The 144,179-nt window shown below is 38.8% G+C and overlaps 1 protein-coding gene across 2 annotated transcripts; it reads left to right on the top strand.

The window, feature by feature from the left end:
- Nucleotides 1-28,818: 28,818 nt before the first annotated feature.
- Trim44 (tripartite motif containing 44) lies at nucleotides 28,819-141,006 on the top strand. Of its 2 annotated transcripts, none has more exons than XM_071616300.1 (5): nucleotides 28,819-29,781; nucleotides 49,672-49,749; nucleotides 77,471-77,710; nucleotides 85,493-85,512; nucleotides 118,204-119,990. In XM_071616300.1, exons 1-5 carry the CDS (start codon nucleotides 29,116-29,118, stop codon nucleotides 118,253-118,255), a joined length of 1,056 nt encoding a protein of 351 aa, XP_071472401.1. In that variant the 5' UTR covers nucleotides 28,819-29,115; the 3' UTR covers nucleotides 118,256-119,990. The 2 variants fall into 2 exon arrangements, with proteins under 2 accessions (XP_071472401.1, XP_027792241.1); XM_027936440.2 differs by lacking the exon at nucleotides 118,204-119,990 and adding an exon at nucleotides 136,450-141,006 and having other exon boundaries at nucleotides 28,824-29,781.
- Nucleotides 141,007-144,179: the final 3,173 nt, after the last annotated feature.

Raw genomic sequence — 144,179 nt, 5'->3', positions numbered from 1 at the left:
CCTGTTTTCAATAAACTGGCCCTTACTTGAGGATTAGATGCCCTGTTTGATTATTCAGAGATTTCCCCACAGTGGAGACATTTACTCTAATAGGATTTGACCTGAAGTAATCCATGAAACAAGTGACCTGGGAGTCAATAACAAATTCTGTTCTGTTTGCCACTAGCAAATTTGAAGTATGATCCAGGAAAATGATTAAAAGGAAAAGATTGGGAACCAGAGGAAAGGGGAGGGATGGTTAAAAAGAATCACATGTGGGAGAGTGGCAAAGGAGCAGCCTTTGCCTCTGGTGCAGAGAGCCCTCAACTTGACCCTCAATCAGCATCAGAGCCCACAAAATGATGCCACATTGTCAAGAAAAGAGCCATTGCCTCTGCAGGTTACATTTAGGATTAAAGAAAGGTCAAGTAACTCCAGGGAAAACTACTTTTCATTTACAGTCAGCTTCCTGCCTCTGGCAGCTCCCAACGATGCCAAGTCTAGCCATCACCACTTGATCTTTGGCTCCTTGACATGGAAGACCACCCTCTGCCAACCTTTCAAAGAAAACAAAGCTTTTGCCATCACACACTGAACTCAACCTTGCATTTCCACAGGCAGCACCCTGGGTTTCATTATTTAGTGAGCCCATCTCTAGTGACCTATTAGGGGGAAAAAAAATGCTAATGAAAAAGAGGTTAAGCATCTTTGGCTTCTCAAGGCATTGAGCTAATAAAAGATGTCCAAAAAAATGTTGCTGTGTGGGCTCCTTCTTCTCCACCTGTTCATTGTTGGGACTCATCCAAAGTCTCCCTGTGATATAATATTCATGACCCAACTCTATATAAAGTATGTGTCTTTTCTGACACTATGATCCTGGATGCATGACTCATGCCATAAAAATTATTGTAATGATTCTGATTAGCAATTCAGAAGTTGGCGCTCTGTTTGAAATCCCTGTTGGGTTATTTTCAAGTGATTACTCATGGCCCGGTTATGTGTTACATGTACAAATACAGTTATGTTGGCTATTAGGCTATTGAAATACTTCCACTCATTTGATAAATATCTACTACTACTCCAAGTCACCAAAGTGCCTCTTTCACTTTACCAACCTCTCCAATCCCTCTCCTGAACAAACCCCTCCTTCCCAACTCCATCCCATGATCTAACAGCTAACAATACCTGTCATTGTAGGAAGTTTCTTGGGCCAGTTCCCCAGCATAAGATCAACAGTAATTTCTGGTTTCTTCTTTTATGATTGGAACAGCATCCCTTGGGTATATGGTATAATGGCATGAATCCATGCAACAGTGGAGTTGACATCCTAAGCCCTATCTTTGGTTCTTTTGCTTTATTCAGAGCCTTCCTTTCCTGAGCAAACAATGAAAAACTGCCACAGCTTTGCCCAAATATTTCCTAGCTGCCTACTTTGGGCCCAGCACTGTGTTAGGTCGAGGGGAAAAGTCAGTTAACCAGAAAAACATGATTTCTGATCTTCTAGAGTGTAGTCTGGTAAAGAAGGCAGACATTAAGCAAATCATTCCTGTAATAAATGGCATGACAGGAAAATACATGGCCCCATAAGAGCGTTAATAGGGGACAACCTCACATGGAGGTTGAAGGATGTGGCATTTAAACAAAGACCAGAGCAATGAGCAAAAGTCACCAGCATAGAGGGAGAAGAGGGAGTGGAGAGCATTTCAATCAGAAGAATGACATGTACGAGAGCCTGAGAGAAGGAGCCTGCTGTTCAGAAATGGAAGAAGGCAAGTTCAGCCAGACAATGTGGGCCAGGAGAAGAATGGCAGGGTCTGAGGCTGCAAAGTTCAGCAGGTACCAAGTGCCAGGCACAGAGGGTCCCTTAGGAAGACACCATAGCACGGTGATAAGCAGCTGAGTTCTAGGGGAGCATCTCTGGGTTCAAACCCTAGCTCTTCTGATTTCTAACCCTGTGACCTTGGGCAAGTTACTTAAGCTCTCCGACCCTCAGTTTCCTCATCTGAAAATAGGACAATAAAAATTATCTTTTATAGGTCAACACATATAAAGCACTTAGAACAATGCCTAGCACCTAGTAAGGACTCAGTAAATATTAGATATTAATCACTAGGACCCAAGATAGAAGTAGAAGCACAGCCAGATTAAATGGCTTCTTTTCCACCCATGTTCACCCAATCCAAAGGTGATTATGTAGTAAAATAAACTGAGTTAAATAATCCCATTTAAAATAGCCACGACTGCTACATTGTTACATCAGTAGCCCAGGAGAAGCTTATTTATTGATCCCCTCCCATGGCCCATTCTGTCCAAAGCAGATTCCATATGTCTTTGGAGGTTTGCTACTGAATCTTCCCTGTATCAATCTCCTAGCAGATTCCTTCAAAAATAAACAAATAAAAAAAGGCCACAGAAAACTTCTGTTGTGTCCAGATAGTGTCAAAGAAACAAGGCCATCATGCACAGAGCTGTCAAAAGCAAAAACAAAATAAAAGAAGGATGCATCAAAGAGGTTAAAACCACCGAAATTGATCACCATGTGGACTAGAAGTAAACAAGAGATTCAAAGTAGCAGAACACTCTCAGGACCAGCAGCACTTCTGACAGGCTTACAAAAGACTTTCCCCCAGTGCTTAGCCGGTGCCTGTAGAAACATGTGGGGGGCCTGGGAGGAAACAAATTGTCCTACGATGCCATCCCAAGATTACAGATCCCTGGGGATTCTGTGGGGCTGTCATCAAAGCCATCATTGCATTAATCACCTTGGGCAAGAACAGGAGAAATTGGAAGTGAAAAGGGCGGATTGAGTTCTTCAGGCTTTCCCCAGAGAATGCCACTTGGAGATGGCTCTGAGAAGCGCACTCCCATGAACTCAATAAACTCTGGGATTATTCAGGCTAAAGGCTTGATGTCTTCCCTTGAGGTCATTTTTTTTTTCCCCAGCAATCTGGTGGGCCTTGGAGTTTTTACACATGACCATGCTGCCAACCCATTCTGTGAAAGACCATGCAAGTGAGGTTTTGTTCGGACCATGCAAGTGAGGTTTTGCTCACATGACTATCCCCTTTGCAGAAAGAGCCCACAAAAACCTCTCCCACCGTGGGAACTAAGAAGGTAGAGTGACCATTTATCATGGTTGTGGCTACCCGACATCCATGTCTTCAAGAACATCTGGCTTTCCTTGGGAATATATCCAACTGTGGTTAATTCTAGTTACCCCCACACCGCCAAAGAGTGTGTGATCTGAACTCAGCAAACTGAGTGTTCCTTCTTAAGACTTTGCTTCTTAATTATTCCAACTGGGAGATAGTTTGGGTGGGGGAGGGTTCTACTACCAGAAGTTTCTGCAGCTGCCTGGGACCTGTGTGTTTCAAGCCACTTACCTCACACTTCCTGCCAACCCTGTGAGGGCTCCTACTTCCTGCCATTAATTCCCATTTTGCTTACATTTGCCGGAGTTTGTTTTTGTTGCTTACAGGTAAAGAACTTTGACTTAGGAAGCATTCAAAAAGTGAGAGGGCTAGAAGTGAAATAACTGAAGAGATTATCCCCTGAAAGAAGATATTTTATCTAATTCAGAGGAAGAGGAACAGCCTCTCCCCATCTGCTTGATGTGGTGCCAGCCTTTGACCTGGCCAGGAGCCCTGTTCTTACCTAGCTCTGTGTGTGTGTGTGTGTGTGTGTGTGTGCGTGTGTGTGTGTGTTGGTGCCTGTTTAACAATTGGGTTTGGGTAGAAAGAGGTGAGAGGGTGTGATTTGTCATGTTTTCCCCATTTCCATGGTATAAACATTCCCATTGTGGCCAATTTCAAGCTACCAATGTGATATCAGTACATGTAGACTTGGAAAGACATACACACAATCAGCTCTCCTGAGCCGGTATTAGCAGGCTCCAACACACCCACTGCCTCTTCCCTCTACCTGAGGCAGTTGCACAGGGAATATTCCAGCTAGTTATAGTGCCTAGCTTTTATTAGATCCTTTACCTTGCTCCAGGTACCATGCTAGGCACATTATCTCATCTAATTAAACCTCACCTTTGGGGCAAATATAATTATTGCCCCTATCCTAGAGATCAGGAAACAGAAGAACAACAACAACAGAGAGAGAGAGAGAGAGAAATTGTTCAAAATAGTAAGACTCCGAAGTGGATGTACGTGATCTGATCCTGGCAACGGACTCTAGGACTGACTTGCCTAATCACAGTACTATGCTGATAGACAGAATTAGATTATGCAAGGTTTCTGCCTTCTAAGCTGTGAGAGGTGGTATCAGACTCAAACATCCTGGCAGAAATGACCGTGACAATGTCCTCAGGTAAATTCAACACAGATGCTTTCTATTTGAATCTAAATTTTAATTTCTGTATGTACATTCTTATCATTTGTGTCCCGACTATCGTGAAAAGGATGGGAGATACCTTAAAACAGTCATCTCTAACAATTATCAAGTACCTACTGGGCGCCATTTATAGTTTATCTCATCCTCAGAACACTCCTTTACAGAGAGGAGTTGTCCTGCCCATTTTGGAGATCAAGAAACTAAGGCTCATTGAAAGCTGATCTACCAAAGCCAATACAACTAATAAGTAACCAACGCAAGGTGAATTTTTTTAAACCCTCTTTATTTCATTGATGGAAAACCAGAAAGAGAAAGGTTAAGAAACTTGTCCCGTGTGACAGAGTTAATTAGGGCTGATGCAAACCTCAGTTCATCTGCTGCCAAAACCCATGATCTTCATGCCACACCCAGTGACTTCTCTCTCCAAGCAGGCCCCCGAATACTGCAGCCAAAAGTGATTTTCCTAGAAAGCCCTGCCTGGGCCACTCAGGATGATGACTCTGCCAAGTGACCACTGAAGGGCCAACTGCAATTTTTCAGTTTCGAGGGCTCTCTCCTAACCTCCTGCCACTTGTTCCTTATCTACAAAGTCCACGCCACATCTTTCTCCAAAATACTCGCCTTTTTTTGCTAAGATCAGAAACAGGTTAAAAGTAACATCAAAAGAATGAGTTTGGCTTCTGAATTGTGGTTACATCTGATCTTCTGTAACTCCCCTCTGGGGACCGGGCTAGGTGGGTGAGGTATATCACCGAAATGCAGGATTCACCTTGTGTATAAAGCTACAGCCAGCTTTTGCCAGATCCATACACGACCCAATATGACTGCCTTGACAGGTGAGATATGGATGAGGTGCTCCAGTTATTGGTGATAATGAGACTTTTCAGTGTCTGTCAGTTACGGAACAATTGATGTCATCAAGTGACTGGCAGCTTCCCGGCTAACTTACTGCTCAGAGGCAGGGCTGCTGAAACATCAAATACTTTAAGGAAGTCATTGATGCTGATTCTGTAAGGGTTAACACATCCCAATGTGTCTGCCTTAGCTCTTCCAGCAGAGAGAGAGAGAAGGAGGTGGGCTGGGGGTGGGATAAGTGCCATATTCAGACACATATCCATAGCAAAACAGTGGAGAAACAGTTTTAAGCCATATTGCTCTCCGTTCTGGCTTGCATACTAATATCTTTGAGATTACTTTCTCCTTTGGCAATCTGTCACCTGTAACTGAGGAGGAGAGGCAATCATTAGAGAGCCTAAAGAGTTGACTGAGTAGCTTGTTTTTATAGAGCTGCCTTATAGGTCTTTGACCCAGTTAGGGGACTGATGATGGGGCAGTCCTGCAGGAACACCTGAGAATCCCCAGAGTACCTCTCAAGATCCCTTCTACTCCAAATATGATATACAAAAGACACTCAGCCTGAGACAATTAAACATAAAAAAATTAAACACAGAATTACCATATGATCAACAATCCCACATCTGGACATATCCCCCAAAGAACTGAAAGCAGGACTTGAATAGATATTTGCACACCAATACCTATAGCAGTATTATTCACCATAGCCAAAAGATGGAAATAATCCAAATCCCACCAAGACATAAATGGATAAACCATACATACAAGGCAAAATATAATTCAGCACTAAGAAGGAGTGACTTCTTGACACATGTTACAACATGAGTGAATCTTGAAGACTTTATGCTAAGTTAAACAAGCCAGATGCGAAAAGACAAATGTGGGTTGGGTATTCCTTATCTGTTAATGCTTGGGACCAGAAATGGATTTTGGAGTGAATGTTCTCATGCATGTAATGAGATATCTTGGGGATAGGACCAAAATGCAAAAATGAAATTCATTTATGTTTCATATACATAGCCTGAAGGTAATTTTATACAATATTTTAAGCAATTTTGAGCATGAAATAAAGTTTTGTGGCATGGAATTCTCCACAGGTGGCATCCTGTTGGCACTCAAACAGTTTCAGATTTTGAAACATTTCATATTTTGGATCTTTGGGTTCGGGATGCTCAGCCTAGATTGTGTGACTCCACCCATATGAAGTAACACAGAGTAGTCAAACTCAGAGAGACAGAAGGTAGAATGGTGGTTGCCAGAGAAGGGAGATGGGGAAAATGGGGCTTTATTGGTTAATGGGTTAATAAATTCAGAGCTTCAGTTTGGGATGATGAAAATGTTCCCGAGAGGGGTGTTAGTGGTGGTTGCCCAATAATGTGAACATACTTAATGCCACTGAACTGTACATTTAAAAATAGTTGAAATGGTAAAATTTATGTTCTGCATATTTTACTATATTTTTAAAGACACCTAGCACAGTGTATGTAGTCAGAGTCCTTGCAAATCATGAACCCAGTGAAAGACACTTTGGGTACTTATAATCTAACATGTGCCCTACAAATGTCAGCTGAATGTGCACATTTGTCTTGCCTTACTGATTCTTCCAGGAGGTGTCATCAGTTTCTTTTGACAAAGGAGGAAATCAAAGTTCAGAGAGGTAGAGTAAGTTGGCCAGGTTCCATTGCAGTGGTAGAAAGAAGAGTCAAACCTTGATCTGCCTATCATTAAATGCACTGCAATTTACATGCCCCAATGTGCCTGAACAAATACCCCTTGTTCAGGGTGTTCCTATGGCAGACAGTCAGATGAAGCCAAATTGTCCTCTCTCTGAAACATGAGAGACCTGAGAAATATGCTAGAATTCATCAGTAGGAGACAACTTGCAATTCATAGAACTAAAATATACTGTCTGCTCTGAGAATAGCTAAATGAAGAGAGACCAGGAGAATTTCCCTAATAAAGATGCAACTATCTGTCATGTGTGGCTTTGGTTGACTTATATAAATAGAATCATAGGATCCAAAACACTCTATAATTGAGAAAACCATCCTTCCACTGCACTGGTGATAACCCCAGACCACTGGTTATTTTTCTAACCCTGGTTGGAATAACTTACTTATCATTGGAAAGGTCTTTTTCTTGGTTAGAAAAAGGTAATCATGTATCATTCCCACTAAGTTCTTTTTTAAAAAAATAGATTTGAAGATATTGAAGAGGTACTCCCAGGTGGTGACACTCTCAATATTTATATTAGGATGTGTATTACTGTCTAAACTGGCAATTCAGCATAGTGTTTAAGCTCATAGCCTCTGGGGTGTCATCTCCTGGTCACAAATCCTGTCTCTAGCACATTCTGGTATATGAGTTTAGCCAAGTTACTTCACTTTTCTGTGCCTCGGTTTCTTCATGTGTGATATGGAAACAATAATAGCACACAATTCATTGCATTGTGAGATTTAATAGCAGTCAGGTGATGCCTGTCTTAAACATACATTGTACATTAGGCATTCTTATTTAATTTCTTTGAATACAGTGATGCATCTCATTTCCCAAATTCCAGTGCTATGGAATGGGGCTGAGACTGTTTCTCCTTAGAGGTGCACCCACTCCTAATTCAGGAGAGGGAGAGGCAGAGATTGGGAGGTGAGGAAAGGTGGCTTTGAACCAAGTATAAGCATCACACATTCTCCTCTGGTACCAATTACTGTGATAAATTGAAGGTGACAAGTTATTTTATGACATAAATGCAAATCAGCATTCACTTCACTGTTATTTTCCAATGCCCTGGCACTTTAATGGTGCCCATAAGTTTGCTTCACTTGCAGCAAGTATCGGTATGTTCACAGTCAGCCAGAGAATTTATTTTTAGGTGGGGAGTGCAATGAACTGAGCCCACCAACTGACTTAGAAAAATGATCACATTCCCATCCACAAATTATTCACAAAGCTAGTTAGCATGTGAGCCTTTGTTGGTGAAATAACACAATAAATAGAGATGTGTCAAAGGGGCTCATTTCCACCTGCCAGACTTCACTTTCTAAATACCAGGCATTCACGCGTTGGTGGGTGCCTGTGTGTTTATGTGTGTTTATCAGATAAACAAAAACCCATCCCAAAATGGAACACGCCTTGCAAGTAACAAGGAGTTGAGACCTTCTGCTTCTCCACCAAATGCTGCCAAGAAGAGAGCGTGGCTTCCTATCTGTTGCGCCCATAAAGCGGCGGCTGCTCTGTGCCTGAGACAGATGCCTGCGACTTCGACATGAAGGGAGACAAAAAGGAAAGACCATACTATTTGTTTACTTTTCACCATTGAAGTTGATTTCTTGTCCTGGCAGTTCCACCAGCCTGTCATCCTTCTTTTCTGATGTTGATAGGTAAAGAAAACAAAAAGAAAAATAAAAAGCAAACAACACCAAAGAGATAGGCAGCAACTGTCACTGTAAACAGGACCCTACCCTTCCACCCGCCACTCCTGTGCATGTCGACAGACAGTAGAGGCTGTTAAATACACAGCCTAATTAATTTAAAATACAACTTCAGAGAGACAACCCTTAATTGTTAAAAGCGCTTTTATTAGGACATAAAGATAATCACAGAATTAAGTCATTAAGAGTCATAATAAGGAAACGGGTGTGCAAAACGAAACATAGTCCCCAATGTCACCCTTCCTCTGCTGAGGAGTTCGAGGCTGCATTCAATCATTTATTTATTAACCAAATATTTGGTGAGTACCTACCACCCTGTTCCTGCTAGTGAGCCACCAAAAGAAAAGTCCTGTGTTCTAAAGATAGGTGGATTTTTAAAAAAAAAAACATATTTCTGCTTCATTCCTAGAACTGATGTTTGCATGTGTGAGTGCATGTATGAGTGTGTGTGTATATGAGTATATGTGTGTGTGTGTGTGTGTGTGCATGCATGTGTTTTGCATCCTGAGATGCAATCAGTATGCGAGGGCAGGGAGGGCTGAGGGAAACGGGCAGTGAGAAACATTTTTATGCACACTGCAGAACAGAGGGACTTTCTATCAACACCTTTCCTTAAGTGCATTGCATTAGGCATTCCGCCTGACAAGGTGCCACTTGGAGACAGTCTTAAGCCCTCCCCCACCCTCCAACTTGAAACCTGACATTGCTTCACATCAAATGTTTAATTTCCCATTGTTTGAAATAAAATGGTATGTAAAACATGTGTTGCCATGGATGCAAAATCCAACGGTGCATATAGAGGTTGCTGGAGCTAATAACTTTGGATCTGCCCAGGTAACCAGGGGCCTATATGAGGCAGAGAAAGAAGTGACCCTCCCAAAAGTTCTTCCATTGCAACTGAGCAGCAGTAGATTCACCAGCTCCATACTCTTCCTGGAGAGAATGTGTCTGCTCCATCTTTCCTCATATGCTGTTATGAGAGTCATTTTCTTCTCCATGGAATATTTCCAGGGTTCAAGTCTTTGTCTGGAAGTTTCTCTGAAGAAGCTCCTGAGCAATGCTGTTGTGATCCCTAAGAGAGGCTACACAGTTTTTCCTAAAGCCAAATATACATTCAGTAGGACTACACCCAACAGAAACGTGCCCCTATTTTCACAAAGACACATACCAGAATGTTCATAATAGATCCATTCATTATAGCCCTAAACTGGAAATTGCCCAAATGCCCAACATTACAATGGAATAATCTAGAGCAATGAGGATGAATGAACAATGGACACAACGGAGAATCTTGCAAGAAATGTGGAGGAAGAAAGTCAGACCCCCAAATGGGGGCATATTGAATGATTCTGTTTGTACTCAGTTTAAAAGTAGGCCATGCTAATCTGCGGTGACTGTAGTCAGGGTAATGACTGCCTTTAGGGAAAAAGGGAAAGAACTTTGGCCACAGACACAAGAGGGGGCTTTGGGTGATGCTGGTGATGCTCCATTTTTTAATGAAATTATTGTCTACATTTCTGTTTGTGTGATATACTTCACAGCATGTGTGCATGCACGCGCGTGCGCGTGCGCGCGCGCACACACACACACACACACACACAGTTTAAAAAACCTTAAGGTTGTCTTGTAAGCAAGCAAGGGTGACTCTTTATTCCATTAGAAACTACAGTTTCCTTGCAGCCTCTTTGTGGTTGGAACTCAGTGGAAGTGCACTTACCTAGTATGTGTGAGGCCCTGGTTTTGATCCCCAGCACTGAAAACAACAACAACAAAGTCAGACAACACAGGGCAGAAGCAAGACAGGCCTTTTTGCTCCCATTCCAAGGTGGCTTCTCAGTGCTGACAAGAAGTCAGGCTCCAGGCTCTAGGACTGCCTCAGTTTCCCAAAGGTGAACATTCTTTTGGAATGTAAGAAATCAGAAAGAAAAAATCATTGTTGTTTTTTTTTTTGTGTTTGCTGGTTTGTTTTTACCAGTTGTCAGAGACACCTCCCCCAACACGCATACACACCTTTATTACATCTGTGAAATGGGGACGTGTCTGACTGTTGATAGAAAAATGTGGCGTTGGCTTAATTGGCAGCATTGTTCCCCCTTAGGAGTACATCAGATGTTGGTGTGTCTTAGGCTTGATAAAAGCACGTTACATTTCTCTACTGTGGCATGTTTTGCTTTCTCTCTCTCCCTCTGCCTTACACAGGAGAAGCCAGGCTTTCCTGGCCCCCCCCCACCTCCCCCACTGCATGGTTTCAGACTCAAGATGAGCTGATCACAAGTCCTCAGTGTGATATTTGGAAGGCAGGACAGGAGAAGCCGTTTTCTTCTGTGGTTACAAAGCAGAGGCATGGGAAGGTGTGAGATCCCAGTGGCTTCTAGCAGATCCTCAACAGTCCCTTTCTTTGGGGCTGCTGGACCAGAGGGTCAGAGTTGCTTCTCTGACTTTCAATCCCCCAGCTACCTTCCTTAACCCAAGTTTGGAATTCCCTGTATCATCAGCCTTCACTCTTAGAATACATGGAGTGGACTTTGTTTTTGCTAATGAATCCTGACAAAGTAGAGTAATATAAAGACTCGCACAAGAATTCCACAGTTCTGGGGCCTAATGTCTAAAATTCCGTGGTGCCATGAGACTACAGCTAAATTCTGGGTCTCACTTGAGGAACTGGTTTCAGCAACAGAGCTTAAAACCTCTGTAATCCTGCCTCTGGCTCTTACTCTGACTTCACCCAACACCAACAATCAGCCCTGGTTCTCTAGGTCCAGTTGAGGTGGAACATCTTTACTTTGGGCTCTTTCCCATGCCTTGTTCTGCATTGACACCAAGTCCTGACATTAATTCATTCCCTTATGCTCTCTTGCTCTTGGGTGCCTACCCCCTCAACCACCTGACATTCACCCCGAAAGCAGTCATTAACCAGTTCCTTCCTCAGAGGGATATTTTCTGAACTCCTAGTATACATCCGACTCCCTGCTACATATTTCTGTTGCATCTTATATTTTTATTTTGGACTTAATTCTTTTCAGTGCTCAACTTCCACCAGACTGCAAGCTGTATAAGGCCCAAAGAACATAACCCTGTATCTCCAGCACGTAGCATTCCTCCTTGGGATAGGGAGAATGCTCAATAAATATGCATTAAATGATTGGTATTCAAAGTCCATCTTCATGGGTAAATAATGTATTTCCCTCTAGACAAATGGAACCCAGTTTTATAGCAGGTGGAACTGGCAGGAAGGGAAACGGGAGAATTAACATATATTGGGCACTTTCTGTGTAAGGTGCTTTGGTGCCAAACATTACCGTCATTTAATCCTTGCAAGAACACTAAGAGGTAGATGCTATTAGTATTTCCATTTTATAAATGAAGGAACTGAGGCTGAGTAACCTGGAAGAGAGGTTAAGCAACCTGGCCAAGTCTTAATTCCTCATCCTCTATTTCATCAGTAATTGTTTATGATGTCATATGTCCCGCACACAGCCGGTAAAAATGTCTCAGAAATAGCAACAGTTAATTTCCATAGTAATTATGTGAGGTTGTTTTGAATGTGTCCTGATATTCTATTTTGTCACTTTAGCAATGACAGGCTTGCCTTTCTGCAACGCTTAGCTACAGTGGCTTAGTCTTGACCTCTAACCTTTCCCGACTCTTTGAAATTGCTTCATTTCTCTCCCTTCAAAGGGAGCCAGCCCTGCTTCAGTTAGGAGGCCCCACAACAATTTCCTTCCAAATCCCTCTTTTTTTTCAGATTGAATTTCTTGTTCTCAGAAAGCCTCTCCCTCCCCCACTCCTAAGTAGCCACGGGGGCACATGACCTGCTGGAAAAAAGAGGTGGGTATTTAGCCACATAATATCAGGGCTGTATGCATGGGCCCTGGAATCAAAATAGGGGTTTAGATCCTGGCTCCACCTCTTATGTACAGTTGGGTAAGTTACTCTCTCTGCCTCCATTTCCTCATCTTTAAAATGGAAGAGATAATCATATCTGCTTCTTGGGATTCTTTATAGGATTAAGTGATGGAAGAAATGGGTCAGGCTCGGAGCAGCGGCTGGTCCACTGTGACAGCTTGACAATGTGAGCATTCATCGTTATCTGTGCCATGTAAGAATTTGGGACAAGACATAAACAAACGTTATCCTGGGTCCAAACTTCAACCTAGTCCCTCCTTTCTGTTTTGTTTGGTTTTTGGTTTTCCTTTTCCAACTGGACCAGAGGCAAAATAACCCTGGGCTGTTTAGCAGTGACTCCTCCGAGAAAGCTCCTAGGGGAAGAATATCCCCCAGCAAGGGAGCCACCGATGTCCATCCTGCATTTGTTGAAGGATTCTTTGCCCAACAGCTCCATCCTGTTCTCACATCCCTCACCAGCACTCCTATGGCAGAAAAATTCACTCCTCTTTTTAACTGAGTCACAGCTTTAATAAAGCTATTGTATTTGACCACAGGCTTAGGAAACAGTAATATAACAAAATAAGAGAAGATCATTAAAGTTCTCTAAAGCGAACATTCAGGCTCCTTCATTTCCAGTGTCCCCGAGCCTTAGATAAGGGATAAACATTTTTTAATCAAAATCTAAATAACAGTAAATCTCACTTTTCATTTCACTTCAAGTATTTTTCCAGTTAAGTATGTGGTGTTTTCTAATTTCCTGTATAGATCAGATGGACTATAAAAGCATGGTTTTTTGGTTGTTGTTGGTTTTTTTTTTTTTTTTTTTAAGTTTTCAGGGCACTTCTTGACTGCAATTGCAGCACACATCTCTGGTTAGGCTGTCAGAGAAGCGAGCCAAGAATGATTAAAATTCTGGAGACAGATTTGTAAAAGAATAAGAACAAATAAATACCGGGAGGTAAAAACACTTTGGGAGGGATAACCGGATAAGTAGCTCAGAAAGAATAAGGAAAAAAATACATTAATTATATGATCCAAAGGGTTATGGTCTGGAAAAAAAATTTAAAGGAAATAAGAGCCTTTATTTTATCCTTGATTTTTCTGTCTTTTGTTGAAAGAGTGACTAAGGACACAAACACTAAAGTTCCACACAGAAACTCAAGTGTCGTGACTACTCTTTGCTGACTGGTGGCCTTGGACAAGTAGCTAAACTTCTAGGAGCCTCAAATGTATTGTATGCATATGACAATGGTAAACACCTAGTTATTCATAAGAAGGCCAGGAGAAATCAAGAGAGACATTTAATGCACTTAGCTTAGTGTCCAGTGCATAATAAATGGTATATATCATTACTAATACTTGTGGATATACTTATGAAAAACACCATGATTTGAACAATACAAAACTTCAAAGGAATTGTCCAAAGGGAACTTAGTTGAGACATTTTAAAACTGTCTGGGGTAACACGGAGGACACCTAAATCATAAGTAAACCTGGAAGTGAACCAGCAAATGGAGATTTGACACTTCATCAACATCATCATCAAAAATATTTTTTTCTACTCTATTTTATGGACTCTAAGATACATATTTTTTCACATTTTGACATCTCTAAAATCAGGAAGTCTTACAATACCTAGCATTTTTTCTTTCTTAGTGCTGTATGGAATGGTGGTACATATTCCAACTGATGACATCGGAGATTTGATGAAATATAGTATTAAGCATTAAGCATCTTGGTGCACTGTTCTGAGTAAATCAGCCCAGACAGCTCTGGCCTCCAAATAATTTAAAATGTTAGACAGACAGTATAAAAAGAACATTGAAACAACTAAGTCAACACTGCCCAGATACAGGGAGGATTTGCGTTTCTTTGTTGGCAAAAAAAAAAAAAAAAAAAAAGTAAATTTAATTAGCTAACTAAAAATTTCATTTCATCATTTACTTATTGTGTCAACATATCCAAACTAATTTCTATGAGTCTTCATTTCTTCCTCTGTAAAGGAGACCTAATAATATCTTTCAAAAGGTCATGATGAGAATTGAGGACATTACTATGTAAAGAGGAGCAGCCAAGTCAGCTCTTGGGTTGTCACCTAGGAGGTGTGGCTTTTGTCCTCCCTGTCCCCTTCTGGTAGTCCCCTGCTGCTAGAACTGATTCCCCCCCCCCCATCTCCCTGAGCCCCTTACACAAAGGAGCCAGTCCATTCTAACCTTGAGATTTCCACTGTAGGAACCGAGGTTCCTATGCCAGCAGGTCTCATCAGGCTAAAGTCAAGGTGTCACCAGGGCTGCATTCCTTTCTGGAGGCTCCAGGGGAGAATCTGTTTCTTGCTCATGACCTCCCTCCTCCTCCATCTTGTCAGAAACAGCAGTCTAGGCTACTCTGATAAATCACCACAGACTGGGTAGATATCAGTGGGAATTGATTTCTCACAGCTCAGGGGCCTGGGAAGTCCAAGATCAAGGAATGAGTAGGTCCAGTACCTGCTAAGAGCCGCTTCCTGGTTGCAGAGAGATGTCTTCTTGCTACGTGCTCACATGGCAAAGAGGGGAAACATGTTCTTGTGTTTTTCTTTTTATAGGGCACTAATCTCATTTGTGAGGGCTCCACCCTCCTGACCTTTCCACCGCCAGAAGTTTCCACCCCCTAAACCCATCACACTGAACATGAGGGTCTCAGTGTATGATTCTTGTGGGGATACAAAAATTCAGATAGAATGGCAAACATCGGTGCTTGTCTTTGTACCAATTAGCACTCCATATTCTATTGTCACTTTCCTTCTTCAGACAGATCTCTGTTCCACATCTCTTCTGTGTTACTGTCATGACTTATATCTTCCAATTCTCTTTGGAAAAGTCTATAATCTTTACCAAAAAGGCTTTTATAAAGTCCTGGTTGCTCCCCATAAACTCCATGTTAGGGCCCTGCCTTCTTATTCACAGCTGAGACTTTGTGGTGTCAGTCACAAGGACAAATCAGGGAACTACTCAGCAGCAGGTCTCATCAGGCTAAAGTCAAGGTGTCACCAGGTTCTGCATTTCTCTCTGGAGGCTCCAGGGGAGAATCTGTTTCTTGCTCATGAACTCCTTCTTCCATCCTTAAAGTCAGGAACAGCAGAGGGAGTCCTTCTTACACTGTGGCTACCTCCTCTGCTTCCCTCTTCCATTTTTAAGAGCTCTTGTGATTACATTGGACCCACTGGACATTCTTGTACAATCTTCCTATTACAAGGCCAACTGGCTAGTAACCTTAATTCCCCTTTGCCCATAGCAGCTTATCTATAGGTTCTGAGGACTGGGACATGCGGGGCCAATGCTCTATCTACCATACTAGGTTACATTTTTATTAATAATAGCAAGCATTTGTGAGAGCCTAGTCAGGTACTGCTGGCTAAGCACTTTCCATGTCTTCTCTGCTTTTATCTTCACAATAACCCAATAAAGCTGAAGCCCTTAGAGCCCTAATTTTAAACATGTCAAAGCCAAGGACATCAAAAATTTGAAAGACCTGTATAAGAAGATCACTATTGGGATTTGAACCCAAGACCATTTCCAAGCCTCTTGATGACTAGACTATATAATTAGAGGTGGCAAGCATATCCATAGGAGCAGATGAACTTGGATGAGGAATGAAGGTTCTGAGTAAAAGTTCAGGATACCTTAAATCAAAGTGGCTGTTTGGTGGATGGTTTTCATAGTGAATACCCACTTAAATTATTTTCCTTGCAAGTAACAGACAGTCTTATCAGGATAGCTTCCCAAAAAAGGGGGGGGGGGGTAGCTCAATTAAACTGAAAAAACAAAGGCTGGGGCCTCAGGCAGGTAGATTAAGGACTTGTGAACTCATCAAGAATCGATTATTTTTTTTTTTTCCCCTCTTGGGTCTCCCTTCTTCAGAATTTTCTTCCTCTTGACTCTTCAAGTCAGCAAGATGATAACAAAATGGCTCCAGCTGCTCCAGCTGCTACCTCCTCTCAGCTTTCAGGTCCAGCAGAAAAATAATGGGGGTGAGGATCATTGCACCTCATTGGCTCTGCTGGAGTCCCTGGTCCATCTCTGAAGTGGCCACCGTGGTCAGGTTATGCATGGCTGATACTGAGCGCTGGGTTACAGGCACTTTCCTGATGTCAGGAGCGGAGCTGGCATCTTAGAACCTCAGAGTCAGGGGAGTGTGGGGAAGATGCTTTATTGCAGGGATTTATTATCTCCCATAACAAAAAGCCCAGAGGCTGACAGTTCTGGACTGGATAAATCTGAAGCTTATATTGTCAGTGGTCTAAGTACTCCTTTGCAGTCCTTTAGATTATCCCCGTGGTCACAAATGGCTTTCACAGTTTGCTCCCCACAACAAGATTCTAAAGCCAGAGGAAGGAATTGGGGAGGGGCTTTCTTTCTTACATGTCTCTTTTTGGTTTTTGTTTTGTTTTGTTTTTTGGAGGGGGTAACTGGGGATTGAACTCAGAGGTACCTGAACACTGAGTCATATCCCCAGTCCTATTGTTTGTATTTTATTTAGAGAGAGTCTGAGTTGCTTAGCACCTGACTATTACTGAGGCTGGCTTTGAACTTTTCCTGCCTCAGCCTCCCAAGCGTCTGGGATTACAGGTGTGTGCCACCATGCCTGGCACAAGTCTCTTTCTTTTGTTCAGGAAGAAAAATATTTTCTAGGAGATCCCCATGAGACTTGCCCTGATGCTTCATTGGCCAGAGCAGGTCACATGTGCACCTCAAAACCAACTACTGGCAAAAGTGAATGGGATTCTCGTGAGCTACTTCACTCTAGGATGGTTCGTGCCCTAGGACTGACAAGATTAATATCTAAATATACAGATAAATCAGGGTTCTGTTCATAAGGAAGAAGGAGGAATGGCAGTTGAGTTGTATGTAACCAGTGTGTCTGGAGGGATACTGGGAAGTTTGGTCACCAGAAGGAGGCTGAGTGGACACCACTGGGGGTGACAGAAACAAAAAAAAATGTCTATTGGAGCTTAAACTGAGAACAGAGAAGGTGTCAAGAACTGGAACATACTAGGCACTGCATGAGGAAGTCACACAGTCCAGAAACTAGTGGAGAATTGTGATTGATGTAGAGCTTTAGGCTCAAATATGGACTCTCAGAACCAGAATGTACCACACAGATTGTGGTAACTGCTTTGAAAAATGGCCCCAATCATCCCTCCCATCCTGCATGTCTTTTTATAACAAAACTTTGAAAGCCTGCAGGAGGTGAGCCTTCCCCCCTTTCCTTGAATCTTGGCTGGACTCTGGCTTGCTTTGACAAGTACTCTACAGTGAAAGTAATAATGTGCAACATCTGGTCTAGGCCTTAAGAAACTGTGAAGCTTCCTTTCTTTTCCTCTGGGAAGCCAGCTGCCACTGAAGAAGTGTAGGGTCTCCGGCAGTGAGACAATAGCTCTAGAAGATGTGAGGGCAGAGGGAGGAAGGTTGAGCTGCCAAACACAGCTGCCAGGCATCTGAGTGACACCTTTTGGGATGTTCTAGGCCCAGTTGAAAGCAGCCGCATGAGTGGCCCCACCCAACACCATTCAGAGCAGAAGAACCACCCAGCCAAGCCCAGACAATTAGCAAGGTCCTGAGAAATGATGAATTGCCATTGTTTCAAATGAGGTAATAAAGGCTGGGGTGGTGTGTAGCATGGAAATGGAAAACAGGAACAGGAATCATCTACTCCGGTTCACTCAGTGCTCAGCTGAAGAGCCAGCAAAGTTAAAGCCTTGTGCAGAGCCACAGAGGTTAGCACAGGAAGGGCTTGGGAGGAACTTTCTGTATTTTTTTTGGAGGAAATTTCTGTATTTTCAGTCCACTGCAGTCCTTCACCTGGCATGATTATTTTTTTTTTTTTTCAGACAAAATGAGTGCACTTGTAACTTTAATTGATGTGCATGTAAAGTAATAAGTCATACTGAGTGTTTATTATGTGCTTGGCACAGAGCTAAATACATTATCTCATTTAATCCTCACAATGAGCCTGTAATGTAGGTCTGATAAGACCACCACATTTTTCACATAAGATAGCTGAGATTAAAGGGTTTAAATGATGTGTTTAGAGTTTCCTGGCCAAGTAGCTGTGGAGCCAGGGTTCAAATACAGATGTGGCAGGTTCTGAAATGCTTGCATGTTAGCCACCATGATATACAGCTTCCGCTGACTCACAAGGGCATTTTCACAGCAGATGGAGTTTTTCTTTCTTGCATGATGAAGTGATTCCACTCAGCCCAACTCTCATCACATCTTAAATGTGCCTTAGGGTAGATATAGATTTCAGGATGAAGCCAGAGTTGATCTGTTTGGATTACTCAAAGAGTTTTTTCTTTATTGAACATTTGCTCTGAGTCACTAGGACTCCTTCTGAGGAGGGAAGTGAAAAAAGTCTTTTGAATTTTCATCTCTCAGAAAGGCTACATTCAAGACACTGCCCACCTCCCCCCACACACTCACCACATTAGGATTCATGGACTCCTCTCATGCTTAAATTACCCATGAAGTAAAGGATGAGAATTGTAGGGTTGTGGTTTAGCAAATTTGTACTGTCTTGCTGAGCAGGAGAAAGGGGCAAAAAAGGAAGGCAAGAGAAATGGAAAAGAAGGGGTAAATAGAAAGGAAGTTGGGCACCCAAAAGGTAAAATATTGATCTAGGAGGATTATTTGGGGACTAGAAATCTAGGGCTGCCTCTTGTCACCCTCTAGGGAGGACTGTACGTGACAGTTTATACAGAATGGTTCTGGTCTACAGTTAGTGTCCCGAGGTTATGGTCAATAGTGCGCTTTTCATTCTCAGAGTATCCCAATTTGGATGACAAGTCCTTGACCATGCTGTCAATCCGTTTCACTCTTAGCTTTCTACCTCAGGTTTCAAGGAAGAAAGCTTGGTACCAGATGCTATCATAAGTGCCAAGGACACTGGGGTCAATAGACACAGCCCCTTTCCCAAGGAGCTCGCCATACAGTAGGGGAGGCACATAATAGCTCTCTGATTTATGAAGCAACAACAGCAGGCATGGCAGGGCACAGTGGTAGGAGTGAGCAGGGGAAGAGATGAGGCAGCCATGACAGGAGAGGGAGGGGCAAGCACAAACTCAGTTGTGGCAAGGTGGCTTGGTTTTAGGGAAGCATAGTAACTATGGCTCTCAATGCCCAGATGCAATGCAAGATGCCTGCCCCCAGGTTATTTTTAAGAAAAGGGTTATCTTATGTTTGATTTTTTTTCCCAAAGGACTTCATTTTATGAAGTGATCTACTTATAATTTATTTACTTACTTTCTTATTTATGCCAGGGATTGAACCCAGGGGCACGCAATGTCTGAGCCACATCCCCAGCCCTTTTTATTTTTTTAAATTTTAAGACAAGGTCTCGCTAAGTTGAGTAGGGCCTCGATAAGTTGTTGAGCAGGAGGATCACACCTTGAATTTGTGATCCTCCTGACTCAGCCTCCTGACCTGCTGGGATTATAGGAGTGTTCCACAGTGCCCACCTGATTACCTTAGTTTAAATAAAAGAAATAGGGGCAGGGGTTGTGGCTCAGCGGTAGAGTCCTTGCCTCACATGTTTGAGACCCTGGGTTTGATCCTCAGCACCACATAAAAATAAATAAGTAAAATAAAGGTATTGTGTCCAACACAACTAAAAAAAAACAATTACTTTTAAAAATTTTTAAAAAATAAAATAAACATAGGGGCACTTAACCACTGAGTCATATCCTATCATAACCATTTAAGGAAGAAAATGAAATTAGCTAAGAGAAATAGGACTGCCCAAAGGGTATGATCTGATGCTAAAAGGCTGAGTGGGGAGACCCAGCAAGCCCTGTCTGTTCAGATTCTCCGTGGTATTTCTGGGCAGCATTCTCTTCCAGGTAGGAGGTAAGATCCCTTCTGAAGTGGGGGGTGGGGGTGGTTTATGATCTCTATCAGATAATTTTAGTCAAAGAATTTTTTTATCACCAACTCTAAGATAGAAAGGCAGTGGGGAGATTAGGGTATATTTTTAGTTCTTATGCCCTGCCAAAGTGCAGAGAAAGCCTAGTTTCTAAGCCTACCTTGCAGAGAAAAAGAAGCAGGTGAAAGGAGGGCAGGAAAAGGTCCACTTGTGAGGCCTAAAGAGCCCCAACATTCTAACAGAAGATTATCTTTCAACTTCATGGATGTCAAGTTGTTCCAAAGCTACTATAGAACCAAGGAAAAAAGACAGTATACTTTAACCTTGTTGTTCTAGTTAGGAAAGAGCTACAGGTGTTCTGAGCCGGGAACTTTGGGTGAAACACACACACACACACACACACACACAGCTCACCACATCACACACAGAAGGCCAATCAGAGATGGAATAAGGTCAACTAATCCTGATATTACAAATATGCTAGCAACCCTTCTTTGGTTTTGCTCATCCTCAGAGTTTACAAGAGTACCTGGCCCCAGGAAAGCAGTCAATACTTACTGGGTGAATGAATGGCCCACCCTGAAACTCCTTGTTCTTCCTCATCCCACCTCATCTGAAGAGGCTGACTCGAAATTTCAGGATGGCTACCTCCTTCAGTTTTGCTCCTCTAATGTCTGGTCATCACAGTCTAAATTACTATGATGGCAACCTATTTTCTTAAAACCTTTTTATTTTTGAAATGTGATAATTTCACAGAACATAATGGGGGAATATGTTGCCTGTCACCCCCCACCCCCAATCTCCACTCTTAACTATGTTATTATGGTACCTCTCATCAAATAAACTTCTTCATTCATGGTTGAGATTTTAAATTGAGTCAGGTAGTGATAAAATGGTCTCAATCCAAAGAGAAAAACAAAGTTGGATTCCTACCTCAAACCATACACCAAGATGAAATAAAGACAAACCTTAATGTGAAAAATATTAAAATAAAAGATGTTGAAAGCATGTATTTATGATCTTGGGGTGGAGAATGATTTTTTAAACAGAATGGATTTGATTATATGAAAACAAACATCTCTTTTCAACAAGTCCACCACTGTAGACAATGTTAATAGGTGACAGATTGAAAGAAGATTATTTTCAATGTGTAGAACTGACTACAGTTATATCTAGAAGGTACAAGAAAATGCTGCAAAAACAATAATAAAATAACAGAGAACTCAATTAAAAGTAGGCAAAAATTATCAATAGTTATTTACATAATAAGAGAAGAAACAGTTGTCCATCTTAATAAGCAAAGACACTAAAAAATAATACCATGATGAGTTTTTATTTTATATCCATTAGATTCAGAAAAGTTAAAAAGGTAGATGATATCAAACGCTGTTAAAGAGAGAATATTCAAGATATTTTTTTTTCAGTACTGGGGATTGAACTCGGGGTGCTCTATCACTGAGCTACATTTCTAGCCTGCCCATCTGTCTTTCTTTGTTTCTTTGTTTCTTTCCTTCTTTTCTTCCTTCCTTCCTTCCTTTCAAATTGAGACAGGGTCTCACTAAGTTGCCCAGGCTGGCCTTGAATCTGCAATCTTCCTTCCTCAGCCTCCCAAGTAGCTGTAATTACAGGTGTGTACCACCATGTCTGACAGATATACAAGATTTTAACAATCACACCATTGTGTAAAAAAATAAAACAGAACTGGGCATGCCTGTAATCCCAGTGGTTTAGGAGGCCAAGGCAGGAGGTGCTCAAGTTCAAAGCCAGGCTCAGAAATTTAGTGAAATCCAAAGCAACTTGGTGAGACTCTGCCTCAAAATTTATAAAAGGGATGGGGATATGACTCAGTGATTAAGCACCCCTGGGTTCAATCTCTGGTACTATAAATAAATAAATAATAAATGAATAAAACAAGAAACATTCTTTAGTGCCATAATTACACAAAGCTTAACACATGCATAAACAAGAGAAAAAAATTAAAAGACATACCCCATATACATACGTTACACACATACATTTATCAAACACATTAAAGATAGTTTCTGTGGGAGAAAAAGTTGGGGGAATAGGAGTGGGGTTTGGAGATAAAGGAGAAATAAAACAAAATAAAACTTAAATGAAATAAAATAAGAGGGTTGTCTTTCATGAACAAGGGACAGATTATGATCTGAGTGGTATGATTCACTGGCCTATCTGCACCAAAGTTCCAGAATAAATAAATAAATAGAAGGAACAAGCCTCAGGGAGATTTTCCCTCATAATCCCTGATTTACAAGGGCAGCGCACCAACCTCTGAAATGCAAAGTCTCTAATTAGTTCCAGTCCAGAGATGACTGCATTTCCAACTGGAGGCAAATTTGGCGATTTTAGTCACTCCCAAAGAGTGTTGATCTCACAGATGTTTAAGTGTCTGCCTTCATTCTTTTCAGCCCACACAGATAAAAGGCAAGACCACCCCTAAGAATGCATTTCCAAGGAGACAGTTTGAAAACCATCATTTTGACAAAAAGAATTAGCATCATCAGGAGGTTAGGGAGCTGGCTTGAAGACCAGGAAGGAAGTCAGAGATTGACTCACAATTGACTGGATGTTCTTTTAAATAATTCTCCCCCTGCCTGTAGTTTTCACACTGGTAAAGTGGAAGCATCCGCTAGCAGGGAATTTGTAGAATGTATCCAAAGAAAACTGAAACAAGTATCAAGAGAATCTTTAAAATTCTTGTGATTATGAAAATAGGTATCTTGAGCAAGTAACAGATTGAATGTAATGGAAATATCTTGATCAGAGCTTATCTGGAGTTATCTTTGCAGGCGTTTATTTTTTGAAGGGGGAAGTGTTTAGAGGCTTATAATATTACCAAGCAGTGAACCAGTCACTTATAAGCACTGAATGAACATGTTTAGAAGAATGTGGGGCCAAAGAATTATTTTGTGTATCCATCTCCAGCAGGCTTCTGAGGAAGAGAGTCAGGTCCAGCCTTAAAGGCTTCATTCTTTATATTTTGGCAGGGCTGGGATGGGCTGGGAGATATCATATTTCACTGCACTGACATAACAGGATAAGATGCTAGCTAATATGATAACAGCATGAGATGAGAGTTAGATGATCTCAGGGGCTTGTTGGGGAAAATGAAACCAGTCACTGAAGTGACAGTATAATTACACAAGAATGGGATTGGCTGAGGCGGTGCGTATACCTTTCCCAAAGCAGTGGGTTTTGAAATTCCATTCTGTTCTCTGTTCAACTTCTCACGTTTTTTTTCCCCCTAAAATTAGTTGTACTATGTTGTGAATCTCACAAAACTCAACTCTTTTCTGGAAAAGGTGAAGGAAATCAAAATTGATTTAACAGCTGGAAGGGAAAGATGGGTAAAGTTGCTGGTAAACAGTTTGGCAATCTGGGTACCACCTATTTGTCCCACTAATGAATATGGTAAGATAGAGTCAGAGAAACCTGAGTTTGAATTCCAACTCTCTTACCTTCTGCATGGGTAGCCTAAAATGAGTTTCTTCACCTCTTTGAAAATACGATTCGATTCCTCATTTGAACAGAGTTCAAATGTCTAAAAATTTAAGAGCTAATATCCACATAACAGCAGACCCTTCTTAATTTAGAAATACACTATTGGTTCCTGGGAGTCCCACCTACATTCACAAACTAGTCAAAACTGCAAAGTGCCCTGACCTTCCACATCTGCTTCCCACTGAGCATCCTGGAGATGCCTTACAGATGCGGCTAAGCACAGCCAGAAGACAATGCCAATGCCAAGCATGGTGATCAGCCCCATGATGACTCAAAGTTCAGGGGTAATTTTTTGTGCAGCAATAGACCACAAATACAGATTTCCTTACAGGGTGAGGTTCTTCATACCACAACACTGATGTGTTGGAATGGCTTTGGCACTGGACAGCAGGCAGAGGTTGAGGGACTTTGAGGAGAATGTTAGTGGAAGCCCAGAGTCTTCAAGAAACTGTTAGTGGAACCCTGATGGTCTTTGAGAAGGTTACAGGGGGAAGGATTTAATGGGAAATGGGAAAAATGTTATTGAAAACTGGAGGAAAGAGGTGATTGTTATGTAGAGGCAGAAGCTTAGTAACACTGTTAACTGCAGTCATGTGGAAAGAAGAACATGTGTGGTACTAAGAACATTTCCTGGTAGAATGGGGTTTCGTTATTTGTTTTTGCAGTGCTATGAATGGAGCCCAGGGTCTCGTGTATGATAGGCAATAGTTCAACCATTGAGCTACATCCCCAGTCCTCCTGCAGAGTCTTGAAAATTCTGGCAATATCTTCTGGCTAGATATACCAAAATGTGAAAAGAAAGGGATTATCTAAAGAAGGATTTAGAAAAGGAAAGAAAGAAAGAGAATCTAGAACTAGCTAGGTTCTAAAATTCCCAGCTTTTCCATATGGCAAATGATGCTAAAACAAAGAAACTGTTTCCAGTCATAGATTAACTCCAAAATGCTACCAGAAAAACATCACCAAATGATGAAGTGAGAGTATGGCTGTAAACCCCTTTGTTTAAACCTTAAAAAGGTCTAAAGAGTTGATTTAGGGGAGCATGCAAACATAGGGTTTCAAAGATGGCTTAGGGTATTGTACCTTAGCAGTTTCAACAGAGGGACTCCCCCATTAGAGGAAAAACTTATCTTGAAGAGATTTGTGGGTATCAGTTTTGTCCAATAGAGTGAAATCCATTAGATTTACAGGAGACTTAAAGAACATTAAAGGTATTACATTGGCAACAACACTGCTAACATGGATACACAGAGTACAAAATCAAAGTGACCTTTGGGCTCCCTAAATTCTACTGGAAGGAAGCAAACCGACAGAACTATACAGCTGCAAACATGTGCTACTTTTAATATAAAAGGATGACTCAGAGAATGGACCAAAGAATCCAAAGGGTGAAGTCAAGAATCATAGAAAGTTGTTCCCATGCAAGAGTAGACCTGAACTATATCAAGGAAATTCATCAGATACCAAACTGGATTTAAGGATGCTATGGCTGAGGAACTCTTCAGATACTCCTATCTTTCCTCTTTTTTGAATAAGAATGTTTTTCCCAGTCATCTGAAGCCTGCCCCATCATTGTTTTGAGATTATAAATGAGTTATAAATATGAAGAGGAACTACACTTGAGGAGTTGAACTTCTAAACAGGAGACTTATCTGTACTCAAACCCAATTAAGGTGACAAGATTCTGGATTGACAATATAACGGGTTAAGATTTTTTGGGTTTTTGGGAAGTGAAAGTAATTGCATTAAGAGATACACGAATCGTTGGAGATCAAAGGGCAGACTGTGGTATCTAGCCACAAAGGTGGCTGCAAAGATTCTGTACCTCTTGGTATTTGTGCCTTTGTGTAATTTCTTCCCACACTGGATAGAGCTGATCTTGGCAATCAACAAGCTGTGTTGGAAATTATGGTGTGTAATTTCGGAGTTTAGGTCATACAGGACATAGCATCTTCCATTTTGTCCTCCCTTGCATCCAGTGCTTTGGGAGAATTCAACTGTTATGTCACTAGGACAATCAACAGTACTGTAGGAGGTGGTGAAGCCCCCTGCCTACAGCACGTGTATGAACCATGCTGGAAGCATATCCTATATTTATAGGTTAGCCTTCAGGAAACTATGGCCCAGTCAACATCTTTACTAAAATCTCTTGAGAGATCTAAGCCAGAGTGTTATGGTTTGGACGTGAAATGTCCCACAAACGCTCACATACATGTTAAGACAATGTAAGAAGGTTCAGAAGAGAAATGATCACGTTGTGAGAGTCTTAACCCAATCAGTGAATTAACCCCTTGATAGGGATTAATTGAGTAGTAACTGAAGTGTAGGGTCTGGCTGGAGGAGGTGGGAATTGGGGGCAAGGATTTCAGGTATGTATTTGTATCTGGCAAGTGGAGACCTCTCTCTCTGCTTTCTGATCACCATATGAACTGCTTCCCTCTGCCACACTCTTCCTCCATGATGTTCAGCCTCACCTCGAGCCAGGAGGAAAGGATCCAGCTTTCTATGGACTAAAACCTCTGAAATTGTGAGCCCTCAAATAAACTTTTCCTCCTCTACAGTTGTTCTGGCCAGTTCCTTTAGTCACAGTGGTGAAAAAGCTGACTAAAACACAGAGATACCCAGTTGAACTACTCCCAGATTTCTGGACCACAGAAACTGTGTGAGATAATATTTTGTTTTAAACTGCTACATTCTGAGAAAATTTTCTATGCAAGGGGTCTATCTCTGGATGTTTCCAAAGCTTCCAAATCTAGAGGGAATTGAAAGGTTCTGATTTCCATGTAGAGGGGTACAGAAGATCCACCTCATTGACACTGGCACATTATGAAACCAGAACTTTATGAAAACCCTTTCTAATAATTTTGTCAGCTTCTGCCTCACAAACCCTGTCTTCACAGGGCTCAAACAAAGATTGTAAAGTGTCAGATACTGAACTGCACAGTATTACATTTTAACTCTGTCAGGTTATGATTAAGAAGAAATAATAATAATGATAACAACAAGCCTCTCCCTCCTCTCACCAAAGATCCTAAATACACAAATGTCCTTTAAAGACATTGAAAAAATAGTTTCAGCCAAGTGAGGTGGCACATACTCATATTTCCAGAGTCCTAGCCTTTGGGAGGCTGAAGTAAGAGGATTACTTGAGCCCAGGAGTTCAAGGCTAGCCTAACAAAATAATGAGACCCTGTTTCAAAAACCAAAAACAAAAAACAAACAAACAAAAAAAACAACATTTTTTTTTTTCAATGGAAAAAGATTCCTAAATGCAATAACATGTTTTTAAAGGCTAAATTGCTTCCTGTTTCGCCAGGGAAGGAGGTGGAAATAACCAAGTAAGAAACACTATTCACTAAATATACTAATGTTGGTGTTTGAGTTGGCATTGATTGCATTTTGTTTTCAGAATGGTGCATCAATCCTTGTTTCCAATGCAGACACAGAAATAATTTTCAGAGAAATGAACTGAAGGAAAAAAGAACTATATGAAATTGGAACAAAACAAACCTAATGCTCTTCAGAATTCTTTAGAATTGTTCTGAGGTTTAAAACAAAGTTTCTAAAAAATAAACATCTAACAAAATTGCTCAAAGATTAACCATACATTATCCATGGAGACACTCCTTGTACCCTAGTATTTTTATGAAGATCATCTGGAAATTCTAGCTTAAAATTATCTAAGGAAATCAATGGAAAACTGACACCTTTCCAACCCCTTTCATTGTCATCAACCATATTCCCTCCCCTATGTAAAAAGGCCCTTTTCCTCTCCTCTCTCAATACAAAAAAAAAAAAAAAAAGCTTTAAAAGCTTTTCTGTGAATGAAAAGACATCAATGTGGTCTAAATACAAGCAGACAGACAAAAATACCCTATATATTTAAAATACATTTCAAAACCTCCTCTAAAGGGCCATTTCCAGCACTAACTATAATTTGTGCAAAAGTAATATTTAAAGCTTAAAAACATTCAACAGTGCAGGCATCTTTACAATAACCCATGAGATAGGTGTTACTATTGTTTGACTTTACAAAGTTTATTTATTTATTTTTAAAGATGGAAAACAAAATGATGAATTAACTTGAGTGTGACCACAATGCTGATTCAGTAGTGGTCCTAGGATTTGGGAGCCCTGGGCAATAAGTCTTCTAACACCAGTCTTTTAAAGAGTCATGCAAAGATTTGGCACTTTAATCCTTTCTCTTGGAACCTAATGTGAATCTAGAGGGGCTCCTTCCATAAAGGAGTGAAGGAGTCAGACTGGAACTCTCACTGGACAAATACTCTGGATATCTCAGTCTAACTCAAGTTAGAGTTGCGGGGGGGGGGGGGGGGGGGGGGGAAGGGTCTGGGCCCCTAGGAGGCAGGAATGCAAACAGACTTTGCAAACAGACAAAGCTCAGTCCGCTTAGGATGGGAAACGTTTGCTTGCACAGCCTGACTCTGAGATTCCCTGGGCCTAGGAGAGAGAACAAACATAGCCCTTCTGGGGCCGGTGGAAATCCTGAGAGGTCAGATTCAGTATGGTAAACAACAGGGTCCTCGCACCTTGTAGAACACTTGGGACTGTACCTAGCAGCTGAAAGACCGAAGTCCACCCGGACCCCATACTAGAGGAGGTTTATGGGGAAGACTGACACCTCCAGGGAGGGAGCGGGGGAGGCGGGGCCCAACATCCGCCCCCGCAGCGAGCGGGAGACTGCATCCATCCTCGTTTTGCCGGGGATGCTGCGATCCCGAGTGGCGGAGCTGAGCCCCGCGGGAAAAGCAGAAAAGGGCCGTTGCCACTTTAAGTGACTCAGGAAGTGAAAGGAGGACGCCTGACGGTGAGAGGAAAGTGGAACCGGGGCGGTGCGGGCCGGCGGCGGCCGCGGTCTCCCCGGGCAGCGGAGGTCGAGCAGCGGCGCGGCGCAGCGCGGGGGCCGACGGGGCGCCAGCGGCCGCGCCGGAAGTGCCGGCAGCAGAGGAAGCGCTGCGCAGCGCCGCGCGAGCAGGCCGAGCCGGCGGGGAGGCCTTGAGCTCGCGGCCCGGCGAGGGCGGCCGCGGCCCCAAGCCCCGCTCCCGGACGCCGCGCGGCCCAGCCGAGTGGCGACTCCCGAGGAGGGGACCCCGGCGCCGGGGGAAGGGAAGAGAGGAGGCCGCGCCGAGGGGAGGCGGCGAGCCCGCGGGCCCGGAGGCCTCGGCCGCGTCACAGCACCCACATGGCCTCCGGAGTGGGCGCGGCCTTCGAGGAGCTGCCTCACGACGGCACGTGTGACGAGTGCGAGCCCGACGAGGCTCCGGGGGCCGAGGAAGTGTGCCGAGAATGCGGCTTCTGCTACTGTCGCCGCCACGCCGAGGCGCACAAGGAGAAGTTCCTCAGTCACCACCTGGCAGAGTACATCCATGGCGCCCAGGCCTGGACCTCGCGAGCCGGCGGGGAGGGGGCCGGGAAGGAAGAGGTCGGGGCCAAGGTGGAGCAGGACGGGGAGGTAGAAAGCGAGGCGGGGGAAGAGAGCGAGTCGGAGGAGGACAGTGAGTCGGAGGAAGAGAGCGAGACGGAGGAAGAGAGCGAGGACGAGAGCGACGAAGAGAGTGACGAGGACAGTGAGGAAGAAATGGAGGATGAGCAAGAGAGCGAGGCGGAGGAAGACAACCAAGAAGGAGAGTCGGAGGCAGAAGGGGAAACCGAGGCAGAAAGCGAATTCGACCCAGAAATAGAAATGGAAGCCGAGAGAGTGGCCAAGAGGAAGTGTCCAGACCATGGGCTGGATTTGAGCACCTATTGCCAGGAAGATAGGCAGCTCATCTGTGTCCTGTGTCCAGTCATTGGGGCTCACCAGGGCCACCAGCTCTCCACTCTAGATGAAGCCTTCGAAGAATTGAGAGTAAGTATTGGGTATTGAAGAGCAGAGGCCTAGGGGTCAGGACAGGTGGGTTTCAATTCAGATGACCTCGCAGTGACTACATTGACTTGTCCCTCAAAAGCTAGACTATTCAACTTCCTGGGAGCTGTTCTTATTCACCCTTTTTGGTTGAACAACTTAGAGAATCACTTGAAGGTATGGCCATTAACCTGAAAAAACATATGTGTACATATGAAATCTAGTGTATAATTTCTGAAAAATTGCAAGCCTCTTGTCTCTGGATCCCAGGCAAAGCATTCCTTAAAAGTTTTTGACCCCCACTTTGGTCAATCTCCAAAGCACCATCATTGTCAAAACTAGTGCCTTGACGGAGAGTTTTTGATAGAGGGATCTCTGCTTCCTTAAAAACAGGAAACCATGATTTTGTCAAATAAATCCAAGCAGTGATTCCTCTGCCAGGAATACTCCCTAGGGTAGTGATTTTCATAATTACTTGATGTGAGCCTTGGATGCTGCTTTTTGGTTCTTCATGTGTGAAACTTGGTAAGAGTTTCACACATGAAGTGTAAGAGTGGTAAGGGAGTGTAAGAGGGCCAAGGCCAAATGGGGGTAGAAATGAAGGTTCTCAGATTTTCTGTCTGGGCTTTTACTTACCTTGGACTTTGCTGGTACTCTAAGAACAGTGTTTTGCAAGTAGTAGAATTTAGTAAATATTTGTTGAAAAAATGAATTTGCAAATGTATTTGTATTTTGGATGCTCACAACAAGCAAGAGAAACTGATGTTAATCAAGTTGAGAAGTTTGTGTGATCAGCATTAAGTGATCAGTACATTAGTAAATGTCATATTATGACAACTTTTGCTCCCTAAGCAACCTTACAGTTGCTAGCATTGAGATAACAAAAAATTTTTTTTGGTACTGGGAATTGCATCCAGGGGAGTTTTACTAAGAGCCACACCCCCAATATTTTAATGTTTTTATTTTGAGACAGAACTTTGCTGAGGGTCTTGCTAAGTTGCTGAGGCAGGCCTCTAACTTGTGATCCTCCTGCCTCAGTCTCCTGAGTCTGGGATTGCAGGTATATGCCATTGCACCTAGCTGGATAGCATATTTTGATAATGAAAATCCCTTGTATTGACATTTTTCCTTTATTATTGCTATTATTATTGTAAAGTACACATTCAGAAAGTATGTAAAAACATGCACAGTAACAATTATAGAGCAAATAGTGATATAACTTCCACCCAGGTAAGAAGTAGAATATTACTAGCAATATTGACACCACTTATACACTTTTTCAGTTACAACCATGTCTCTCCCCCATAGGTAACCACTATCCTGACTTTGGGGTAGTTTCCTTGCTTATCTTTATACTTGTACCACGTATATATGCATTCCTAAATTTATTTGAACTTGACACTATTGGTATTATGTTTTTATTATACATTCTTTTGGGTTTTGCTTCAGTTTTTAAATGCAAGATTCATCCATTTTCGTTGCTGTATTGAAGTCTATTTTATGAATATGCTGCAAGTTACTTATTCTGTCATAGATGAATATTCTTGAAGCTTTGGACTGTTACAGTGTCAGTATAAACATTCTTGTTTATGTGTCCTGGTATATGGTTACTTGTGTTTTTAAATAGATTATGAATCTGGGAGTGAAATTGCTGGGTCACAGATTATGCCTGTCTTCAGTAATATCAGATGCTACCAACTGTTTTCTAAAGTGGTCGTACCAGTTTGCACCTTCATGAAGAGTATGAGTTCCGCTTGCTCTATATTTTCACCACTACTTGCTGTTAGAGTTTTTCATTTTTGTCAATCTTATGGGCATTTAATGAATGGTATATTATTGTAGTTTTTATTTGCATTTCTCTGGTTACTTATGACTTTGAGTATCTTTTGTATTTCCTCTTTTCGTGGAGTACCCCATCAAATCTTTTGCACATTTTCTAATGGAGTGTGTATCTTTTTTTCCCTCATTAATTTATAGGAATTTTCCATGTATTTGTTCTTGACTTCTTTGTTGTTTTATATGGGTTTCAAATATCTTCTAATTTGTATTTTTTCTTTTGTTTTTAAGTTCTTGAATAAAGATTTTAACAAGCTATAATTTATCAGTACTTTATGGTTTGTGCTTTTTTGATCTTATTCCACTTAGTAATGATTTTTTTTAGTGAAAGTAGGGGTCCGTTTCATTTTTTGCCCCCCATACAGATAACCAGTTGCTCTAACAGCATTTATTGAAAAAGAACACCTTTTGCCAGGTGTGTGTGGTATGCCTGTAATCCCAGTGACTTCCAAGGCTAAGGCAGGAGATTTGTAGGTTCAAGGCCAGCCAGGGCAACTTAGCTGCACCTTGTTTCAAAAAATTTAAAACAAGCCTGGGATTTTAACTCAGAGGTAGAACACCCCTGAATTCGGTCCCCAGCACTGCCAGAAAAAAAAAAATGCCCTTTATATACTGATCTGCTATTCCATGTCATATATCAAGTGTTTGTGAGCATGTGTCTTGACTCTTCTTTTCCATACTGTTATAGTATATTTTTCTGTGAACAAGATGTTTTCTCAGTTACCATAGCTTTTAATATCTGGTGGAGCAGGTCCTTCTACTTTGTTCTTCTACAAGTGTTTCAGTCAGCCTTATTCTTTACATTTTGTAGAATTATGCTATATTTAAAAAAAAAATATTTGTTTATTAGTTGTAGTTGGACACAATACCTTTATTTTATTTATTTATTTTTATGTGTTGCCGAGGATCGAACCCAGGACCTTGCACATCCTAGGCGAGCACTCTACTGCTGAGCCACAACACCAGCCCTATAAAAAATTTTTTTTCAAGATTTTTTGGAGGTATTTTTTGGGTATTGTATTGAATTTATAAACCAATATAAGGAGAATTAATACCATTACAAAAAAAGTCTTGTGGTCCATTTATTTAGGTTTTATTGCTTCAGTTATAGTTTCCCTAAAAGATCCTTTGTGAAGTTTTTTTTTATATATTTCATAATTTTATATTGTAAAAATGTTTTTAATTTTTGCTTTTTAATTACATATAGGAATTTGATTAGATTTTCCATATTGGGTTTTTTTTTTTTTTTTTTCTTCGTACCAGGGATTGAATTCCAGGATACTCGACCACTGAGTCACATTCCCAGCCTTATTTTGTATTTTATTTAGAGACAGGATCTCACTAAATTACTTAGGAACTCACCAAATTGCTGAAGCTGGCTTTGAACTTGCCATCCTCCTGTCTCAGCCTTCTGAACTATTGGGATTACAGGTGTGCGCTACTGTGTCTGGCCTCCATATTGGTTTTTATATTAAGCTATCTGCTAAATTCTCTTACATATCCTAATAATTTATTTGAAGTATGATATATTTTATAGTTTTTAATAGATATGTTTCATCAGATTAAGAAGATTCTCTTTTAGTCCTAGTTTGCTAAGTTTTTCTTAGATATTGAATATCAAGCTATTTTTCTGCATTTGTTGGAATGATCTATGTTGATGTGATGAATTAATTGATTTACTTTTTGTGATTAAATTAAAAATCAGAAATATGTTCACATATCTCTGAAGCCTCTGTTCTTTGCTTCTTCCACTAGCTGGTAACCATTTTTATTAATTCTTTGCTTATTCGGGTTTTTTTAATTTTTTTGCTTGTTTGTTTGTTTTGTAAATAGAGGTGTGTACATATGTATATGGCCTTATTTTCATCTCTTCATGTTTGTATGTTTTATAATTAAATCAACTTTGCATTTCTGGGATATATTTGACCCAACTTGGTTATGATGAAGTATCACTATGTTTTTGTATTTGGTTTATTAATAATTTATACAGTATTTCTTTTTCATTATATTTATCAAATTGCCTGTAATTTTTGTTGAGGGGGGATGCTGGGGATTGACCTCAGAGGGGCGTAGGGCCTAATTATGTCTTAGAGGCTGGCCTGGAACTTGTGATCCTCCTGCTCACTAGGATTACAGGTGGGTGCCAAAGCCCCTAGCAGTTGTTCTTTTTTTGTACTGTTCTCATGAGATTTTTGTTGTCAAGGATATGCTGGCCTCATAGTCTAAAACAGGGTGTAATATTTCTGACATGTCCTGTTCTCTCAGTGTTCCAGAAGTATTTTTGTAAGATTGGGTATTTCTTCCTAAAATTTGATAGAACTAACCATGGATGTTATCTGGACCTTCTTTTCTCTCCCTCCCTCCTTCCCTCCCTTCCTTCCTCTACTGGGGATCAAGCCCTGGGCCTAGAGCATGCTAGGCAAGTGCTCTATCACTTAGCTAAATCCCCAGCCCAATCAGGACCATTCTTTTCTCATATGTAGCTATCCTCTGTTTCTTTTAAGAGCAGTAGGCATGTTGATTTGTAATCTGCCTCTGATAATTCCAATGTGTGAAGCATTTATAGAGCTCTATCTGCTGATGTTTTTGATTTTTTTCTTTGAAATTATTTCTCTCTCTGTCTCTCTCTGTCTCTCTCTCTCTCTCACACACACACACACACCTTTTATGCTTGACTGAGTAACTCAGTTGCCTTTAAAATATTATTTTTGGGGGCAGGATATGGTGGCATATGTCTATAATTCCAGCAACTCAGGAAACTGAGGTAGGAGGATAGCAAGTTTGAGGACAGCCTCAGTGACTTAGCAAGACTCTCAGCAACATAGTGAAACTGTCTCAAAATAAAAAAGTACTGGGAATGTAGTAAAGTGCCCCTAGGTTCAATCCCCAGTACCAAAACAAAACACCAAAAACTGTGGAGGCTCTTGAAGACTTGAATGAAGCTGTATTTGTCAATAGAAGATTTTGGCTTGCTTTTAAAGCTGAGGCCTGAGAATACAACTTATGTAGAACTCCCTTAAACTAAATTAATTTTTAGAGGTTTCTTGGGCCAGATTTTCAGGAGGGCCTTCCCAGGGTTACAGTCTCTTTTTAAAGATTTTTCTTTCATTCTCATTCCTTCTCTATTTTGTACAGCTTCAGATACTCCCTCCAGTTCTTGGAGGTTCAGATACTGACAAATTTACTTTTAGTTTGCCTTTACTCTGGATTTTACTCTTTGACAAGGGTTGGAAAGGTGGAGAGTCTCAAGTCTCTTATGAAAAGGATCTCCTTTAAATATCCCAGTCCAAGCTGGCCATAAGCTTTGCTTTCTTTTACCATTTCCTCCCCTCCCACCTCACCTTCACTCCCAGCCAAATGCAGTCCATTTTCTGGGAACTAATAAATATCTTCAGATCTAGGGCTACTACTTGTAACTGTTTGTTCTAACATTGGAACATTATTACTAACTAAACTATAGATTTTATTGAATTTCACCAATTTTTTCCCTGATGAGTTCTATTTCAGGATCCTATCCAAGACCTCACATTACATTTAAAAATTTTTGATGATCTTATTAGTTTTGAGAGTGTTAGCCAGGTATTTTGTAGCATGTTTCTTAATTCAGATTTGTCTAATATTTTCTCTTTGGTGAAACTATAATCATGGGTTTTTTGAAAGAATATTAAATACCGTTTTGTGCTTTGTAGCACTGTTTCCTAGAAATCACTCCAAAGATTTACTCCTCCCAACTTCCCTCCCTCCCTTGCAGATGCAAATACTTTATTATGTATTCATTAAATTAAGATACCATGCTTTTCAACATTACAACATTGATTTGGTTACTTTTCAGAAATCTGTTTCTGGATCTTTTTGATCTCCTTGATTATATGTCATATTTTGCTGATTCTTTTCATGTCTCATAATTTTTCATTTAATGCCAGACATTGTGTTTAAAAGAACTTTTAGAGACAAGTTATAATTTTTTTCTTTGTTTTTTATTTTATTTCCTGTGTGTGTTTGTACGCATACTAAGAATTGAACCTAGGGCTTCACCTATATTTTTTTCTATATAACTCATATAACTGTTTTTTTCTCTTTCTCTTCAGAAAAGGCACATCATTTGTTCTCTTGGATGTGGGGGAGGGACTAAGACTGGGGAGGGACTGATCATTCTGAATCAATAAAGATTTGAACATAGTGGGAGCTTAATTGCAACTTTTGTTTCAGTTCTTCTCTGGTTTAAAATATTTTAAATGAAATGCACATTTGCTGTTAGCCAGAGAGTAAGTCTTTTGGATTATTAAAAGCGATTCATTGTGATGATAGGTAAAAGAAGATTGTTGTTTTACTGCGTTCATTTGTTTGTCCAATAAGTATTATACATTAGCTGAGAATAGTACTCTCTAAAATTGGGGATATAGCAGTGAACAAAGTGGAAGATGTCCCTGCTTCTGCTGGAGGTTTCATTGAATTAGAGGTAAATAGAGAAGAAAAAAATAAGCAAAAATTTATGTATTATAAATTTAAAAAATTAAGTATAAAATGGAATTAGAAAGGTATGGGAATTATCCTAGCTCTGCATCTTACTTTTTGACCTTGGACAAGGTATGTAACAGTTTGACTGTGTTTCCACATGTCTAAAATGGATATAAGAAAGAAAATACATTTTTTTGTGTGTGTGTGTGAGAGTGACATGACTTAACAGGTGATAAGAGACTATACCATTTTTAGCCCTCCATGAGTATTAGTAGTTATTATTATTAATATGAAGAAGCTATTTAAACATGTAAATTTAGAGTTGGGAGGAATTTGTACAATTCATGTTTTAATACCTCAGCACTGAATCAGGCTGTGAATGACTGGTATTGGTGGTATAAGGCCACATTTTTGCTGAGGTTTGCTGATATTTAGGAAAAAAACAAACATAACAGTATACCAGAATAGGAAGAAAACCAGAATTATTGTACATCAAGAGGGGAATAGGTATAGAAGCAGCCTGCTTAGGCCAAATAGTTAGAGGTGAACACCCTGAAGAGGCTCAACCCTTCATCACCGAAACACTGTTTTGCTTTTCTCCTTGTCTTTGCTATATTGCAGTTCAACTCCATTGGATTTAGTCTCTGGAGAATTTTGTGGGCCTAATATTGAACTGAGCCTGGACTCTAGCTTTACACTGGAAAAATAGTTACACAGCATACTTGTCACTCATCTTGATCATGATTTCTCAACTCAAATATGCAGGTTTCCCTTACTTTATAATCTCTGGCTCTGAGTCATTGAGACAAAGGAAATTCATCTAATTTATAGATTTCCTGATATGGAAGTTCTCATATTGTGAAGGGAATTTTCATTTAGAGGTACATTTATTGAATTTTTTGTTGCAGCAAAAGTATAGTTAATCAGTACTCTTGACCAGTAGGTGGTTCTTCTTTTTTTTTTTTTTTTTCCTTTTTGTGGTGCTAGAGATTGAACCCAAGGCTTTGGGCATGCTAGGCAAGCACTGTATCACTGAGCTACATACACCCCCAGCCTCTTGATCAGTAGTTTTAAAAATTATTTTGAATATAATCGACATTAGGCAAAATGTATTTTAATTGTGACCTTGTTCATACCCTTATGCACACATATAATATACCCGTTAGATAATTCAAATGGAACACTGTTTACTTGGTTGCCTATGATGTGTTGTATTTCTGATCAAAATTCTAGATCCTCCCACTACATTGATTTCATGGCACACTATGATCATGTCCTGTGGTTTGAAAAACACTTGTCTAGTTCACCCTAAAATAATCTGAAGAAAAGGAAGAGTCTTAGAAAATGGCAAAGGGAGAAGTGGTTGGCATAATTCAGCAGGTATATAGCATCTGAAGAGTTCTTAACATGGCCTTGCTATGAACAATTTCAAAGGTTTGGAAGCCATACCCTCTTGCCTTTGAGTTTGCCTTTAAGTCATATTTGGGGAGAAATAGGTAAGTGATTTTGGGAACAACTGTAGGGGGAAGTGGAGTAATTGAGGGGGTACTGGGAGCGGTAGCAGGATGGTTGGAAGGATAATAGGTATATGCTCAGAACAACTGACTCCAGATGGGCTGAAGGTGGAGGGATGCCATGTTGTATTCCATAGTGGTCAGTGTTGCCTGTGGTAGGGAAAAGAAGGTTAAAGGTGTACTATAGTGTACCTATTTATATATTTTTATTTCTTCTAATTTTCTGAAAGGATATAGTACACTTTTTAATAAGAGCATGAAGAATTGGCTACACAGTAGTTTGACAAGTGTCTTTTTATTCAAAATAAGAAAAAAATCTAAGGTAAAGGAGATGGCTTGGTATCATTAGTTGGAGCCACTCCTAAATGGTTCTCTGGGACTCCCACTTTAGCCTAATGTTCAAAATGCGCTTCCTTAACCTGTTCTGTCTTAGAAATGAACAGGACAGGCAGTGCCCTAATTTTTTAGAGTTTACACTCTAATGTGGGTGAAGTAGTTTTGGATGATGATATGTACTACAAAAAAAATAAGTCATGGTTATGAAAGAGTCAGTGGTGTGGTGGGTATGGAGGGCATCTCTGACCATATAGTATTTGGGCAGATACCTGAAGTATGAAATCTTGCAGAGATCAGGAAAACCTTCTATTGTGTTATCATTCAGTAGTGCTTACAAAGTCATAGCAGAGACAATTGGTTTGGTTCATAAACTTCCTAGAAGGGATTATTTGGCTTTGGAAGTGAGAGATTGACATTGTTCTAGCAATTGTAATGCAGTGTTAGCACAAATAGAAATACTCTATGGCTGAATCTGTGCTTATGGAGATCCATTTTTCAGGGAATTTGATATTAACAGTGATGGAACTTTATTAGAGAGATTATAGGGCCTCTGCAGGGTTAGGTGGAGTAGGATACCCTCTTTTCTGTGGTATCCTGTGAATAGTGATCAGATAGTGTCTCTTACACTAGTCTGAAAATGTCTCTTTGCCTTTCCCTCATTCACTTTTATTTTCTTTTAGCACACCATAATTGTGTCTTGTTAAGTGTTTGGACTCTTCTACAATCTTTTTTTTTTTTTTTTTTCCCTTGGCTGGGGCTTGAACCCAGGCAGGTGCTCTATCACTGAGCCCTTTCATCAACCTTAACTCTTAACATTATATTTTATAATCTAAGAAATTTTTTAAAGGCCTGGGAGAAAAGAGGTTAAGGCAGAAAGGAGGGTGAATGTGAAGTCTAGAGAGATGAACTTTGGTGTTGGGAGGGCAGCAAGAAAGCTATTATAGGATTAAGTGGAGTGAAAGAGGAATAGGAGGTGAGGTCTGCAAAGTAAACTGTTTCTCTGTCTTGATTCCACATTTGAATCACTTGTGGGTGGGGGTTGTTTAAAGAGTAACTGTGATTAGTTTCATCCTAGCCAATCAAATCAAAATCGCTCAAGATGGGGCCCAGGGATATGTGTGTATATTTAAATAAACTTCTAACTTTTAGTATTGTTTTAATTTTCAGCAAAATTATACAGATAGCTTAAGAGAATTCCTATATGCTGAATGTTGTTTCCCCTATTATTAACATCTTACTTTAATGTGATACATTTGTTACAGTTAATGAACCAGTATTGATACATTATTAACCATAGTTCATAATATACTCATATTTCCTTAGTTTACCCCAGGGTCCTTTTTCTGTTCTAGGAGTTCACCTAGGATACCACATTATGTTTAGTCACCATGTCTTCTGGGTTATTAATTATTATGTTTTGGTTCTGGGGATTGAACCCAGGTGTGCTCTACCACTGAGTTACATCCTCAGCTCTTTTCTAATTTTTTTTTTTTAATTTTTGTGTCAGGCTCTTGTCATGTTGCAGAGTCTCACTAAGTTGCTGAGGCTGGTCTTGAAATTGTGATCCTCTTGCTTCAGCCTCCCAGTCACTGTGATTATAGGCGTGTGCTACATGCCCGGTTGTAAATTTTTAGAAAGACAACCACAGTAGTAAGGGTTCATACAATTAACATGACTTTTTACTGTCAATGTCTGAGAGATAGGGGATCTTCTCAGGTTCTGAAATTTCTGACCCTCTTTTTCTGTGGTATCCTGTGAATAGTGATCAGCTAGTGTCTCTTGCACTAGGCTGAAAATTTATCTTTGCCTTTCCCTCATTCACTTTTATTTTCTTTTAGCACAGCCTAATTCAGGAACAGTGATTAAAAATAATATTACTTGGGCTGGGGATGTGGCTCAAGCGGTAACGCGCTTGCCTGGCATGTGCAGGGCCCTGGGTTTGATCCTCAGCGCCACATAAAAATAAAATAAAGATGTTGTGTCCACTGAAAAACTGAAAAATAAATATTAAAAAATTCTCTCTCTCTCTCCTCAAAAATAATATAACTAGCTAGCACCTATATACTATCGTGTGCAGGCATTTTTTAAGTGCTTTGTATATATTAACTTTTGTAATCCTCATGACAACCCCAAATGCACATTCTTCTATTATATCTACTTTACAAAAGAGGAAACTGAGGCATAAGAGAGGTCAGATACTTGTCCAGGATCATACAGTTGGAAATTGGCAGAGCTTAGCCTAGGGTTTGAACAGCCCACCTTTAGAGAAAAGGTACAGGTTTTTCATGCTTTTTCTCCCAAGACTCCAGTGATCTCCTTTTTCTCTTCCTTGACCTTCCAATTAAATAGAATGAATTGAGAGGCATTTTATACAGTTACACAATTGATTTTCAGAATAAGGTTGCTGATGTATCGGGTTCCTCTGGGAATAAAGGACTGTATACCTTTGACACCAATCTTTTAACCACAACATACTACATGGAGTTTTCCCTGTATGCCTGTCCATTAGTGTACCCAGTTCAATTTGGGATGACAGCTCAGTTTCATGCACTTAACTCCTATTGGTTGTTTTAATATCCAAAACAGGGACTAAACTTGTGGTAGGAAGGAGTACAGATGTTCATGGACCTCTCAGAAAAGGAGATATAGACAAAGAACCTGAAACAAAAGCTTTAGCCCTGCTATATGGAATAGAGAGAAGTCCTGGCCCTGGAGAGATGGATCCTACTACATGTGTGTGTAAATGTGTATGTATGTATATATGTATCATTGTGATAGGGATTAAGCCAACATGGCATTGTGAGGGTGAGTAAAAGTTGATACCTTTTTTAGATGTCAGAACTAATCAAGAATGAAAAAGCAAAATACTCCAAATATATTAAAGGCTTAATCCATAATTTATAGCAAATAAGCACATGGCAATGACTTTGATGTATACTCTAGTATTCTAGATAATTCTTATTGAACATTTAATTATATATTAAACTCACTTCAGATGTGTTTAGCTAGTTTTCTTTTAATCAGCTAGTAATTTGTTTTTAACTTCAGTAATGGTATTACAGAAAACTTCCATTATAATATGTCCAAACTGTAACATATAGTTAGCTTCAGTTTCAGAGGCTTTTATTTTTTAAAGTTAATTTTATTTATCTCTGTTTTTGAGCACTTACTTTGGTGAGCTGTGTAGCACATACTGAAAAGAATAAAAAGAGGTTTTTACTTTAGAAAGCTTGTGTCCCAGCAGGAAAGAGAGTCTTTTTTTTATGTGTTAAGTATTAGAAGAGAGGCACAACAGTATGATATATGACTTTAGAGAAAAGAAAAAATATTTTTAGTTGGAGGGTATGGAACCAGGAATGGTTTCTTGGAAGAAGTGGTATTTGATATAGGCTTTAAGAGATGGGTAGGGCTGGGCACAGTGGCACATGCCTGAAATCCTGGCGGCTTGGAGCCTGAAGCAGGAGGATCATGAGTTTGAGGCCAGCCTCAGCAACTTAAGGAGGTCTTCAGCAACTTTGTGAGACCCAGTCTCAAAATAAAACTGGCTGGGGATGTTGCTCAGTGGTTAAGCGCCCCTTTGTTTAATCCCTGGTACTAAAAGATTAAAAGACGGAATAAATAAATAAGTAAAAAATGGGCAGGGTTTTACAAGGTAGATAGAGGCTGTTCAGGTAGCCCTTCTCTCTGTTCCCATAGCAACAGCTTGTGCACTATTTTTTTTTTAGTAGTAGATGGATACCATGCCTTTATTTTTATTTTTATGTGGTGCTGAGGATCGAACCCAGTGCCTTCCACAAGCAAGGCAAGTACTCTACTATTGAGCTACAAGCCCAGCCCCTTGTGCACATTTTTGTCCCACAAAATATTGTAAACTGTTTCAGTATTAACTCTTTCCATGTCTGTCCTCTATGGGTTAAGGACTATTTGTTATTGATCTTTGTGTTCCTGACACCTAGCACAATGCCTGCTAAATAGTTAGATACATGTGAAATACTTAGTAAATGGTATGATATGAAGTTTAATAATTTCATCTTAATCCTAGGACATAAATGAAGGCTGAGAGTTTGCATAGTGGCTTAGCATATCAGTATTTATATTGAAATTTAGTTCAGATACATCTAAAGTAATGAAATAACTTGGGAAAATTCAAAATAACAGCAACTCAAACAAGATAGTTATTTATTTCTCTCTCATGTAAAACAAGTCTGAATGAAAGAAGTCTAATAAGATTGGAAGAACCATGAAGTTAAGAGGTATTTAGACTCTTTCCTGCTCCTCTTTGTTTGTCATCCTTAGGGTGTAGTCCTTCTTATGGACCAAGATGACTGCTGAAGGTGCAGCCAGTTCTTCCAAATCAGAAAAGTGAAGGCACACTCCTCTTTTTAAAGGAAGCTCTCCAGCAGCTCTCCCTTACTCTTCTCCTCTTTGTATTTTAGGTCCAGTGAACCCTTGCAGGGTATAACCAATATTGAGTGGTAGATTTTTGAGGATTGAAAATGCTTACCTTTGGCTGAGGTTATGACACTATGGAACGTTTAATTATGTGTAAACTCACTTCAGATGTGTTAGATTAGGTAATTTTAGTTCAGGTAATAATCTTTTTTAACTTCAATAATATTATAGAAAACATCCATTGTAATATGTCCAAACTTTTAAGATAGTTAACTTCAGTTAATTGTCCCACAGTATGTCCAGCTAAAAACTGAGGTTCTGTTACTAAAGAAAAAGTCTTTGCCCCAGTTGTCTTTGCAGTCTGTGAGTTTGATTCCTGGCACTTGTACTTCCTAGCTGTGTCATGTTGGGTGATTCCTTTGGCCTCTCTGAGTCCTGGTTTCTTATTCTGTAACATGGGCATAATTGTTTCTCATGAGTGGGTTATAGTGAAGAGAAATAAGATCACAGGTCTTGTAAGGAGCTTAACATGGTGCCTACAGTATATGAAGATGCTTAGCAATTGTGGCTCTTTTTTATTACCATTAAAGAGCCATCTAAGGTTCTGTTCTGAGTTCAGTTCTAGACAAGTTAGTCTGGCAGCAGTAGATGTTCTGGACACCAAGTTTTCTTTGGGTGAAAACTGTTCAGCCCCCTCTCCATCTGCTCCTTCTGCCTGCTTTAATCTGGTGAGTTGATAGGCTGTTGAAAAACTCATCTTCAGAGAAGAAGCTCCAATATATTTCAGTGTTCTGCTGGTACCTTATGCATTAGCTAAACAAAACACAGTTGGTAGGTCTAATTTTAGGTTCACAAGTCTTGCTGGTTGTCCTCTTTAGATTTTGTTTTACATTTTGAACTGTGGGAAATTTTTATAGAAGACTATGGGAGGCTGAATGTAAGAAGTCTAATAAGGTTGGAAGGACCATGAAGTTAAGAGGTATTTAGACTCTTTCCTGCTCCTCTTTGTCATCCTTAGGGTGTAGTCCTTCTTATGGACCAAGATGACTGCTGAAGGTGCAGCCAGTTTTTCCAAACAGAAAAGTGAAGGTCACCTCCTTTTTTTTTTTTTTTTTTAATTTATTTCCATTAAAGAGCCATCTAAGGTTCTGCTCTGAGTTCAGTTCAAGACAAGTTAGTCTGGCAGCAGGGGTAATTTACCCTCTACTTTTGGGTTAGAAAGTATCCTCTATTTTCTCTCCCATAGGCAGTTATGAAGAGAGGTAAGGGTAAGTTTATATAGGCACCCTTACTCTTCTCCTCTTTGTATTTTAGGTCCAGTGAACTCTTGTAGGGTATAACCTGTATTGAGTGGTAGATTTTGAGGATTGGAAATGCTTACCTTTGGCTGAGGTTATGACACTAAGAGACAAGTAGAAACTTTTCTGTTGAATTTTGAGAATGTTCTATAGATGAGAAAAAATAATAGCTGTCATTTATTGAGCAGTTTGAGATCAGTTGCTTTTCATACATTACTTAATATGATCCTTAGTATTGAGCAGTTTGAGATCAGTTGCTTTTCATACATTATTTTTTTTTTTTCATACATTATTTAATGTGATCCTCAGTATAACTCTGTACTAAGCTGTGATGTTATGATTCCCATTTTATAGGTGAGGAAACTGACACTCAAAGAGGTTAACTTTGGGTGGGTGTTACCCAGCTTGTCAGTGGAAGGACTTGGATTTGAATCCAAGTCTGACTTTGAAGTATATATTCTTTTTCACATCTCATTTGCCTATACTCTCAATTATTGCCACTCACATTAAGCTTTCTAAGTCGCACTGACATATTCTCTTGATGTTTACTATCTATATGAAGGCATTTTTTATGTAAATATTCCAAAATCATTTTTTTCCCATTTCTTTGAAGATTTTTTCCTTGCTGTTCTGCAGTATATTTTGATTATTAACAAATGGTTTTGTTCATTTTTTTTTATTCAGTGCTTCTCTAGCTTAGTACCTGATACTTAGCAGTCATGATATATCATTATTCAATTAATACTAACAATAAATAACCATTACCAAAATTTATTGAGAACTTAGCATGTGCTAGCTTCTGTACTATAAACCTTTTTACTTTTTTTTTTTTTTATACCAGAGATTGAACCCAGAGGTGCTTATCACTGAGCCACATCTCCAGCCCTTTTTATTTTTTTATTTTGAGACACGTCTTGCAAAGTTGCTTAGGGCATCCCTAAATGCTGAGTCTGGCTTTGAACTTGTGATCCCCCAAGTTCCTGGGATTGTAGACATGTGCCGTCATGCCTGGCTGGTACTATAAACTTTTTACACATTATTTCACTTAATTTTTACTACAGTTTTTTCACATACAGTATTTATTTAAGGTATGTTTATATGTTACTTGAAGTTAATGACATGATTTTTTTTCTTTTAAGCTCTTCACTTATTCAACATATATTTATTGAAGGCTTGCAATTTGCCAGGTGGAAGCTGGTTCTGCAAGGCTCAGGAGTAACCCAGGAGGCATAGAATCTCATCTACACATGCCTGATACTATAATAAAGCTGAGACCCTTAGATCACATGCCATCTGGGGTTTTATACCTGGGGGAAGCTTGACACACTTGGCTGAAGAGTTGTAGGACTTTCTGTCTAGGTGGAACAAGAATAGCCTTGGTGACCTGACTTTTTCCCTCTTTCTTGCTAAGAGTTCTCAGAGTTAACTGTAGAAAGTGCTGGAAATGTAACATCCTGAGATAAGCCTAGATTCCATTCTTGTTCCTCCTAGACAGGAAGTCCTGCAACTAACACAAATACATGGAACTAAATCTAAAACCCTTCTTCTATCATCCCTAATACCAATCCCAGTAGTTATTACTTTTCTTTTACATACTTACATCACCTATAGAACATATGTACTTATTATGTATATTATTTTACATTTTTTTTCTTTTTTAATTTTACACTATGTCTTGCTGTATGTATGGATCTACTTTATTCCTTTTATTTGCTATAAGGTATTCCTTAGTTTGTAAATTACATAGTTTATTTAGCCTTTCTCTATGTATGAATGCTTAGGGTGTTTACAGTTTTCAGTATTACAAGTAATGTTGCAATAAATATCTTTGTGCATGCCCCCTTGAGAGATGAATCAATGTTTCTCAAGAGGAAAGGAAAAGTGGACTTGCTAGGCATGTGACTTCAGAGTAGCATTTCCATTTTACACTTCAGTCAGCAATATATGGAAGCCCTCAGTTTACCTTAAGCCCCTTAACACCTGCTGTTATTAGATTACATTTTTTTTCAGTCTGATGGGTAAGAAATGATATCTTAATTATGAGTAAGTTTAAACATCTTTGGATGTATTTATTAACCGTTTTTCATTTCTTCTATGTCCATGCCCTTTTGTTGGGATTTCTTTGGGGTTTAATTGTCTTTTTCTTATTAATTTACAGGAATTCTTTTAATATTCTTGATTAATCTCTTCTGTTGTACATGTTATAATTTTTTTTTTTATTTTTCATCGTTTTGATCCTGGTTTTGCTGCTTTTATTTGGGGGAACAATTGAGATTCCACTATCTCCTTTTATTGTGTTATCATGAAATGCCAATTAAAGGGTGCATGAGCTCTGTGATTTTTGGGAATCCTCATTTTATTTCTACCAGATATTCTCAGCTGTAAAGTGAGAATACACTATCTTTTAGAGTTACTGTGAAATGCCAATGAAAGAGCATATGCATATGTTTCAGAGAATAAAAAATAACTTAGTATGTAAGGTATTTTTTTTATCATGACTCACTTCTAGAAGCTGGCTTTTGTGAAGCCTTTTAACTTCCACAAATTGATCAATTCCTCAGGTGTAGGTGTCACAGCATGGTGCTTGTCTCTTTATTCTGTACTTTTTTGGGGAAAGAAAATAGTACATAAACAAGATATGTTCACATTGAACTGTGTTGTTGGAATGCATTGGTGGATGAAGGTGCAGTGTGGATATCAGGAAAGTCCCACTTCTTCTCTAGTCATAATGCTTGCCTCAAGATTGATACTTATACTCGGATGCCACCTTCAGACCTAGATAGACCCATGTTCTGTGTTCCATGCTTTTGAAGTCCCCTCCTTTGACCATGCCCGTCACCTTCCTGTTACTCGAGTACCCAGGCTCCAAAAATTATCCGATACAATGTCCTGAGCCTGCTCTGTGGTCCTATGGAGACTCTTCCTGAGTTCATCTGCTTGCAGATGGACCAAAGGCATTGAACTCCACCCCTGGTATATATGTATCCCTAGGTTTCAGGTGTGGCTAAAGGGACAGTTTGAGAGGTGTCTTCTCAGAGCTTGGACAGTAAGTAGCTTGAACACCTGTGTACAAGGCTCCTTGGGGGTACAGGAAAGCAGGGGTTTGGGTAGGGAGGATTTGGACCAGCATCCTCCATACCAGCTCTGCAGCTGTCAGGGTCAGGTCTGCCCAGAAGAGCCTTTCTCTTTTGACCAGCTGCTTTTTTTATGTTTTTTTTTTTTTTTTTTCTTTTAAAGCCATTGGGGAAGGTTTTCTTCACCACTCATTTAGAGGCTGAGTATAGCATTTTCAACATAGAGCCCAATTAATCTTTGAGAATAATTCTCAAGAGAGTCAGCTGGGGGGGCCAATGGGTGAATTTCCTGATTGGAGGCTCTCTTCAGGTGCCGCCGCCTGTCCCTAGGCGAAGGCAAGCTGCCTGTGCTTTGTGTAAAGGAGGAAGGATTCTGCTGACACTCTGCATTTTTATGAAAGAAGGTGAAGGGCTCCCTTATCTTTCTGTACAAGGCACATCTGCCTGCAAACAGACTGTCTGCTTCTTAGGAATTCCTTCCGTAGTTCTGTTTTGCTGAAAGGTTCAAGGCCCAGTTTGCTACATTCCTTTCTGTTTTTAGAGCCATGGGGAAAGTCATAACACATTAGGCTTTTGCTGAAGAGCTTAAAATGGGTGCTGGCAGCTGGGATGGGGTGAAAGAGAGCTTTCCAGGGACAAATGACCTGCTTGTTCAACCAATGAGAAGGAATGATATCACTAGACAGGCTTTATTGTCTGATCATCTGGTAAAAGCAGGATTGTCTGAAAACTTAACCCTTTTTTAGGTACTTCAGATCTCTCTCACTCCCTCATATGTGACTTCTAGATTCCTTTTCCCAGCTGTCTTTTTCTGAGACCATAGAGATTGAAGATTGTTTATAACTCCCCTAATTTCTACAATCATTTTAAAAAGTAGAAATTAGTACAATGTAGAACCATAGCTAGCATAGAAATGTGATCTGTTCAGAAAGCATATCTAAAGCAGATATTGGTCATAGTCATGTTACATTTGACTTTTGCTTTCATATGTAGACTTGGGAGAAGGAGTAGATTGGGAGGGGAAAGATTTAACATATAATGTATTTCAATCCTTTCAGTGGTTCTTACTAAGTATTTCCTGTTTTGGAGTAACTGAAATTAGTTCTATAAATCTCCTCACTGATCTAGAGGCCAAGGCCAATTTTGAGTAAGAGATAGTTGTAGTGTTTGTTTATTATCATCTATTCCCCTATAAAAATGACAATCTTTTTTTTTTTTGTGTGTGTGTGGTTCCACAGATCAAACCAAAGGCCTTGCACAAACTAGGCAAGTGTTTCTAACTCTCAGTTACATATCCAGCCCACCTTACCCCCAACCCTTTTTTCAGTGGTGTTGGGGATTAAGCTCAGGAGCATTTGCCACTGAGCTACATCCTCAGCCCTTTTCATTTTTTTCTTTTAAGACAGGCTCTTGCGAAATTGGCAAGCTTGAGTTTGGGATCCTCCTGCTTCAGCCTCCCAAGTAGCTGGGATTACAGATGTGTGTCACCACACCTGACTCTTCTTACTTCTTTATGCCTTCATTTCTTCACTGGTAAAATGAATGGTCATACCCTGTGCAACAGAATTGTTGAGATAAGAAAATAAAGTAGTTCTTAAAATTGCAGATAATGACACATGTGCATACACACGTTATCATTAATGCACATTCATGTCTTAAGGTTAAGTTTGTTCATTTGTACAGCAGGCTTTTTACAATGCCTTCTTATGCTGGGCACAGGAGACACAGAGATATAAAAGATGTAGTTCTTACCTTTAAAGAACTTTTAAAACAAGAGAGAGACAAAGAGTAATAATAAAACTATCTCATACTCCTGTTGTGTTTACCCTGTGCTAGGCCTTGTTCTGTGAATCTTGACATATTAACTATTTAATCTTACTACATACCTATGAAATAGATACTACTGTAGTTAGTTCCAATTTATAGGTAAAGAAATACAGACACAAGGAAGCTAAGTGATGTGCCTAAGATCACACAGCTAGTTGAGATTTGAATCTGGCAATATGGTTGTACAGTCTGAACTCTAAGTTTGGGTTGACCAACATGATAGTCACTAGCCTTGTGTGGCTTTGGAGTACTTGAAATGTGGCCCAAATTGAATTGGGCTATAGGTGTAAAAAAACAAAAGGTTTCAAAGATTTAGTGTGGAAAAAAATGTAATATATTGAAATTACATAGTGCAAATGATAATATTTTAGACATATTGAGTTACATTAAATACATTAAAATTACTTTCACTTTTTTATTGTAGCCACAAGAAAATTTAAATTATATACAGGCTTACCTGTGAGGGTAAGGTTGGACTGTTCTATAAATCATTACACTGTAATAACAACAGGTGACATTTGGAGCATTTACTATGTGCCACATACTGTGCAAACACTGTTTCAATTAAACCTCATAATGACCTATTTATTTTCCCCAGTTTTTTAGAAGATTTTGAGAAATTCAGTAATTTTCTTTGGTTAGTCATTGATAGACCTCAGATTTGAAACTCTATTTGTCTGACTCAAAAACCTTGTACTCTTAACCAGCACATTGTAATTCTGTTTTCTGTTAAGTCTTGGATGGTTTTCATCACTTTTATTTTTATAAGAATATTTAATATTGCATAGTTCTGTCACTGATACATAAAAGTTTAAAATAAAAATCAGTAGGCCATAAGATGCAAATTTCTTTTGCAGGGCTTTGGCCTTCAGTGAATACCAGCACAGTTGAGTCTGAGATGAAGCAGTGAGTCAGCCTGTACAAATTGCATTTAATTTTCATTCCAGTAGTTCTTTCAGGTCACTGGGCAATTTATGTCCTAACCCTCTTTGTCTGTAGAGAAGGGGAAGGGTCAGTGCAGTGCAGGTCTCCCTAAGTTGTTCAGTTCTCTTGGATGATAAGAAGAAAAAATTGCTTTCCATTTCATTGTCCTCTGAAATTCTGTTTAAGAGAAAAACAAAATGCTCTCTAGTGACCCTTGACTTTTCTTTCTTCTAGAGCAAAGACTCAGGAGGACTGAAGGCAGCCATGATAGAATTGGTGGAAAGGTTAAAGTTCAAGAGCTCAGATCCTAAAGTAAGTATTGTTTTGAAATTGATTGGATGTTGGTACCCCAAGCATTTTGTTCTCCTTGAGCTACTACGTTTGAGGAATGTTAATGATCATCTCTGTGAACATTACATTAAGGTCTAATTAAAGCCAGGCACGGTGGCACATGCCTATAATCCTAGTAGCTCGGGAGGATGAGGCAGGAGGATTGTGAGTTCAAAGCCAGCCTCAGCAAAGGTGAGGTGCTAAGCAACTCAGTGAGACCCTGTCTCTAAATAGAATACACAATAGAGCTGGGGATGTGGCTTAGTGGTCAAGTGCCCTTGAGTTCATTTCCCGATATCTTCCCCCACCAAAAAAAAGATCTAATTAAGCCTACCCATCAAAATCAGTATTCTGATATTCTTGTAGATATGTCATGTTTTCCCTCTTATTTTATGACTTAACAATACATAATCATTAATTATAACTGTAGAGAAGTGCATTTTTAATATATGTTTACTTGACTTTTGAGATTTCTATCCCCTGTGTATATAAATCCAACTGAAGGCATTTGAGATACTGATCAGCCTAATGCTTGGGACTGGAACAGGATAGAGGACCCATTCAGTTGGTGTTCAGTACTGAAGTCTTGTCTCTCCCCCATGTACTGAAGCCAGCTGCCACTGAATATCCTTTTGTTCCCATGACCTTGAGGTTTAAGTGTCTAGTTTTTTTTTTGGGTTGGGGGCTGGAGGGTTGATATTCTAGGGTTTGCCATACCCAGGTGGAGGTGGAGTGGGAACAGAACATGCTGCAGGGATTATAACTAACTCAGATTCCTTTCTCCTTCCTTCTGAGACAATTAATGTGGTACTGCCTGGTATTAGGACCAGCTGGGCTCTGCCTGAGACTCAAAGCCTCTCACAATAAAACAGGGAAAGGATCTTAGTTTAATTTACCCTGTCTCCTTTACCCTATCCCTGAATTCCTTATAAAGGGAATGGGTCTAGCATTTCTTGAGTACCTACTGAGAGTGGGCTAGGTACCTTACATAATTATTGTAAAATATTCATAACAAACAATTTTCAAATTTTTTTATTTGTTTTAATTAGTTTTACATGACAGTAAAATGCATTTATGCATTTTGATATGTCATACATAGATGGGATATAATTTCTCATTTTTTCTGAGTGTACATGTTGCAGAATCATATTGGTCAGGTAGTCACATATATACATAAAGTAATAATGTCTGTTTATTTCTACTGTCTTTCCTATCCTCACATCCCCTCCCCTACCAATACTTCCCTCTACCTAATCTAAAGTAAAACTGTTCTTCCCTAGCCCCCACCTTATTGTGAATTAGCATCCACATGTTAGAGAAAACATTTGGCCTTTGGTTTTGTGGGATTGGCTTATTTTGCTTAGCATGATATTCTCTAACTCCATCCATTTACTGGCAAATGCCATAATTTCACTCTTCTTTAAAACTGGATAATATTCCATTGAGTGTATATACCACATTTTCTTTATCCATTCATCTATTGAGGGATACCTAGGTTGGTTCCATAGTTTAGCTGTTGTGAATTGAGCTGCTATAAACATTGACGTGGCTGCATTACTGTAGTTTGCTGATTTTAAGTCCTTTGAGTATAAAGGACTTTATACTCAAAGGACTTAAAATGGTGGTTCCGTTCCAAGCTTTCTGAGGAATCTCCACATTGCTTTCTGTCCCACCAGCAATGTATTAGTGTACCTTTTTTACCACATCCTTGCCAACATTTATTGTTGCCTGTATTCTTGATGATTGCCATTCTGACAGTAGAGAGATGAAATCTTAGAGTAGTTTGATTTGCATTTCTCTAATAGCTAGTGATACTGGACATTTTTTCATATATTTGTTGATCAGTTGTATTTCTTCTTTGAAGTGTCTGTTGAGTTCCTTAGCCCATTTATTGATTGGGTTATTTGGTTTTTTGAGGCATTTATATATCCTAGAGATTAATGCTTTATCAGAGGTGCATGTAGTGAAGATTTTCTCCCAATCTGTCCTCACGTTATCGATTGTTTCCTTTGCTGAGAAGAAGCTTTTTAATTTGAATCCATCCCATTTATTGATTCTTGATTTTATTTCTTGAGCGTTGGGAGTCTTGTTAAGGAAGTCAGATATTAGGCTTATGTGAAAATTTGGGTCTATTTTTTCTTCTATTAGGCGCAGGGTCTCTGTTCTAGTGCCTAAGTCTTTGATCCACTTTGAGTTGATTTTTGTGCAGGGTAAGATATAGAGGTTTAATTTCATTCTGCTACATACAAATTTCTAGTTTTTGCCAGCACCATTTTTTGAAGACATTATCTTTTCTCCAGTGAATGTTTTTGGCACCCTTGTCTAATATGAGATAGATAACCATATTTATGTGGGTTTGTCTCTGTGTCCTCTATTATGTACCATTGGTCTACAAGTCTATTTTGGTGCCAATACCATGCTGTTTTTGTTACTATTGCTCTGTAGTATAGTTTAAGGTCTGGTATTGTGATGCCTCCTGCTTCACTTTTCTTGCTAAGGATGGCTTTAGCTATTCTGGGTCTCTTATTTTTTCGAATAAATTTCATGATTGCCTTTTCTATTTCTATGAAGAATGTCATTGGGATTTTAGTAGGAATTGCATTAAATCTGTGTAATGCTTTTGGTAGTATGGCCATTTTGACAATATTAATTCTGCCTATCCAGGAGCATGGAGATCTTTCCATCTTCTGAAGTTTTCTTCAAATTCTTTCTTTAGTGTTCTGTAGTTTTCATTGTAGAGGTCTTTCACCTCTTTTGTTAGAATGATTCTCAGGGGGTTTTTTGGTTTGTTTGTTTTAATCCTAATTTCTCTTTCAGTGGATTCATTGCTGATGTATAGGAATGTGTTTGATTTATGGGTGTTAATTTTATATCCTGCTACTTTGCTGAATTTATTTATTCTAGAAATTTTCTGGTGGAATTTTTTGATCTTCTAGATACAGAATCATGTCATCAGCAAATAGTGACAGTTTGAGTTCTCCTTTACGTATTTGTATCCATTTAATTTCTTTCTTTTGTCTAATTGTTCTGGCTAGAGTTTTAAGAATGATGTTGATTAGAAGTGGTGAAAGAAGTCATCCTTGTCTTGTTCCAGTTTTTAGTGGGAATGCTTTCAGTTTTTCCTCCATTTAGAATGATGCTGGCCTTGGGTTTAGCATATATAGCTTTTACAATGTTGTGGTATGTTCCTACTATCCCTAGTTTTTCTAGTGTTTTTACTGTATTTTGTCAAATGCTTTTTCTGCATCTATTGAGATGATCATATGATTCTTGTTTTTAAGTCTATTAATATGATGAATTACATTTATTGATTTGTTGAACCAGTCATGCATGCACCACTTGATCGTGGTGCACTATCTTTTTAATATGTTTTGTATGCAATTTGCCAGAATTTTATTGAGAGTTTTTGCATCTATGTTTATCAGGGATATTGGTCTGAAGTTTTCTTTCCTTGATGTGTCTTTGTCTGATTTTGGTATCAGGGTCATATTAGCTTCATAAAATGAGTTTGGAATGCTTCCCTCCTTTTCTATTTCATGGAATACTGTTGAGGAGTATTGGTTTTAATTCTTCTTTTGAAAGTCTTGTAGAACTCGGCTGAGAATCCATCTGGTCCTGGGCTTTTCTTGGTTGGTAGGCTTTTGATGGCCTTTTCTATTTCACTACTTGAAATTGATCTGTTTAAATCATGTATGATCTCATTCAGTTTGGGTATGTCATATGTCTAGAAATTTGTTGATTTCTCTGATATTTTCTATTTTATTTAGAGTATAAATTTTTACACAGTTTCTAATTATCTTCTGTATTTCAGACTTGTCCCTTGTGATATTTCCTTCTTTATCTTGTATTTTAGTAATTTGAGTTTTCTTTCTTTTTCTCTTCATTAACATGGCCAGGGGGGGTTATCTATTTTATTTATTTTTTCAAAGAACCAACTTTTTGTTTTGTCAGTATTTTCCGTTGTTTCTTTTGTTTTGATTTGATTTCAGTTCTGGTTTTGACTATTTCCTGTCTATTACTGCTTTTGGTGTTGATTTATTCTTCTTTTTCTAGGTCTTTGAGATGTAGTGTTAGGTCATTACTTGTTGACTTTTTATTCTTTTTGTAAAATATTTTTTTTAGTTGTAGTTGGACACAATATCTTTATTTATTTTTATGTGGTGCTGAGGATCGAACTCAGTGCCTCACCTATGTGAGGCGGGCGCTCTACCAATGAGCTACACCCCAGCCCAGACTTTTTTATTCTCCTAATGAATGCACTCAATACAATAAACTTTCCTCTTAGTACTGTCTTCATAGTGTCCAGAGAGTTTTGATACGTTGTATCAGTGTTCTTATTTACCTCTAAGAATTTTTAAAATTTCATCCATGATTTCTTCTACTATTTATTCATCATTCAATTGTGCATTATTTAGTCTCTATTTGTTACAGTAGCTTTGATTTTTTATTTCATCATTGGTTTCTAATTTCATTCCATTGTGGTCTGACAAAATGCAGGGTATTATTTCTGTTTTTTTTGTATTTACCAGAAGTTGCTTTGTGGCATAATATTTGGTCTATTTTAGAGAAGGAGCCATGTGCTGCTAAGAAGAAAGTATATTTTCTCGTTGATGGATGAAATATTCTATATATGTCTGTTAAGTCTAAATTATTGATTGTATTATTTAGTTCTATTGTTTTCTTATTTAATTTTTGTTTGGAATATCTGTCTAGTAATGAGAGAGGTGTGTTAAAATCACCCAGTATTATTGTATTGGGTCTGTTTGACTCTTGAAATTGAGAAGGGTTTGTTTGATGTACATAGGTGTTCCATTGTTTGGGGCAAAAATATTTATAATTGCATATATATATATATATATATATATATATATATATATATGTATATATACTTCCTTTAAGAAGTATGAAATGTCCTTCTTTGTCTCTTCTGATTTGATTTGAAGTCTACTTTATCTGAGGTGAGAATAGAAACCCCTGCTTGTTTACACAGTCTATATGAGTGGTAAGTTTTTTTCCCATCCTTTCACCTTCAGCCGGTGGTTGTCTTTGCCCATGAGGTAAGTCTCTTGAAGATAGCATTGTTGGGTCTTGCTTTTTAATCTAATCTGATAATCTATGTCTTTTGATTGATAAGTTTAGGTCGTTAAAATTCAAGGTTATTATTGAGGTATGACTTGTATTCCCTGTCATTTTAATTTATTTCTGGTTTTTGATTTGTCTTAGTTTCTCATTTGGTTGAATGTCCCTTTAGTGTAGATCCTCCCTTTGCTGGTTTCACTTCATCCTCATGGAATATTTTGTTGAGAATGCTCTGAGAGTAGGCTTTCTAGTTATGAATTCTTTTAATTTTTGCTTATCATGGAATGTTTTAATTTTATCTTCAAATCTGAAACTTAATTTTGATGGATATGAAATTCTTGATTGGCATTCATTTTCTTTCAGAGCTTGAAATATATTATTGGACCTCCTAGCTTTGAGGCTCTGGGTTGAGAAATCAGTTGAGATCCAAATTGATTTCCCTCTATATATTATTTGATTTTTTTTCTCTCATAGCCTTTACGATTTTAATCTTTATTATCTGTGTCACTCATTTTCATTATAATGTGTCCCGGTTGGGTCTGCTGTAATATTGTACATTTGGGGTCCTGAATGCCTCTTATATTTGATTTTCCATTTCATTTTTTTAGGTTCGGGAAATTTTCTGCTATTATATCATTGAAAATATTGTGCATTCCTTTGGTTTGTATCTCTACTCCTTCATCTATTCCAATAACTATTAAATTTACTCTTTTCATGTTATCCCATAATTCTGGGATATTCTGTTCATGGTTTCTTACATCTTCACCGCATGTTCAGCTCTACTTTCAAGATTATATATGTTATCTTCATTGTCTAAGGTTCTGTCTTCCAAGTGGTCTAGTCTGTTGGTGATACTTTCTATTGAATTTGTAATTTGGTTTACTGATTTCTTCATTATGAGGATTTCTGCTTGTTTTTTTTCTCCCCACGATCTCTAACTCTATTGAAGTGTTCTTTCACTTCCTGTATTTGTTCTTTGATTTCACTCCTCATACTATCCTTTACTTCATATATCAATTTAACTATATACAATCTGAACTCCTTCTTGGACATTTCTTCTACCATGTTATCAGTGGCTTCTGTTGCTTGAAGCATCTTGGTTTGCTTGGGGCCCTTTATTCCCTCGTTTTTTCATGTTGTTAGTGTGTTTGCCTCTGCCACGCGACCAGCTCTGGCTTCATGAAAGAAGGTTCAATTCATGAGTAATTGCTAGGGAGTTTTAAATTAAAGAGACAAGACTCTTATTACCTTTAATACCAGCTCCAGGATGGCTTCTCCTAGCTCCCGCCTCCAGCCACCTAATGCGGTGGCGAGGTTTACAGAAGAGATGAGAGAGAGAGAGAACACACACCAGGGAGTAGGCTTTTATTAGGGAACAAAAAATTCCAGGGAAAATCCCATCCAATGAAGGTTAAGGTGGGCAGCATCCCAAGGTCAGCGGCCAGACACACCTCTGCACGGATAAGCCCTCGGACCTGGGAAAGGGTGGGGAAAGCACTAACACAGCTGTGTCAAAGCGCCTCTCACCCAGCCAGGGAGGTAACTCAAATCATGTGCGAGGATGGCCTCCCACATTTGCCCATCTAAAAGTATGGATCTAAGGCAGGATAAATTCTACCCTGTAGTCCTATAATGTCCCTGAAGGTTTCCAGCACTTCACCTTTACTGGTAAGACCAATATCAACAGCACCCTGTGTACACACTATATAGCCTTAAATCTAATAGCTCCCCACTAAGGCATCTTCTGCTTTCTTGCATTAAACCAAAATGATGAGTTCAATAACTATCTATAGTACAAACAGAAAATTTGTTAAAATGATTTACAATTTCAGATGGTAGGTGAGAGAACAGAGGTAGTGTAGTATGCAATATTCTCGAGGGAGGAAGAGAGAAACTAGAAGTAAAAATTCACAGGAAGAGTGGAATAGGAGCCAACAGAGATTGACTGTTGTTTGGAGAAAAGTTGGAAAGAAAATAGACTTTTGGAAAAAAAGTTGGAAAGAAAATAGAAACAGGAAGAATACAAACAAAGAAAAAAAATAAAGACATAAGAATACAACAGAAATGCAAAACACCATTCATATATCATTGTCCTCCACACGCTGATGCATAAAAAACATCCTGTTCCAAATATCGTAGAGAGATTAGTGAATCAAAAAATAAAATAAAATAAATCTTGCTGGAAAGTTGAACTGTCTCTGTCAGTGTTCAACAGTTTCTAAGCCCTGTCTCTGTCGTCTCTTGGTATCTCCAAACCCAGATCAGCCCTCACAGACCCAGTCTCTATCCCACCGATCTGGGCTTCAGATTCTTCAGGCTCTGCCACATTGCAGTCCCAAGATCTCAGTGCTGCTCCTACTTGCAGAGAGACCACCAGGGATACACTCATGCAAAGGAGCAACCCCAAGATACAGCAGCAAGACAAGAGCCACCAGCACTCTCAGCAGGAAGACCTCAGGCAGTCACCCCCATACTGGGTCTGCAGGTCCCAGCTGGAATCCCCAGACAGAGGCTCTTTTGGTGGTAAACCTGCTAGCACCCAGGGCCCAGGCCCTGACTGGTGTCCCAAAATTGGTGCAGCTATGTGCAGCCAAACCTGGAGTCTCCTTCAGAGCAGTCCTCTAGGCCATGATAGCAACAGTAGTGGCAGAGGTTGTTGGCAGCAGGCAGTGGGTCACCAGTAGTGGCGGCTGTAGAGGCAGCTGCAACTGCAGCTATGGAGACTGCATCACCAGGAGATCTTCAGGTATCAGCAGCAGTGTTGGCTTCTGTTGCATCCGGGGCAGCAGTTTCTTCTGTGGCAACAGCACCCAGAAAGAAGACCTCCACGTGATCTCAGGCTGGCAGCAGTGGAATCAGAGGCAGCCATGATTGACAGGAGACTCATTTCAGCGGCAGTGACCTTGGAGGTAGCCTGGGAAATCACATCTGTGATTACCAAGGCAGTGCCCAGAGAAGAGACCTTCGGGCACAGCAGTGGCTTCTGCAGCAGCCCAGAAAGAAGACCTCCAGGCAACCTCAGGCTGGAAGCAGAGAAATCAGAGGCAGCAGCAATCACAAAATTTTAATCATTTTAAGTGTACAGTTCAGTGGCATTAAGTACATTTACACTGTTATGCATCCATCATCATTGTATGTCTCCAGTATCTTTTTATTATCCCAAACTGAAACTCTGAGCCCATTAAACACTAATTTCTCATTCCCCTTTTCCCTTACATACTTAAAAAAAAATTTTTTTTTTGTACTTGTAGATGGACAGAATGCCTTTATTTTATTTGTTTATTTTTCTGTGTGCTAAGGATGGAACCCAGTGCCTCACATGTGCTAGGTAAGCGCTGTACCACTGAGCTACAGCCCCAGCCCCCCTTATATACTTTAGATTAGTGCAACAACCCTGTAAAATAGTTATTATCCCTGTTTTGTCGATAAGGACACTGAGGCTTAGAGAGGTGGAGTCATTTGTCCTAAATGTGGTATGATGTAGAGGTGAAATTCAAATTCTGACTCCATGCTTGTATTCTTTGTTTTATGGTATGCCACAAACTAAGCACTAGGTTTTGTCTCTCTTCTCGTATTTACTCACATTGTGCCTTTTTTTTTCTAAGCTAAAACACGATAGCTTCGAAAAAGCTAAGACAGAGGCAGTGACAGGATCTTCAGAAGGCAGCTGTGGCCACCGATCTACAAAATAATTCTATTTTCATATGCCATTGAAAGTATTGGGGCATTAATACTATCTTTTGTCTTCTGGTGTAGTTAAGGTTCTGGAGGTAGTGAATATTTTGACAGAGAAAAATTTAAGTAAACTTTATCAACTCTCCTAATAACTCAGTGTTCAAGGGCAGGTACTATAAATAGTTTTTTTCTTTAGTGAACATGAACCAATTAATTGTTTTATTTGTTTGTTTCTTTCTTTTCTTTCCTTCCTTCCTTCCTTCCCTCCTTCCTTTCTTTTGATTCAACCCAGGGGCACTTTATCACCAAGCCACATCCCCAACCCTTTTTCATATTTTTATATTTTATTTTGAGACAGGGTTTCACTGAGTTGTTTAGGGTCTTGTAAAGTTGCTTAGACTGGCTTTGAACTTGTGATACTTCGGCCTTGGACTCTCAAGCCATTGGAATTACAGGCGTGTGCCACCACTCCAGATTTAACCAATTAATTTTTAAAGCTCACTGAAAGCTTTCTTACATGTTTCTCTGGATTCTGAGGGAACCATTATTCTGAGAGAGGTATATTTTCTGTTTTTGCCACACCCATGTGCTTATAATTAGCAGGGTAGTGAAGAGGGAAAGATGATATAGATAAAGTGCTCTAGCTTCCTTTAAGAATACATGTAGTGCTTCTAATGGCCCACTTGCCAGCATTGAAATGATTAAGTAGAAGGATGAGAGAAATCTGTGGAAGCCTCAGAGATTCCCCGTGGTGCACCATAAGCTAAAGGATATTTTAAGCAGCGGATTTGATTTTGGATATGTGTGTACACACATACCAGCCTTTTACCTTTAAGACTCTTCTTAGTCTGTCACATATGTGCTTTATGTACTTGAAGCCAGCTTGAAGAAAGGTGAACCTAATTGCAGAATGACTGTCAGGTCAGGAAGGAGGGTAAAAAATAGGACACTTAAGTATATAATTTCTATAACAATGAAATTTTCCGAGGAAATAAATTGGTGTCTTCTAAGAGAACCCTTAAGTTTTTGGTCTGTTCTGTTTTCCCATAGCATCCTATCATACCGTTTTTGAGTTGGCCTATTTAAGAAGGAAAGAATCTCTCAGGTTTTATGTCCTATTATTTCCTAGGTGTAGTGGCTTTATTACTTAGAAACACTGATTGAGTCATGGAGGACTGAGCACTCCCTATCACTTTCTTTAAAATTGCCTAAAGCATCACAGAGCTTGATTAGTCCAGACACTGAAGCCTGCTGGGGGCTGAGTTAATTTTTAACTTAAGAGTTTTTCCATAGAGTAGTGGTAGATGCCTAGATTAAATATTTTTTAAAATTATAAAACAATATATGCTTATAGATGAAAATATACAAATATTCCTAAAGGAAAAGTAAAATTAATTCCCCTCAAGTTAAGCACATTAACAATTTGGTCTATAATCTTGCAGACATTTTTCCTTTTTAAAATTTTTTTTTACAAAGGTCATACTGTACCTGTAAATTTGTGATTGCATTTTACATTATGCATAATATCTTAAACATTCTTCTGTATCAGTAATATAGACTTAATTCTTCTTATTGAGATACCTCACTTTATGTTAAACAGTTGTCAGACCCTTCATTTATTCCAGACCAGTGGTTCTTAAAGTTTAGTGTATATGAAAATCACCAGAGGGTTTATTACAGTACAGAGTGTTGAGCCCATTCCCAGAGTTTTTGATTCCCATAATCTGGGATGGCTAGAGAATTTTCATTTCTGTTGTCGCCCCAGGCAATGCTGATATTGTGGGTTCAGGGACCACACTTTGGGAACCATTCTGCTGGACAATGGCTATATTCCTTCATTCTTATTTTGATTTCTTTTTAAACTCCGTTCAACAAGTAGTCAGAACCTGGATAAGACTCATTTACAAGAAAATGAAATACATAAAAATTTAGTCTTAGTGAAACAAATAAATCTAGCAGAGATAGCAAAAGAATAGTTAATGGGAAAGGGAAATGGATTGGAAAGTCAGCTCAGCCTGCCTAAGAGGACAGGATTACTTTAAACCATTATTTTCAAAAGACTAGCAAAGCCAAAAAGAGGGAATGGGGTTCTGGTCAGGATTTAAGAGGATGATCAAAGCGTATGTCATGATTTGGAAGTAGACTGAGTCCCCTGAAATCAAAGGAATATCAGGAAACATCAAATCCCAACCACTAGTGGTGGTTGAGTAATGGGCAAAGGACCCAGTGAAGTCATGTGCAGGTATGTTATTGGAGCCCTTTCTAAAGGGGTGTATCTCTAGGCATCTAGAATCTCCTTCATTGTGGATGATTACTTTTAATAACAATCATTAGTTTTTAAAAGAGGATTACTAGGAAGTAGTCTTTTAAATAGCAAACTATCCAAACGTATTTGACATGATTCAGTTTACAAAAACTTTTTTTTCTACCCAAACTTTCAGAAACATCTATTGCATAAGACTTTGTTTTTGGCGGGGAGGGGGTACTAGGGATTGAACCTTGGGGTGTTATACTGAACTATATCCCCAGCCCTTTTTATTTTCTTTTTTGAGATAGGGCCTCTGTAAGTTGCTGAGGTTAGCCTGGAACTTGGGATCCTCCTGACTCAGCCTCCCAAGTCCCTGGGATTATAGGTGCGTGCCACTGCATCTCTTTGTAAGGCAGACTTTTTATCTGTAGATTTCTTAGGTTTATGCTAAGCTTTAGGGAAATTAAAGATTTAATTTTGGTTGTATGTGTGTACACATGTCTGGAGTTTTAAGAAATGTAAGGTCACAACTTTCCTGACCATTATCTTTCATAGTTTATCAGAGGAAACCAATGTTCTAAAAACACATTGATTCCCTCCCCATCCTTTCCCTTGCCCAGTTCTCAGAAATCATTGAACCAAAAACATAACATGCTAAGTTCAATTAGACTAACCTCTTATTATGCAGTTAATATCAGCTGCTATGTTATTTCCATATATTGATTGCTTTTTCTTCCTCTAAAATGTGCTGTTGTTTCCTATAACTGATAGGCTTGAAGCAAACATACACAGTTATGTCTCAGATTCATACAACCTTTTAAGAAATTATTTTCAAAAAAATAGAAGCATCTTAAAACTCCATCCAAGTGGATTACATTGTTCTTTCTGACTGGAGTGGGATTGAACATGGGATCTAGTCATACTAAGACTGCCTAAAATATAACAGTTTTGTTGTTGTTGTTGTTGTCTCCAGCTTCTAGAGGTGTTCTTACTGAAGTATGAAACCAAGGAACTATCTAGCAACATGAAATTACTTAAATAGACCTGAGAAAGGTTTTCTTTCTTTATTATTTTTATTTAACATTTATATGGCATTTGTAATTTCAAAATAACTTTATAATCATTTTTCATTTATTGATGATATTGGCATGGAATAGCCCAGGACTTCACTCTTCTATACTAATCAGAATGTCAAAAATTATAGGTTTTGCATCTACAAATGATAATGCATATAAGCAAAACCTAATTTGAATCCTTGTTAGTGTTCATATTCTTTGTTATTCACAGAGCCAAACTAGGCTTTATCCTGCTTCTTTCCTGCCATTAAGACAGGAACATTCACTGGAGCAGTGTTTATTCAACTAACTGAAGCAAAGAATTGAGATGGCTAAGTAATAGTTACATATAACAGTGTTCCTTTGGTTGAGGGTTATTAGAACTTTTGACCTATTTCTTTGCTTTTGGTAAAAAAAAAATCATAAGGAGAGAATCTTGGAGAACATGTGTTTATCTTGTATCTGTAATGCTTATTCTGCATTATGTATTACAACAACCTTATGAAAATAAAAAGTCGTCCTGTTTTATGGATGAGCAGCCTGAAACTTAAAGGGGTTCAGTAGCTTGCCCGTAAGTGGTGAGATTAGAACTTAGCTTCAGATTTGTCCTATTACATGTTCTTCACCCCCATACTAGGGCTGAATCTGTGAACAAGCAGACATACATACATATAGCCTGCCATTCCTAGTGATACCGCCTTTCACAATTTATTTTTACCTCACACTCTTCTTTTACTTTGCTTTACTGGGATCTTTCAGCTATAACTTCCTTTATTCCAGAGCACAAGGACTGGTGAATGGCCTTTTCCAACAGAAAACATGGGAAGATGGCAAAAGAACAATAACGCCTAGAGAATTTAACCCTGGTTAAATGAAAAACTGAAGCAAGTGCTTCAACAGTTTGACCTGATGGATGAAGGACACCATTTGGGGAAAATATTCAGGCTTTCTTATGTCCAATCTAGGCTCTGAGGCATGAAATTACCCAGAAGCAAATGTGGCACCTTTTCATCTTTTATAGACACCTGGGCATCAGAAAGAGGAGAAATAGCTCTTTTCCCTCCTTTCCCATTCCTAGTCCTTTATCAACACAAAACCAAACAATTTCTCTCTCTTGCTATCCTTTAATTATAAAAATAATATATATTTTCTATGGAAAAATGTGGAAAATACAGATAGTTGTAAAGAGAAAAAAAGCTCCTGTTCTTCTGCAACCTGCTGCAGTTTATAGACTTTGAGTTTTTCAGTGTAGATTCTGGAACCTCAACTAGAGCACATAATTCAGTAGTTTTGAGATGTTAGATGATAGTGATGCACATGATCAGTGACCCCATTTTGAGAAATATGTGAAAAATGGGATAATATTATGCTACTTTGCCTTTCAGACTGAAAATGGTATTATTTAATAATTGTATTATAAACTATATTATAAACCATAAAACACATATATGGTTTTATTTATTCCTCAAATCTGCTTTTGTAATCTAATAGCATTCCTTATAGACGCATACATTTTAATAATCTGAATCTACTTCCATCCATCTTTGAGCCTGGTTAGAAAACTAGAATCCTGAAGGCCAATCTGCCATTACTGTCAAATGGAAATTTTTACTTAATAAGGCATTTCTGGTTTTTTCTTAATGTCACAAGCAAATTCTGTGAGAGTTTTTTTGTTTGTTTTGTTGGTAGGCTTGGCAATAATGGTCTAAAGTAATTCAGGCACAGTGGAAACTGTTATTATAAAATTGTATTCCTAGTCCTGTAACCTAGTCCTGTAACCAGCTGTAACTACCAATTTCATAGCATCAGCCTTCCCACTGTTCAATATATCTTACATATGGTGACTGAATCTGGCTCATTTGGAAAGCTGAGGCTACCTGCCCTAGTCCTACCACTTGACAAATGAGGAAATGGAAATACCAACAGGGGGAAAGCCAAAAGTGTAAGAAAGCCAGATCAGGTTGACAGTTTTCAGGGCTACAACTCTACAGTTTTCTTGGTAAGAGTGAGGATGTAGAAAAATTGGAACCCTCATATATTTATGGTGGGAATATGAAATGGTGCAGTCATTTTGGAAAAGTCGTTCCTCAAAAAGTTAAGCATGGGTCTGGGGTTGTAGCTCAGTGGTAGAGCACTTGCCTAGCATGTGTGAGACACTGGGTTCCATCCCCAGCATCACATTAAAAAAATAAATAAATAAAGGTCCACCAACAACTAAATATATATATATATATATATATATATATATATATATATATATATATTTTTTTTTTTTTTTTTTTTAAATTATGCATGGACTTACCATATGACCCAGCTAGTCTTGTGTATATACCCAAGAGAAATGAAAACAGGTTTACATAAAAATGTACATACCAGTGTCCATGGCAACATTAGTCATTCTCTCCAGAAAGTAGAAACTGCCTACATATCCATCAGTTGGTGAATGGATAAGCAAAATGTGATCTATCTATACAATGGAGTATTATTTGGTGATAAAAATAGTACTGGGGCTGGGGTTGTGGCTCAGTGATGGAGCACTGGCATGTGTGAGGCACTGGGTTCAAACCTTAGTACAGCATAAAAATTTAAAAAAATAAAGGCATTTTGTCTGTCTACAACTAAAAAAAAAAAATATATATATATATATATATATATGAAATAATACTGATAGATTATGGGAGAATGCTCAGGAAAACTTGGTAAACAAGGATCAGTATGTTATGCATATTTAAGTTGTTTCTGATTATTTAGGGTCATCGTTCTCTTTCTGGTACACACAGGGAGGCACCCTTACAAGTAGAGATTTTCTTTATAAGTGTAAACCTCCCTTACAAAAGGGTAATTTTCCTTGTGTAAAGAAAATCAGGTCCAAATAGCACTAATGAGGCACATTTTGTGATGGCATATACTGGTCTCCTGTGGTCATATTTAGGGGGTTATCATGTCCTGAATCCCATAGATAAGTGAAAGAAGCTATTTCTAAAAGATGGAATTTATATGATTACACTTCATATGAAATTCCATATTAGGCAAATTATTTATAGAGATAACAATAGACACAGTGTTTATGATTGAGGGGAAGGGAGTGGGTGACTGTTAATGGGTGCACGTTTTCTTTGGGGATGATGGAAATGCTCTAAAATTGATTGTGATGCTTATACAGATCTGGGAATATACTAAAAACTACTGAATTATATACTTTAAGGAGGTGAGTTGTAAGATATGTGAATTATATCTCAAGCCATTGAATGAAAAGGAAAATACTACCTGAATCACTTTTTTTGACCCTTCACTTGAAGTATCAACAGTGGAGAGTAGCTTTTTCTTTTCTTCTCAACAAGGATGAAGGTCAGAAACCTGGTGTTAGCCTCTGGCAAAAAGAGGTAGTGTATTGCAGTTATTAGAAAGCTCAGGCTCTGGAATCAGACCCCAATGCCACCCCATCAACTCCAGCATTGACAGCTCTGCAGCTTTGGGCACATCCTGTGCTCAACTCCATTTCTCAAGCTTTTGCTTTTTCATCTACACAATAGGGGATTATAGTACTTACTTCATAGGTTGTTAGACTTTTACATGAGATGATCCATGTTGGGTGCTTAGCACAGTATTCTGTAAATGGTCACTGCTTGCTACCCTCTCCTAGTCCTCAGAACCACCACTACTTCTAGCAGAAGGACAAGGAAATATGGGGGCAGTACCTCTGCTACAAAGTTCAGGAGACCCTTCAAGCCTTCCTAAGAAAAGCCTTGTTTATAAATAACTAGATTCTATACTTTGATCAATTAACACTTCACAGGATTAGTGACACTTATAGATTATGGGTTTTAAAAGGCCATTGATACCTTGAGTGATAATGACATGCAAATAAATTGAGTTGAACCTCCACAGTTGGGTTCCTTTGGTGTGGCTGGATGATTGGCTCAATGGCTTGCTTGCTTGCTTGCTTTCTGGGCCTTACCTCCTTCAAGTAATTGGCATTAATTCAGCATAGCTCTATTGTTTGTGTAAGTCAGGGCAGATGTTTCTGTCTTGGAAATATGCAGCTGTGAGTTCATGTATTATCAATAAAAACAAGAAGCAATTATGTTTATTATTATAGAGCAAACACTCCAGATAGCAAAACTGCCTGGTGCCAAATTAAAATAAATAAGTCACCTTTAAGAGAGATATTAGGAGATATATCCCTACTTTAAAGTAAATACCATTGAGAGTCTTTGTCTCCTTTCTGCTTCCTGTTTTCCTTTTCACTGGAACTTTACCCTTTCACTGTTCTTCCTTTTGGGGGCCCCAGGCTCCTTATTGAACCACTGCTTTCATTGACTACAGGCGTCTTAAAACTAAAGCATGCATGGTTTTTGAGTTGCCTGGTATGCTGGAGCATTGTTTTAGAAAGCAAAGGAATTGAGCTTTAAATACTTAATAAAATTAACATGTTATGTTGTCCTTTTCTCCCTGTTCCAGCTCCTCTCTGTACTTACAGGAGACTTGATAATATACTCTGCCAAAAGCTTGAAGGGCTGATTATGCAGCTAACAGGAGAGGGGAGTGGAGCTGTCAGGGCTCTCCCATAGCAGCCGTGCTTCTCATTCTCAGTACAGGATTGTATTTGACATTTAATTTAGGAGTCTGGGTACCTAGATATAAAACTTTACTGTGATAATAGTGATAAAACCAGCTAGACTTTTATTTAAGGGCCTGTTTCTATCTCCCCGTCTCCCCTTTTCCTGTTAGTTCAACCTCTCGTTCATGGGAAATAAAACTCAGGTTTGCTCAGCAAAAAATAGGTGTCTTCTTTGATATCGTAAGACTGTCTACAAAGTGCCACTTTCAGTTTACTGAAGGTTTATATGTAGATGCACATATATATGTTTGTGTGTATGTAAATATATATATATACACACACATATTTATTTATTTGAGAACAGTGCTTCTTTCCTGATCTAGTCTGAATTTAGCTAAAGGACAAACTTCATCAGTTCTCTCCCTTTGTAAGAGAGATTTCATTTAACCCAGTGATCAGTTGCTGCCACCCCTTGTGTCACTTTTGCTAATTATGTAGCAGGTGAAATAAGTTCTACAGTAATATGTCTTTAATTCCCAACTCAGTCCAATTAGGTAAACATTACAATTCTCATTACAGTTGAAAAAGTAAGGATTTAGGAGGTAAAGTGACTTGTTCAAGGTTACAGGGCTTATGATTCTACAAAGTTGCTACGTGATGTTTATATGGAATATTAGTAGTTGTAGGAAGTTAGTAACTTTATCTATTGAAAATGTTACAGCAATTAATAGTTTGCTCAGACTTTCAGAGCAAAAAATTTTCTTGTGTGACGTGCTCTTTTCTCCTTTCCTTTTCATTTCAGTTATAGTGAAGGAACACAGACATTGGCATTAGATGACAAGAATCCACATACTAACACTTATTATCACTCACTATCACTCAGTGTATCTGTGCCTTCAATTTCATCTATAAAGTAGGAGTAATCATAGTTCTTTTTTTATTAATGAGTACTCACAAAGTGGAGATTTTATTTTGCAATGCTGGGAATTGAACTTTCGTGTGCATGCTAGGCAGACATTCTACCACTAAGCTATATTCTCAGCCTCCAACATAAAAGCTTTTGAGGAAATGAGAATTAATAGAAGATCATTTAGTATCACAATATTTGGGGATCTGGAAAGCATTTTAGCAGCTCTAGTTAGTGAGCACTGGTGTTCTCGGATAAGCTCCCCAAAGGAGAGGAGTAGGATTTCATCCTGCACAGGAAAGAAAATATGATGAGGCAGGCTGTGAGGTTCAGGAGCTGCTCTTCCAATCCATCTTTCCTGTGCTCACTGTGCTTTCCTTCTCTTATCACTGAGGTAGACTCTATCTGAGATAGAGTGAGGTCTTGTTAAGCTAGAAAGGTGTCTATGGTTCCCTGACAACCTACAGCCAGTTACTGGAACTGAGGCAAGGAGCTATATTGATATCTATATTGATATTTTTAATCCTCAATGTCTAGGATACATAAGAAAGTTTTTTCCTGTGTTCCCTTGGAAAATTGAATCTGAACTCCCCAAGTGTGGAGGCTCTCTTTCAGAAAGCTCATTTAAAGGGACTGTTTATGAGAGATTAGTGAGTACCACACCAAAAGCACAAGTATATAGTAAGTAACTGTTCACTTACTATTATCTCTCAGCAGAACCATTCTGCCGATAGTCCTGTGTCCCTGGAAGGGTACACATAGTTCTTTACATGTATTATTTTATGTAAAGTTCTGAAAAATATTTATGAGAAAGATATTAAACACCGCCCCCCCCCCCTTTGTGGTGCTGGGGATTGAAACCAGGGCTTTGTGCATGAGAGGCAAGCACTGTACCACCTGAGGTATATCCCCAGCCCCAAGCTCTTTCTGAGCTTCAGATTCAGTCTTCAGACCCCTTTCTGTCCACATCATATTCCATGGGTTTTACCATTGTGACCCTCTATAGCAAAGAAGACTCAGAAATAATAAGGCCTGCATCCCAGTAGCCTTTTTGAGTGTTCTTCATGATACACAATTCCTCATGATTGGTAATGTAGTTTCCATAGTGTACAAGTAATTGTTGATTTGCACGGAAGGCATTTGGATAGAGAATTGGAATGTAGGTTGAGAGGTGAGTCTTGTTTTTAAATTGCTTTTATTTTCAGCAGATACAGTAGGTCTTCTTTGTATATTCAGGTGCAACAGGCTTAAAAATAGTGTAAATTCTGTGTAGTTGCCCCCTCAAACTTTCAGTGTCATTTTCTACCTCCTGCTTCCTACACAGCAGCTTCTGAAGCAGAAGCTAATTTTAGATTGAAAGAATCAGAAAAACAAGATGGAGTAGAAGCTCTCACTCTTATCCTTGGTTGATACAGTCCTGGATGTCTCTGGGGACTGTTTTCACCTTCCTACAATGCTAGTCACTCAATATTTTTCCTACTCATTAAAAAAAAAAAAACCAACAAAAAAACTCCAAAATTTGTGATGGCTTTCTTCATTGCTACCCTGGCGTCAGGGAGACACATCCTGAGAGCAAGCAATAATGTCAAGTCAAAGTGAGTCGCCATCCCTGATGAACTGCTTTCTGGTACATCCAGTTCAGTGCCATGTTGCTGGGTTGCATATCAAGTTGCATTGGCAATAAAGGCATAGAGCAGCTGTTAGCATGAACAAGGAGCCCTGTGAAGAAAGACTGCTACATAGCAGTGCCACTACCATAGTGGTTAGATCTCTAGCTCTCCCACTAAGGGCTGCTTGTCAGTCAACTGTGAATATGTCTTTCTCAGGTAACTGGCGTGCACAGTTACTGTATACTTTATAACTGTTTAGCAGATTGAATTCAAGTGCTTATCAGGCCCTTTCAAGACAGAGCCTCTCTGGAACATGGTCCTGGACCCCTTAGTACTATGTGTTTACATGGGCATGTATATTTGATTGTATGTTGAGAAGGGAAAAGCATAAAGGGAAAGAGATTCAGAAAAAGTATGGGGTCATATTTTTAAAAACACAGTAGGGACTGGTGGGGATATAGCTCAATGGTAGAGTGTCTGCTGAGCATCCAAAAGGCCTGAACACTGCCAAAAACAAATCTCACAACAACAACAAAAAAAAGAAAAAAGAAAGAGAAAAACAAGACAAAACAAAGCAAAAAATATAATACTTAGGTTCAGAGTGTCAAATTTATAGTCTCAGGAAGAAGTACTCTGGGAGAAATAGGAAGAATGGAGTATTCTGACTGGAACTATTGAAGAGAGTGTGATTCTGGGATTCAAAGGTGCAAACTCAGCCAAAGAATATCTGAGTCAAAGCTAATCACCAAGGCAGAGGGATTGAGGGGTACATGTAGTCATTAAGTCTGAAACAAAGGTAGGATTTGAAGTCAACATGAGAAATGGAGATAAGAAGGGAGAAAAAAGAGATAAGAAGGGGGCTGGGTTTGTGGCTCAGTGGTAGAGTGCTTGCCTAGCATGTGTGAGGCACTGGGTTTGAGCCTCAACACCACGTAAAAATAAAGGTATTGTGTCCATCTACAACTAAAAAATATATATATTTTAAAAAAAAGAAAAGAAGGGACAAATGGAGTCAAGAAGGGAGAAAAAGCTGTTCAAGAAGCTGGAAGTAGGAATCGGATCCTGACCAACTTCATCAAATCACTCAGAAGGTCTTTGTGATTTAGAATTTTGTTTCAGCAAGTTACTGGCACAGGGGAGAGTGGGACTAAGTTTAAATAGCCTAGATGTGATGGGCAGACAGGGCTTAAATGGAGCCATGTAGAACACGTCTAGATGTTTAGTAGAGAGTAGTGGAAAGGAATGCAAAGAAAAAAGGGGGGTTTTAAGAAATGTGGGGGAATTTTCTTCAGTGCGACTGGTGGTAGTAGAGGGGCAGGTGTGAGATGATTTTTGTCATTCATTCATAATGTGTTGATCAAACTGGCATGGTGGGACACTACTGTACTCCCAGGTACTGGAGAGGCTGAAGCAGAAGGGTTGCAAGTTTGAGAGCCAGCCTGTTCAACTTAGTGAGACCCTATCTCAAAATAAGCTCAGTAATAGAGTGCTTGCCTAGCGTGCATGAGGCCCTGGGTTCAATACCCAGTCCCCTCAAATATAATAATAATAACGCATTGCCCACTATTATGGGCAATTTCTCTTCCAGACAACGAGAAGACCTATTATCTGGGGGTAGAAAATAAAGCTGACTCCAGAGTTTAATAATTCTGGTGAATTATTCCTCCAAGAGTCTAGAATTTATTCAGTTGTATCATTTTAGAGATAAAAGGAAACAATTTGGCTTTACATTTTTTTATCATAAAATATGAGGCCCTGAAGAATTCAGTGACTTGACACAGCTGATTGTTTGCAAAAACCAAGGTTGACTAAAATCCAGGGCCCCTTGACTTTTCATCTTGAACTTTGTTCTGTACTAGCAATCTACTACTAGCAATCTAGTACAGAAGAAAGTTCAAGATGAAAAGTCAAGGGGCCCTGGATTTTAGTCAACCTTGGTTTTTGCAAACAATCAGCTGTCTAGTCCTAGTTCTCAGAGGCTCAGTTTCCTTTTGAAAAGCAGGATGCTATATGGAGTGGTTGTGGGTGCACTGTCTTTGAAATAGGACTAATCTGAGCTGAATACCTGCCTTATTGCTTTACCGGCTGCGTAACACTGGACTGCATAACACTGGACTAGTGACTTAACCAACTTGGGCTTTGATTTTCCCTAACATGGAATGAAACTCTTGTTGCCTGCCTGAGCATTAAATGAGAAACATGCATATAATGGTAGCTGGAAGACTGCCTAAAACATGGTGGATCTTAGTATTGTTTTCATTATCATTATTCATAAGCCCATGTTATTTAATACTTACTGAACCTATTATTTGAAGGTTCTTTAAGGACCTCAGTAATCTTGATGCCCTTCAGAAAGGCAGGTTTTAGTGTCTGGAAAAATTCTGATAAATCTCACTACCTGATCCAATGAGTTATCTAAAGCGTGAAGCCTTTTACTTTTGCTTATCAATGAGAAATAGAGACCATCACAATATAGCCAAAAGGGCATCTACTTCAGTATTTTGTATAGCCACAGTAGCACTAAACCTCATTAACTGCTTGTATTTTTAAGTGGGAAATGGGTTTGACTGAAACAGAAGGTATATCTAATTTGGTCTTCCATTCCTAGTTTGCTGAGAGTTGTTATCAAGAATGGGTGTTGGATTTTGTTAAATGCTTATTCTCCATCTGTTGATTTGATCATAGGATTTTTCATTTCTAGCCTTTTGAAGTGAATGGATTATATTAACTGATTTTAAATGTTGAATCAGTCCTTGAACACCTGATATAAATCCCACATTTGTGTTTCAGTATATAATTATATTTATATATTGATTGACTTGATAATACTTTTTTGATTTATTTTTTTCTTGAAGCCACATTTCTTTTTAAAAATCATTGTTAAAAGTATTACAGGGCCGGGGTTGCAGCTCATTGGTAGAGCAGTTGCCTAATGTGTGAGGCACTGGTTTTAAGTCTTAGCACCACATATAAATAAATAAATAAATATAGTCCATCAGCAACTAAAAAATATTTTTAAAAATAAGCATTACACATTATTTTAGAAAATTTGGGCTGAAGGAATAGGGAGGGGTGAAGTTTGGTTATAGAGCAAGTGTGTGGCATGTATAAGGCCTTGGGTTCAATCCCCAGCAGGCTCCCCCACTTAAAAAAAAAAAAAATTAACAGCAAAATACTTGTAATTCTACAACTCAGAGATAATCACTATGCAACATTTTGGTGTATTTTAATTGTCTTTTAAAATAGAAATACAGCATCAGTAAATACCATTATTATTTCATTGCATGGATCTGAGGAAGAGGTTTCTTGGTGCTCTGTTAATGGAGATAATCAAAGGAAATGAGGAGCATACACATGGCTGAGCCTTTAATGAAGATGAGAAAGATGGTTTAAGGAAGAATTTAAATGTTCACTTAAGTACATTTTTTTCTTTGTCATTCTCAACACCCCATTATAAAACCCCCATCCACGTTAGACTTCTGACAGTAACTGAGGATCATTGAGAATGATGTCACTGAGCATGTTCGTGATGGAATGTAGTTCAGAATTCATCTCTGTGTTTCTAGGCTTCTTAATAATTTTCCTAATCTAGGAAGAGTGCATTTGAGTGCATTGTTTTATTTGCAAACAGTGACTATTTCAGTCATACACAAGACACAGGGCATGGTAGATGTTGCCATTGGTTGCAAAAGGCCTTTGTCCTTAATGATGAAACTTTTCCTAGCCTGCCCTCTCTGAAGCCTGGCAGAAATTTGGAAGGAGCTCTCTCAGAGTGAAATATCAGAATAAATGCTGGAACCTATACAGACGCCCTAACTTTAAGCTTCCCAACTTCAAAATTTCCATGGACCCTAGCAGGTTGAAAGGATATTGTGTGCTTTGGGGGTGGAGACATTTTGCAGCATCTGAAAAAGTTTGATTTCCATCTCTTTTTTCTGTTTGTGAGTATTAGGAGAGGTATTTATTTTTTGGTTCTGGGGATTGATTCCAGGGATGCTTTATCATTGGGCTACATTCCCAGCCCTTTTTGCTTTTATTTTTGAGACAGGGTCTCACTAAGTTGCTTAAGGCCTTGCTAAATTGCAGAGGCTGGCTTTGAGCTTATCATCCTCCTGCTTCAACTTCTGTTGCTGGGATTACAGGTGTGTGTCGCTGCATCTGGCTAGGAGAGGTATTTAACATCTTCACATTCTTATTTCTTGCAGTCCCTAATTCTTAAAATGTCTTTTTGGGGTGACCTCTTTTAATCCTTGAAGGAAATTTAGCTAATGGAACAAATGTTTCTGAACTCTTTAATCAGCATAGACTCGGATGCTTTTTTTTCTTTTTTTAAATCATTCGCTGGGCTTTTTTTTAAATTACTTTTTAAATTGTAGATGGACTCAATACCTTTATTTATTTATGTATTTAGTGCTGAGGATTGAACCCAGTACCTCACACATGCCAGGCGAGCACTCTGCCACTGAGCCACAACCCCAACCCTTATGCTCTTTTTTTTTTTTCCTACTACTGACCCTGATCCATCCAAGTTCATCTTAGCAATGCTTTTCTGGAACAAACCTTTCTTAAGCCATGATGCTTTTTAGCTATTATGCTTATTGTTTTATAATTTGCTCCTAATTTAGGGGAAAAAAATTAAGTCTGGGGGAAGATTTCTTATAGGCCAGCTAGTTAGGCGTTAATGGCTTCCAGCCCATGTCAAATACATTGAGTGGGTGATATTTTTAAGTTCAGGCTTCTTAATTCAAGGTTTTATGGTTTTAATTATGTATGTGTAAATGCCAGTCTGCTTGCTGCTTGGGTCTTGTTTTTCTTGGGAATATGAAATATAGAGCATATAGAAAGTGCCATGGAGTAAGATTTAACTCTTCAGTTGTAAATTCTTCAACCCACGATTTACTTGGGGGGAATAACAGCCCAGTTGGAATAACAAATGTACTGTTCACTGAGGAAGCATCTTTATTAGAAAGAAGTGGAAAAAATGAACCTGAAGCACTTAGAAAGGGATCATTAGAGGCAATATGTTGTGGCAGAAAACATACTGGACTGGAACAGAGGGGTATTACTTTTCTGTTTTTTTTTTTTGACACAATACCTTTATGTATTTGTTTATTTTTATGTGGTACTGGGGATCGAACCCAGTGCCTCACACATGCTAGGCAAGCACTCTACCATTGAGCTCCAACCCCAGCCCCAGAGGGATATTTCTAAACATGACTTTATTACTGTCCTTCCTGGGGGGCTCTTTTGTCCCTTCATCTATAAAATGAGGAGGTTAGACTAAGATATTCACTAATATGTTCTGAGTTTATGCACACAAACCATAAGTTTTTCTAAATTACAAATGCTTTGCTTAAGTAATTTTAGTAAAATTCTGTTTAAGTAATCACAGCGTTTCACCATAATGCCACTAAAACAAAGATATAGCATCTTGTTTGTAAATTAGGTACTGAAGGTTTTGACAACTTGGGGACTAGTTGATCAAAGGGAGGAAGCCCTTTATAAGATTTCATTTGTGTTGAGAACTAGGTCCCTTGGTGAGATTTTCTTAGACACACTAAGTGCCCCTGATAAGTACTTCAACAAGGAGTGAGAGATTGTTCTTTTAATCCAAATAGTTCCACTTTTGGCTTTATTGCATTTTTGGAATTCCAGACTAAGTTTTTGTGTGGGGTGAGGAAAGTTTGTGGCTTGAAAAAGTTTTGGCAGTTATTAGTTAGGTGCTGTAGAAAGGGGACCTTTGACTTCACTAGTGTGTCACTTTCTGTGGTTAATCCAGCTCACTCTTTTCCGAGTTTATAGAATTGTTTTTTTATGTAACATCTTGTGTATTTATAGTTAAGAGTATAAAGACTATCTGTCTCACTTTGGAAGAACTGAGGATAGACTGAAGAAGTCTCAAAAAACTCACTAAAAAACAATGTTGGAGATTTCCAAATAGCAGGTACCAACATGAAAGACCTGGCTTTGGAGAACTGTGAAGTTTTTATCCTGAAGCAGGATAGAACTTTGGTGAGGAGAAAGTGAAATAGAATCTGAGAGGGAGTTTTGAAAGCAGGAGTTCCTTTCCACAGGACTCATCCTTAGCATGTCCACTTTCCTAGGGAGTGTCTTCTTTGGACTCCAAATTTGAATGAATGCTGTTACCAGAAGTCTGTTTTTACAGTCTTGAACTAGGTCATAGAATATCTATCTGTTAATTAATAGAAAATGCAAGTGGGAAGAACACATAAAGGTTTTACAGGGTAGATTATTCTGCCTCCAATTCTTATTTGTGGCTTGCTCTGTATAAAATTAAGTGTCATGTTTTAAAACTTACATGTAAAGCAGTGGGAAAAAGAATTTAATTTTTAAAGCCTATTATTCATTCACCTGCTGCAGTCTGGTCCACAATGTTTCTGTGATGTCAGCTTCTTTGAACCACTTGTGTATATGAGGTCTAATAAAATAGATTGCAGTCAGTTTTTATTATAGTTTCCATTTTTAGTCACTTGGAACTATTAAGAAAGATTCTTAGGCAGTCAGAAAAGTTCATCCCTGGGTAAAAACTCTCCAGTTTGATCTATGAGAGAAGATCCTAGATCATTTAAGACCTAATTTATTTCAAGGGTAGGGATCCATTGATTAATACCATGATAAGGCAATAACAACCCTAGCACATATACACTAAAAATTTAAAAATTATATAATCACAGATCATAGTTCTCAATCTGATACAGAAAATGCAAAGGTATTATAATATTTAACATCCACTGCCCCCTTTTCTCCAGCACCAGGGAGAGCACCTGCAGAGAGTATGTGCATTCTTAAGGGCTTATATCACTTAGTCATTGTCCATGTCATACAGACCTTCTTTTGCACTGATGTTGTTATAGCAGTGTTACAAAAGCTATGTTGAAGGTATCAAACTTCTTTCAATTTTTAAGTGGCTAATTAAAAATGACTTCATCTCTTTTCCCCCTTCTTCGATCTTTCTATTCCTCAGTTTCTTTGCTTAGGTTTTCCCACTTTGATTTCTTTGCTTACAGACTATTATGTTAACTGAGCATTAGATCGAGAACAAGAAGATTGGAAACCTAGAGCTGTGGTTCATTCCTGTAATCCCATTGACTCCAGGGACTGAGATGGGAGAATTTCATATTTGAGGGCAGGGCAGTCTCAGCAGCTTCGCAAGACTCCCCCCTCAAAAGCGAAAAAGGGCTGGGGATGTAGCTCAGTACTATAGTGCTCTTGGGTTCTATCCCAAGTTAAAAAAAAAAAAAATGGTGAAGGATAGAGTCCTTTCCTGTCCTGTAGGTATACAGCTGTGTCACTTATTCATAGAAGATGGTACTCAATTAAATAACGATTGCCATCTCTTTCAGACCCAAAAATCTCTCCTGGCCTTTCTCCTTTTGTCTATAGTTCTACCTCTTCTCTATCTCAGCTAGTTATAATATGTATAATTGCTTAAAAAGCTGGGGTTGTAGCTCAGTGGTACAGCACTTGCCTGGAATGTACAAGGCTCTGGGTTCAATCCCCAGCACCTCAAAACAAAGCCTTTATAATATAAACCCTGTTGTGAGGAAACATCAATAAATGTAGTTGCTGGCAACATTTAGAGTATCCAGAAATTCTTATTTTGGTAGTTTCTCACTTTGTTTGGCTTTTTTTTTTTTTTTTTTTTTTTTTTGCCTTAGTCAAATATAACCTACAGTTATCTTTTATTTGGTTTGCAGTTGTTGTAAAATAAAACAGTAATATATTTTCACCCTCAGATAGTAAAAACGTACTTGATAGTATCCAAAATTAGTAAGGGTGTAGGGAAATGATTATTTTTATACATTGTTATAGGAATATAATTGGTACACCTTTTATGGAAGGCAGTATGTATAAATTGACTGTGATTTCAGAATTCTTTAAAGAAACTCATATATAAATTTTAAGAGGTATAACCAAGGATGTTCATTGCTGTATTGTTGGTAATAGTAAAAATTCAGGGAGATTCTGTATTTCCATTAAGAGGAATTGTTAAATAAGATATAATGTATAACTCCATATCTTACAGATTGAAAAAATAATACCAAGAATGATCCTGATCTGTGTGCACTAAGATATTTTAAGGAGAAAAAGCAAGACACAGGTGCCATATGTTCACTGGAATCCGTTTATATAAAAACTACATAATTAATCTATATACATAAATGTATATAACTGTATAGAAAAATAGGTGAGGATACATAGCAAACTGTTAGCATTAATTGAGGAGAGAAGAGGAATTGCCTTTTTTTGCTATATATACTTATGTGTTAAATATTAAAGAAGTAGTCATATATTACTAGTATAAAAATGTACAAAACCAAAAGCAAGAACGGATAAAGAATTCATGAATAATGAAAAAGGCAAAAATATTAGCATAAAATTTATCAAAGGATTTAGGGAAACATTGTTTAGATAAAATTTACAAAACTTCAGAATCAGATAGAAACCATAGTTTGGCCAGGGCTGCCAAGCACTTTATAGCAATAACTATACCCTTCCATTCTTTGTATGTCCTCCTTATTCTTCTTACTTGTTTGTGCTTTACAGGTAACTCGGGACCAGATGAAGGTGTTTATACAACAAGAATTTAAGAAAGTTCAGAAAGTGATTGCTGATGAGGAACAGAAGGCACTTCATCTAGTGGATATCCAGGAGGCAATGGCCACAGCTCATGTAACTGAGATACTGGCAGACATTCAGTCCCATATGGATAGGCTGATGACTCAAATGGCCCAGGCCAAGGAACAACTTGATACCTCTAATGAATCAGCTGAGCCAAAGGCAGAGGTAAATAAAAATGCCCATGATTACTACTAGTAAGAGAACTAGGAGGAATCTGATCACTATGTTCATTAACTCTGGAAGTATCCCCTTGTTGCCCCTGAACACAAATGAAATAATAGCTTGGATAAGGTGTACATGTTTTAACCAATGTGTAAACTAGTGTGGAAATACTCACCACTAGCGCTTATACCCAGTGGCTGGGTTTGGCAAAGAATTTTTATCCACCATGACTTAAAGAATTACCAGCAGTGGGGCAATTAACAATCCCAGTTAAGGAGAAAAGCCAGAGATCAGAACCAGAGAAAGGATCAGTGACTCATCCCAAGTTGTGAAATGAGCCTGTAAATAAAGTCCCTGTAGAGATGAGAACTTGGTTATAAATGAGAGCAAGTTAGGAAGAAGAGCATGAAGTAGGCCAGAATGAAAGATTTGGACTCACTCTGAGAATAAGTGAAAGAGTGCTTTAAGGTGGATCTTATATGGAATCAGCTGTATACATTGGGGTCATAAATGCTGGGTTGAGTGGCAGCATGGATCTGGCATTGTGGCTCATGCTTGTAGTCTCAGCTACTCAGGATACTGAGGTAGGAGGATCACTTAAGCCCAGGCATTCAAGACAACCTGGGTAACTTAGTGAGACCTTGTCTGAAAATTAGGTGACACACACACACACACACACACACACAAAAAATGCTGGGCATGAGGGTGCATGCCTGTGATACCAGTGACTTGGGATATTGAAGCAGGAGGATCATAAGGTTGAGGCTAGCCTTAACAACTTGATGAGACCTTCAGCAGCTTGGGATGTAGCTCAGTGAGTACATCCCTGGGTTCATTCCCCAGTACCCTGTCCCCACAAAAAAAAAAAAAAAGAAAAGAAAAAGAAAGAAAATTTTTTTAAAAATGTGGATGAAGGACACAAGGTAAATTTGAATCACCAAACATAATGTATCCATTTATTTTGTAATAGGGTTAAAATGGTCTTAGGCATATTAAGCATTTAGGATCTGTTTTTAGAATATTTCAAGGCAATTTTTTAAAAAAACAAAGTTTATATTTCAGCCTCTAGGGAAAAGCTAGTGTTCTTCAGATTTCATAGTGTTAAGGTGAAGCTTTGGGTCAAATATATACCTGATAGATTGAGGGTAGCTTCTTCCAGAAGAAGAAGACCTAGGAGAGTCCTGTGGGCATTCCAGGACTGCTGCTGACTCAGTGAGCTCAGCCTTTACTGTAAGTTTTGCGGTTTTTTGTTTGTTTGTTTGTTTTGAGAGAGAGAGAGAGAATTTTTTTTTTTTTTTAATATTCACTTTTTAGTTTTCGGCGGACACACATCTTTGTTTGTATGTGGTGCTGAGGATCGAACCCGGGCCGCACACATGCCAGGCGAGCGCGCTACCGCTTGAGCCACATCCCCAGCCCAATGAGTTTTGCGTTTGTGCAAGAGAACTTGGCCTCAAAATAAACCAGTGAATGGAAGAGTTAAGATGTAATCCAGGTTGCAGGTATTATCCAACCTGACAGAAAATAGGAGAGACAATTGGACCATTATTTGGTCACCTATCCAAGGCTCTTGATTAATTTTCATCAGTGTATGAAAAGGGTATTTCTTCTTATTTTAATTTCATCCTCCCTAGAATTAAGAAAGCATGTCACTAAATAAATTTCTAGATAGACAAGAGAGTACTTTATAGTCATCATTTCCTTTAACTCTACTATCAGCATTTATTAACTCCATTTGACAAATGGTATATTGAGATGCAGAGAACTGTGGAGAGTCTGACCCAGTGTCATCTAGTGAGTAAAAAATAGAGCCAGGATTCAGTTAAGTTTGTCCTATTCCAGCACCTGTGCTTTCTCCCTAGAATGTTTTGGATGCTAGGTGTGTTTTTGTTGCTATGATGAAAATACCTGGCCAGAACAGCTTAGAGGAGAAAAAGGTTATTTTGAGCTTATAGTTCAGAGATTCATTTCATGAGCAGCTGACTCTATCACTTTGTGTGAGGCAAAGCACCTTGGCAAAAGGCATGGTGGAGAAAAGCTGCTCACCTCATAGTATCCAGGAAACAGAGACTCCAGTGATCCACTTTCTTTAGCCATGTTCCACCTGCCTACAGTTATTACCCAGTACAGTAGCCCTTTCAAATTACTAATCCACTGATTAGGTTGTGGCTCTCATAATTTAATCCATTTACCTCCTGCATTAACACAGGGGGACACCTCATATCCCAGCCATATGATTCTGCCCTAGCATCCAAAATCTCATGTACATCTCAGTGCAAAACAAGATACCCTATATTAATGAGTTGGTGGTGCTTCTTTTCTTCAAGAGTCTATATCCGTAAGTCCCTATAGTCTTAACAGTTCCAGCCTTCAAGATTCCTTCTCCAAGAGTTCCCATGGTCTTAACAGCTCATGCCTTGCCCAAAAATCCAAGTCCAAAGTGTCTTCTGAGACTCAAGGCAAATTCTTGGCTTTGAGCCCCTATAAAGATCAAAAGCAAGTTACATGTCAGAATGAACCCAACTTCTATGTATAACTACAAAGCTCTAATTTAAAAAGGAAAAAAAAAGCAAGTTACATGCACCTAGTATGTAATGTCACAGAATAAACACTAAGCATCCCATTTGTATCTGTGGAAAAACTAGAATTCAGTGTTCTTGCATGCCTAAGACACTGTACCATGTAGAGGTGATCATTTTGTATCTTAATAAATAAAAAAGTTCAACTTTTTTATTTAACTTAAGAGATTTAACTTAAGAGATCAGATTTAACTTAAGAGATCAATAGCTTATCATTGTCTCAAATTGGACCCTTATATTTATTCTGTGTGTTGATTAGATTGTTCCTTCAAAATTAAAGATTGGATTTTGTGACATCCCTTTCACTTAGTTTCATTTCAAATAACGAATTTAGCCCATCTCATCATCATCTGTCCTTTAAGAACCTCAACTGACAGAATTACTCTTAGGAATGCAGGAGCTGATAAGACTTTAAAGATCAGGCTGTGACAAAATAAGCTATTAAAAATAAGAAGTAGCATTCAGCTGGCTAGAGCTGTTAGATAATCTAATAGCTTCTTGTTCCAATAAATCTGATAACTTACTGGTTAGAGCAAATATCTAGTACCTTTATTCAACAGAGAAATTCTTTTCTTCCCTTTGCATAGTGTGGTATTTAAAAAAATAATCATCTGCATTTTGAATTTAACCAAAAGATTCTTCTCAACATTTTGTTCTTCTCCAGCATACAGCAAAGTTTAAAGGATTTTATGGATTACACCCATATACCAACAATCTAGATTCTAATCCATTAATATTTTGCCAATCTTGGTTCATTGCATTTCTAGCCAACTTTCAACCTTCCACTCATCAGTCCTTTTTATTTTTAGTTGTAAAGCAAAATAGAACTTTGGTTCTGAAGAACTATGAACACATTCCATTTTACTTCTTATACTAATTATAGCAAAAGTCCTTGTCAAAAGTCACCTATCAGAAGACTTTGAAGGTGGAGAAAGATGGCATAATGACTGGGAAACTTGGGATTCAAGGAATGGCAAGGCAGTGAATTACTTTGGGGTTTTTCTTGATTCTTATGTGTCCTGTCCTGAGTACTCCACAAACTGGAAGCATTAATGCTAAAGACAGAAAGCAAATTCCCAAGAAAAGCTAGCTCTCTCTAACCAAAGGACTGGGAAAAGGGAGGTCTAGTTGTAGAGAAACACTTTCGATCATACGTGCTTATTCTGGAGATATTATGGGCATTTTTGTCTTTTGTACAGTTTTTAAAAGAGTACTGAACTACAATGAAATGATACTAGAAAAAAGTTGTTTCAGATGGGGGCATCATTTAAAATGATATACGTATAGCTTAAGCATTTATTTTAAACTATGTACACTTTTAAAATTCTGAGTCAAGGCTTTTTTGAAAATATGATTTTGCTAATTGGAGTTAATTGTAATGTTTCTGGTATAAATCACATCTATACTGTACCATCTAAAATGTTCGATTTTACACTCTTTATACTGGAAGGTATAATGTTGAAAGCAAGCTGAATGCAAAATCTTAGGTTTTTAAAAATTATTCTTGCATTTTGCATTCATCATCTACAATCAGAACTGCCACTAATTTTTTTCGAGAGAGAGAGAGAGAGAATTTTTTAATATTTATTTTTTAAATTTTTCGGCGGGCACAACATCTTTGTTTGTATGTGGTGCTGAGGATCGAACCCGGGCCGCACGCATGCCAGGCGAGCGCGCTACCGCTTGAGCCACATCCCCAGCCCAGAACTGCCACTACTTTTTAATTCCTCTATTGAAGCATTCAAATTTTCATGAAAACAACTCGTAGAAGCAACAGTTGTCACTCTTGTACTCATTGTTTTGTTAATTAATTGTGTCATTATAATTACTAGCTCAGCTGAATAAGCAGGTTTGGGATTAAGTTTGTTTGCCTCCGTGAGGTAGAAATGGAAGGTTACATTAGAGGGTGGCCTGCCGACCAAGAGCATTGAGGATGTTTTAAGAAGGAATTTGGGAACATGGCTTAATATAACAAGTCCTTTAAATGGAAGTTAAACAGATTATCATTCCTAATATTTTTGAAACCAGAGTAAACTCATAATAGCAGTAGAAATTAATCTTAAATCCAACAGTTTCTTGCCCCTTCTCCTTTTCCTGAGTAAATATTTATTATGTGTCTTGTTCTGTATTAGATGCAGTGAATTCTCACGGAGTTGACATCCAAAGAGGGAAACACTTTATGATGCTGTCACTGTTGGTTTTCTTTTCTAAGTACTAACCTAGAGGATGAACTATACAGATATGAAGGACAGAGGAGGATTATGTGACTCAAGCGATTAGTGAAGAAGTTTCTGAGTAAGAATTGATCTTACAGGATGGCTAGGATAACTAGACTTTCAGAACAGAGATGTACATTTTGAATAGCAGGAACAACATGTGCTCATCTTTGCTAGCAAGTTAGCAGGCATTTGAATGTCTGCTGCCCTATTCAAAATGGCCCTATATTTCATGTGTGTGTGTTCTTTCACTCATTTATCCATCCCTTCATTGGTTAAAAAAAAAATCTCATTCTGGCCTTCCTCATGCTTTGCAATAGTGAACATTATTTCTGAAAAGAAGTATGCATCTATAAGCAGAAGAAATGAATGAACCAACAACTAGATATTATTATGTCCTATGTCCTCTGTTCTTTCCCACTAATTCAGAGAAAGTACAATAACAGCCACCATTTGTTGAATACTTAAAATGTTGCAGTCTCATATTTATAGTTTTACACAGGTTTTCTCATTTTTTTTTTTAATCTATATACTGACCCTTGGTAAGAGTTAGAATCTCCATGTGCAGATGAGGAAAGCATAAGTTAAGTAAATTGATAAAAGCTTAACTATTGAAATTAATTTGAGACCATGTTTTTATAATTCCAGTTTCTTAACCCTGGTATCAAGATGTGAAATTGTGAGAAGGAAAAAATTTAGATTTTTTTTTTTATATGTTATGTTTCAACATCCTAAGAGATGAGTGCAGTGGTGTATACCTGAAATTTCAGCAACTTAGGAAGCTGAGGCAGGAGGATTGCAAGTTGAAGGAAAGCCTTAGCAACTTAGGTTGACCATATCTTTAAAATTAAAAAAAAAAAAAAAAAAAAGGACTGAGGATGTTCCTCAGTTGTAAAGTGGTCCCTGGGTTCAATCCCCAATACCAGAAAAATAAGTAATTAAAACTTCGAAAGATAATTGAAAAAATGTGTTGATTTAATTGTCATAGATTGTTTTGTCACTCATAAGAAATTTAAATTATATGACAACTTTTCTTGATGTATTACAGTTTTTATGGGATATACCAATGCATTAAAATACAAAGAAAGTTTTCATTGTCCTTGTATTTGGCCCTCCACCACTCACCCCACTTTCCTCTCATTGTGAATACAGATGATTACCACCCCTATCAATATTTTAAATCCGTAATACTCTGATGACTTCTTGCCAGGTGTGGTGGCAACTTGTTACTTGGGAGCCAAGGCAGAAGATTCACCATTTGAAAGCCAGCCTCAGCAGCTTAATGAGTCCCTAAGCAACTTAGTGAGACCCTGTCTCAAAATAAAAAATAAAAAGGCTGGGGATGTGGCTCAGTTGCCCTTATTTAACCTCCAGTGGGTAGTCTGATTAAACGCAGCATTCTGGCTACAACTGTCCTTTATAGGCTTGCACCTATCTCGGCAGTCTCCTTTTATGTCAGTTATACTCTCAAACTTACCCCCACTTCCCCTTTTTTTAAGTTACACACAGAACTCAAAATTTTTTAACTGTATATTTATTTATTCATGTGTGTGTGTATTTAAAACACCTTTGCTCTTGCTAGTCCAATGTTCTTCCCATCTTTCTCTGTTGTCAGCCTGGGAAAATTCTACTTACCTCTTAAGTGACAATACATGTGTCATTTTCCCTGTGAAGTCTTCTCTTGGAGAGGCAATGTTTATTACTTTACTTTTGACTCTTAAAGCATTGTGTTTATGTCTTTTTAAGAGCCCCTAACATTTAATTCATTTTCTGTTTCCCTTTCTGCTGATTGGAAGCTTCTAGAAGGTTGGATCATTATGGGTTATTTATCTTTTATTCTTAGCACCTACATACAGTTAATTTTAAATAAATCATACTGAATTGCTACTGATATTCATAAATAACCTTTATAAAGTATATCCTTTGTCTCAGGCACTATGCTTAATAATTCTAGGCATTATTTAATCCTTGTACTCACCTTGTGATTCAGAGATAGTTATTGCCCCATTTTACAAATTCGAAAATTGAAGTTAAAAGAGAGGCAAACTACAGTAACAAAACAAGCAAGTGATGAACTCAAAATTTGGATCCAGGGCATCTGGCTCTAGTTCATTGTCTTTAGGAATCATTCATTTTCATTTATTCATTCTCTGGGAAGTACACCAGAAGATACATTCTCTATTGAGACCATTACTGAATGACTAAAGAAGAGATATAAAAGATATTTTGTCACCAAAATAAGCGAGCTCTCTCGAGAAATGCTTAAGAATCATTTGAACGATCTCATTTGGTCATAAAGACCCAAAGGAAGCAGCTGTGATTCTTGAGAGAATAATAAACATTTTTGCAAAAGAGTGAACAAGAAAAAGAAAGCTATTTTTTGGCTAAAGTTTGATATGGTTCATCAAATGCCAGAACTACTGTCTTACAGAGAAGACCAAAGTCTAGATTAATTCATTATCTTGCCCAAGGATGCATAGTTAATAAGTTTCAGAGCTCAGACTAGAATCCCAATTTCCTGAGTCCCACTTCTGTATCTTTTCTACCTTAGCATCCTATATATTAGAGTTTCTATGTTCATGTTTGGATAAAAAATGCTAGACCAAGGCAGAAATAAAGTCTTTGAAGGAAACAGCTTGATGCTTTTGGAGCTGGTCAGCTTTTGCCTATGACCTGCTTCTATTTTGAGGCTCTCTGTTTGCTCAGAATCAAATATTACTGGTCATACAAATAAAAAGGCGAGGCCATTATTTAGGCCTCCTAGGTCTATGCATTCATCTCTCTGCTTGCAAGAGCAAATTCTCAGTTCATTTCTGCTGGGCAGTTTTAATATAGGATCACATTAGCTCTTATCTTAGACCTTGGACATCTGTTGGTTTGTCTTTGTTACAATAAATGCACAATGTTTGCTTTCAGGTTGGGAAAAGAAAATCTAAATTGGTCTCTGCCAATAATGATTTCTAATACTTATTCTTTCTCTTGTCTTTCAGGGTGACGAGGAAGGACCCAGGTAAGATCACATTACTGTTGCTGTCTATTCTCAGAATTCAAGTAGAGTGACATTTGTGGCCTTTTAATGCCCCATGAAATATGGACAGCCAAGGAATGGCAAAGGGATCTCCATCTTCAGCCAGGGCTTTGAAGACCTTATTTTGTAAGACTCCTGTCTCTCTCCCCATCTGTGTCATTTCCTGCCTGTAACCTTCAGATAAAGGTAGATTCAAAAGTATGTGATGACAGTGACTTTCCTTTATTCTCTAGCACATTCAGAATATCTTTTAAGCGCAGGCACTACATTTGAATGGTTAGGTGGATCCACTAAATAAACTTTTGCTTGTTCTTTTTTGATTGGAATTTCTTTTTTGATTGGAATTGGATTGTTTTATTCTTTAAAATTCTTTATTCTAATAAAGAATACTGGATCTATAGCCAGTATTCTTTATTTCTGACCTATAACAATTTTATATCTTACCCAAGTCTCTGAATTCTAGGACACAGGTATAAAAGCTTTGTTTAGGGAAAAAAAATGCCATTGTTATTTCTGTATCCACAGTTGGATAAAATTTAAAAGTAGATTTCATGATTGACTCAGCCTTGCAGTAAACCTGGATGTTAGTTTACTTACCTTTTCTGTCATGTAAACAAACTAGGAAGTGCTACAGCTGTGCCATCAACACAATCTAGGGGTATTTGTACCACGTAAAATCACATAGGCTCAAGGACTTTTAAGGTTGGGAGCAGAAAGGTCATCTAGCTACTGCTATTTAAACTATTTTTAGCAGAAATACCCTTTTTAAGAAAGACCTCAAGTTGTAGAACTATTTTTCTCTATTTAAAGTTAGGGCCACTTCCATTAGTGAACCTCTTTCTTCATCTCAGTAGATCCTGAGGGACTTTTGCAGAGACCAGGGTTCCTCAGAACTCAGTTTGAAAATCACGTAGTTCAGTTCCCTCATTAAGAGAAGCTAAGCGAGTTGTCCAAGATTAAGTGACGTTAGCAAGGATATGACTTTTTAGTTTTATTTCAAATCAACAAATTCAATTCTTTATCTTTCTCTCTTTTTCTTATTCCTCCTCACGTCCTAAATCCTTTCTTAAAGTGCTGAATGTTATCCCACATCTGCATTTCCTAGTGTTTCCTTCCATTGGAAACTCTGGTTCTCAACCTCCACTCTAGAACTGCAAGAAACTATCTAGTGTCTTATCTGCTGTAGCTAAAGCCACAGGTACCCTGCTTTAAACCTACAGAGCCTCAGTGAGTCCCTTCTAAGTCTTCCAGCTATCCTAAGGAACATGTTCCTTCCGTGTTGTGGTTTCCTCACCTCCCTTCTGTTTATCTATTTAAAATATATTTGTGACCTTGTTATGGTCCAGGCCCTATGGACATATAAGGCAGATCCCTATTTGTGTGGATCCAGAGTTCAGAAAGGTGAGCATATAATAAGCACTTACACTGTCAGGGAAGTGATAAAGTATAGGCTACTTGAGGAATGGCTCCTGGTCAATCTTGGAGGAAAAGGGGAAGCTTACCAGACATAAACAGAGGTCTGAATGATGAGAAAGCAGGCAAAGAAGGAGCATGGATCAGTTGTAGATAGAGAAAAACTTGTATAAAAGTTACAGACAAAGGAATAGAAGAAAGAAAGCAGAGCCCAGATCATTTAGGACTTCAGGATAAAGCCGGGTTTGGGCTTTATCCTGAAGTCAGTAGAAAGCCACTAAAGAATTTTTAAACAAAAATTAACTTGAGCAGGTTTGCATTTTAAAAGTCTACATTTCCTCCAGAATGGAAAACGAATTGGAGGTGTGTCAGGTACCTAGGAGACTGGTGTAGACTAGGTGTATTAATTTAACATTTTGTGTTCTATAGCAATTTACCTAAGGCTAAGTACTTTATAAAGAAAAAATCTCAAGTTCTGGAGATTTAAGGACATCATCTGATTGGCTCTGGTGAGGGCCTCATAGTAGATGGCATCACAATGATGGGAGCATGTGTAGAAGAGAGATTCAGGGGAGGTGTCAAGCTCCTTTATAACAACCTATTTTCTGGGAACATATCTAGCGTTATAAGGCCTGCATTAATTTCTTCTAAGGGTGTGCCCCTGTAACCTAATCATCCTTCATTAGGCCCTCCCCCTTAATGTTTATACCACTTGTCAACATCACCACGCTGGGGACCAAGTGTCCAGCCCATGAACCATTGGAGGACTAATTACATCCAAACTACATCATTAAGCTACCAATGATGGGAACCTAAATCAGTATCTCTTCTGGTTATTGACAAGGTTTTTACCATTTTGCGTAGATGTATGGTTCTTCTTGGCATTCACCTCTTCTATTTTCAAGAATAGCTCTACCTCCTATTTTTTTTTGTTGTTGTTGTTGGGGGGAGGGAGTACCAGGGGCACTTTACCACTGAGTCACATCCCAGCCCTTTTTACTTTTTGTTTTGAGGTAGGATCTCACTGAATTGCTTAGGGTCTTGCTATGTTGCTGAGGCTGGCTTTAAACTTGTGATCCTTCTGCCTCAGTCTCCCAAGCCACTGATATTGCAGGCGTGTACTTCTGTGTCCCGAATAGCTCTAGCTCCTTAAAATCTAGAAATCCAGGCCAAACATAGCTCTTCATCTTCTTTCCCCAGAAAGAGAGTTTAAACAAGACCACAATAGAGAAAATACTTCAGCAGAGGTAATGTACAGGCTCCACAGGATGCAAATGGCATTTTTGTTATGAGAGAACTTTCTTAGGCTGAACACATTCATCTTTCTGGCCACATTGATTAAAAGAATACAAGGACCTTAAGAAGAGACTAACTCTCTTCAAAGATACTATTTAGTATGAAGTACTGACTCTGGAGTTTAATTGCAGATACCTTCGTGCCATTTTGACAAGGCAGTGGTGAGCCATAGAGTTTTATTACTAGCAACCAAAATGTCAAGCTGTCTTCCTTGAGCTGGGCTTCCATGGATGTCAGCAGGTTTCTTCTGGACTGGGACTTGACAAAACCCTTTTGGGGTTTTGGTACATTGAGCTCTTGAAGAGCATGTTCCAGTTTACCAGAAAGAGGGAAGAGGAGTCAAATTTTGTTAGCCTTTAAATTTATACTTGTTGGTTCCATTCAGTTTATTTGTATTAACTATCATTTGGCTCAATTTATACCAATTAGCACTTCAGGGCAGATTGCCTTTCATATGAAATTTCTCATTTATGATATGTACTTTACCATTTCAACAAGACAAACAAAATTTTATTCTAGCAACTTCTGTATTACTGACAGTTGATGCATAAGGGTAGCAGATAAGAAATGTGGGTCTCTCTTCACAGAAGATGGATGAGGAATGACTCTGGAGACCTTGAGTTCAGATTTGCTTGGATTAGTATACCTGTGTGTCCTTTGCTGACATTATTTCCACCTCTTCTTACTCTCTACAGAGTAGAGGGAAAAATAGATTTCAGTCAGTCTTCAATCAGTGGAAGGAACAAAGGAATATTCCTGTCCTATGGAAATATATTTTCCTATAATAGATCTTCCTCCATTTCTGCCAGCTGGAGTCTCCTTGCCTTCTTTTGACTTCCTAAGCTATTTGATATGAGGTGAACAGATACTGGGCTTTTGGTCATGTCTGTTCCTGGCCCTGAGCATTATTGTATAGCTGTCCTGTTAATTAACAATTATTATCGTCATCACCATCATCATCATTTTAGCCACTACTTATTGAAAGTTTATTAAGTCTAAAGTACTTTTGTATATTCTCATTTAATCCTCATGTAAGGTTTATGATGCAGTTAACCCACTTGTCAAATTTGTAAATGCTTGGAAAGATTAACTTGCCCTACTTCATAAGACCAGTAAGTAGCCAGAGGCAAGACCTGAATTAGTCTGGTTTCAGGGCTCATACACTCAACCACTCTTTGGACTATCTCCAAGAGACCAACACACTTCTCTCTGACCCTGTATGAAAGCCAAGAGGATTCACACATAGTACTCAGAGGATCACTTTGGTCTGGTTCCTTTAATCTGTGAGTTTTTAACTTGTTCTGACATTCAATTGCTGTGGCTTCTTGTTTTTACAAGCGACTTCTCTCCTTATCCTCTACCATTATACAGGTGTATTTCTTTATCTCATCCTCACATAATATCCTCTGAGCTTCAGCAGCAAAAGAGGTCCTCTCTGTGGAACAGCTAACCAAGCTTTCCTTTGACCCCATAGAACAGCTGCTGCCTGTTGCTCTTCATGTGATAATTTACTCTTCAAATCCATGACATACACTCATGTAGCTAGCAAAGATTTTTGGAGGGCTTGGAGGAGCAAAAGTCCTAATATGTAGAACATGGATATTAACTGCAGTGGAGTCATCTCAATAATAGGGTGTCTTTGAAGCCCAGAGTGATTTTTTTCCCTCAAGCAAAAAAGCAATTTGCACTTTGGCAGCAATTTTTTGTCTTCTCTATGCTATTATGGGAGATCTTATGTTTGCTCCCTCTACAGATTGGCTCCTTCCCTGCTCCAGCCAGAGCCTGCTGAGAAGTAATATATATTGGAGGAGAAGGGATGGCAGTATGATCTGCTGGTGGGAAAACAGTTGTGCAAAGGAAGGAAATCAGAGGGAAAGACCCTTAAACTCTTGTGCTCAGAGGAGAATGAGCAAGATCAGGATTAAATTTTGATTTGCTATTGAGATGTTCTATGATTTTTTTTTTTAACTAAGAGGAAAATGGCTTTTTAATAGTAACAGCCATTCTTGGAACTTCTGTAGAATTTTTCATCTTCAAACTTGGCTGTTATTCAGGCAAAATCTCCTGCTGAGATCAGTATGAATGTGACCCATGCTGATTCTGTGATCCAACAGGAAATGTATTCTGAAGAAGTAAGAGCCAGAGGAGTCAGCAAACCTGGCTTCTATTCTTGATTCTGCCGCTGACTGACTGACTAACTAACTAACTAACTGTGTGACCTTAGGCAAGTCATTTAATTTTCATGTAAATTTAGCCTCATTTCTCCCCACTCCCACTTCTTCCTCATATGGGGAATGTAATTGTGATAAGGAACACAAGTCTTGCATCAGATATGAAGAAATCTGCTTATAGATGAGATAATTTGGTAGATTTTTAATCTCAATTTTGTTTCTTGAAAAAATTATCTTGAGGCTGTATGCTAGATACTCTTTCCCCGCCCCAAATGAATAACCTTATGTTCTTGAATATACATTTCTCTTTTTGACTATCTAGAGGTTATAGAAATACAATAGAATTGAGTCAGTGATCCTCTTAAATTTCTGTTGTCTTACTGCAAACTTATGGTTTAGTTGTTTAACATCATCTTCATTTCGGAATCCTTATCTGGAAGCCAAAGAAAATGACTCTATTATTGATGACATGAAATATAACTTGCAGGGCTGCATTTTATGCAGAGTGAGGTTCCAACACCTAAGTTTGTTGATGTCAAATGCAAGCCTCCTTGTTAAAGTATTTGATTTTTAGAAATTTGCCTGTAAGAGTCACAACTTTATATTGTGCATGTTGGTTTATTAACCAGAAAATCTATTCGCAGCTAGAAAATTCAACCTAGGTGCCTCTGATTTACTGCATTTGCCTTCAAATAGAAATGTTATCTAGGAGAAGCCTGTACTCTACCATACATCTGCCTGCCCTTTTCTGGTTCCATAATTCTAAGGAGAAGGCCCAGTAGAAAGGGTCCTAGGTGTCATTTTACATTTTTGCACCTACACAGTTCAACTTTTATTTGCCATCCAGTACAGTAGTTACCATGATTGGCAGGTTAATCTTGTTTATATATTTGACCTCAGAGCTCATCAAGATAATACTTTCCAGTAGGAGCTCTATTCCTTAATCTCTTAGACTGAAAAGACTTTATTAATTTGTTTAGCAAACATCTTTGTGTGCCAGTCCCACTACTATGCCTCAGGGACATGAGGATGACTAAGGCTTATTTTGTTCCTACATTTAAAGATCTCAAAGTCTAGGTTGAAGAGAGAAGTTTAATTTTAATTTTATATTTACATATAGGATAATCATTATTGTCATAATTACTAGAAAAAAGCATTTATGGAATACCAACTATATGAGAGGAAATATTTTAAACATATAAATATATTAGATCATTTATTTCTTACAACAGTCCTAGTAAGTGATTGCATTACCTTCATTATTTCTCATCTGAGATGGAAATATTGCATTGCAAGAAGGTTATATATTAAGGATATCACATGGCTAAAAACTGGTAGAGTCAGCATCCCAACTCAAGTAGTCTGACTCTGGAGTGCAAACTTTTAATCACTGCACTATAAATAATTCTATAAAATAAATATGTCGATTAGCTAACTCAGAATAAAAAATTCAGAACAGATGGCGTTTCTTCTGGCACTTGACAGGTAGGTAGGGCCAGACATTTTCAAATAGAACAGAAAGGTCATCCTGAGTATAAAAGCTCAGAGGAGTGAAAATGCATATGCCGTGTGGGAACTAATGGGTAACTCTGAGACTGGACTGTTCAGGAGATGAGACTAAAAGGTAGGTGCATCCAGCTTATAATGAGTCTGGTATGCTATGCTGAGGTATCAAAAGTTTGTAGTATTTTCTGTTATACTTTACTTCATGACTGCAGCATTATTCCAAGAAATTCAGACAGACTTCTGGGTCTTAAGAGTTTCTTGCTATAGTCATGTGTCATGATTTGTTATAGGTAAATTGTTTGTGCCTCAGTTTCCCAATCAAAATCTCACATCTTATACTTAAAGGACAAATATGCTATGAAGCATTGAAAATATTCTCCTTTTGGGTTTATTATTTTAGATAGAATTAAATTAATGTGAAAGAATGACTTTGGTCCCTGAGATAGATCCAATAGGAGTCTGGCCACAGCCTACTTCTTCCTTGTTTGTTTTCATAGCAGTTTTTGGCAAGGACTAAGAATAGATTTTAGGAAGTCACAAAATTCCAGTCTGTGTTTTAAGAATAACTAAATTTGATGTCCTTGGTTATGCCTCTTCACCTGTGGGCAGTTATAGCAAAATTGTTATTCGTGGTGTCTTTTTCATTTTAAGAGAAATCTGCTAGTCTCAAGCATCTTCTTCTTCCCAGTAAAAGGCAGGCAAAATGTTAATAATTCCATTTTTCCATAGCTTCCACGGATGCCCTCTTTCACCACTTCTATTATATAGTTCTTGAAACTCTAGCCAGAGCAATTACACAGAAGAAATTAAAGGGATATGAATAGGAAAAGAAGAACTCAAACTATATATATATTTTTTTGCCAACGACATGATTCTATACTTACAGGATCCAAAAAATTCTACCAGAAAACTTCTAGAATTAATAATGAATTCATCAATGTAGCAGGATATAAAATTGATACCCATAAATCAAAAGATGATTCATTCATGATGAATCCCCTGAAAGAGAAATTAGAACTACCCCATTTACAATAGCCTTAAAAAAAATAAAATACTTGGGAATCAACTTAACAAAAGAGGTAAAAGACCTCTACAATGAAAACTACAGAACACTAAAGAAAGAAATTAAAGAAGACCTTAGAAGATTGAAAGATCTCCCATGCTCTTGGACAGAATTAACATTGTCAAAATGGCCATACTTCCCGAAGTGCTGTACAGATTCAATGTGATTCCAATTAAAATCCCAAGCTTCCTTTCTTTTTTGTAAGCTCTGTATGGCTGAACTGCATTCATCTTTTTACCCTACGGCAAGCATCTGTAACAGATGCTAGGAACAGGTTTTGCTTTTCTTTTTTCTTTTCAAGATGCTTTAAATTTTAGTCAATAAGTGCAAGTTTTCTTCAATTTGGAATTATAAGAAGATGGCTTCAGAACTTTTTAAGAATTATTAACAAAGGCTGAGATAAAACTGGGGTACCCTAAATGGTAAGTGTTTGCGATGGTCCAAAATGTACTTATTTGTACCCATGACCTACATATAAGTCATTGTAGGTTCATGAAAGAATTATTTTCTTAATCAGAAGCTGGGGTTTCAGGAAAGAAAAATATTTTCTTATATAAATGCCTCACTCCCTCTGCTTCTTAGCACTACTGCCAGTTGTTCCCTATAGGTTATAATGTGGTTGTAAAATGCAGAGCATTTGTTTTCCTTCCTTCCTTCTTACATTCTAGTTCCATCAATTCTATTTAAAGGAAAGTGAGATTAAGCATGAGAAAAACAGTGCAGAGAAAGAGGAGCTGACAGAATTGCAATGGAATCAGAGAAAGAAGCATTTCTCATCCACTCTGGTTACTAGATGCATCTTGGTCTATATGCTGTGAGCAGTGTGTCATTTTATTTCACCTGAGGTATTGGTATTATTATTTGAACAAGGATTAAAACTGACCAAGATGCCAACTTTGTCTAAACTTCAGGGTTGTTCAAAATTAATAGTTAATCAGCAATAAGAATGAATCAGAGCTAGACCTACATATATTATTTCAAAGCTTTAAAACAACTCTATATAGTTTGGTTATTCTAACCCCCTTTTTATATTTGAGGAAGTTGATACTATAAGAGAAAAGTGATTAAACTATGGTCATACAGTTAGGAAGTGATGCAGCTAGGATCAGAACCCAGATCTATCAGGCTTCAAATTCTGTACTTTCACCCATTATACTGTAATGCCTTTGTCAGGAACTGGAAAATTTTTATCTTCTAACTTTTTGGCTGAAGATAAATAAAGCTGATGGATAGGACTGTGACAAGTCAATAGGGATTTGGCATTTTTATTTGATTTTTTTTTTTTCATTTCTTTATTGAATATCAACATTTTGAGAAGAAAGTTGAGGTGTAGCTTGCCTGGCAAGTGTCTAAAGTGGAATGAACAGCAACTTCTTTCCCCAGACAGGTAAACATTAGTTTACTCCCTGGCTTTTGTGGGGCCAGCAACTGCTATTGCTTCTTCTGAAAGCGCCACTGTTCACCCAGTGGCAGGTGCAGGCCAACTGTTGCCATAGCAACAGTAGGAAAAGCAAGCAGTTTAATTCCAGAACTGATAATTAACTGGGGGTGGGGTGGGGGAGGGGAGAGAAATGGGGGATAATTGTTGCAGGAGGGAAAACTTAGCAATTACTGGCAAGTTGCATGAAATGAAAAGGCCAGGCACAGATGCTCCAGCCCAGCATGCCCCTGGCATTCAGCTTTCATCCCTTCTGGTTAGAAATTTTTGATAAACTAAAAGTAAGTGTCAAGTCCCCCCAGCCAACTAGTCTCTTTTAGGAACCACATGAATAAAGAGGAATGTTACATAGGTTGTGAAAAGAAATGCAGGGGCCCAGATGAATGACATTACTCAGCCAGAAACAATCCGGAAATGCTGTCTAAACTCTATAGGAAGAATTGTGCTTGGGGATAAAATGTGACCCATAAAACATACATACTTCTGTGAATGGGGAAAATGGAGGAAGAGTGGCTTATTAGGAAGAAAATAAAAGGAGGACTTATAGAGGTGATGAACTTGTTTAGGTACTTGATTATCATGACTTCTAGTCTTGTCAGTCCTTCAGAGATTGTACTAAAGCACTCAAATGTATGATTATCTCATTTAATCCGTACTACAGCCTAGGAAGAAGACACTGTTATTCTCATAGCAGACACAGAGATGCTCAATACTTTAACTAAGGTTAATAAGATATTGTAGTGAATTCTCTTGTCCTATTGATTTTTTTTATAAAATAGAATATATACTACTCTATAAGGAAATCATAGTACCAGTATAAAACAAAATCAGACAATTTATAATAAAAAGGGAAATAATATTTTTTCTAATAAAATTCTATAAGCTACAAAATAAAAGTTCTTGAATGAGTAACATTAGAGAATATTCTCTTGTGCTTTTGAAATCTGTTAGGCTCATAGGTCAAGATTAGCCCCATGTCCCAAGCCCTGATCAGATGAAATTAGCTCGATCAGATCATGATTTTTTTCTAACATTTTCTATGGCTCAGACTAGGCTAATGGCTGGTGACTTCATGACATTACACAATGAAGAGAAACTGCCCATAATTATTCTGAATGATCTATTTTTACCAAAATCCCATGATGTATGTATTTTTCATAAGAAAGATTCTATCATGTGTAACAAAACTCCCCTTATTTCTTTGTATATGAGAGAGAGAAGGAAGATGGGATTTTACTTTAAAACAATGGGTCTTAGTGGGAGGAGAAATGTAACATTCATTTAGCGATATTTATGGAACACCTTTGTCCCAGCATTGTCTTTGGTAATAAGGATACAGTTGTGAACAAAACATTCAAGGTGTCTGTCCTCAAAGAGTTTATGTTCTAGAATTTCAAGTAAGAGTCTAGAAATTTAAGTAGTGTATGTGATTTAAAATACATTTTTAGGAGACTCATTGGTCACTTCAAGACCCTTTATAGAAAATAAAAGTTGCCCAGTTCTTCTGTCTGGTAGGAAAATATACAGAGATTAGAGTAAGCGACCAGCATAGATTGATAATCATTACTTAAAACTCTGAGCTTACCCACAATTTTTAGGCATTTGTCAAATTAGTAAGTTGATGTACAAGCAAAATAATATCAAAATTTGAGTTTGGGCTGGGGATATAGCTCAGTTGGTAGAGTACTTGCCTAGCATGAGCAAGGCCTTGGATTCAATTGCCAGCACCAAAAAGAAAAAAAATTGGGAGTTTTGACTGACATAATAATTATGCCGGAAAATGTAATTTTGCCTGGTAATGGAGATGGGATTATTTCAAGGAGCTCTCATTAATGTGCTGCTCATCAATAAAAAGCGTATAACCTTTCTTTTATTAGATTAGATCAGGGTCATGATACAAAATGCTGTTGGAAGAATTCTGCCTTTTGTTACAACAAAATAAATTCAGCATTGTTTAGAAATCTAAAAAAAAGAAATCAAAATCAATGAAGTCAGAAAAATTCACCATCCACTTTGAAATCTCCACAAGCCTTCAGTCATTTCTGCAAGATCCATTCTTCTTCCAGGTATTTAACACATTTTATCAAGGGTCAACAATATTCCAGGCAGTGCTTGGTGTTGGGCTATAGTAGAAAGCAAAACCAAATGCAGTCCCTTTAGCAAGTGGTCTCCTTCACATTCCATGGGCATACATTTATTTTGTGTTTGTGCAACTCTCTGCTAACTTAAGAAATCAGCACTGTTAAAAAGTTGAACATAACATGCATCTATAAATGGAAATCAAACCAATATAAGGTTTCCTGAGTATATGAGACAACAAGAAATTGAGTTGTAGATTGGCTCTTCTCTAAACTAGGGTTCCATGGTCTAATAAGTTGAGCAAAAGCTACTTATTACCTACTTCTTGGGAGTTCCAAATGCTCCATGGTATAATAAAAACTTACAGTAGTCCTATGAGAGTATCCTATGATAATGGAATGTTTACTTAGTTTATCCCAGTATTCCCAAAATTATTGAACAGAAAACTCTTTTAACTCCTTTCACTAAAATATCCTTTAGAAGTGGTGTTCCTCAAAATATAATATGGAGAGTGCTGTTCATTCTGTACCAGATGTTGGTACCATTTGCTAATGATTTGCCATCTAGAAAGATGATAGAAGAAATTATCTATCTTTAGTTTGAAATTTCCTTATATTTTACTTCAAATAACTGGGACTCATATACCATTTTATACTATTATTGATCTGGTTTATTTCTACCATAAATAGAGTATCAAGGGTACAAATAATGAAGCTAATGCACATTTGTAGGAAAGAAAGGGCTGTGGAGATTTTAATTTTTTAAAGTTTTTTTAGCAAAGAAAGGGCTGTGGAGATTTTAATTTTTTAAGTTTTTTTTTTCTTTTTTTAGTTCTTGATAGACCTTTATTTTATTTATTTATATGTGGTGCTGAGAAGCTAGTGCCTCACGTGTGCCAGGCAAGTGTGCGACTACTGAGCCACAACCCCAGACTGAGATTTTAACCTAAAAACAACCAAACTTGGTCATCCATAATTCCATCTGTTCTCTGTGTGTGTGTGTGTGTGTTTTTTTTTTTAGAGAGAGAGACAGAATGAGAGAATTTTAATATTTATTTTTTAGTTTTCGGCAGATACAACATCTTTGTTTGTATGTGGTGCTGAGGATCGAACCCGGCCGCACGCATGCCAGGCGAGCGCTACTGCTTGAGCCACATCCCCAGCCCTGTTCTGTGTTTTAATCTTAACAGTTTAATTCCTTTATATTTTTAACAAGAACAAAATTGTGATACCACTGAACACCAAAAATCTAGCACATTATGTCTAACACAGAGTACGCCCTTAAACACTGGTTGAAGGACTGAATGAGATAGTCACAAAAAACATTACTAAATACAAAGCAGTGTACAGTAATGACATGTTTCTAGTTTTGAGCCAGTATATTAAAATGGGCTTATCCTTATCTCATAATAGTGCCACTTACATCCAGTAGCTCTTATCCACTTACCACATGTTGGAAGGAACCAAGAAAAATAATATATATAAAAATATTGTACAAACTGCTAAATACTATATTTAAAGAATAGAATTTTTTGTTTGTTTGTTTCCCACAAATGATCATAGAAGTGCTCAGCATTCAGTGTATCAGGAATTTCAACAGTATCTCAGTTTTCTGACTTAAAGGCCAAGAGCAGAAACAATGAGACTAGGATTTCAGGCCTTTAGTAGAACTTATCTGTCTCTAAATTTTCTTATCAATAATCTCAGAGGTATTACCCACTCTGTGTGAATGATCACATGAGATAATTTATGTGAGAGTATATGAAAAAATAAGAAATGTAAATGATGTGCTGTACTCTTTAGAAATGTGAAGTGTTAAACAAGTGAAATAGGATTGTATTATATAGAGTTAGGTCTTCTTATAATGGTATTTGTGACGATATAATTGTGTCTACAGCTGAGGTTCAAATATAAGTTATTTAAACAATCATTTGATTCTGCATTTTTATAATTTACTAGTGTACACAGACATTTCTTTTCTTATTTTATGAGTCCTGAGAGGTGGTTTTGCTGTCTGTATATTAGGGAGATGAGGGAATTGAATAAGAATAAGAGACTTGTCCAAGGTTGCCCAGTTAGAACTGAAAGTATCAAGAGGCAGGATTTAAAGTAGCGCTTCTATTCTATATCCCGTGTCTTTGGTCTTATCAGTACCTTTGCTCAAAACAACCCTCGCTTTCTCCTCTCTTTCCAAAATGCTTTCATCCTTGACTTTGCAAACGGCATCATCCTGTCCAAACCCCAATCCAGGATGCACCTTTATTATCTTCTTTCCATTTTTTCATATTCCAGTCAATCTGCTAATCAAAATACTTCCTACCACCTCCATCCCTCCATCCTTGTCCAAGCCACATCATTTCTCCAAGGATCCTACTGCCTTTTGCCTGTTGCCACTTTTCTCATCCTTCCCACCACCCCCGCTCCCAGTCCATTTCTCACATAGAAGCTCAAGGGAACAAAATTTCAGGGTACAAAGAAGATCATGTAATTCTTGAATTCTGAATTGTATCACACCCAGAATTTGCTTCAGAAATACCCAGGGGAAAGCGGGCCTACAAAGCCATGCAAGACAAGTCTTGTCTCCCTCTGTGTCCTCATGCTGCCGGTTCACCCCATTGCTCACATGAACCACACTGCTTTCTTACTCTTCTTCATACAGATTGGAGTTCCTGCTTACATCAGGGACTTTGTGCCCTTACCTCCTGTGTCAGGGCCCTTCTGCCTGAATGAATGCTCATCTCCAGATCTTCATGTGACCCATTCTCTGATTTTATCCAGTCCTCTGCTGAAACATTATTCTTTCACACCTTTATTTCTTACTCTGCTTCAGTTTTCTGCATATACTTGTCACCACATGAAAAGGTGTCATATATTTTAACTCATTGTTTTCCTTCTTCCTCACTAGGAAATAGGTGTCATGAGGTGAAAAGCTGTCTCATTTACAGACCCTGTATGCTATAGATCATAACAGGCACCCATTTGATTTTTTTTTTGGGGGGGGGGCGTGTCTAGGGATTGAACTCAGGGGCATTTGACCACTGAGCCACATCCCCAGCCCTATTTTGTATTTTATTTAGTGACACAGTCTCACTGATTTGCTTAGCACCCTTGCTTTTGCTGAAGCTAGCTTTGAACTCACGATCCTCCTGCCTCAGCCTCCTGAGCCGCTGGGATTGCAGGCATGCACCACCACACCTGTGTGTTAGTTTTTCCCTCATTTGATTTTTTTTTTAAATAAATTGCTTTGTAAACTCTATTTTGTGAATTGTGGAAAGAACCCTGGTTTGGCATAGATTCACTGATCACACCCATCCCTGTCACCTCATACAGGTTATTTACCTTCAGAAGTTATTTCTGAATTTTTGTTATCCATAAAATGTCAATAACAAAGTTATAGAACTTGGGTGAGAGATTACATGAGCAAATGTATGACTCATTTGAAAACAGCAAGGTCTTATGAAAGAGAAGGAAGGTAAATGAAAGAAAAAGCCTGCGTGTTCCTCTCAGCCTGTTCTCCTTTAGGAAGCATTGGTCTTATACAAGGGGGATTATATAAATCTACATCTTCAGTGTTTCTCTGCAACTCAGTACCCTGTGGCTTGACAGAAACTTGACGGTGACAGTGTTAAAATACCAACCCAGGGTCTTCATTCTTCCTCAAACTCTGGCCTAAAGAATAACTGGTCCAAGCCATATGGTTCCCAGATAGTTATGCAGAATATACTTATGCATCATAATTGTTGCATGCATCATAATTGTTGCTAAGAACCAAGTAATGTAAAAGTATCTAGGAATTTAGCCAGGGCTACCTAAATGATAGGGAAGATTTTCTTGATTATTCTCAATCTTGTCTTGTTTCAGAAACATGCCAGATTATGCTTATAAATGAGTAAGCTTATATTGCTCAAACTAGATCTGAGCTAATGCTCTTTGCAAAGAGAAAGTTCAATCTATGCAGTTGCCAAATTAATTTAAAGGAATTGACTCTCTTTTTTGTAAGCATTGTGTGCCCCAACATGTGCAGGACTCTTTAGAAATACATGACTTGGCTATCCTCTATCCCTAACTATCCAGCCTCTGTGGTGATTTCAGTAGTTCCTGTCCTTGTCTCCCCGTGTTTCACCTAAGAAGCCATCTTGCTTACTCTCTGACCAATGTGAGTACCCATGGTTTCAAAACATTATTTTTGATAGTAGAGACTGACAGGTAATACAATAAAGTCCTGGTTGCTATGTGTTGTATTGATTACTGTGAGTATGGATCTTGTAGCAATGAAATTCCTATAGTAATGCCAGATTTAGACCTCCAGGAGCCAAATCCAATGCAATCACACAAGAGTCTTTATTGCAAGCTCGAGCCTGGACTCACAACCGTTCCCAATGCAACGGTCCCAGGGAGTGAGTCCCGGTCCTTTGTTCAGTGAGATTTTATAGGTTTTGGGGGGATACTCTATGCGTCACAACATCACACAGCAAATCATTCCATACCGTGGGAAAGTCAAACAACAACTCTTAACGTTGATTAGCACATTCACTGGCGGGAACAAGTTGGGTAAGGGTGATTGGTTAGTAAAAAAGGGGGATTCCTTTGAACTGATTGGTTTAAGCCACAAGGGTTGTACATGCTAAACTACATGGTTTCCCAACATGTTATCAACCACCATAAACTACTGGGAACGTCATCTGGCATCCCAGGTATTCTCCCTGTCTCATGGTGATTGGTGGTTGCTATGGGTCCTCACCTAGCCTAATTGAATCAGGGACACCTGATGCAGCAGATCTCCCCTGTTATTTGTAGGTAAACAACTCAGCAGGGTGGGTATGTGCTTAGGAGTGCTCTGTGGGTTTTTCCAATGACAAGGGTCACGCCCCCTTCCTTGGACAGGCTTTGCTCTGAGGTAGAGGCTGGTTTCTCAAAAATGGAGTCACATTAGTATCTCACTACCAAGTAAGTAAAGTCTAATCACTAATGTGCTATTGTTCAAACCAAGGGATGATGGGAGGGATTTTTTCCTGATGTGAAAAACTGATCTGTTCTTTGAGCTTTGCCTGCTGCTGCCTCTTCTCCCAGGGTGAAGGGAAGGAGGGTGATGAAGAGGAAGAATTGGTACCTGCTTCTGGAGACAGCAGGAGGGATGAGACAAATCATAGTACCTAAAGAGTTTCCATTGAGGAGGTGGTGACTCAGGTGTAGGGCTGAGATCATGCCTTCTCGCTTCCAGTTTGGTCCTTTTCTTCTTTCTGAACTGAATCAAATTACAAATGTGATTGTTTATCAAGGTGATGAATGGGAATAATAACATTAGAAAAATTATAATAGAATCCACTCACTCAATACCTAGTAAGTTTCTAATAAGTGCTGGACACTTCATATGTGAATATTGGCTTGGGTCTAGAGACTATGATTGGAGGTAATTTTTTCCTTTTATTGAATTATCTTTACTTGTCTTTTGGTTGTGGTTGCATCAGAGAGAAGCACATGAATAGTATCTTAATTAAAGGGAAGTTATTGTAAGAGGAATGGGAATAATCTTAACCTCCTTTTCAGACTCATGGAAACATCATTACTGATCTGGTACAAAGTTGATAGCCAACGTGTATGTTGCCTGCTGCTCACTCTAATGCTCTACTGTTAGGGAGATTTGGCTGTCTCATTCTGCATTGGCAATTTCTACCATTCCTTCAGAGTTGAACTTGGTTGCCTCTTTGTCTGTGAATCCTTTTTTGGTCCTCTAATCTTTATAGTTCATTTTTTGGGCTTATCACTTTCTTCTCTGTTCCAGAATTATATGTCTGTTATATCACATCTACCCTATGAGCTCCTGAAAGGCAGCATTTGTATTTGGGGGTTTTGTTGTTGTTTTACTTAATCTCTGTAATGTGTAATAGATCTGTTGTATTATTTGCTGACTGTGTGAATAATACTTTGCCATATTCTAAACTTGAAAAATGACTGACTTAGACTGTTGAACCTATGGCTGTTCCCTATACAATTATTATTCTGGCCCCAATAGCTAATACTGATTGAGGGCTAGACTGTTACATGTCATAATTCCATTTAATTCTTACAGTAACCTCATAGGAGTAGACAATGTTACTATCGCTATTCCCCAGATGAGAAAAATTAAACATAGGAAGATTAAATAATTTACCTAAAGTCAACTAATAAGTGAGTATGGCTGGTGTTTGAACTGAAGCTATCTGGCTGCAGAGTCCAATCACCATTATAGTCATGAGCTGAAATAAATAAAACTACTCCCATCATGTCTTCTTTAAAGATGGATTTCAATCTAGTTGTTCAAGGCTGGTTTCTTTGCTGTTTTTATTTAAAGCCTACTCACTTGCCTTTTTTAAAAAATATTTTTATAGTAGTTGGACACAGTAACTTTATTTTATTTTTATGTGGTGCTGAAGATTGAACCCAGTGCCTCACATGTGCTAGGTAAGCACTCTACCAACTGAGCTACAACCCCAGAGCCTCACTTGCCTTTTGAAGATTATTTGAGGCTTCAGGGAAGGTGAGGGATTTAGCAAGGAGAGCTTTGGAAGGAGTAAACTGTACTGGAATGTGGCAAGAGACCTTCTAGAGAACTTTGGGCAGTGTTCTTCTCCCTATCTTTGGCAAGTTACTGGCCACAAAGGTGCTTTCATGACAGTGGCTACCCTTTCAAGCCCAGACCTGTGTCTTATAGATGTTGAGGTTGGAGAATGGTGGACTGTCTGAACCAACAGTAGTGTAGGCTACTCTCTGGAAAAGCAGAGTGTGAACTCAAATTTATTGTCCTGAAACATTTCTCAAAATGAACAGATTGTGTATTGACTCCTGCTTTTCCAACTGAGGCCACACTTCCCCATTCTTCTTTTAACAGTGTTCCTAGACAGTCATTTTTCTTCTTCCTAGTCTTTGAGTGACAGGGCTGACATCTGGCAAGAAGGAAATTATCTTTTTCTTGAAAGGTTTTATCTCTGTCAGACCCTAAAGAACTGTTTCAAAATTGCCTCTGGAGCTCTGAGTCAAGGTGAGAAGGGCCCAGGCCAGATTCCTGACTTCCTGAGGACTGGAAATAAGAATGAGGTCTTGCCCTGAACTAATCACAGTCAATGAACAAGTCTTTATTGAACCTTGACAGATGCTCAAGTTAGGATGAAATTTTGGCTCTCAATTTGCTTATAGGGAAATGGTGCAAAAGAGTTCAGGTTATAAAAGTGAAATGTGTATTTCACTCTAGTAGTTTTGTTCTCAGAATCAGTGTGATACACTGGTTAAAGAATATGGCCTTTGGAGCCAGAGGTCCTAGGTTTGAATTCTAGCTTTACTGCCTACTAGCTATGTAACTTTAGCCCCACTGTTTAAACTTTCTAGGTCTTGGATTTCTCTTTTGTAAAATGGAAAGACAATAATAGTATCTAAAATAAGGTTGATGTGAGGCCTAAATGATACGATTTGTTCAATTAAAAAATCAGCTTGTTTGTGCGGGATATGAACATGGTGCTGAAACATCAAATGTTTATGCTGTGTTATATGAGATGTTCCCCAAAAGCTCTTGTTAATGCAGGAATATTCAGAGGTATAATTTATGATTACATTATGAGAGCTATGACCTAATCCGTCCACCCTGGTTTGAATAGACTGACTGAGTAGTAACTATAGGCAGGTGGGGCGTGTTTGGAGAGGAGGTAGATCACTGGGGTGTGCCCTGGAAGGTTTATTTTTCCCTGCAGCTCCTTCTCCCATCTCTTGCTTTCTGCTTCCTCACCTTGCGGTGAGCTGAGCAGCTTTCCTTCTCTGGGCCCTTCACCCATGATTGGAGTCAGCCTTATATAGACTGCTAACTCTTCAACTGTGAGCAAATAAACTTACCCTCTTCTAAGTTATTCTTATTGGGTATTTTGGTCTCAGTGACATAAAAGCACTAAAACAACTTATTTCACATACTACATATCTGCAGCTTTAGCTGCATTCCCTTCTCCTTTATTCTAATATGAAGGCTGAAGGAGAGGCCCTATATGGGGCATATTGGCAAAGGGAAAAGAACAGTGGCAGAATCACACAGTTCCTTCCAATAGAGCAGGGACTCACTGTTGTGGCATAGTGAGAGGTGATCTTAGAAGGGGAGAAGAGTCCTGAATGCAGTGATTCAGGTGAAAAACTTTGAAGTTCTAGATCTAGATAAGAATAGAAGCAATGGGGAGAAAAGAATAGATGGTGCAAACAAGGGTGGGAAAACAGAGTGACTTAATGAGTGACTGTATTTGAATAATAAAGGAAAAGGGTGGCTAAATCAAAAGCCCAAGCTTCAAGAATAAGCTTAGCTCTGGCACTGCTTAGTTACATAAACCCAGGAAAGTCCTTGAATTTCTCTGGGCATAAGTTTAAGTATTTACAAAATGAGAGTCTTGAATTTGATGTGGCTCAAAAGGTTTCTTCCATCTCTGTCTATGACTCTAAAACTCCAAGGACTCTTTTCTGGAAGGCCTCAGACTAGTGGAAATGGTGCTATGGGAGGGAAATTTAGTTCAAAGACAAAAGATGTTATAACAACCCCATTTTGCATTTGAGTATATTTGGGTGTGTACCTATCCTTTTTGCTTTTACTCATAGCCCTCACTTTCTCCTTGGCTCTGTTGTTAGTCCAAAAAGGAGAAAAATTTATTCTTCATCTTCAAGGTGAAGGGCCTTGAGTTTGCTGGACTAATGTAGCTTTCTGTTCTCCAACATCTTTTAGTATCCTGGTATGATAACATCTTCACAAATGTCAGCCTAGAAGTCTGGGAAGGACCTTATTTTACCCTATTACTACATATCCATGGAATCAAACCTTTGCCAGTTCTTTTCCCCTTCTCAAGGGTATGCTTTTCACTGCTCTCTTTTATCCTTTAATTGCTCCTTCCCCATGGGAAGAGTCTGATCAGTGAGAATCTAGCAATTATTTGGCCCCTCTATTGTGCAGGATTAATGTGCTAACAGTTCATGCACTAAAAAGACATTGTGCTCATATCTTTCTCTCTTCTTTTGTTTTCTTGTCTCACCTGGTTCAGGCAGGGTGGGCCTTTCCTACTTTTTGATCTCCATTATAGTAAGCAGATTAGGAAGAAATTGCTTCTGATAGACTCAGATATGTTTTTGGTCTAACTTATCCTTGTGGGTAGGTAAGTAAATCAGCACTTCCTTTCTGGGATTTAGGTAACTTTCAATTAGTAGGAGAGGTGGCAGGAGGTACCTACTGTGTCCTCAGATACTAGTCCATCTAAGTCAGCATTATAGTAACTGGGTCTCCAGCAAAAGTAGTATCATGATCACAATTAAGCTCCTTAAGTTTTTGTTCTTCCTGTTTAAAATTGGAGGATATAGTGAATAAGTGATACTGTGACCTTTAGCAGAGCCCTTTCAACATCACATCACAGTTATTAATGGCTTCCTGTCACTCTTCCTCAGTTTTGCCAGTAAAAAAAGTACAGTTATCAAAGAGGAAACTGTGTTTCACTTTGCATCATGGGTATTTTATGAATCTGAATTGTCTTCAGCCAGTGTCTACTTGACTCATGTGTTAGAGTACTTTAGAGGAATAGAAGCAGCTCAGAGGGTGTGTGTGTGTGTGTGTGTTTGTGTGTGTGTGTGTGTTTTATATATGTATGTAATTATACACACATAAATATAATTATAAAAGGTGATTTATTAGATTGGCTTATACAGTCAGAAGTTGGATAGTCACACAATGGCTGGCTCTGAGGAACCAGTAACTGCTCATTTCAAGAAGCTGGAAGCCTCATAAGAAGAGGGACCAATGATATAGCCCCAATCTGAAACTGAGTCCTGGAAACTTACTCCTTTGAGAATCACTGGTGGGAATTCACATTGGAAGACCCAAAAAACTGGAGTTTGATATCCACAGGCAGTGACAGCAGCTATAGACACCTGCTCAAGAATAATCCAGCTTGGATCCACTGTGGCATATTCTTTCTTTTGCTTTTTGTTCCACTCAGGCCCCCGGCCTGTTGGACAGTACAGGTCTCACTGTTCAGTTTGCTGTCCCACATGCCAGTGGTCTCTGAAAACACCCTCATAGACACATCTAAAAGTCTTTTAATCCTAGGTTTTTCATAAATGTCTCTCAGACAATTCGGGTAAACCATCACAACCCATAAATTGTATTCCCAGAAAATTCAGTCCAGCTCCATATCGTGACATTTTAACTCTTTCAGCTAAAATGCTGGGTTTGGTACTTTCTTCCAGTGGTCTTTTCAGTGAAGTTGTTATTTTGACTTTACAGTATTAAATTTCTTGCTTAGTATGGTATCCCTAAAGACAAGGGTTGTACTGTACTTAATAGTTTGGGTTCTTTTTATAAAACTTATTCCCAACCCTATCCCATCCATTGTTGGGATATGTAACTTTTCACTGGCAGACTTTGAATTAATTCTGACATCATATTGATGGAGAGTGTCCTTTTTTTTTTTTTGCAACTGAAATGACAGGCTAACTCGGTTGAAATGCTTAAATCATTTGTATATATATAGTTGCAGCCCAATTGATTTGTTACAGAAAAAAAATTAAATCTTTATTATTTTTTCTAGGACTTTTTTTTCACGAGACACAGTTAATGGACATTGCTTTATTCCACAAGCCTATGTAACAGATACAGTATGTGGCACAACAAAGATAAAGAACTGGACCCTGCTCTTGAGGCATTTGTAGTCCAGTGAGCGTAAAGTTGTTATATGCCAGTATCAGTGGTCACATAGAGAAATGTCTTAAGTGGTATGGGAGGCAGAATAAAAAGTGATTGGTTCTTCCTGGGAAATGGGGAAATTTTACAGATGTTGACTTACTCAGACCAGTGATCTGAAGAGAGCTGTACAGCAGTAAATTGGTTGGTGGAGAATAGAGAATGGACATCACAATAGTAATTGTTCATTATAAGGGGAATTTGAACCATGGTTTGCAATGGGAAAAATAGATATAATTTTAGTCTTTGGTTAACATCATGCTTTATTTTGTAAGGAGAGAGCTTTTAACATCATCTTTTAGTTCTCTGTTACAACTCTCTTGTTTCTTATTAGTCAACAACTGTCTAATTGTAAGAAACAGAAATCCACCTAAATGTTCAGATGACCTGAGGCACAGGGGTATAGAATGGACATGTTGCATTTCATAGGACTCAAAGTAAGTACTTTTGTGCCTGCTGGAGGTACGAGTGGGTGGTGGTTAGGACCGGAGAATGCTCTTTTGGTGTGTGTGTGTGTGTGTGTGTGTCTCACATTTTGGTCTTTTTCTCTTTCTGGCTTTACTCTTCTCTTCTGGAGCTTCCTCTGTTTACTTGTCTCTCTCCCCTTTTTCCACTGTAATTTCAGCTTTTTCTGGATACCCTTGACTCTGCTCCACAGGAATTTTCTGATGTAGATTTCACCATTACCTCACAGGGTCTCAAAAGGAAATCTACCAATTCATCTGTCTGCTAATTAGCTGCTCTTGAGTTAGGAGGTCATAGCTAGTCCAGTCAGCTACAGTTAAAAAAAAAATAGGTGTGGGAAGAAGTATTTTGTTTTTAGGGCTTCTCTTCTCCAAGGTGGAGCAGGATAAATTGGGAAAGGAAGGCAAAATTGAAAGGTATTCTGCTACGCTTCTCTAAGGAGGCTAAGATACACAGTCTAAGATGACAGTTTAAATTTATCTAACACACACTTGTTTGTTGTTTGTTTTAAGTAAACAACAGGGTGCCCCTAATTGCCCACATTCAGTGTCCATCCCAAAACAAGTTTTCGTTTCTTATAGACTTAGTGTTTCACAGAAAAACAGTGACCATTCAACCAACACAGGACTCATATCTCTGCTTGTCATTGACTGTTGCCTCTTTATAGATCAGAGTATATGAGGACCATGAATTTGGAGTCACTGGTTTAGTTCCATCTCTTACTAATTCAGTAACCAGGAATAAATTCCAACTTCTTAGAGCTTCTGTTTTGTGATTTGCAAAATAATCTTGTTTTGTGCCTCACCAGCTTCCCTGGGGACTTTATGATGGGCACGTGATACATGGGTGTTGAATGATTTTGTGAATAGTATAGCATTGTATAAATGAGTTCAATTATTAGTGAATTATATTAGACATGGGAACAAAAATTGATTTTTATTTTTCAGTTCACATGAGGTACTAAAGAAAAACTCCTTTGATATCTGCTTACCTATGTCAAGCCATGGCTTTAGACAAGATTCATAAACACAACGTTTCTGGTTCTCTAACCCCAACACTCAGATTGTCATCAACCACTTGGAGTTCCTTGACTGAAGATGTAATGGAAGGCAGTTGGTGTAAGCACCTGCATCAATGTGCATGTTGTAATGGCTCCCATATAAGATAGAGGAACTTTTGTTCTATTTGAGAACTATTTTAATCATAATGATGGTGCTAAATGGGCTATTAGCTCTTAGTTACATTGTGATAATAGGGGAAAAAACCATAAATGTGATTTAACTGAGGATAATCTTTACTTATATGTGGATAAAAAAAGAGACCAGACTTGTCACTATACAAGGTCACCTCCTCTGTCAGTTACAGGTTGAATCTGTAGTAGACAATCCTAGTGCTGCTGTTCTGTTCCAGGAGGGAGAATTACGGAGAGATGTAATGTTAGGGGCGGGGGGAGGGGGGCGCTGCTAGCAATCTTTCTTTGGGCTATTGTGGGAATGATGCTTGAAGTTATTCTCCTAATGTTCTGTCTTTGGGAAAGAAGATTATTCATATATATTTAAAAATTTACTACCACAAATATATTATTTCAAGAGAAGCAACTTGATGTAATTGAAACACCATGAGCTTTGAAGTTAAACATGGATTCAAAAGTCAAATACTCAAACACCACATTAACTAGTCGCTAATGGATATAACCTTGGGAAATAACCTCTTTGAACTGTACATTTTGCACTTATACAGTAAAGATAATGGTACAGATATGTGATCTTCTATAATAGGGCTAGCACGTAGACACTCCCTATTGTAGTTTAGATATACAGTGTCCCCCAAAAGCTTATGTGTAAGACAGTTCAGAGGTGAAATGATTGGGTTATGAGAGCTTTCACCTAATCAGTGAATTAATTCCCAGATATGGATTAAGAGGGTAGTAACTGTAGGCAGGTAGGATGTGACTAGAGTAGGTCCATCAATGAGGAAGTTTGTATTTTGTCCCTGCTGAGCAGGGCACTCTTCTCTGCTTCCTAGTTGCCATGTCCTGAGCTGCTTTCTTCTATCGTGTTCTATCATGTCCTTCTGCCATGATAATCTTCCTCAGTTGGGCCCAGAGCTAGGAAGTTCCAACCCTTGACTGAATCTCTGAAACTGTGAGCCAAACTAAACTTTTCCTCCTCTAAAATGGTTCTTGTCAGAACAATTTGGTCACAGCAGCAAAAAGCTGACTAAAACATTGAGTGCTTCCTGTAGTCATGATTTTTCAGGTTTACATTCAGGTAACAGCTGATCATCAAATGGAAGCTACAGTAGAAATTTTAACCACACAGTAGGAAGGCTTCTCTCTAAAACCAAAGGCCATCTCTAAGGCTGCTCACAACCCTGTGCTGTAATATAGCATTCACTGGATGGTATTTATTGAGCTTCAGGGAGAAGGAACGTTGCTCAAGGCCCATCAGAGAAAAGGCAAAATAGGAAATTTAGGTGAGGAATGAGTATTAAATGAGTATTTAATTGTAGGTGACCAGAGAAACTGTTTAATGTGGATTCAGACTTTGGGTGTAGACTACAGAACAGAATTTAAAGAAGTCTCATTATTTAATCCCCTGCTAAGTGGCAGGAACCCTACAAGTAGCTTGCATATGTGATTTAATTTACTCCTTATTCAGTCCTTCAAGATAGGTGGGATTATTCTCATTTTGCAAATGAATAAAAGAAGCTAAATAATTCATTGAAGGTCATATAGCTAGTAAGTTAAGGGCTAGGCTTCAACCTATTTCTGTCTGATTCCAAATCCTACTTTTTTTCCTACAAGGCCTATCTACCACCAAATCCTAGAGCCCTCTTGCTTAATCCAGTAATTTCTAACTCTGATTCTCAGATCCCAAGAGGATTCATGAAAATAGAAACAAAGTATATGCTCTGTTTTCAGTATTCCAAAAAATTTAATGGGAAATCTTAACATTAGATGCAATGGGTTTATACTTGTTAATAAAAATGCAAAGTTTCTTTGTTTAGGGTAGAGTTTATATTAACTTGTTTTCTCCCATCATGACCTCATTTTTCAGTTATTAATAATGCATTTAATTCTTATAAGAAAACTAATCCAAAATACTTTTCTGTCAAGACTTTTAAATTCTAAAGGCTATGGAGAGTAAGTAGGGGTCCTTGATGGTAAAAAGACTATGAAATAATAATTGAATATAAATACTGCAAACTGATAAGTCATCAGTCAAATCTGGCCAAAGGAGATGGGGTTTTTTGTTTGTTTTTATTTATGTATTTATTTTACAGTAGAATGCATTTTGACATATAGTATACAAATGGTGCACAACTTCTCATTCCTCTGTACATGGTTCAGAGTCACTCCACTAGTGTAATCATACATGTGTGTATATAGGGTAATAATGTCTGTCTATTTCTGTTGTCCTTCCTATCCCCATAACTCCATCCCTCTCCTGGCTCCTCTCTACACAAACTAAAGTCAAAGGAGGTGTTGTTTGATTCTTAAAGTGTATATGTGTGGCTTTTGTTTTATTTTTTTAGATTTAAATTTTTGAATAGCATTTAAAAGATTTTCATATCACAAAGCAGCCTTTTCACCCTCTTTGAAAAAGTTCTGTCAATACTGGATCCACATTTCTCCATGATAGTGACCAGGTGGAGCTGCACTGTTACTTAGTTGGAGAATGTGCTTCTAGTGTACCATAGCCTCCCTCTAGCCCAGTCCATTCATTTATGTTACCTGTCAGGCCCTATAAGCATTTGAATCTGTGATGTCTTAGGCTAGTTCAACTTGCTCATGTTGTAGCATAGTTATAGAAGAAAACCATTCCCTGATTACACTCACTCACACCTTTAGTGCCCTGTACGGTTTTGTGACACTTTATTATTTTATCTTTCATATAAACATTCATTTTCCTTGAGGTAGGTCACAGTCTAACCTCATGTCTTCTTAATTTATGAAAGTATCTAAACCCTTGATAGGTGCCAAATACATGCTCAGGACTTACTTACTAGAGTATAGTGACAAACAGTATGGGGTTTGGCATCAGAGAGACCTAGATTAGGTTACTAACCCCACTATTTACTAGGAGTTATGTAAGCTGTTTCTTCAGCTTCCATTTTCTTATCTGCAAAATGGAAATGATTAGTGCTTATGATATTACGTGAGGACTGAATGACCTATTAGTCATAAGGGGCTCAGTTACAGTGATAACATTTAATAACCAACTAGTGTTGGTGACTCCTTTACTTTGGCTGGACATGCAGTTGGCACTTACTTGATGCTTATTAAATGAACAGACTAATCAGTACAATGAATTGAATGTATGAGTTAGATGTGTTTGAGCAGTAAAGTAGCTATAAGGGATGTTGTCACCAAAAGTGTCTCCAGTAGGCCTGGGGATCACAGATGTTTGATGACTTTGAATTCCTTGGTTTTGATGAGACCAGAGGAAGCACATTGGTGGCAGAATCAGCACCTAAATTTCTTTAAAATAGATTTATGATCTTACCTCTGTGGAATAGCATCAGACATTTAATGTAAGTTGATATAAGGTTGAAAAAAAAAGAAATAAGTCTCTGATATACTTGCAAGGTAGACTCATGCTCAATGTTTTGAAAATATACTCAGGTCTTCAAACTTGTTCTGTGGGATAGACTCCCTGACACAGCAGCTAGAGATTATCTCCCTGAAGAATCATAGCAAATGCTATGAAGAGGGAAAAGCATTAGACCACCTTCTGGGGCTCCTGGTTTGTTTCCTCTTTTTACAGACTTCAGGACCAGGCAGAGAAGAACTAAACTCTTTAGTTTTGTGCCATCCCTGTCTCATTTAATTGTACACTGATTCTCTGAAATAGTTGACTATACAGATTATGAAACTGAAGCTTAGAGAGATAAAGGGATATATTCCACTTCTCACAGACATTGTAAATAACTGAGCCAGAACTTGGCTCTTTCTACAACTTTACATAGCCTCCAAAAGCCAACCTCAACACCCTTAAGCATACACAGTGCCTGTTAACCCCACTTCCACACAGTCCCGTAAAGAAATTCAAGGCTAGCAGGATGGTTTTATTGAATGAACACACACTGCCCTCTTTTTATTCACTTTCAGCTCTTATTAAGCACCTAAACACAGCACTTCATACTAAGGATACTGGGTAAATAAGTCAAAGGAGATCATTGCTCTGGTAGAATTTAATTTTAGTGGAAAGAAATAGAAAAAAAAAACTTTTGGAGGTGAAATAGGATTGTGTTATGTAAAGTTAGGTCTTTTTGTAATGGCATTTGTAAAGGTATAATTGTGTTTACAGCTGAGGTTCAATTATTAGTTATTTAACAATCATTTACCAGAAATGACCTAGGAAACAAGAAAATTGGCCTTGAATCTGTACCTTTATTGTTATTACAGGTGTACACAGACATTTCTTTCCTTATTCTGTTAGTTTTCATAGATGGTTTTGCTATCTCTGTATTAGGGAGATGAGGGGATTGAATGACAGTAAGTGGTTTTTCCAAGGTTGCCCAGTTAGAACTGAAAGTGTCAAGAGGCAAGACTTAAAGAAGGCCTTCTATTCTATATCTATATCCCATGTCTTTGTTCTCATTGCTACCTTTGCTCAAAACACAACCCTTCTTTTCTCCTCTCTTTCCAAAATGCCTTCATCCTGTCTCAGACCCGTAAACTAGGAGGCACACTCATCATCTTCTCTCAGGTTTTTCATATTCCAGTCAATCTGCTAATCAAAATACTTCCTACCACCTCCATCCCTCCATCCTTGTCCAAGCCACATCATTTCTCCAAGGATCCTACTGCCTTTTGCCTGTTGCCACTTTTCTCATCCTTCCTACCACCCCCGCTCCCAGTCAGTCCATTTCTCACATAGAAGCTCAAGGGAACAAAATTTCAGGGTACAAAGAAGATCATGTAATTCTTGAATTCTGAATTGTATCACACCCAGAATTTGCTTCAGAAATACCCAGGGGAAAGCGGGCCTACAAAGCCATGCAAGACAAGTCTTGTCTCCCTCTGTGTCCTCATGCTGCCGGTTCACCCCATTGCTCACATGAACCACACTGCTTTCGTACTCTTCTTCATACAGATTGGAGTTCCTGCTTACATCAGGGACTTTGTGCCCTTACCTCCTGTGTCAGGGCCCTTCTGCCTGAATGAATGCTCATCTCCAGATCTTCATGTGACCCATTCTCTGATTTTATCCAGGCCTCTGCTGAAATGTTGCTTCTTAAGACCTTTGTTTCTTACTCTGCTTCAGTTTTCTGCATATACTTGTCACCACATGAAAAGGTGTCATATATTTTAACTCATTGTTTTCCTTCTTCCTCACTAGGAAGTAGGTGAGATAGAAAGCTGTCTCATTTACAGACCCTGTGTGCTGTAGACCATAACAAGCACCCATTTGATTTTTTTTTTTTTAATAAATCAATAGCTGTGTGAACTCTATTTTGTGAATTGTGGAAAGAACCCTGGTTTGGCATAGATTCACTGATCACACCCATCTGTCACCTTATGTGGGTCATTTACCTTCCTTAGTTATTTGAATCTGTTATTCTAGTGGAAAGAAATTGACAAAAAAATTAATAAACCACTAAATGAACAAACTAATTTTTAGAAAAATAAACAGGGAAAATTGGCAAAAGGGCTGGAGAATGGAATCTATTGTAGATAAGGTGTGCAAAATGGGCAAAGTAGTATATATTGAGCTGAAACCTGGCTGAGAAAAGGAATCAACCAAAAATGGATGTGGACAGCATTATAGAAAAGGACAGAGTTCAGATCCACATCAAACCCCTTCACCTTTTAGACATTTTTTTTCTTTTTTGATGTAATGTCGTTAGCCTCAGTTACTGTTCACTGCAACCCGGATGGTCAGGACCCAGATATGGTCGCGTCATTCGGAAACCTTCAGATTTCTTGTTATACTGATAGAATTCAGACATCTCAGAAAGGAGCTGCTGGATGATATGAGCATTTGTTTTGATATCAAATGGGTTATCCAAGATGCCTTTGATCATCACAAAACAACAAAGAAGAAAACAAAAATGCTAAAATAAAAGCAAAAGAATATTATTTTTGTATAGATGAGTATAAAGACTAAATATATGGTATGAAATAATTTGGGGAGTAGTGAATGCAAATAGGGATAAAGTAGAATAACTTTTAAAATGATAAGAATTAGGAATTAGAAAGTAGCTTGCTATGTTTCAAAGATAAAACCGAATAATAAGGCTATCCAGGCTATCATTGACCTTTCAGATAATTCTTTTATTGGTTCCGTATTTCAACAAATCTTTAATGATTTATCTACTGTATCTAGTTGTATGTCAAGTAGTGGAAAATGTTTTGAATTACTAAAATAAGAATTTTTGTTTCTGAGACATTTTAACAATCTAGTAGGGTTAAGAGACAAATAATTTTAAAAGAATATATTATGTACCAGTAGAGATTTTTATGGAGTGCTCTAAGAAGTCTAAGGGGTGGGGAGAATTGTAATCCTATGGAGGATACTTCTAGAGGAGATACTGTTAAATCTCAAGTCTTAAAGGGCATATATAAATTAGCCAGTTAGATCCAAGGGAATAAAATTCTTGGCAGAGAAAAGATCACATACTTAATATATATAGGGCTTTTAATTCTCCAGAGTATTTATACATTATATCAGTTAGCATTATGTTCAGCTTTCAATAACAGAAAACTGGTTAAAGTAGCTTAAACAAATAAAGGTTGGTTTGTTTCACAGAAAAAATTTGGAGGAAGGCTACTGCTGGCTATGGTTCAGTGGCTTGTGTGTGTCAGGGCTGCCATGTGTCTCTTAAGATTTCCTGGACTCCTTACTTTATGATTGTAAAGGGACTGTAGCATTATATCTATGTTCAAGTATAAATAGGGTATCAAAAGAAGGGCCATGTCTCTGTTAATAGGAAAGTAAGCACTTTCCCAAGAAACACACCCCTCAACCCTATCACCACCAAACTGGAAGACCCTCTGCTTCTACACTATCATACATGAACTGAACTACATGGCTACCCCTAACTGCAGTGTAGGCTGGATACACAAATATTTAGCCCTTCAACCCTCCGTAGCAGAAGGTAGCCAGGAGAATAAGTTAGGGGGGTAACTCCTGAGTCAACCATTTAGTAGTATCCATCACACATATCATTTCATTTGCTCCTTGTAATAAGCTTGTGAGGTGGGGAGAGTGAGTTTTATTATCTCCACTATAGTGATAACAAAAGTTATTGATTTTACATATATGCCTGTTATGCATCTAAGTACTTTATATATGTTCTCTCATTTCCTTCTCCTGAAGTCCAGGGGATGAGTAGGTTCTCCTTATTTTATAGATGTATCCAAGTGACATATCTGAGGTATAGGCAGATATTGACATAATTTTCCCAGCATCACAAAACTAGCCTACAACAGATACAGGGTTCAAACCATAGTTCTCCACGATGCCAACCTGATGCTCTTCTTGATTCTTCTGCCTTTTAATTATCAAAATTCCCCCCTGTGGATCCAGGAATGTGCCATCTCACTGACATTGCCCAGAGCCCTTGAAGCTACCCCATGCCCTGTTACTCCTTTTAATTTACATGACCCACTCCTCTTTCTTCATTATTGCTTTTATGGACACAGAATCCAGCAACACATTATTTTAAATGTCCTGCCATTATGAATGCATTTCCTTTCATCGTAATGGCACCAACTATAATGAATACATTTTGTTTCTGTGCAGATGTCACTGGCGTTTTCAGTGCTCCATTCTAATTTATGTTAGAAAATGAGTGCTTCAAGTATTGCCCAGGCTCCCATTCCTCCAGAGGAAATGAGGGACACCCTGTGTGTGTGCATATGTTTTTGCATTCATGGAGCAGATAGAATGTTTTGGTCAGAATGAATTGTATGCCTGAAATGAGAGGCTAGGCCTTTCCTGGAAGGGCATATTGAAGGTAATTTGTTGTGCATATTAGCAAACCTGTGCAAGCAGGTTTCTTTGTGAATGGTTTGGTCTACTTAATAGCTACACATTGTACTCATATTTTTGTGTTAGAAGGAAAAACTCCTCTTCTTTAGGAATCCAGGTTTGGGGCACACCAAAATCCTCTTGCCTTCATGTACACAGGCAAAAAAGGTTGCTGATAGGCTGAGTGTAACATTCGCCTTGTTCATTAGCCAACAGTGACATAACCTTCAGTGTTGGGGTGAAGAGTGAGACAGTTCCACTTGGAAGCAGAATGTGCTGGGATTGAGATTAGTTATGAGAATTGATCTTTATGGTGAGAGCTGGCTCATTTTGTAGAAGATGGTAGTAGTCAGACTCTCACACTCTGGATTGTGGAGAGGAGCTAGGGTACTCAACTATCCAATAAATGGCCTTGTGTTTCAAGAAATACCTCTCCAGGCCTATGTAGACATTCAGGCAGTCTATAGGGGATTCTTGGTATGGTATATTTATATATGTCTTTCTTAGTCTTGGGATCTCAGCAGTTAAAGGGATTTGGAAGACAACTTGTAAGACCTAATATTATGAGTCATCATTCAATGATTCTGGAAATTAAAAAGAAGGAGGGTGGTAGTTTACAGAATATAAAAATATCCTAAGTTCCTGTGAAATACTACATGTCTATCTCATATCTTTTCCAGCTGAGTCTTTTAAATATGCAGGAGTTGTCCCTTAATAAAAATCGGCTACTTAGTTTAAAATTACTGACTCAGTAATTACAGTGCAAATCAAAGCAAGAATAGTGGTTGCAAACTGAATTTAGAATGAGTTATATGTATGCATTTATATACACATGTACATACAGTAAACATATGTTAAGGGGTCTGGAAGTGTTTGTTTTGCTTCCACCCATGTCCCAAAGGCCAAAATCCATTCTAAAATTTGACTTGGGGAAGAAGTAAAATGTCCCTATCTTTAAGTTTTTTTAGTTATCACCAGGTTTTTACTGCTAAAAATCTATCAAGAACTCAGTTTGTACAATTTCAGTATCTGTAGTATCTCTCCTGTTTCATAGGAGGTGCCTTTCCCTCTTTGAGTCTCTCAAGCCTTAATTTTTACATGGTGCATCACCTGACTTATGTCAAAATAGGAAAGACATACTTGGAAGAACTAGTTTTCCCAAATCTATCTAGAAGTATAAGCCTAGATAAAACTGGTGCAGTAACCTTAAAGACATTATTAATTCATGCTAGAAAGTTCCTAATGTTTGACCTATACTGAAAAGTTTACTCGTTTATAGGAAATTTTATAGAATCAAAAATACTGTTTGGGGGGATTAGTTAAAACGCAAATGACTCTAACTCTGTGTTGAATCTTTGAGTCATATATTTCCCAATTTTGTGAATTCATTTAGCAGTGATGCCTGGTGTATCCTCTAAAAGAAAACAGCAGGGGGTAAGACCATTCAGGCACTGCATATCTAGGCGCTCTGCTCTGCAGTTCACCATTTCCTCAGGAGCAGTGATTTAAAGCACATTTTATTTTTGCCCTCGGCAGGGTTAGTCTTCCTTCAGCCTGGAAAGCCTGTTTGAAAAGGATAAAGAAGTGAGGATGCAAATAGAAGTTGCCTCCTGCAGTGCTGGCTTCAGGTTTCTGTGGACAGAGGACCAGAAGGCAGAACAGCTTTGTGATACAACTGCAGGAGACCAAAATCCAAGAAAAATCTCTGTTCTCCAAGACCCTTTTGGTATTGAGATTGGCCTTTATAGTGAGGAGCAGGGACAACAACACGATAACAGCCTGATTCTCCTTCACTTCACTACTATCTATGCATTGAACTAACCCATTTTAAGAGCCATCCATTTTAAGAGCCACCCATTTTAAGAGTTCTTAGCAAATGTGCCTTTAGGGGACTGTATAACTAGAAGCAGAGCCATTTGCATTAATTCATCCTATATATGTCTTTGGCCCCCTAAAGCATTCAAGGTTCCCTGCCATCTGGGTATATAGTACAATTTCTAGTCTCTAAATAGCTCTGCTTCTAGTCTTCTCTAGGTGACTGAATCATATGGAAGAGGACCAGCCCCAGAGAGAATGTGGTGTCCTATTTCCTGGACCCAGATTGTTTGCTTTATAAAGTATCCATCTTTTGCTAGGTATAATGTTAAGGACTTTTGCTGCAGTCTGGCTGGGCACAAATAACCGAGCCGCCAGGAGGCACTTGTAGGTTCAAACAGGAACTACTTATTGCCCGAACTCTCACCTGCACACACGCGCACACTCCCCGGTAACTCTCCCAGCCCTCCACCGGGCTCCGCGAGAACTCAATGGGAACTCTGCGAAAACTAAAAAGTAGCGGGTGCCCGAGGCAGCAGGAGCCACCCTATTGCCAGACAGCAGGGGTCTAGATACAGCTGAATACACAGCCTGTTTCAATACAGCATCATCCAGTCACAGCAATTATACACAGCTTAACTTAATTATCATCATCTTAATGGCTCCCTGGTATCACCTCTCAACCACTCCTTCTGGCAAAATGCCAGGCGCCATCCTGACTCGGCTGTGGCTCTCAACAGACTTTAACATGGCTTCCTATTTAGTTCACAACTACTCTGTTAAAAGGTTTTATTGGACCCATTTTACAGATGAGGATACTAGAACTCAGAGAGGGAAGTGACCTTCCCTACCTCAGTTTCCAGTCCTTTTCTTTTCAGTGGCTATTAACAATTAGGAGATTGAAGATAGATCCATCAAAGAGTTTGTATTAATTCAACTAAGATAGGTGGGTTGATGCTTCTTTATATCAGGTAGACCAAAGAAGCTACCACATTCTGCAGAACCCTCACACTCCTACTAATTACCAAGTCAGAGTGATACAGAGCTGGCAAGGACTCACAGCCAACCCAGCTTTCTTTCACTGTAAAAATATGGGTTTACAGTTGATCAGATGTAGACTTTAGCAACAACCAAGTCATTCACCTCTCTGAACCTATTTCCACATCTGTAAAACAGAACCAAAATGCCTTCTTCACAGAGATGCAGTCTTAATTGGATAAAGAAGAGACTGTAATTATTGATGATAATGAATTCACCTTGAATAAATTTTTAGAAATATATAGTTGCTTGAAATGTCATTTTGCTCTGTGTTAGCAAATGTTTTCCCAATCCTCTAAAGTATTTTGGCCCCAGCAGGAGAGTGGTTAGAAGATAGTGTTCTTCAGTTTCCCAAAGGCTGATCCATTCTCTAGAACCAACTTAGCTTTTTAAGTCAATTTTTTTTCCTCCAAGGTAGGAAATGGGCATTTACTTTCTGCCCTCCCCATCTTATAGTTCTTGAAGTATTCTCTCACCTCCCTTTTGTGATTTCCTTAAGTGCTTTTAATGGTTGCTTGACACTGGAAAGATATTCCCAGCAGGCTGCTTGTTCCTTAATGTGAATTTGTGGCTGACCTCTGGGAAAGCTATGCTGGTGGGCCTTGGGACTGGAGGAGGGAGCAAGACTCGGTTCCAGCAAAGTGAGATGATGGGTCTCTGAGCAGCTGGCAGGCAGCTGGAGGAGTGGCTCTGAAGATTGCTCTCATACCTTCTGTCACCTTGGTCCATTGTGTCTGGAAGTATAATCAGCAGAGAATTGTGGTGAACTCAGAGTTCTTAAATGGTACCAGTAAAAGCACAAAGCAAGACAGAAACAAAGATAATAAACATAGGGCAGCTAGCAGTACATTTTTTTCAGTGTCTGTTTTACCACCATGAACAGAAATGGCATCCTTAGGAGCACCCTAGATACAACTAGAGTTAATCATCCATTATATCACAGCCCTATCACCTGGGGACCTAGACTGTTACCCACTTATTTTTTCTTTTTAACCTTTTAAGTATGTCTTCCCCAAGGGGAAAATGCAGATCCCTTGTATCTTCATTCCACATTTCTTCTTAGATACATAGCCAACCAAGGCTGTAAGTGATGAATAAAGATACCCTCAAGCAGCAGCTCTCTGTCTAGAGGAGGAAAAGCCAGGTATTCATACCAGGTTAATATCACCACCAGTACCCTGTAATAGTAGGTGATCATTGCCAGGCAAATTAATTTCACATTAAGTGCTTCTTACCCAATCTTGTTTGACCCTCTTGAACCTTCTCACTTCATCTAAAACCACAAAGCCAGGACTTTATAAAGATGCTTCCAGTATTCACCACTGTTCACAGCCATCATTTAAAACTCCTCATGTTGTGTACCACTTTCTAGTCTTTGCATTGAATTATTATCTTGTCTTTGCACATGACTCACTTCACCATTCTTTGCCAGTTTTTATGCCAAGCTTGCCTCTTTGGCAGGTGTTTGTATATATTCTCTTGATCAAGCCACTTTCTAGCTCACAAGTCTTTGGTATCCTTCAGTTCTTCTGCTTTCTCATGAATAGTTTAACCACTGAATTCTCTGTGGCCCCCCAGCAGGATACTTATTCGGGGAACCTGAGGGTGTGAGATGTTAGTTCCTAAAGGCTGGAGTAGTCCACACAGTCTTTTTGGAAGATATAGACTTTAAGGCTGGTTATGATTTGGGGATGGAAAGAGAAAGAATATTTGTATTCCTTACTAGAGCAAGAGAGGTCTTGTTATGACTTGTTAACAGTTGTTAAAACTGTCATTGTGAAGGAGGAGTTTAGAACTGGAGCTGTCACAGAGATTTAAGGATTATCTATGGATTTCAGTGCCATTACTGCTCTTTACCAGGGAGGAAGGAAGGGGAATGAAAGAAAATATAGCCTCTAGTAAGGAGTTATATCAGTTGAATTCATGGAGTCATTCTGCTCAAGAGCTAAGTGGGTGATCATCTTGCCTTTCAAATAGACCAGTACAGTAGCTCCCAGGACTAGTTGCCAGACCCCCAAGGTTAGTTTGACTCTATTTCTAAGGTCTGATCTTCCCATCCTCTTTAGTGGGCAGGAAGAGGTATATGGTTAGCCTTCAGAGGCATTGGTCCCAGCACTGTCAGAAATCAGACCAGGAAAGATAGCTGAAGAAACAGTTTGGGAAAGAAAACAGCTTTCTCTGCATTTGAACATGAAACAAGTAATTCCGTAGGCTTTACTTAAACTTGTATACACAGAATTGTCACTCTTCTTTGTATCTTTTTTTTTTTCTTTCTTTCATAGTTTTTTAATTTAAAAGCAATTCTCAAAAGAATTTTCTCATCTTTTACCCCAAAGTAGTTGGCTGAAATATTTATTTTGTTACCATTCCCTCCCTCCTACCCTTTTCTGCTATGCAGAATGAATATTGCCATGCAGTGTTTCAAGTAATGACTGAGTTGGAAAAGCTAAATATCTATGCACTTTGTTTTAACTTCTCAGGCTGGTGTAAAAGAGCCAACTAATATATTTATTGTTTTGTAAACCTGAATTTGATTAGAACTCAAAATGTGAGAGCCTTAAAATTCATTCAATCCATTTGTATTTGGGGTAAAAATGGGAGTTCATAACCCACTTGAATCAAATGTATGAAAGATGATATGTCATGAGCTTTGTAATGTTTTGAACAACCAATTAAAGAAAAAAAAAAAATTCATTCAATCCAAGGAGGAAAAAGGGAACAGAGCCATATGTAGTAAAAGTCTAATGTGTGTGTGGCACTGTCTTGCATACTATTTCATGAGAAAAATAAACACTTGCTAGCATTTCTCATGTGCAATGTGCTTTTACTTTCATAACCTGGGACTTGAAGTAAGGAAACTGAGGCCCACAGGAGTAAATTTTCCAGTTGATCGGTGGAAGTACTATATTCAGACTTTGATTTCTTTGTGCGCTTTCTGCTTCTCTCTGTCTTTCTGAAAGGTATGGTTGAGAGTTTTGACGTCAGGTAGCCCTGGCATCCAAATTGTTGACTCTAGCCATGAGTTAGGCAATCTTAAATGCAGATTAGACTTTACTTATTTTTTAGGGGCATATTTCCCTAGTGTCCTTTGGGATGTTTGGGCTACCCTCTCTGACTGGGCCTGTAATTAGGCCAATAGAGAGCAGTTGCTTTCCAGGTATCATAAATAAATGTTCTGACACATAAACAGGTTCTTCTGCATATAGAAGAAATGATATTGAAAAGATTATGTCATTTGAGTATCATATAGAGCTGGTTTCAGGAAAAACTGGAAGAAGAGAGAAAAATGTGTCTTTAATAATCCTTATCTGCTCCTTTCAGCATCCTGTACTTAACACTCCAGTTCTGATACTTCAAAGATTATCAGTTTTCTTTCCCCAGCAAGGCCTACCATTCTACCACCTCATCCCATCAACTTCTGTGATGACATTTGGCTCATTCAGGAGCTCTGCTGTGCTCAAGTGGCTTATGGTGGTCCTGTGGCCTCCTCTCATCTTATAATATATACTGATTTTTAACTCTAGGGCTTCAGAAAGAACTTTTTAAGTAGAGTACCTTAGACTAAATAATAAACTTTAATGGGGACTTTAGACTCAAAAGTGTATGGGAGAAGATCTTTTGAAAATTGGTGAAGGCCTTGGCTGTTTTTTCACTTGCTATCATGTTGGTTATCTATTAGTTCTTCCAGTATAGGACAGTTGAGTTCAGAGCAATGGGCTTTCTTCAGTCTTGAGATTGGGTAGGACATACAAAGGATGAAAAGCTGCAGTTTTCAGTTCCTACCCCTCTCAGATTTGACTCTTCTGTTTGGGGTATTCATGTGTTTGGGTTATCTAGTGATGACCAAACTAAAGCTCTCACTCATCTGATGGCACTGAACTGCCATCCCAAGAAAGCCTCTGGACTGACTGAAAGTAAACTGGATCTCCTCAGCTGTATACCACAACCTTCCTCCCAGTAGGGGCAGGTTTCTACAGTCTAGACCTGTTGACTGCATCATAAACTTTCGTAGTATGGAGTATATTGTGTATATATACATATGTGTGTGTATGTGTATATGTGTGTGTGTATATAGTGTGTGTGTTATATATTATATGTAATATGGTGGAGTATAGTTGGGGATGGGTTTCTTTTCCATTTCCCAGGGAGACTGGGAAATGGAAAAGACTGTTGATTGCAAGGGGAGGGATAGGACTGGGTAGTAAATAGTCAGGGAACCAGGCAATAGAACAAGGACCCTGTCTTCCCTTCTACAGACATCTACTCCACAGTTACCCTCATCTCAGAGAAGATGTGCTGGCAGAGATGCTTGAATTACTACTCTAAGACATCTCAATGTGTTACTGTTTTTCCAACTCAGAACTCTCACTGTCCCTAGCATGGGTCTTAAATTGGACAAGTGAAGCTGGCTTTGGCAAAGAGGAACCCTAAGCTCTATTTGGGAGTTAGTGTTCTTTCACTTCAGACCCCCAGCATCACCACATTAACACCTGTGTCACTATTCCAAACTGAATCTCAGATCTGCACTGATGGGACAGTCACATGCAAGCAGTCTGATGCCAGCCTGCCCCCACACAGGCTTTATATTGAGATCCACTGGGTATTTTGTTTTTCTTTTTTTCCTGAAACATCTGTTTGTGCTGCCTTGGGGAGTGTTGCACAGAACACAGCCTGTATATTTTAAACATAGCCCTTGTTCACATTTTGAGAGCTGGCAGTGTGGTAGACACCATATGGAGCCCTGACACCCTTCTCATCTATTCTTTTCCATCTACATCCCCCGTCTTATGAGATTCTTCAAGCATGAACCATGAACATTAGCATTTTGAGCTGCTGATGAGTCACTCTCCTCTCAGTCTATCCTCTCATACTTTATCTGTAGTCCTTCTGAATTCTTCATAATTCCCTGAATGTGCCCAACTGTACACATCTTTAAAAGTTTGCTCAAGCTTTTTCCTTCACTTGGCATGCCCTCTTGTTGTTGTCTTTCTGGAAAATAACAATCCATGTGTCAACACCGAGTGATAAAGTCATTTCTGACACTGTAGGTGGAGCTCACCACTTCTTTCTCTGTCAGCCCATGGAGTACATTCTTTGCCAGAATGCAAGGTCCTTTAAGGTAGAGACTCTGATTCACCTTTTGTGTACTGTCATTTGCATTTAATAGGGCTCAGTTCAGTCCCTGTGAGGTGAAAGAGAAATGACTAACTTCAGGATGGTAATGATATGAAAACAGTTGAATTTGAATGTTCACTACACATTAGGCAGTATGCTGAACACTTTGTCTGTTGTCTCATTTAATACTTGGCATCAATTGTAAGAGGCAATACTGTATCCTGTCTGGACAAATACAGCCAAGTTGACTTTATACACTCCACTCATATGACCTCCACTCAACATAATCTCCTGCCCAGCGTTAAAAATAAGGTATATGCCTTGGTTGTAGTTCCAGCCCTACCTATCTGGGACTTTGAACCACTTTATTTCTCTGCCCCTTGTTTTCTTCATCTGTAAAATGAGTGTCAGTCTTATTAGTGCACAGTATTATGAAAACTGAATGTAAAAATTTTGGTTAAGTGATTAGTTCAGAATCTAATAAATAACAGCATCCATTTAGTGAGTACTTATGTCATTATTGTCTTTTTACTGCTGTGGAGACTTTATAGAGGTATCTCACTCAAGGTCATACTGCCAGCATGTGCCAAAGTTTAGTTGTATATATTTTCTACTATTAGTCACAACCACCACACTACTAACCCAGCTCTCCCACTTCTGGATCTGGGCTTCAGCTGACATGTCATCAGAAGGAAAGTGTGGAATGAAGGAAGCGATGAATTAAGCACCCCTTCACGTCTACCTTGGCCTGGATGACTTAATACCTTCCTCATCTCTTTCCCTCTGACAAATGTCCATGTGTGGGATAGATGGCTTAAAATCATGAAATCCAAGCCTGCCTTGAGAATAGCTCACAGCTAGAACACAGAGCATTGGAAGTTGCCACTTGAGCAGCTGTTCTATAGGAAAGCCAGATGAGAACATTTCCTCATGGCGATGAATTGGTTCTTCAGATTTCCTTGTTGGGGAAGGTTAGACATGAGCTTGTTTCTGCTGTGTCTTTAGTGACAAAAGCATTCCCTGCCTGTCAACCACACCTGTCCTTTACCACTAAGGCCTACTTGTTTGCTAGAGTAATCATTGTTTATGATACAGTATTTTAATGGCTAGGGTACTAGTCGTTAAATATGTGAGTTCATTCCAGTGACAATCAGAAAAAAAAAATGGAATCTAGGTTCACCTGTAGAAGTGAAATTCCTGAGCAGTATCTTCAATACCAGCAGGCAGCCCACAGTTTGCCTGGGAATGTTTCTAAAAACATTTAATTATTTATGGGGTTGCTTTGGTTAGTCATGTATTCGCTTAATTTTTGAGACAGGGTCTAACTTTGTTCAGCCCAAGCTGGTCCTTGGGCAACTCCTGAGCTCACACAATCTTCCTGCCTCAGTATGCTCAAGCACATTACCACATACTAGAGATATATCAGGGAACAAATCATTAAAAGACCCTTGACACCTGAAAATAAATTTTAGATAGTGGTCAGTGCAAAGAAGACAATACAACAATCTGATATAATATTGCAGAGATGGTGGGTTGGCTATTTTGGTTTGCTTGGTTGGGGACAGCCTCTGAGAAAGTGACTTTATAACTAAGGCCAAAATGTTAAGGAATCAAAATGTTAAGGAGTCAGTCATTCTAAGATCTGAGAGGAGGAGCTTTTGAGACAGAATGGCAAGTGCAAAGACCTTAAGGTGGGAACAAGCTCAACTTACTTAAAGAACATAAGGAAAACCAGTGTGGCTAGAATATGGCATTTATCAGGTTGTAAGGGCAGGCAGGGGCCAAAGCAAGTAGAGATTTGTGAGCAATAAGGTTATATGGAAGGATTTTTTTTTTTTTAAGTAGGGCAATGATATACCTTTTGTACATTTAAAAAATACAACTCTGTGAATGCAGTCTGTAAATATACAATAGTTAATTAAAAGTAGAAGTAGAAGCCAGGCACAGTGGTACACATCTGCAGTCTTAGCTACTGGGGAGGCTGAGGCAGAAGGATCTCAAATTTGAGGCCAGCCTTATCAACTGAGACCCTGTCTCATAATAATAAATAGATAGACAGATAAAGGGCTGAGGCTGTAGTTCAGTGGTAGCACATCCCTGGGTTCTATAACTATAACAACAACAAAAAATGTTTCTAAAGGGGCTGGGGATGTGGTAGAACATTTGCCTAGTATTCATGAGGCACTGGGTTCAATTCCCAAACTGGGAGGAAAAAAAAAAAAGAAAGAGGAAAACCAGTCTAGACAACTATAATAATTAAAGTGATCGATGGTGATGGCAGTAGAGAAGACAAATGGATGGACATGGGAAAGGTTGTGCACAGTGAGTCAGAAGGACTTTCTGTTGGGCTCACTGGGATAGGGAGGTGGTACCAATTCTTAAGGGTTTGAGCACAGTGATTGGCACATAGAAAGCACTCAATATTTGAGAGCTGTTATGGTGTTACCAACAAATGGCCTATTATCAAACACTAAGAGAACAGGTTTGAGAAAGAATCTTGGACAAATGACAGACTGGTGTCTACAGTGAAAATGGGTGACCAATTTGACTGTCTATCTCCCTCTCGCTCCCTCCCACCCCACTTTCATATAAATAGTCTTAGAGAGACAGTGGGGGTTGCAAGGTGGTGTTTTCAGGAGCCTGAAACTCCTGACTTGCAGGCAGTCTCACTCCACCATCAGCTCATTAGTATGTCTGTTGGCCTCCCTCAGCCTTGATTTGATTTCTTCATGTGATGTTACTAACTACAAATATATTGGGCACCTACTATGTGACAGGCCCCATGCCAGGCTCTTTATACATATCTCAAGCACTCTATACATTAATTTCACTTAATCCTCTTGAGACCTCTTCCAAGCAGTTACTAAATTGTCCTCCATTTTCAGATAAAAATACAGAACTCAGATCCCACAGCTAGTACATGACGGAACTGTAACTCAAACCCAGGGGGTTCTAACTCTTAAACCCACAATCTTAACCCTCTGCCATATGAAAATTAGCACTAGGTCATTAAGGGTTGGTATGCTTCCAACTTCTGAACCTCTTCTCAGGGTCATCATGGAATTTGAAAGCTACACACACAAACACACATTATTTATAGTGATCAGAGATTAGTATCAAGAGGGTATTTATTTATTGATTCCTTCTCCCTCTCTCTTTGGTAACTTATAACATACAGCGGCTGAGGCAACAGGAAATTTGAAGGCCTGCATTGTATTAAATCTTACATTTAAGATTTCAGTGGAAGGAAACTGCTTAAGAGAGATTTGGCTTCCCTTATTCACATACCAAGAGAAGATAGGGAAACTGGGTCAGGTGTTATCCTGAAGGTGTGGGAAAACAGGAAAGGTAAACCTTTGGGCTATTTTCTGCTTCTAGCTCCTAAACTGCCAGACCCCATTGGAAGATATGAGATAGGTTCTTTTCAGCCCTCAACACAGGACACCCTCAGTGATATGAAATCCAGTATTGCTATGGGAGGGAAAGGAGGTTGGGAAAGAGTGGAGAAAAGGAAAAAACTTACCTCCACCATGGCATTTTCCTCTCCAAGTTCAGTAGGAAGCCATGTAAATGGAAGTTATTTCAGAGAGAAAGAACAGATGAGACATACATACATATGCTTGTACACGATTACACACACACAATCTCATGCCAGGTCAGCTTTCCACAGGCTTTTTGAAAATGCCCTGTTACTGGCAAGGGTGTGGGGAAAATGAGCATTCTCATACCTGCATGAGTAATGATTGTAAATCAGCATAAGAAGGTTTTTGGAGGGCATATTAATAATAATGTGTCAAATGCCTTTAAAAACGCACATCCTATGCTCCTTAGAGAAATTCCTGATTCCAGAACTGGGGCAGGAAATATTCAGGCTAAGCCTGAAAGATCTTGTAGTTCCGTGAAGTAAGGAAGTACTCAAAAGCAAATCAAAACCCACACTGATGGGAATATGTCAAGGGACCCAGGAACCAACAAAAAGAGCTCCCAAAGCTGAACAGTTTGGCAAGAAAATAAGTAGTTTCAGATCATAACCCAAAGTATGAAATAAATTTTCATGAGCCCATACAAACATAAACAATAGAAGAAATAAAGGAGACACATCTTATTTTCAGAGTATTTCAAATAATTATGTATATGCCCCACCCTCAAGGAGAGGGAGCACGGCTCCTCACTTTTAAGTATAAGGTGCTCTGAGTAGCTTCCTTCCGAAGAGTGCACTGTGGGAAGGCAGGGCATAACAAAGCAACTTTACCATGGAGAAACCTGACAAGCACTACCTCAACCAGGTTGGTCAAGGTGAGCTTCAATAGTAGCAGATTATATTCAGCTTGACTCCTTGATAATTTTAATGATAATTGCACTTTACCTTTGTAGTTTGCCTTCCAGAAGCTCATAACCATGACCTAATCACAAGAAAAACATCAGAAAAATCCTGATTGAAGGACATTCTGTAAAATATTTGACCAGTACAGTACCCTCAAAACAGTCATGATTGTCACAAATAGAAAAGTCTGAGAAACTATTAAGGTGGGGCTAAGGAGTCATGATAACTAAATGTGGAATTCTGGAAAAGAAAAGAACATTAGGAAAAAACTTAAGATATTCTGAATCATTTCTTGTTGATAACAGGGGAAACTGGGTATGGGAACCCACTGGCCCATCTTTTTAATTTTTTTTAGTAAAATATTAAGTTATTCTAAAAATTAAAATCTATTGAAGGGAAAAAAAATACAAACATGCTTTTTGACCCAGAAGTTTCCCTTCTGGAATTTTTCTTTGGAAATAATTAAGGATGATTCACCCACAATGATGTGTGTCAACAGTGTTGTGGGTAGTAGTGAAAAAGTACAAATCAATGTCCAATGTTAGATATGCTAAGTCCATACAATTCAATCACAAATCATAGCCTTACAGAAATATATTTCAGTAATTCTTGATTGATGGTTGTTTGGAAAAAGCAAATTAAAACAAGCTTGTGAAATATGATAAAAGATAAGTATGTATTTTATATATATAGACAAGGAATATGGGCAGATATATTTCAGTGCATTCGTGGTGATTATCCCTGGTGAATAACACTGTGTGATCTTTTATTCTCTTTATAGAAGCAGTACCTGTTTGTAGAAAATAAAAGGCAACTAAAATGGAAAACATTTCTTTTTGAATTAAAAAAAAAGACTAGAAACTTGTTTGCTAAATGTAATAGCAGCAAAGAATTCAGTACAGAAGAAGGGAGTCTTGGGAGCAGATGAGACATTGGAAGGCTGAGAAGCCCACCTTTTACTTCTGTTCAGGTACCTCCCTATAGCAGGACACTGCCTAAGCAGGCCTGTCATCTTCCATGAACTCAGGCCACCACCCACACAGGTGCTGTTGAGTGCAAGAAGGGTGGCCATCTCTAAAAATGGTGAATAGTCTAGTAGAGGATTCAGAGATTAAACTTGGCACTGTAATCATAGGTCATACTGGAGATCAGGCCTTTTCAAAGTCCCCTTAATAGATCCGAGGAGGCAGAACCAGCTGTGAGGATCAAGTAGCAAACTCTGGTCTGTATTTCCTTCTCCTTCCATATTAATCCTCCCTCTTACCTGTCTTATCTGCCTCCACCCCCCCCAGTTTAAAAAAAGCACTTGCCAGGTATCTTCCATCTCACCAAAAAACCTTTGTTAAGTCCAGTTTCATTTCTGAGGACTCTAGAATCTGATTGCTTAACCTAAATCTACCATTTACAAGCTGTGTATCTTGAGCAAGTCATGTAACCTCCCTGGGCCTCAACTTTCTCTTCTCCAAAGATGATAATACCTACCAGAAGTTATAATCGTTATATCAGTTTTCTTACACATAGATCTGAGGTAATACAAGAACTATTGTTAGGGTACCATGAGATTGTGTAGAAATTGCTTGGTGCTGTTGTGAAATGTTAAGTAAGTCCTTTGTAAATAATGGCAATTTTTGAAGGAAAGAAGGCTCCTAGGATAAAGCAGAATGCAGTCTTGAGAGCAGAGCCCTTCTCCTTGTCTGTCTTGTGGTTTGAGAAGGAAGATGCAGTGAGGAAGAAGCCAAATCACTTTTTTAAGAAACACAAAGAAATGAAGAATTTCAGGGCTTTTGCTCATACCAGAGCTTATTCTTTTGTCTGTTCTAGGTGCTAATCAAGCAATGCCATTTTTCAACCCAGTGTTAGAACTCAGCCAAAAAGAGGTGAAAGACTTAACATTTAGGCCACACTTCAGGTTGAGGTGATAGACAGTGGATAACTAGAGGGGTACAGGAAGCAAAGAGAAAACACTAAAAGTGAGAGTGAATTAATTAGTTCAGCAAGTGCTGAAGTGGGAAAGGAGCTTAACTTTTATATGATTTGGAGTCCCAGCGTCACATAGCAGAGCCAGGCCTGGAATGCTAGTCTTCTTGTGTTTTTCTTAGTTAACCCAGGGTAACTTGAGTACATTTGTACCTCACTGTAGGTATCCCTCACGGCATTCCACAGGTTGCAGCTAACTTGAGTTTTGATCCTTTATAACACAGTAACCTGTTTGCTTTGAGCCCAGGCTTTTGAGGCAGATGAATGTGTCTAGGAGAGAAAGGTCTCTTGATCATCTGAGTGTGCAATCTCCCCAGCGGGGCTTGATCACATACTTATAAACTAGGCAGCCACTTCTTAAAATACTGAAAGCTCAAGGTTTCTTAATTAGCACCTTGTACAATGCCTTTGTTGCTTAATTTTTGGAGAATGCTAAGTCTATCTTTTTGGATCTATCTTTTGGACTGAATCTAGCCTTCCTCCCTTGTCAATACCTCTTAATTTCTGTATTCTCCTGAGTTAAATATTCCTTTTACAGCAATAATTAATAAATACCAAGAATTCTGCAAACATGACTGATGCCAAATCAAATTAAGTTGTATTATATGCTTACAAAAAGAGACTATTAAACTCAGAAATTTAGAATGCCTGTTCTTCTTACACCCCTAGCTAGAGTATAAACTCTAAGGACAGAACTGAAAAGCTGAGCTGCCTACCTGCATGGACTAACTAAAAAATTGTCAGGCAGTGAAACCTTGTCTATCATAATCACTTTATCAGCAGGTATGGAGGGTTTAGTGAGACTAGGGCTTGTGGTATGCCTTTGACAACTCTTCAGTTTTGTAGGCACCACAGCACAACAGAAAGGATTCCTCAGTGTGTGCCTAACTCAGATAGGGGACACAATCTTCTTCTGGCTGGACTCCTTAATCCCATTTTTGTCACCCTAAACTATATTCCCAACTAGGGAGGTATAAAGTTTAACATCACCCTCCCAATTTAGGAACTTCCAGTTCCTTTAGCTAAAATTTTTATTTTTCTATTCTGTAGAAGAATTTAGGAAAATATATGCCTCCTTGCCCATTTGAAGTTAACTCCTGAAAAATATAAATATATCAAGTTTAGATAGTTTCAAAAGATATGGCTGCTGACATATTGTTTAGTTTACACAAACTTTTATGTCTCTTTTTGTCAAAACTTTGACACTTTGGCCTTAGCCTATTAAATTTACAGACAAGGTTCACTATAGAATTTAATTGGAAAAGCCAGTTCTTACAGTCAAGCCATCTAGCAAAATCAGGCTTGCTTTCTGTCATATCAAGCTGATTTTATTTTTTCAGTTTGAATAAAATGTCAGTGCACAACTCATGACTGCCATCTCAGTTTTGAATTTAAGTTCTTGGATCAGTGTCTAGACAGAGGAAAGTTGTATAACCATGCCAAAGAGTATATGCCTGGGTAAAATCAGAGATTGTTTCCTCTCCTAGACTCCTTGTAGAAGTGGCATGCAAAATTGTTGCATGTAGGTTTCAGGAAAGTGAGAAATGTGCATTTTTTTTCTGACGTGGGAGTAAGGTGATTTTGAAAGTGGGAGTGGATAAAAAAGAACTTATAGACCACAGGCACATATGTTCTTAGGAACAGCGGTTTTAGGAAAGACTATATATACAAGTTAAGGATTTGCACATTTGTTTCCTTAGAACTGCTCATATCCAGACACTCCTTGGAAAGTCATTATGTACCCCAGAGGTATGTGTGCTACACTTTTAAGACCACCACTCTGAGATACAACAGTACCCCCAAACTAGATCAGTCAGTGACTGAACAAGTTAACTAAACTTCACTCAGTTAATTGTCCTCATCAACATTTCACAGAGGTAGAATTTTCTAGAGAACTGTCACATAGAAGGATCAGCACTATAGAACTCAGTCTTTCTGTCCAGTACCTATATTTTAGTAGGTCTGGAGTTGTCATTAAGAAAGCTTCCAGCAAGCCACACAGGATACTGTTTGTCTCTAAATATTTGAAGGGAATTTGGGGATAGGAACATGATTATTTTGAAATGTAATGTTTCAGGTGCCAGAATGAGAAACATTGAAAGTTAGGAGGAGGCAGTTTTTAATTCAGCATAAGGAAGGAGGTCAATACTTTTTATCATTTGTATTATGAAATTCCATAAAGCTTTTATAACAAAACTGTAAGCTAAATAATGTTACCATGAGGAAAATGAGATTCTGAGAGGGCTAGTAATTCACACATGGATTTCAATCTAGTTTGGTCTGGTGATCCCAAAGCCATTATATAATGAACCTCCCCCCAGTACCTTTATAGAATGCTATCTGCCTAACATCCTATTTTATTAAAAATAAATGCTTTATGCCTATTCTTCTGACACAGCAATCCCACATCTGTGAGTCTTCTTAAAAATAAATTGGCAAGCCAGGTGCAGTAGTGCATGTCTGTAATCCCAGTAGCTCAGGAGGCTGAGGCAGGAGGATTGTGAGTTCAAAGCCACCCTCAGCAAAAACGAGGTGCTAAGCAACTCAGTGAGGCCCTGTCTCTAAATAAAATACAAAATGTGGCTGGAGATGTGGCTCAGTTGTTGAGTGCCCCTGAGTTCAATCCCCAGTACCGCCTGCCCCCCCCCCCACGCGCGGGCGTGTACACACACACACACACACACAAATGCATTAATAGGCACTGAAAAGAATCTCAATAGGGGCTGGGATTGTGGCTCAGCAGTAGAGCACTCACCTAGCACGTGAGAGGCCCTGGGTTCGATCCTCAGCACCACATAAAAATAAATAAATAAAATAAAGATACTGTGTCCAGTTACAACCAAAAAATAAATATTAAAAAAAATAATCTCAATAACCTCTTGAATGCCACTCAAGGCAGAAATCCTAAGTGTTGGCTCTTAGATGTTTTCAAAGGGGAAATGAATACCTAAGTGGAAGGTTGTGTTCCTTCACCTGGATATTCAAGACTTTTATAGACTATTTCAGATAGAATCTTACAAGCATAAACTTGCTTGCATACTAGGTAAAGGAGGAGTATTTCAGAGAGGAAATGCTGCCTCATACCAATGATATGTTGTTATTGTGAAAAATGGGTTATTAATAATGCAAATAAGATACTTATCTTTTGAAGATGCTGTTTTAAAGAAAAAAAAAGTATGACCACCACACCCTTTTGTCTCACCTACTAAGCTGTAAAAGTCTGTAAGGGCATGTATTGTGTTCATCATAGTCTTTTGTGCCTAGAATTATGCCTAACACATGGTTGATACTCAAGTAATATTTAGTAATTGACAAGAATACAGTAAATGATTTGACAGAGTCCCAAGGACTTATGTTTTAAAATGTGAGATAAATTTTATCTTTCAGATGCAGGAACAGTCTCTTTTAGGGTAATGAGAAACAATTTCAATCAGTCAAGACTTCTGACCTCTTCCCTATGCTTTTCTCCAAGTCTGATAGTAAAAAATTTGACAACTGGAAAAGAATTTATGTATAATTTGATATTCCTGATTTGTAGTTTTGGACCTCTTTGAGGCTATTATGAAAATTATGGCCTTTCTTAGACAAAGGAACACACAGACAAAACACTGTATACAATTTCAGTGGGTTCATGAACCCTTTAAAATATGTATCTCAGGAATTCTAAAAAGTGAACCTAGGGAAAGAGCACCGTCATCATGCTGAGCCTCTTGTATGAAGTAAAACTGACAAGGTAACATTAAGAGCTTGCTTTGAATATAATACCAAGGGGGAGAATATAGTGCTGGTTTCAACTATGTCTTGATTCTTGTGAGAAATTTTCATAAAAGACCCTTTGTTCCCATCAGAACAGATGTCATCAAATATTGATATAATGACAGCTCACTGGCATCCTCCATCCCATGATTGGACAACCAGCAAGAAAACAAAGTGGAACTAGGGCAGAGGTTTGGATAGGGAAGTTGACTTAGTTGGTTCTTTTGGACTTCAGTGTGTATGTAATGTAATTTGTAGGCCCCGTGTCTTAAATATTTTCACCTTTAATGGAAGTATTAGAAGTCTGTTGCCTAGGGTATTTTCCCCTAAAGCCTTTCCCAGATAGACACACGACACAGATTTTGTGTAGATATTGATAATATCTTGTGAGAAGCAAAATTTTTAAGTCATAGCTAGAAACTGATGCACCGTGGAACTTTGTCTACCAGCTTGACTGCTTGAGCGTTTCTCTGGCCAAAAGTAAACCTTAAGCTTTAAGGACACAAACCTTTCTTTGTAACCATAGGATTTTTATATCTCTAAGAGCTTTACTTTCCTCATCTGGTTCATGGGGATAATAATAGTCCTGTATCTTAGGATTGGTGTGAGGAGGGATAGGAAAAATGGATGAAGAACACTAAGCTCAGATTCCTGGCCCACAGTAAGCACTAAATCAGGTTGGCTTTTGTTAGTATTTTAAAGACACGGTAACTCTAGAAGTGAGTGAGGAGATTCTAGGCAAGTTTGCTACTTTTTCCCTTCTACGGGTGAGCATCCCTGCCATCTTGTTTCCATTGTCCCTGCCTTCTCCTTGACCCTGTCCCTGTTTAGACAGTGCTCTTTGTCAGGATCAGACCAGAAATGTTCTGACTGAGCAGCTGAGGTACTAGCCATGCCTCTGGGACTCTACAACTCACTTTTTGGCTGCTAGAAACATCACAGACATCTGGAATACTCTGGTTAGGGCATTAATGACTAGCCATTCCTTCCAACTCTGTCCTTCCTTCCTTTTCTTCCTGTTGTATTTCACTCCCTTTTTAAAAAGCAGTTTGTTTGTTAAGCACGTCTCTGTGCTTTAAATGGTACTACTTCTGGATGTACAGTAGTTGATAAAATATTAACTACTCTTACATGCTCTAGTAGGGCAGAGAGAGAGTAAATAACAAATAAAGTATAAAATGTGGTGAGGGCTGTGAAAGAAATAAGATAGAGAATAACCAGGGAATCCTATTTCAGTAGAGTGCCTTCTCTGAAGAGACGATATTTAAACCCAGGGACTGACCTGTGGCAGGAATTGAAACATTGCATTTTATTCCAAGTGCAGAATGCCATTGATAGCTTCTCCTTGTTCTCCTAACAACAGGTGATTTAAGCCTTCGAAGAAATCAAACTCCTAATTTTCACCATCACTTTATTTTGTCAATTAAGTTTACAAGGATTATGATCCTCCCCTTCTCCTTTTTATAGCTATTCATGAACTGTATATAGGCACTGTGCATTTTTGCATTTTATATGTATTCTCTCAATTCTCTAGTCACCCAAAAAGTAAGTTTTGTTATCATCATTCTCCCAGTAGTCAGATACAGAATTCAAAGAAATCAAGTCACTTGCCCATATATGGCCACACTGCTCAGTCATGGTAGTTAGAACTCGAATCCAGGTATGTCTGACAACAAAGCTGGTGCCATCAACCAATAGACTGTGTTACTCCCTTCCTGTGATGGCTTAACTCACCTGCTTCTCCTTTTCCTTTGTAGTGGTGCCAGTGAAGAAGAGGACACATGAAGGCTTGCCATCAGAGTGGAAAATCACCCCTTCCCTTGTATGTGTGTGACAGCGTGTGTGTAATGGCTTCTGATTTCTGTGAAGGCTGCCCAGCAACAAATGTACTTCCACTGGATATGTCCCCAGATCCATAGCAGGCACATCTCTCTCCAAGGAATGACCAGTTTTATGCTTACCATGTACTTCTCATTCTCTTGTTGCAGTAGGTCAAGGAAAGAGCCCTTTTGATCAACCAGGAGCAATTGAAAAGGGTCTTTCAGGGAACTCCTTAATGGCTGCTTTGAACTGACTCAGGAAAGCTAGCCCCTATAATATTGTGTAAGTCAACAGTATACTTCATTAGGAAGGACCTGGACTAATCATGAAAGGAAGTCAGAGCTTTTTGCCTACCTACAAACAAAAAACCTACTTTGTTCATACTGAAGCATGAAACACATGAGGACAAAGTGGGGCCTTATTGACTCATGTCCACAGTCTCTAAATAGTCCAGTTCTACCTTTGTGAAATGTGGTGCCGTGAATTAGGATGGATGGCCTGAAAATGAGGTTGGAGAAAGAGTTAAAAGCTAGAAAGACACAGATATTTTTAGCATATGAGGTTATCCAGGACTTCAGATTCATAATTCAGTGCTATGGAAATGAAAAAGATGATTGAAGAGGTGGAAAGGAAATGACCTGGGGGTGGGACACAGAAAAGAGGACCAAAGAAATCTGATTAAAATTTGAAATCAATATTTCTGAATTTAACTTGCCTGAGTTTCCAAAATAGTCACTAAAGACTCTGATAAAACCTGGATTGTTTAGATGAGTTCTGCAGGTTTTATGGGCTTATCACAACACGAAAGGCTGGAAATGTGTATTGCCAAATGGGAACTTTCAGTGTAGATTTTTGCCGTTCCCTCTGCCAGGTTAGTTTAATATGGCTTAATTGCAGTATGGGGAGAATTCTTGCTACTCTATAGCTTGCGGAATTCAGTTCCATCTCCCAGCAAATATCCCTTTATTTTACATTAATTGGAATCCTTCCCGTGGCACTCCCTACCCACAGACCTTCAGGTCATCTCTTGCACCCTGGCTCTCTCCTCTTCAGTAACATGAGCAGAGATACCCTGGAGCTTAGATTTCCTGGCCTTTCTCCATTTCCAAATCACAATTTCTTATAGCATTATACCCCCTGGGAAGCAGTGATGTGCTAGTGAAATATAAAATTGTAAGCTCAAAAGCACGCTTTCTTCCCGAGATGTCAGTTTTCCTTAACAAATGGTTTGAAGTCAGGGGATAACCTTATTTTTATATAAAACAAAGACAGTTATATTATGGAATAGAATGTTCATACACATAAACTGTTAAGATAAAATGAGAGACTTGGAAGATAATTCTTGTTTGCAAATGGGCTATGTGTTCCCTCCCTCTGCCTTTAGTGGTGTTTCCATGCTCACTTCTGAGGAACACAATTGGAACTATATCCAAGCCCCTTGGGATTGTTCCTGCCCAAGGTCCTAAACTTCTAATACCCCTGAGGCAGAGCCAAGGAGCCTGCCTTTAGGGAAAGCCCTTTATTCCTGCCTGTCTGCTTGCCTGCCTGTGACTGTGTGATAGCTTTGGGGCCAGCTGCTGAGTGTGTGTGCAGGATAGTTTTGAGGCAGAAACACAACTTGCTTATAGTAGGAGTCCTGTTTATATCATTTGTATTTATGTCATTGTTCAACACTGTGCATGTGATGAAATGACTTAATTCCTTTGAGACCAGGAAGCTACCAAGCATATATGCTGCTAGTTAGGGTTATCCTAGCTCACTACATATGCAAGGAGACTGGGACTGGGAGGAGTTTGAGCTGTTTTTCACCCCAAAAAAAAAAACAAAACTCAAACTGGTGTCCAACAAGTAGCTAAGATAATTTTGGTGCTTCATTTATCTGTCTGTAAAGACTGGAGAATTCAGTATACTGCTAGTTAACAACCTCCAACCATATCCACAAAACCATCCTAAAAGATGGACCAATGGCCACTCTTGAAAGAGTTTAAAATATCAGAAGATTTAAAAGACTAGGATTTGGAAACTTGTATTGTCTTTCCCCAATAATCATTGTTTGATCTTCAAATGGTAGCCTTGTATTAGCAATGGAAAGATCATTGGCTCTCCATACCTGATCATATGTTATTACTTTAAGTCAGTATTGGAAAATCCAAACATTTATGCAGTAGATACCAACAGAATTGTAGGAATATGTGCCAACTTGTCTCAATAAATTATCATGTCTGTAATCCTCAAGGAAAGCACTTTTGCTTTTACTTAGAAAGGGTCTCAGATTTGCTTTATGGGCTCCTGCTGTCTTCAGCACCTGATAAAACTTTAACCAGGGAAGCATTAAACAGCGCAGCAGCTTCTGCCCAGGCTCCTAAGTTCCTGCTGGCAGCGTGTATCAATGTACAAACTAGGATGCTTCCTGCAGTGGCACCAGCTTCCCCCCAGAGCTGGAGCATGCTGCTTGGCCTTAAGCCCCAGCATTCTGAGACTTCCCTCCCACCAGGTCAGTAGAAATGAGAGTGCTCAGAATTGTGTCCTAACTGGTTGCAGGCAGAAATCTTTGGGGAGAAGTCATCAAGGGATGCAGATAACGGATGTCTCCAGAATGAATCAGGTACTCACAGCAGTTCCTGGCTGCCTTCCAAATGTTGGGTTTCTGGATGCAGAGAGGGATTTGTCCTTTGATTTGGTATCATTAAATCCAGGACAATCCTAAGAAGTGCTTGAACTCTCAGGTTATTGCCCAGGAATTCCGGAGAGTAGCCTATATTAGGGATTTACTATGAGCCAGGCCTTGTACTTACTACACCTTCATTCTTAGATGATAAAACAGAGGAAGTCATTGTCTCATGTTGCACAGCTAGGAAATATTGGACCAGTTTTGAATCCAGCTCTCCAGAAATTCCTTTGTCCCATCCCACGGGACACCTACAAATACAGAGGGAGTCAAGATTTCTGGTTCTCTTGCTGTACTCTGACCATTAATTTGAATTTTTCTCAAAAAGACACTTCATGGCTATAGTTTGGGCTCAGAAATGACATTAAAGTTGCTTTATTCCTCTGCTTTAGCAGACGCTTTAAGTACATATTGCTAACTTGGGCCTGCCCCTTGCTCCTGAGGGAGCCTTTCCTTTTTAGTGCCATTTCCCATAAATAAGGTGTTTTTCAAAATAGAAAATGTGATGGGTGTTCTGCTCTCTCCTCTAACTTTATTTAAAAGCATCTACTACTTTATTCCTGCAGAAAAGGAAATCTTTGTATTTTAGTAAAGGTAATCTCTCTTCCTGTGCTTTATTAGGTGAACCAATTCAAAGTCACAGTAAATCTAGACTGTCTTATTGATACCTGGGGCGGGGGGGTGGATATCTAAATGATAAATGTTATGTGTATATATGTACACGCACACACAATTTAAGAATGAAGGGAAGCTCTAAGGAGCCCTTCACTGTTTTGCACGCTACCTTATTCCCGCCTGATTACAAGTCCCACCAGATGATTGGAGTTTACACGTTCATTTCCAAGAAGAGTAACTCCCTGGTGGAGGTTGTCAGCTCCTAAAGCACTGAGCCAAGGTGACAGTCCTGAAGGAAATTTCACTCCAGCTCTCCTCCATAATTGTGTTTGTGTGCCTGACCATTTGGTGACCCAAGCCATTTTGGTCACTCTACTGGGGCCTGCGGGCTCAATTGCAGAATTCACAACCTTGTTGTAGTGGCAGAGCCTAGGAAGTCCTTTCCCCCGACGTAGAAAATATCCTCCTCCTGATTCCTGCAAGTCTGCCCTCATATAATGGCTGTTCAACACATGCTTTTTAGTTGAAAATCTCATTATGGATCAAGTCCACCCCAGTCCTAAGAGAAAAAGAAGTCTCACACAGGAGACTCCAGGTCTCATATTTTCTTTGCCTAGCAGTGTTTCTTTAACCTGCACCCCCACCCCCACCTCCAACTAACCCATTCCTAGAGCCATAAGACCCAGGCAGTTCCTGGGAGGGACAATAGTACAATGTGGAATATTGGGGACCTGCCAGGTAAGACAGGTTCGTGTGGAATACTGAGCATACCAAAACAAGGAAGGGACAGAGCAGGAAATAAAAATAAATGAAGACACTGGAGGTACACTGGTACAAAAAGGCCACAGAACCCATGCTGGGTTTGATACGACCATGAGGGGACAGCACATTTATACTTGATGGGAGTAAAACCTGACTAGTCTTTTTTTACAGTGACAGGCCACACTGCATGAGTGAGTAGAACCAAGAAACCCGTTGTTGTACTCTGCCTGTTTTCCTGTGCAGTCACATCTCCTCTTCCCCTTCCACCCTTCCACTAAATAAGGGAACACTCAGTCTTTCAAGGGAATTACACATTTGAGTTAATGTTTCAGTATATCATTTTCATACTGTAAATTATTTTGTAAGAGAGATTTACTGCTATCCCAGGATGTTCAGACTCGGCGCCCCTGTGCATTTGGAAATCAATAAACTATTACTGGAAATACCATTTGTCTCTTGGAGTTGTGCACAAATGACCCTGCTAGGTGTAAATATTCATGGCGATTTACATATCTAACTGGTACTGCTAGAGAAGATGGTGTTTGGGTTATTAGATGTGGGAGGCTAATTTACTCCTGACTTTCCCCAGAGTGTCTTAGGAGATCCCTGGGAAGTGGCAAAAGGGCAGACTAAAGATGGTTATTTAGAGACATGTTTTCTCCTCTGAGTAAAATGACCAATGTCTAGGTTAATTTTACAAGCAAAGTATATTATAACAAAGAATACTTGGTCCTGAATGATGTTTTAAATAACATTTGAAGCTTTATAATTTGTATTAATTAGGAAGAAAGTCCAATTTTAATTCTTACCCCATTTTGTAAATATGTGTGTGTGTGTGTGTGTGTGTGTGTGTGTGTGTGTGTATGTATTAAAGCTCAGCCAGCAAAATCATCTTTGTGGAACTTGAGAAGTACATATTTGCATATAATTGATGAAGAGATGGAATTAAGTTTTAAATAATTTTAATCTCCTAATAGAGCAGAAATTGCATTAAAACCATAAGTCATATACTCAGAGACTTTCAGGGGCCACATGTGAAGGACGGAAATAGTAGAACCATGTGAATTAAAAAATAAAAATAAGCTCTGCCTAAAGACATTAAAATGGAGTGTTTAAAAATCCTAAAACTCACTAGCAGATGTGTTGGGGGTGGGGGTTGGGGTTCAGTTTGTCAAACCTGCTCTGAATTTCCTTCTGTCATTTTATCTTCACTGACCCTTTTAATTGTACACTATGAGAACTTTGGGGAAATTGTCCAAGGTAGGAAGATAAGCCACTCTAGGTCACCTAATAAGCCAGGCTACTGAAGCTCAGGACTATAGACTCTGTCTCCTATAGCAATCATTAGGCTCTACTTCCTCCCCAATTGCTGAGGATACTACTTGGGCCTGGTGGGAGGGCCTTACCAAGCACTGTAGCACTTGAGAGTCTTCAGTTTATTAACCACAATGTATCTGGAGGTTTTCTTCCCTACTTCCTGGTGCCAGAACTTCAACATCATATCTTATTGCCCCAGCCCTTCTCGTTTTATTATCTTTCCCTCAGAAACCTACAACTCTTTAAAATATCTTTTTAATTGATGTTTTCTTGGTGCAACTTCACAGAACCTTGTTTCCTTTGCACACATAAAAGGGTAAAATTGCAGCTTGGCTGGAATATCTCCTGGTCTTTACCAAGGTACCAGAGTGAGATGCACCCAACAGAAAGGCTTCTGGTCTATAATGGAAAAGATATTACAGCAAAGGAAACAGGAACAACAAAAATTTCTCAAAGTCATTAACTGGCTGCGCTGAGCATCTGTACTTTGTTAAATACTGCAGTCTCCAGCTTTAAAACATTTTTGTTATTAATAATAGCTACCATTTAGTGAGCTCCTTGTCTGAGCCAGGCGCTCTCCAAGTTGCTTTTCACATTACGTCTCACAGCACTAATACCATCTCTCATTTTATTGCTCAGGTTATACCCTAATGAGTGGGGAGCCAGGATTTCAACCCAAGTCTAGCCCTTAATCTCTTCATTCCTTACTGTACTTGTTCTATCTTGTATTGAGAAATATGTCTTACCCGTTCCCAGTACTACCCCTGCATTATGGCCTGGGGGCAAATGAATTGGCCCTTTGCTAGGCCTTGCTCAGTGAGAGTACAGTGAAGGAAGGAGGACTAAGGATAGCAGTGAAATCCTCCTTTATCCTGGAACTCCTTTTGGAAGGAGAGAACTATTAGACTTGAATTTTCTTCTAAGGCCATAAATGAAATTACCAAGAGAGGCAACACTGTGCCTTTTTTTGCTATGGTGCTAGAATCTTAAAAGTCAGCTAACTCTGACACTGAGTCTGTAATTTAATTAAACATCTTGAAGGTGTCTCCAACAGCTTGACATAAGGCCAGCTTCATATTCTTGGAAAAAGATAGGTGGAAAAAAAAAAGCTATCTATTTAGAAGTTCACCTACTGAGTTTGGCCATCAGGGCCACAGCATTCAATTTGCCTTATGAAAATGACAGTCTTCATGCCATTTTAGGATTCAATAGCAACCCATTTACCTAGGGCTCAGCCATCTTGACAACTCTACCAATCCATACTTCCTGAGCCTAAAATGCAAACAGGTGGTTTGACGATGAAAACTTGACACAGAGTTGGAAAAATCAGCAGAAGTTCAACACTCAAAATGAGCCAAAAGTAGGAAGTAAGCAAACAAGGCTCCTGACCAGTTGAAGTAAATGCTGTAAAGCAAACACATAAGAGAAAGGCCATACCTCTGTACATCAGGCACCTGCTCAGAACTTATTCTTACTTCATACACAATTCAAAATGTTTGGAAAGTTTCTAAGCCTATAGCAGATTAAGGGAGAGAAACAGACTTCCAGAAAAACTTGGGTCAAGAAAGAAGAAGCGACCAAAGGGCTTCAGAAATCCTGTTTGTGTGGAGAAGACTTAAGCAGCTCCATACACAGCTCAATCCCAGAGAGTCTCACTGTATCAGGACAATATGATTACATTCAACATGATGACCATAAGCATCACACCCAAGAAAACTAAATTCTGCCTGGAAGAAGGCAATAATTTGTAGGGTGAATATTTTAGAAATATATCATAAATGATAAGACTTGTTAGGGATTGAAAGGAATAAGCCCTTAACAATCTAGAACATTCAGCTAAACAAAATATGTGTCCCTTTACCTGAGGTTGCATTGTTCCACAAGTCTCTTTTATTTAAGGGTTTTGTGTGTGTGTGTGTGTGTGTGTGTGTGTTTTCACATATCTGTAAGTGACTTTCATGCTACAGTGCTTTGCATATAATGGCATGAACAATGGAAGTGCCAAGTTTTCATTGTGATGAATAAAACTAATAACCAGAATACATGTCAAATTCTGTTACAACAAATACTGCTACTGTAAAAATCACTTAAGCAGCCCTGTTATCTTTAAGTCCTGTCAATTGCCCATTTATTTTAGGCAAGAGTCATTACAACAAAATTGCAGTATAATAAAAAGAAACTATACCCTCCCCACAAGTTGGGTGTAACACAGTTGAACCTGTAATAACAGATTCTCACTTTTATTTTCCCAGCTCTTTGCTTGCAAGAAGAATAAAACTTATGTTGACACAATACTAGCATGGA

This window comes from Marmota flaviventris, chromosome 9, assembly GCF_047511675.1.
Source record: "Marmota flaviventris isolate mMarFla1 chromosome 9, mMarFla1.hap1, whole genome shotgun sequence".
Classification (NCBI taxonomy): Eukaryota; Metazoa; Chordata; class Mammalia; order Rodentia; family Sciuridae; genus Marmota; species Marmota flaviventris.
The sequence above is the reverse complement of the archived record's forward strand: the minus strand, read 5'-3'. Positions and strand labels throughout refer to the sequence as shown.

Bases quoted from the DNA above. Each gene is read 5' to 3' on its own strand.
- Trim44 (XM_071616300.1), top strand. From the start codon at position 29,116: ATGGCCTCCGGAGTGGGCGCGGCCTTCGAGGAGCTGCCTCACGACGGC. The intron at 29,782-49,671 runs GTAAGTATTGGG...TCTTTCTTCTAG, and splicing joins AAGCCTTCGAAGAATTGAGA to AGCAAAGACTCAGGAGGACT. The intron at 49,750-77,470 runs GTAAGTATTGTT...TGTGCTTTACAG, and splicing joins TCAAGAGCTCAGATCCTAAA to GTAACTCGGGACCAGATGAA.